Source organism: Salvelinus sp. IW2-2015, linkage group LG5 (genome assembly GCF_002910315.2).
Source record: "Salvelinus sp. IW2-2015 linkage group LG5, ASM291031v2, whole genome shotgun sequence".
Taxonomy (NCBI): domain Eukaryota; kingdom Metazoa; phylum Chordata; class Actinopteri; order Salmoniformes; family Salmonidae; genus Salvelinus; species Salvelinus sp. IW2-2015.
The window spans coordinates 21,722,987-21,829,580 of record NC_036844.1 but is presented as its reverse complement, the minus strand read 5'-3'; the positions used below and the strand labels follow the sequence as shown (position 1 = coordinate 21,829,580).

Here is a 106,594-nt window from a genome sequence, read left to right as displayed (position 1 = left end):
ATCCACTTATTTTTTCAAAGGTGGTTGCAATGCTGTGAAAAACATTTGTACAAAAGCATGTTTTTGCAGAGGGACTCTTATTTAAAATATAAATAATAGGGATATTGCTGCCAGCATAATACCACAGAGTTTCTACATACTGTACTGTCAATATCTTGCTTCAAGGAAAACGGTAATGGAGTGACGCGCAAAAGTAATCTGCAAGGCAGAATAATCAAACCCCGAGCGATAGGCATGCTCGCTTCCGTTCAGAAGAGATGTATCGCCGAGACCATTGCTTTATATATAGATGAATTTCCAGGGGACAAGGTTTTGAAGCCAGCTTCCATTTTAGTACTCCCCCATCGTTGTAAAAAAGCTATATTTTGGAAGCTATAAAAATGATTTTACTAATCTACATTCGGTTTTGCCACGTTTATTCTATAACATACACTTTAAAATTATATTGAGCTAAACATACAAATAAATAAAACATAAAATATATAAAAACATTTTCCTTAAAGTATACTTTTTGAGAGCACCAATGTTACTGTCCCCACTTTAACAAAAAAATACTTAATGACAGGTAATTTTGTGCTTGAAACATTGAGTACAGTTACACGCACACAATTCTATGATTATTGTGGATAGTCAGATTTAAAACGTTTATGCTTTGCAAGAAGACCGTTTTCCCTAATAATCCGGTTTACATGGACACCTAAATCAGGTTACCTGATGGAACTTAAACAAATGCAGAAAATGAACAATAAAATAAACGTTCTACCACAGCGACCATGTTATTTTTGTGAAGCCTATTTGATTCCGAGTTCTGACATTTAAAGTTTGTAGAGGAAAACTATTTCTAAGATGCATACTTTCAGTTCTTCCGAACTCACTTTACTGCCACAATAGAGCTGAGGCTTGTGCTACCGGTGCTGGCACATGCGCAGATCAAATATACCAGATCAAATACACCTCTGGAATTCTGAGGAGTACCAATATGGCCGGTGGCTTCAAAGCATCGCATTCGCAAATGGATAAGCCACGTTCAAGACAACTCAGAAATGGGAAATTCCAGACTCGCTGTAGATTGGGAAGCTCTCAGCAAAAAACGAACGCACATTTTTAACTCGGAGGATCCAAGTTTCCGAGTTGTCTGAATGCAGCAAGGGCACCAGCAATCCACCAATAGGAAGCTCAACGCAAAAAAACGAACGCACATTTTAACTCGGAGGTTCTGAGTTTCCGAGTTGTCTTGAACAAGGCAAGATCATCAGCAATCCAGGGTGTAATGCCACGTTCAAGTCAACTCGGGAACTCGGAACCGCCGAGTTAAACTTTATGTACGTTTTTTGCGTAGAGCTTCCTATTGGTTGATTCTGATACTTTCCAAGTGTGAAACTCTTTTTTTTTTTGGGGGGGGGGGGGTGGATCAGCTTTAATATTGCAGATAGATTGTTGCTCCCATCAATGTAATTGTCTGCATCATTTCCAATCCTGGGAAACTCTTTCTACAACAAGTTTACAAGTTACGAATTTGAACGTGGCATATACATCATTGCCCAAGACTCACATGTGACGTGACGTCAAATTTGGAAGTGTCCAAATCAGACAGGAGCTTCTCAGAGAGCAAATCAACCTCAAGATGGTAAGAGAAAGAAAATATATCCCAAAATATTGGTAGAATGGAGAAGATAAATTATGAAATGCTATGTTTACAATAATGTTAGACATTTTATTTAACAACACAATCATTGAAATGGTTGGATACCCAGTAAGCTAGCTAGCTAGACCATGCCAGTCCACAGTAATCACACATCAAACCTGTCATGTGCCCCCTTGGCCTTGGCTTTGTCCCAATAACTTTTTATTCTCCAAACTGTTGTGTGAGTAAAAGATATACACCTGAATAGGGGTATTCAAATCTTACCCTACGACCAAGGTCGGGAGTAGGCTACTGCCGGTTCTGTTCTACTTGATAATTTATACCACCTACCTGGTGTCCCAGGTCTTAATCAGTCCCTGATTAGAGGGAAAAATGGGGAAGAAAAGCACTGTAACGGCTTCGAGGTCTAGATTAGAATTTTAGGGACCAAGAGTAACTACAAATCATTTTGAGAAATGTGTTCTATTTGTTTCCAGAGTTTTCTCAACACTGTATAGGCCTACCATCGCAATTGCTCTATTCATGCTGTTGATACCAGTTAAACAAGGACTGGTACATGTTGATGTGGCCTATTTTAAAAAAAGAACAATGATAAACAGGGAATATAAAACAAGAAGACAGAAGATATGGTGAAGTAAGGAGTTTTATTAAAAAGCAGACTTCTCAATGTTGCATTTGAAAGAAATCAGTTACTCTTGAACTACACAAATGTCAACCTCAACTAAAACTGATGGTGGAAGGAAAAAACATAACGGGGATGGAGATTTTGTATTCTTTATGCAACATCAAAAGTGGCATCTTGTGTTTGTCTTTTATATATTATTGATGCTTGAGTTAGAAAGCGCATACACATTTTAATCATTGTCTTTTAAAATATAAAGCAGTCACATAGTTCCATTAAAACCATTTTGCCAGGTTCCAACCCTATGGAACCCAATCTCTAAGAGATAGACAAATGTCAAGTCACTTGTCCTATAGATTTGTCAAGTAGGCGAAGTTACTCCAAAGCGCTGCTCTGGGATCAGCTTAAACTACCCTCATCCTGAACATGACATTTAGGAGTAAAAACACAGCAGGTCCTGGATCAGTACTTAAGGGGAACTTCTATCTAAAAACAATCAGGTTCCCAATCAAATCTACAGTAGCTGAGAGAGGTGCACTGAGAACCAATAAGTTGCCTTAAGCCAGTGTTTCCCAACTCCGGTCCTCGAGTACCCCCAACAGTACATATTTTTGTTGTGGCCCTAGGCAATCACACCTGATTCTACTTGTCAACTTATCATCAAGCCTTTGAGAAGTTGAATCAGGTGTTTTTGTCCGGGACTAAAACAAAACGGTGTGCTGTTAGGAATCCTCGAGGACCGGAGTTGGGAAACACTGGCCCAGGCAATCCTGAGGGCTGGAGTTGGAACTGCCACGGGCCTCCACTCTGGACTAAGTAGCTCACATGGACCAATAGCAAAGCTTGAAGCAACAAGGCAGGAATTAGCAGGAGCCCAGTTATTGACGACAGATCTCCCATAGTGCACGTGGGTCTTCCCTGTTCTGATTGTCAGCGCTCTGAGCACATGGCTTTGAAGGTTGCTCCCAGAGACTTAAGTCTGTCGTCCAACCTTCACTCTTACATTTTTTTTTAATTTAATATAGTTATTCTTTATTTTAATGGCATTATGTCCAAAGACAAACAAACAAACTTAGTGCAGTTATTTTCTTAGTCTGTCCATAGGTTCACATGCACATCCATTGCAATAGTCAGTCTTCCAATTCCTCAGACTTTACTGTAGTAAGCTGGGTGGGTTTATGCTAACAGTCAATAGGTTTTGTATTGGTAGACAAAATGGACACTCATTCATGGCCGTCTGCTTTGTCAGAAGCGACTATAGCAAAGAGCTTGATATAACTTAGAAGTAAAATGTGACAAGATCATAGACTTCAATAAGGTAGGAATAATGGGTGTCTGGGTATCAGCATGCATTACAGACATTGAAAAAAAGCCTGTTGTTACTGAGGCTGACCCTATTTCAACATGTCGAAAATCCATATGAAAGGACTTGTAGTTACTGTATTTTAGAACCTCTCCTTTCAGGACTAAAAGCCAAACCAGGGGTACTGAGTTAGAGCTGTGTAGAAGTGTGTACTGTAGGAATTGGGTAACCAAATGCCAGACAAAGCAGTTGGTTAAGGGGAACACTTAACAGCTCAGATTACTGTGTGCAGACTGTTCACATTGCATTGCCAAAATGGTGGATTTACACACCCACTCAGCACAATCCCATATTCTATCCTGCTCTTTGAATTCATAGGTTTTGTTGGACAAGCTGGACCAAAATGCAATGTCAGATTATCGCTGATTTCTGGTAGTCAATAGGCCTCTATTTGAAGAAATAGCAAAGTGCTACACTAACGTAAACATTGTAAATTATAGCATTGTATTATGTTACATATGGGACAGAACTTTATTTCTTCAGCCACCACAAAAAGAGCTCATTCTCTTTAGGTTAGCCATGACATTCTCTGAGCTTCACTCAGTTTTCTAGTGCAACATCATTTCATTTCCAACTTCACCCCCACAAAAAGACATTAGGGCGAGAGCTAAGAATACAGTTTGTGAGGGTGTTTTTTGGGGGCTTGGACAGAATCAGGTACAGAAGATGCAGAAAGGTAGGCAGGAAGCGGATCAGATATAAACAAGTTGAAGCATTAAAAAAGGTAAATAAACAAAGATAATGTACATAAGGGCTCCTATGGGTGAAAGTCTGTACTACCGTAGCCTACTCCACGGGTCATCTGAAGCTTTTCCAGTCTTTGTGGACATTTATGGTGATAACTGTTTGAGTGTGTGATATACCTTGCAGATTGATCAAGTTCTCATGTTATCCAGGTGGTTTTGAAATAACAAAGTGACACCAATAACTAAATACTCAAGCAGTAAAGACCACTACTGACAAGTCATGGAGTAAACCTGGTTGTTATACCATCCAGTAGCATGAAACTAACAAAGGTTTCTAATATATGTGATAATATGTCACTATTGTAGTCTGTCAGATTCTCTAGACCTATACAAGCATTTCCATGCAAAATGTCACAGTATTGTTTTTCTCGAGTTTACACATATTTTGCTGAATTTTAGGAAGGCAACTTGTTCGGGGCTTAAGTCCAAAATCATTATTATTATTTGCTTACAAGAACACAGTAAAGCCTTAGGGGTTATTTTCCAAGAAAAAGCAAGACACCTCCCACATCCTAACCTCACCTGCCAATGTATTCTGAGAAAACAGAGCCTATTTACCGTCAGCATCATTTACCTTAGCATTCAGAACTGTACATAAAACTCTCCATTATGTCATTAGGACTCTAAAGCTAGTTTCTGTATTTGTTGATGTCCCAATGCAAATAGATGGTGACTAAGCACACCACTCTCTCCCCCTGCAGTCTCAATTAAGGCACTGATCCCCGCCCCTTCTTCAGAACAGGAAAACTCACCTCCCTTATGACAGTATTTTACTGGAAAGCCATTTCACTTCCCCTTAGAGCCAGTAGTGGTTGCACATGCAAATTGACCAAAGGAGTCGATTTGCAGTTATTACCTCTATATTACAGGTTTGGTTTACAGTCTATCTTTCCTATCTATTAGTGATTTGCAACAAGCAGGTTTACTTATAGATGAATAGAGATTGAGAACAAGGAAGATAATTGGTTTCTTGTCGGGATGTGGATAGAATAAGTATATAGGCCTACAGCACAAACATTGCTAGTTTAACTGTATATTTGGAGATTTTCCACAATGGAAGACTTTCACAGTCCTTATTTATTGAAATCACACAGCAGCTCTAGTGGCCTTTATAGGGAAAGTCAGATACCCCACCTTTGTTTTCAAAGAAGTGTCATGTTATTCCATTCTCCAGCCCACTTTTAAATGAATACATACAACACTGTACAAGGTGCTAGAAAATAGTTTTCTCTTGTGGTACCAAGATACTGTATTTTACTGTACAGCACTGTTCCCGTACTCTACCAAGGCTAGGTGAAGCAGTTCTACAGTTCACATTTACCCATAGTCCCACACACCTATTCACCCATCCCCCTCCCCTGCCTTATTCTCCATTGCAGGTCACATTTCTCCAAAAAATACTCTTGTAAACATTTGTGTTTTCTCATTACCTAGTGCAATTATAACCCTGTGCTCCTTATTAAAGAAACCGGACCATGTTAATGCCTCCCCAAAATAACCATACAACAGGATCATATAGATATTCAACACAACATAACAGGCCCAGTCTAAAAAATGGCACATATAATAAAGCATTTGAATTTGACAGAGGAAATGTGATCTTGTTTGTTCTCTCTTGTTTCGTTGTTATGAGATCCCAAGCCAATATGATAACTGCCAGCGTCTTGAATCGTGGCTTAGTGTAGGCTGTAGTCGATTGACATTGATATTCGTTTCTAAAACCAGATCAATCTTGTTTTCACTTAATATAGAACAATAAGATATAACAAACATGATGTGCTTTTGCATCATGCGATTATAAGACAACAATTCAAAGCAAGGCTTTTCAAAAGGCTGGCCATTAAAATTATTCTCTTGGAAGTTGATTATTTAGGATTTTGGGACCACTCCAATTCTACTGTCTCCTTACCTCATGGTTTTACCAAGGTCTTATGATCAAGTACACATTCATAAACTACAACATACAGTGTGGGTGTCTGATAGGCCTATCAATGTGTTACCCCAAGCACTAATTCCGGTGGGTTATCGACCAACCATTATCGTTAGAAGCTATTTATAGACTCCTTCCCTACTTTTGGCAAAAAGTAACAGAGCGAGAACAGACAAAATATATAAAAACTAAAGTGCAACAAAACTAGTAAATGTCGCTGTGCAACATTTTGTCTCTCGTCTCCCCCCTGCCGTAGAGCAACAGTCTTTGTCAGCATTACCGACCGTCCAAGTCCACAAAACTCAAATCCTCCAATCGAACAGGGAGATATGGGGCAAATTTCAGTTAGCCTACTTCTTTAGAACAGTCTAGGCATCTCCATAAGCTCCCCATCAATCTCTTCCTATAACCTCTTCAAGTGCAAATGCAATAAGCCAACAGAAATGTATCAGATTAGTTTCATTCAATAATTTACAAAAAACAAATAGCGGATGCAAGAAAGCTGTAGGCTGGGTGCTGTAGTCTTAGTGCTGATCCTTTCGAGCACGCCGTAACGTTAGTAAAACTGTGCTTTTCACCTGCAACTCACTTTGAAGTCCTCACTACTATGTCGTATGCTCAATTCAGCATGTCTCTAGTGCCCTCCACCCCAGATGAAAGCCAGGCCATACCCAAGTTAACAAACCTGGGTGAAACACAGGCGAAATGCATGACTCCGAAAAGAAACGCATATATAAAGGTATCTCCTTCCATATTAATGATATATCTTCAGGCAACTGCAGCTGTTGTTTCTTTTCTGTATGCATATTCATAAGTGGCACTGTTGTTGATGTATTTCAGATCCTCTGTATTCGTTTTGCATGCAAGCTTTGTTTTAGTGCATGTTCGTGTCTCTGACATTTCCATGACTCAGTCTGTGTTACTGTGTACTATTGTAAGGGTATGCTAAGTTTGCAAGTACTGTTAAGCTGATTTGTCAGAGTCTCAGATGCCTCAGTACTGTATTAGAGGTTAAAATCACAAAGTGTGTGGGAACAGTGATTGTGCGTGTGTGTATATGTACTGTATGTACGTGCGTCTATCCGTTAAAAGACACAGGCATTGCATTGACTGGCCAATCGAAGATGACGTCATCTTGTCTAAGGATGATCCATAAACAAAAAGCTCTTCGTGTTTCCAGATAATTTTTTCAATTGCGTGGAAAACCACAACCCTTAAGCAACACGAAAGGAGGTTAAAAGTTTCTTCTCTCTCTCTCACAACATCACATGCTATTTTATTTCCCAACGTGAAATTGTTCAACTGATTTGCTGTATGTTGCGATGAGATCGTATTATTTCTTCCAAGAATTTGTGTGGCACTTTAAGAAGGAATATGGTAAATTGTATTAAATACACTGAGCCATGTTGCTCCTGTAGAGTACTGCATGTTTAGTCTCTCACACCCCCAGTGCAGTGTGATCTGTTTCAAGGTTACTTAGGTTATTTATAGAACCCATGCTGCTTTCCTAGAAAGAGGACTATCATTTTACAGTCTTATCTGACCCACACTCCATAGATGTACAGTAACTGTTACTGTTGTGTAGAAAGTTCTACAACTATGCAGGAATGATAACACAACAGTGTTACTTTGTTCAGTTTTAACTATGTGGTCTTGAAGATGAATACTAAAAATAGTCCGGAGAAAATGACCTGATGTCTCAGGTCTAAAGTAAAGTTCTTTCATGTTCAAATGAGAGCTTTTATATTCTCGCTAAGTAATTCTGTTTGTTCCCCAGCAATGCTTGTGTCTGTTCAACATAACACATCTTGTACTCCCTGCCCTGCTAAAGAATACACAGTGTGTGTGTGTTTTGCACTGTAAGTTCTGAGAGCATGGCTTTTTGTACTGAGAGGTTACCTTAGGAAAGGGCGGAGGAGGAGGGGCAGAAGAGGAGAGAAAGAGCGAGCGAAAGAAAGTGTGGCGGTGGATGGATCAGAGATAGACGCCAGAGGATGTTCACTGCCCGTTCATTCTCAGGTCCTCTCCTAACTCCTTCCCTTCCTGTCCTGGGGCCATGTCACCCCGCCCCCCGGCCTCGCCTCCCGGCATCAAGGCCCCCTCCAACCCAGCCTCCTCCTCCTCTTCCTCCTGTTCCTCCTCCCCTGCCTGGGGACCGACAATATCTGCGTCCACGCCCTCCCCTCCAGGCTCCCCCAACCCTGGGCTGACTGTGTCCAACAGAGAGTGAGTCCTGCGTGGGTCCTTCTGCTCCGAGTACAGCCTCTGGTCTAGGGACAGGCTAGAGGGGGTCATGGATTTAAAATCGGTTTCGAAGGGGAGCACCACCCCGGGTCCGGCGGCTCCCAGGGCCAGGCCCAGGCCCACACCAGCGGCCACCCCCACACTGGCCCGGTAGACCTCCATACCATCAGGCAGCATGGACTTGATCTTGGGTAGCCAGCGTTTGCGGACGCGCCGCGCGTTGGTGCACATGTCTGCGGCAATCACGTTCATCTCACTCTCTTTGAAGTTGGGTGCAAAGTTCTGACAGTAGACTGGAGAGAGAGAGAGAGACAGAGATAGAAAGAGACAGAGAAATGGAGAGACAGACAGAAAAAGCCAGAGAGAAAGAACAAGAGACAGAGACAGAGGGAGAGAAAAAAGAGAGACAGAAAGATACAGAGAGAGAGAGAAAGAGAAAGAAAGAGTTGGAAGACATTCTTTAAAAAAAATAACCAGCTGTTTTGCCTGTGGCTCAGTCTATATGAATAGTTGATCAAAAACCCCAAAAAGGAATATTACAGTATGTTACAGTATGCCATTTAAAAAAGAATTTTACTCCTTCCATAAATTCATAAATGCTTGTGTTTTCATAACCTAAAATGGCTAATGGCTACAGACTAGTCTGGAACACCACACTTCTTCATTCAAAGTCTCATAAACCATCTACAATAGTTTGACTCTGAAACAGTAACATCATTCAACAGAGGCTGCCATCCCCCTGAACCATTATCCTCCATTCTAAACAACCAGATATTTAACAATGTAAGATCACCATTTGATCAACTTCAGACTCACGTTTGACAGCGTTGAGCACACGGCTATCCAGAGGTTTCCTACTGGGGTCACTGGTAGAAGAGCGGATGCCAGTCCCACAACTGTTAGCCAGGGTGTTCCTGCAGGTACACAGAGCCAACACCAGAGGGCAGCGTGAACACCACTTCCATATGAGTACACGTTTCAACACGACTATACCGCACTGCAAATCGTAGGTTTATATTGACTTGAGAAGATAGATTCATACATATATACTAAACTTTGTGCAAGTAAGGGCATTGAAAACAAGGAATCTAAATGTAAGTTGGATATGTGTATGGATTTTTAGTCTGAATACGATTGCATATGAAACAGACACTTCATCATGAAAACTATACTAATAAAGCTAACAGCTTCTGGATCTGAGTCACACCTAAAACATGTAAATCATTTAACTGTTAATCAATACCTTTTAGATTAGCTTTGACTTACCTGTCGAAGAAGGTGGCGAGCAGGCGACGCAGTAGGACTTTGTGTTTGATGCCAGCACACAGGTGACAGTTCATCAGCTGGCCCCGTGTCATAAACACAGATGTACCTTGGGTGGTGTGAGAGAGAGCTTCCTGATTGAAATAGGTTTCCCCATCATGACTCCATTACCCTATGTATTTCTATCGCTACTTTATAACCCAACTCTCATTTCTTTCATTAAACATTTATGCTGTAAAAGTACTCTCACCGAGACAGTGCTATTTCACCCCATCACTTATCTTCATTCCCATCACTTATTTTATGTGACACCTCTTGAATAAATAAGATTTCCATTGTATTCATTACAAATGGCAAATCAACTTGAACTTCAACATTTCATACAGCATTTGATCTAATCTCTACCTTCTACCTCAACCCTTTTACCAAAGACCAACAGAGACCTCAGCCTTGCTACTTCAAAACTGGTCTCATCTAACCAGTATTCCCCAATCCCCCTCTCATTCTCTCCTCCTGCTGCCTACCTCCCACCAGCTCCAGTTTCTCCCCCGGGTCTCCTTCGGTGTAGAGCTTGGGGTGGCAGCGGTAGCCGATCTGGCTGACGAGGCTGGCGGGCAGGGCCACCAGGTCCCTACGGATCAGCACACAGGAGCGGCTCTCCAGGGACAGGGGCATGGCTGCCATCTCTGGCTTTTCCTGAACTGGAGAGGGACAGGTGGAGAGAGGGACAGGTGAGGAGAGGGACAGGTGAGGAGAGAGACAGGTGAGGAGAGAGACAGGTGAGGAGAGAGACAGGTGAGGAGAGGGAGTGGGTTAACTCTGTAGTGGAAGATATCATAAGAGTTATGGAAATAACTATAAACCCTTTCTATATAGAGGGAGGTAAGATCACCCTGGGTGAAATACAGAGAGACAGAAAGACAAAGAGAGACAGGCAGACACACTGGCTACTATCTCGTCCTTCTACAGTGCTCTTACATATTTCAAGGAGAAAGCTAGATAGAATTTAACATCAGCCTACACAAGGTTAAGGTGATCTCCATTAAAAGTGAGGGTGTTTAATAAATGATTCAAGGCCTAGCACAGCTAAGTTCCAGATAAGCAACGTGCTGTATCAGCATCTTGAGAGACACAGGGGAGAGTGTTACTGGTTTCAAACTGTGGATTAATTTCCCTCCCAAAACCTTCACATTGACCTCTAAGATGGCACACACACACACACACACACAACACACACACACACCACACACACACACACACACACACACACACACACACACACACACACACACACTCTCTCAAATATCCCACAATGTCACCCTGGGGTGTTCTGACTGATTGTAGATAGAATGGATTTCATAAATATCTGAAACTCTAGACTTAGACAAACCTGTCCAATAGCAATGCCCTCTGCAACAAAAAATAAAAACCTCTGCAGTAAGGACAGTGTGGTGTTTTAGTGTCTGTGTGTGTGTGCGCGCATGAGTGCAAGTACAGTGCATTCAGAAAGTATTCAGACCCCTTGACTTTTTCCACATTTTGTTAAATTACAGCCTAAAATTAGTTAATTTAGTTTCTAAAAATCTAAATAATATCACATTAACATAAGTATTCAGACCCTTTACTCAGTCCTTTGTTGAAGTACCTTTGGCAACGATTACAGACTCGAGCCTTCTTGGGTATGACGCTACAAGCTTGGCACACCTGTATTTGGGGAGTTCCTCCCATTCTTCTCTGCAGATCCTCTCAAGCTCTGTCAGGTTGGATGGGGAGCGTTGCTGCACAGCTATTTTTATGGCTCTCCAGAGATGTTCGATCAGTTTCAAGTCCGGGCTCTGGCTGGGCAACTCAAGGACATTCAGGGACGTCCTGAAGCAACTCCTGCGTTGTCTTGGCTGTGTGCTTATGGTCGCTGTCCTGTTGGAAAGGTGAACCGTTGCCCTAGTCTGAGGTCCTGAGCGCTCTGGAGCAGGTTTTCATCAAGGTACTTTGCTCCATTCATCTTTCCCTTGATCCTAACTGATCTCCCAGTCCCTGCCACTGAAAAACATCCCCACAGCCTGATGCTGCCACCACCATGCTTCACCGCAGGGATGGTGCCAGGTTTCTTGCAGATGTGACGCTTGGCATTCAGGCCAAAGAGTTTAATCTTGGTTTCATTAGACCAGAGAATCTTGCTTCTCATGGTCTGAGTCCTTTATATGTCTTTTGGCAAACTCCAAGCGAGCTGTCATGTGCCTTTTACTGAAGAGTGGCTTCCATCTGGCCACTCTACCATAAAGGCCTGATTGGTGGAGTGCTGCAGAGATGGTTGTCCTTCTGGAAGGTTCTCCCATCTCCACAGAGAAGCTGTCAGGGTGACCATCGGGTTCTTGGTCACCTCCCTGACGAAGGCCCTTCTCCCCCGATTGCTCAGTTTGGCCCGGCGGCCAGATCTAGGAAGAGTCTTGGTGGTTCCAAACTTCTTCCATTTAAGAATGATGGAGGCCACTGTGTTCTTGGGGACCTTCAATACTGCAGAAATGTTTAGGTACCCTTCCCCAGATCTGTGCCATGACACAATCTTGTCTCGGAGATCTACAGACAATTCCTTCTACCATGGCTTGGTTTTTGCTCTGACATGCTTTGTCAACTGTGGGACCTTATATGGACAGGTGTGTGCCTTTCGAAATCATGTCCACAGGTGGACTCCAATCAAGTTGTAAAAACATATCAAGGATAATCAATGGAAACAGGATACACCTGAGCTCAATTTCGAGTCTCATATCAAAGGGTCTGAATAGTTATGTAAATAACGTATTTCTGTTTTTTTATTATCAACATTTTCAAAATGTTTGCAAATGTATTAAAAATCTGTTTTCACTTTGTCATTATGGGGTATTGTGTGTAGATTGATGAAGAAAAATATATTTTTTTATCAATTTTAGAATAAGGCTGCAATGTAACAAAATGTGGCAAAAGTCAAGGGATCTGAATCATTTTCGAATGCACTGTATGTGTGCCTGCGTGTGTGTGCATAAAAGCCAATTCATGCTCGAGCCGAAGATGGAGAGTGTGATGCAATTGCGGAGGCGCCGGAGGCATGCAGAGGCCAAATTGAGCTCTGTACCGCATTGCCGTGCGTCACCTACATTTTTTAACAATGTGGACGCCTCCGTATAGCTCCGTATAGCACCGCATTGACATGATTGGTTGATGGTAGGTGGTGGCAGGAGATCCAGTATAAACACAAACTCACTTCCTTAACAACTTCCTTCACAACAGCTCTGCTCGCAAGAAGTATATGCCCTGAAAACTGCAGATGCTGTATTGCAGTAAATGTTGTAAATGCTGCAGAAGTCGGATTGACCATGCAGAGCCTTTTAGTTGTATAATTAATACAGTAACTATAACCTCATATAACATTCTCATAAGTCTACTTAAATGAGACTATTTAAAGCCCACCATCAAATGAGCATGACAAGACACAATGCTAATAGTGCACGATGTTCATGATTGATGTTATGAGATGCATTATATGAAATCCCATTTTATGAGGCCACGTGACATTATTTATGACACATTCATGATTTTGTAAAAACAATGTATAGGTCAGCCTGGAAGACTGGCATGCACGGCTATCAAATGTGTTACCTGATACAAGAGTACTAACCTGATCCATTCTCCAGCTCACACGCAACACTCAGTAATGTGTTAATTAAAAATTGCCCCTTAAAACCAATTTTATAGATGGCTGTTTTTGTGTGTATAAGGTGAATGAATTTACCTAACATGCATATTCTTGATTCTAACATTTAAAAATGAAAAAGAAATATTGCTTAATTTTTGCATGTTTCATGAACAGTGTTGGGGTAATGTGTTATAAAGTGACATGCTACTGTACTCTGATTACTTTTTTGTGGTAAAGAAATAACCTAACACAGTAGTTTTTCAATTGAAGTAATCAGTTACTATGTTACTTTTTCAAATAAGTAACTACTTACTTTTACAATATTATTTCCCTTTTTCTTTGTTGGCACAAATAAAACATGAAAAACCCTCCCCATAGGCTACTATACATTTGCGTGCTCTTCCTGTTTCTACAAGAATGTTGTGGCGGGTAGCTGGCATAGTAGCTGGTAGCTAGATAATAGCCTTTATCGTGGAATTATTCACATTACTTCGAATTGGTAGAAGAAAAGCCAGTTGTCGTTGTATTTGAGCTCTCATTTTAATGTGCCCAGTTGGTTTTATATATGCATTTACAGTACTTATGTGTAAATAATTCAACAAAATCATTTATTTTAAGTATTGTAAAGGAGATATTGTGTCTGTCATTATTACTTGGTATAGCCCAGAGTTATAGATTAGGCTACGGATGGTAGGCTATGCAAGGCATTCAAAGGTAGTGTGCACCCTTTACTGAGCATAAGAATGAATGACCAACACATGCAAGGCATCTTCAGAGGGTTTTCTGTTTTTGGTAACGCAAAAGTAATGTAACAAGTTACTTTCCATAGTAAGTAACATTGTAACTAGGGCTGTCCCCGACCCAATAAAAAAATATATTGGTCGCCTGAGAGTCGTCTGTTTTAACTTATATTTTTCCATATATAGACACACCCTATGTGTTTTAATAAAATCAACTATATGCACTGAGCTTGTCTAATACTGTAAGTGCACTGTTTGATGAAATAATTAAGACACATAAATGACTCAAGAGGGAGCCAGAGATCAAGATAACCAGAAGAAAAAATCTGTTCCCAACCGTTCTCTTTCGCTCCTGCTGGCCTTTGCCTTTTTCATGTGGAGGGCCAATTTACAATTTATCTTACCATTTCTACCAATCAGCATGCCAGTTATGATTTTCATGAGCACATTTTCATGGAACAGTTTAATTTCAATTATAATAACGTATTTTAGATATATTGCAAACTAGGTAAAAATAGCCTACATAAAGCCAACAAACAAAAACAGATAGAAAATATCTTGATATAAATAAATATCCTATAAATCACTGGCTACACATGGAGGATTGTTCATGTTCTCCAATCGCATTCATCTCTCTACTCTGCCTGTCTACAACAAACTTGAAACATTGTATCAACTATCAACTGGGTATGGCCTGCAACTGGGTCTAGCAAACTTGCAACATTGTATAAATTACTCTGGGGCCTCAGAGTTTCCTGTGCCAGTGAGCTTCAGACAGACACAGCTGTATTTGCGCAAGGGATAAGAAGTAATATTTTCTTATGACGTTTACACTGGATCTGAGCATGACATTTTTCCCATTCACACCGAGGGTCGGTGGTTATTGAAAGGGGTAGAGCTGGATAGATTTTTCAAATACATTGAGGAACTATTGTCATTCTTAATGGATGTAAAAACAGACTTTGTTTACTTGCTGTTTGAGGTGAATAAAAAAATACTTTGAGAAGCTCCACAGCTCATTAGTGATGGCGAGTTCAAACAATTACAAATACTATCAGACATGCCCAAATGAGCACATTTATACATTTGCGCGCAGGCCAGGTGGTTTAGGCCTACATGTATACGTAATCAGGTGTGTGTCCTTACTCAACAATATGACAGGAGCGCTCCCAACAAAATACAATGAATTGACAACTCATAAATGGAATGAAATAAACCAAAACTTGTTTCTCACAAGTGTAACATAGGTTGTGCACTCTGCAAACAACGTGTCCACTCCGACAATGAGAATGAAAAAAGACTGGAATAATAATATATTGAACGCATTAACAGAAATGACCGCAACCAAACAAACATTGTATATTAGAAATTATAGGAATTCATGGTAAATGTACTACTGGTGATATATGTAATGGTGAGTTGCTAGACGCTAACAATCAAAGGGCAAACAATTCACACAATTAAGTTATGAAACAATGAATGCGCACAAATTGGCGGGAGAGAGCGCATTCTAGAGAGAGACAAGCCTGGTGCATCTAAGCCACAATCTCCTTCTTCTTTACTCAACATTTTAAATTATACCCAAGACGCATTATTTTCACACCTACTGTAGGCCTAAGGAATACTCTCACTCTTGCCGATACCTGTCTAAGAGTGATGGACTGTGCCATCTCCGTGGCCTCCGCAACGGATTCGTCCAATGAGACAGGCGCGAATCAGACAGGTGTCTAGTGTGCCATGAATTTTTTGTTAAAATTTTTGACGGCTGAACTAAAAAAATCTCAGTCGAACAACAACCTATCGACCAAAAAAATCGACCAGTTGACTAAATGGGGTCAGCCCTAGTTGTAACATAACGTGTTACTTTTAATGCAAATAATGTTGTAACATAACAAGTTACTTTTAAAAGTAACGTTCCCCATCAGTGCTCATGAAGTGAGATGTTGCAAGTGAGCCCTTGCTTTGACATGAAAGGATATTCTCATAACAAGAGGTAGTCAGAGAACTGGGCAGCACTTTATTTGATACAGTCCTGTAAAATATTTGCAACAATTGGCAGTTTGGCAGGTGTTGGTATTCATTGTCGGTATTCATTTTGGGCTGCTTTGTACGAGTTCATTTGAAATGGTTAAATACAACTGGCTACTTTACACAAAATGGAACTTGTGCTTATTTTCCCTATGAAGTATTAGAAACCAGGAGGACTATACATGGTAATAATGATGACAACAGCTAGGCAGTTATGTAAGGGATAAATGCAGACATTCTGTACATTATCTTGGAAATAATGGACAACGTAGTGGAGTTAATTTTTCCAAGGTAATGTATAGAACAGAAGAGTTTATCCCGCTTATACCACAGTTACCAAATAAAACAATACTAAAGCACACATTTACCGGTAGAAAAAAAAAAATCATTGATATTTTCATTTTTATAACAAATTCATACTTTTTCATCTTTTGGTTGCTAGAGACGCGACCCAGTCGTTCATTCGATTAGTTCTATATTTAAGGACGCAACCCAGATGTTAATTCTATATGTTCCATTACTATGCTTGCTAGGAATGTTCTTATCCCTTGCTTGCTAGCTAGCCAACTAACTACGGTTAACACAGTCACGACGTCTGCAGACAGAATAACAGCGAAGTAGCTGAATTTGCGTTTGCTTAAGCTGTTTTCTATTGACATTAATATGGATACATCCATAACAATGAGCAGACGATGCCCAAATGTTGCCTGGCATAGTGCCTTCTCTCAGGACACTCGTCGATATAAATAGTTTGTTGCTAACAAACCTGCCAATTTGACAACCAAATTAAAAAATATCAGTTGCTGAAAACAGCTGGTCAAACTAGAAACATGTCGGAGGATTTGACAGCATAGCACCACTTGCGTCATGACTACCATAGAATTTCATATTCATCATTCACCACATTAGGTCTTCCCAAAAATATGTCTCTACAAAAACAAATAAATTGCTAGTTAGCTAGCAATGTTTTTCTTTGTTGGACCTGCTTTTACAATGTATCCAATTTCGGGTTTGTGTGGTTGTTGGTTTAGCTTTCTGTAACTTTGTAGCAATGGTCTGCATGTGTAGGTGCATATTGCATCATGATTGCAAGGTTTCCCAGTATCTTTTCCAACTGTCCTGATATCTTGTCCAACCATCCCGATATCTTGTCCAACCGTCCCGATATCTTGTCCAACCGTCCCGTTATTTGGTTTTAATGTCCATTCTAGAATGCTCTTCTAGCCAATCAGAAACGAGTATTCAACAATGCTGTGGTATAACATGTATTATATGTTATTTCTACCGGTAAATGTGTGCTTAAGCATTGTTTTCTTTGGTAACTGTGGTATTTGCGGGATAAATGCCTCCGTTCTGCACGTTACCTTGGAATAATGAACTCCGCAAAGGGACTCGGCGGTCATCCATTATTTTCAAGGTGATGTATAGAACGTCGCATTTATCCCTTGCATATCAAAGTGAACACCACGGAAATAGCTGGCAGTTAAACAAATGAGTAGCAGTTATACTAATATACAGTAACAGAGAACTGTATTATTAAGCAACAGTTGATACTTACTTCCATATGGGTTGGCTGAGCGCCCATAGATCTGACTGTAGGCCTCTTCTGTGATCCCGTCGTAAGGCTCTTCCTCAAACTCCTCATCCTCATTCTGGTAGGAGGTTGGGCTGTCTGTGGTAGGCAGGCTGGAGGCCCCAGGACTGGACCTCTCTCCCCCTGCCACTGGATAGGGCTGCATCCCCGGGAAGATGGTGGTTCCCCCCGCCCCCGTGTAGAACAATGAGCTTCCCTTGGAGAGCCGCCCTCCCAGCTCAGATGAAGAGGACCCTTTCTTATGATGACTCAGGCTGGGCAACGGATCGCACCCCTCCAGTTTGATCCTCCGCGTGGGCTGCACCAGGGAGGGGGACCAGCCCGGTGGCCCCAGGATGGACGTCCCTGACCCGGCCAGTGTGTTGTTACTGGGGCTCTGGGGCTCTGAGCCTGGTTGCTGCTCCTCCATGGCTGCCGTCTGAGAGTCACAGTGGGGCGAGTTGGCCTTAAACATCAGGTCCATGCCCCGCTCCACAATATGTTGGATCTGAAGATACCCGGCGGTGTACATCACCACCAGCTGCTCGCTGGCTGCCATGGTCAGCTTTCCTGTGTAGCAGAAGGATAATATCAGCTGGAAGCAGGCGGGAGTCACCGACGAGGGCAGCTCGAACTGGCTCTTGGACGAGCTGCTGAACAGGTCTCGGAAGTAGAGGCTGCTGGCGGCTAGTACAGCCCGGTGGGCCTTGAAGGCCTGGCCTTTAACCAGGATGGAGACATCGCAGTACTGACCGAGCAGGCGCTGCTCATTGAGGGAGCCCAGCACCGTGCTGCCGAAGTTGGGGATCTCCAAGTGGAGCAGCTGGGACATGATGGTGGAGGAAGAGGAGGAGGAGGAAGAGGCTTCAGAGAGTCACCACAGACAAGGCCAGAGAAAGGGACATCTGTACAAGGAGAGAAGGAGGGATGGATTAGACAAATTGGAAAACTTGAGAAGAGAGGAGAATAGAGTATGTGAAAGACAGAGAGCAAAAAGAGAGGTGAGACAGATAAGTGAAACCGATGTGTGAAACAGAGGGTACAGCGGGAAAGGGAGGAAGAGAGAGGGGGAAGTTGGAGAGAGAGCAGAAAGAGACATGTGAGAGAAGAATGTGTGAGTGAAGAGAGAGACATGGGAGAACTGCAGAAATATGGTATAAAAACATGAATTAAGGTAATATGCAAAGTAAGTATTCAAAGTAGTAGGCCTCAATGACCAAAGGGACAGTTAATATAATCAGTGTAATGATATCATTTACATGTATTTTTCCAACTCAATAAGTATGCTCCCATCACTTTGACTGTATAAACTAAGCTGTAGCCAGCAAGGAAACACATGTATAATAACTAGAAACACATAACTTCAGAGACACAAATAATTGTGACTTTGATAGCTCCCTTTACGATAACACCCAGTTACAGCCAGACATGCTCCCCAGACATATTTGCATACGTTCCTTCTTTCCATGAACCTTATCTCTGTGTTTTTCTCCACCACACACTCGCCAGTTTCATTATTGAGCAACGCTGCAGAAGGGTTTCCAAGAATACAAACGGAAAATTGTCAACCCCGCTCTACCCCCTCCATAGACACACACACACAGCCCTCTTCTCCTCTCTCTCTCACACACACTTGGATGGACGCAAGCGCAAGCGCAAACACAAACACACACACACACCTCCATCCCAGACAACTCTGACCTGTACAACCCAGTCCTTAGGAAAGGAGAGTGGACACACCATGAAGCTTTCGCACGCCAGGACCAGAAGAGAAGAAAGGAGGAGAGAGAAAAAAGCGCTCTCATGCTCTTCATCTGTCTCAAAGCCTTGCTCTCTGTCTCACTCAGCGCTCTGAGCATTTCCCTCTCCCACTGTTTCTCTCTTTTAAAGATTTTCTCCCTCGCTCTCTCTCTCCTTTCACTCACCCTCACGCTCTTTCTCTCTCTCTTTCTCCCTCTGTCTCTCCCAGGGCTGAATTCAACAAGTGCTGCTGCAGCTGGAGAGAGCGCATCAATGATGAAAGGAGTGGGAGGCTCTCTGTGTGCAATCAATGCAGCATCTATACGTATGTCGCAGGGAGAGGGAGGGATGGAGCCAGGGAGCGAGATGGAGGGAGAGAGAGAGAGAGAAAAACACAGGCTACAGTTACAGACAGAGACAGAGATGGAGACTGGGCGAGGGAGGGAGGGGGTGGGCTGAGACAGAGGGAAAGTCATCTAAGGACAGTACGAGCAAAGAAAGACAATTGCGTTTGGAGCAACTTCAGCTCCTATCTGGATGTAGACAATGGCAAAGAGAGAAAACATAATCAAAGAACTAAGTAAATAAAATTAAAGTTAAATCAGAGAAAAAGGGGAGCAGAGAGAAAAGGAGTTAATTATACTGTCGGAAATTTGAAGTTGAACGTAACACAGTCATTTGCTCTGAAATCTTCAATGCAATATCTTATTGAGAATGTGACTCACACAAAAACAGCTCCTACTATTACCACTACTGATTCTGAATGACGGAAAAGATTGAACTTGCTAGCGTTTGTGCAAGTATTACGTTAGATTGTCTGTTTAAAATGCTGTGAGTGTCTGTTGGGGGATTTCTAACATGAGTGAGTGAGTTCTCCCAGTGAGATGTCACTGAGTTCACTGTATTAGTTTGTTCAGGTAGACAATTTCCTCTGTTGATGTATGGTTACATTTTTGCACAGGCACTAAGCAGGGCTCCCGGACTGGTGTTTGGGATGGATTAGAGAAGGAAAAAGGACCCCAGACGTCATTGAGTTTGACAGAGGAAAGCCCAGGGAAAGGTTAGACAGCAGCTTACAGTACAGAGAGTGTCTCTGCTAAGGACTGTGAGGGAAGCTGTGAACATAAACCAACCATGACACAGACTGACACACACATGAGAGAGAGAGAGAGAGAGAGAGAAGACAGGGAGATATAGAGAGGGAAAGAGGGAGAGTGTGGGGTGTGGGCAACATGAAATGTGTGTTTGTAAAAAGTTGGAGTTTCACTCGTAATTTACTCACTGCGTAGCTATGTAAACAACACCTGCTATGTAAACAACACCAGAATTTTTATCTCCCTCCCTCTCTGGCTCTCTCTCTTTCTCGCTCCCTCTCAGACAAAAACCCAGCCTGCCAGATGTAATGAAAAGATACCAAAACTGGGCAAACTTCTCACTTCACATCACCACAGGGAAAGAAAATGGAGAAGGGGAATCACACAGTCAGTTAGTGTGGTCACACATCAGCATTCATATTCCTGCCACAGCAGTGGTGATGTCTGTATAAAAAAACTAAAACTCAGACGAGTTCTGTCCCATTTAACACCTGCATACCGTCATTGACACGCTTCCCTCATCCTGTCTGTCTGTCTGTCTGTCTGTCTGTCTGTCTGTCTGTCTGTCTGCACGCTGAAGTCTTAGGATACATCCCCTCACTCCTGCTTTCTCTTTCCCCCTCCCTCTCTTCACACCACTTTCCCTCTGAGCTGCTGTCTTTCTGCCAATTAATGCACACGGGGCTGCAATGCAGTGAGTCCCGCGTGCGCCACAGCACAGAGAGAAGTGAAGCATGCTGGGTATAGAGTCTACAGACATGCATGTACGTGCCAGCCTGGGCAGAGAGGGGGAGGGGGAGCCAGAAATATGTTGAGTCAGGCAGACGGGACGACACAGCACTGCGCACAGCACATCAGAGAGAGAGAGAGAGAGAGAGAGAGAGAGAGGGCGATGCCACATGACAAGAATAACAAGATACTTTCATCAGAGAGAGAGAGTTAATGCGCTTGTGTGTCAGAGAGGGTGTGTGTGTGTGTGTGTGTGTGTGCGTCCACTCTTTATGTGTCACTGTGAGTTATGAGTGTGTAGGTGTAGTTTATAGAATGGGAGATGACATTTGAATGCTTTTACTGCTCCTTCTAAATTTGTTGGAATGTGTTGTGGAAATTTGAATCAGGGCAGCACTCTGGGGCCTGGTGCTGATTACTTGTAGTAGCAGTATGGAGTATTTGAATATGCAATACATGACAAGTAACAGAACACTGATACAATGATAGACAAGGACAGTCACACAAATGTAATATACAACGATACACAAACAATACAACAACAGAAATGACGTGTGGGTTAGAGTGTGTCTGTGTGTGAGTGTGTTTGTATGCGTGTCCCTTCACAGTCCCCGTCATTTCATGAGATGTTGTTTAATCAGTTTTTAAAGGTCATTTTACTGTTTGCTTAAGTAATTGGAGACAGAAGGGAGTTCCATGCGATCATTGGTCTGTATAATACTGTGCGTTCCCGTGAATTTGTTTTGTACTTAGGGAAGAGACCCCTGGTGACATGTCTTGTGGGTTATGTATGGGTTATGTATGGGTTATGTATGGGGTATGTATGGGGTATGTATGGGTTATGTATGGGTTATGTATGGGTTATGTATGGGTTATGTATGGGGTATGTATGGGGTATGTATGGGGTATGTATGGGGTATGTACAGTGGGGCAAAAAAGTATTTAGTCAGCCACCAATTGTGCAAGTTCTCCCACTTAAAAAGATGAGAGAGGCCTGTAATTTTCATCATAGGTACACTTCAACTATGACAGACAAAATGAGAAAAGAAAATCCAGAAAATCACATTGTAGGATTTTTAATGATTATTGTGCAAATTATGGTGGAAAATAAGTATTTGGTCAATAACAAAAGTTTTCTCAATACTTTTATATACCCTTTGTTGGCAATGACAGAGGTCAAACGTTTTCTGTAAGTCTTCACAAGGTTTTCACACACTGTTGCTGCTATTTTGGCCCATTCCTCCATGCAGATCTCCTCTAGAGCAGTGATGTTTGGGGCTGTTGCTGGGCAACACGGACTTTCAACTCCTCCAAAGATTTTCTATGGGTTGAGATCTGGAGACTGGCTAGGCCACTCGAGACCTTGAAATGCTTTCTACGAAGCCACTCCTTCGTTGCCCGGGCGGTGTGTTGGGATCATTGTCATGCTGAAAGACCCAGCCACGTTTCATCTTCAATGCCCTTACTGATGAAGGAGGTTTTCACTCAAAATCTCACAATACATGGCCCATTCATTCTTCCTTTACACGGATCATTGTCCTGGTCCCTTTGCAGAAAAAACAGCCCCAAAGCATGATGTTTCCTCCCCCATGCTTCACAGTAGTATGGTGTTCTTTGGATGCAACTAAGCATTCTTTGTCCTCCAAACACGACGAGTTGAGTTTTTACCAAAAAGTTTATATTTGGTTTCATCTGACCATATGACATTCTCCCAAACTTTCTCTGGATCATCCAAATGCTCTCTAGCAAACTTCAGACGGCCTGGACATGTACTGGCTTAAGCAGGGGACACGTCTGGCACTGCAGGATTTGAGTCCCTGCGGCGTAGTGTTTACTGATGGTAGGCTTGTTTACTTTGGTCCCAGCTCTCTGCAGCCATTCACTAGGTCCCCCCGTGTGTTCTGGGATTTTTGCTCACCGTTCTTGTGATCATTTGACCCCACGGGAGATTGCGTGGAGCCCCAGATCGGGAGATTATCAGTGGTCTTGTATGTCTTCCATTTCCTAATTTGCTCCACAGTTGATTTCTTCAAACCAAGCTGCTTACCTATTGCAGATTCAGTCTTCCCAGCCTGGTGCAGGTCTACAATTTTGTTTCTGGTGTCTTGACAGCTCTTGGTCTTGGCCATAGTGGAGTTTGGAGTGTGACTGTTTGAGGTTGTGGACAGGTGTCTTTATACTGATAACAAGTTCAAACAGGTACCATTAATACAGGTAACGAGTGGAGGAACAGAGGAGCCTCTTAAAGAAGAAGTGACAGGTCTGTAGAGCAGCAGAAATCTTGCTTGTTTGTAGGTGACCAAATCTATTTTTCCACCACAATTTGCAATTAATTAATTAAAAATCCTAACATGTGATTCTGGATTTTTTTCCTCATTTTGTCTTTCATAGTTGAATGTGACTATGAATAATTACAGGCCTCTCTCATCTTTTTAATGGTGAGAACTTGCATAATTGGTGGCTGACTAAATACTTTTTTGCCCCACTGTATGGGTGTCTTAGCTGAATGTTATTGATTATGCAGACAATCTGGAATATTCATCACAGTAACATTTCTCATAAAAACTAGGAGATGATGCAGTTGATGTTTCCCGTCAAGCCTCAACCGGAGGAAAACTGCAGGCATGTTGTTGATGTTAGTTCTGTAGGTGTAGTTAACGGCAAGGTTGCTGCCTGTTTTGAGCCAGCTGACTTGCTAGGTCTTTTTTTGCTGCACTTGACCATATAGTGACGACATATAATCAAGATGGAAAGAGACCAGACCTGAACAACTAGTACAGTTGTTTTTTGTGTAAAAAAGGCAGAGCATATTTTATATAACAAACCTACCCCTCCCCATCTTCACACAACTCTGTCAATATGACTTGACCATTGATAATTGACCATCAATCCTACACCTTTTTAATTATTTTATTTATTTCACCTTTATTTAACCAGGTAGGCCAGTTGAACAAGTTCTCGTTTACAATTGCGACCTGGCCAAGGCTACGACTCTTGTCAATCACCACATTCTTATCGGCATATCAAAGCCTTGGTTTCTCAAACGACTGCCTCGCCTGGTTCACCAACTACTTCTCAGATAGAGTTCAGTGTGTCAAATCGGAGGGCCTGTTGTCCGGACCTCTGGCAGTCTCTATGACCTCTGGCAGTCTCTATGGGGGTGCCACAGGGTTCAATCTCGGGCCGACTCTCTTCTCTGTATACGTCAATGATGTCGCTCTTGCTGCTGGTGAATCTCTGATCCACTTCTACGCAGAAGACACCATTCTGTATACCTCTGGCCTTCTTTGGACACATGTTTACTAACCTCCAAGCGAGCTACAATGCCATACAATCTCCTTCCGTGGCCTCCAACTGCTCTTAAATGCAAGTAAAACTAAATGCATGCCCTTCAACCGATCGCTACCAACACCTGCCCGCCCATCCAGCATCACTACTCTGGACGGTTCGAACTTAGAATTGTGGACAATACAAATACCTAGGTGTCTGGTTAGACTGTAAACTCTCCTTCCAGACTCACATTAAGCATCTCCAATCCAAAATTAAATCTAGAATCTGCTTCCTATTTCGCAACAAAGCATCCTTCACTCACTGCTGCCAAACATACCCTCGTAAAACTGACTATCCTACCAACCTTGACTTCGGCGATGTCATTTACAATAGCCTCCAACACCTATATTGGATGCAGTCCATGTGTAGCTCTGTGTTGTTTGTTGTGACGCACTGCTTTGCTTTATCTTGGCCAGGTCGCGTTGTAAATGAGAACTTGTTCAACTAGCCTCCTGGTTAAATAAGGTGAAATAGAAAAACTAATAATACAATTAAAAACAACACAGTTACACATGGGATAAACAAATGACAGTCAATAACACAATAGAAAAACCTATGTACAGTGTGTCAGATGTAGTAAGGTTAGGGAGGTAAGGCAATAAATAGGCATAGAGGCGAAATAATTACAATTTAGCATTAACACTGGAGTGATAGATGTGCAGATAATATGTGCAAGTAGAGATACTGGTGAGCAAAAGAGAAGAAAATAATAATAGCATGGGGATGAGGTAGTTGGTGTGCAATTTACAGATGCTTGTTACAGGTACAGTGATCGGTAAGCTGCTCGTCCAGCTGATGCTTAAAGTTAGAGAGGGAGATATACCAGTAGTTCCAGGTCGTTCAATTATTTTTTGCAATTCGTTCCAGTCATTGGCAGCAGAGAACTGGAAGGAAAGGCTGCCAAAGGAGGTGTTGGCTTTGAGGATGACCAGTGAGATATACCTGCTGGAGCGCGTGCTACGTGTGGGTGTTGCTATGGTGACCACTGAGCTGAGATAAGGCGGGGCTTTACCTAGCAAAGACTTATAGATGATTTGGAGCCAGTGGGTTTGGCGACGGAGAGCCAGCCAATGAGAGCATACAGGTCGCAGTGGTGGGTAGTATATGGGGCTTTAGTGACAAAACGGATGACACTGTGATAGACTACATCCAATTTGCTGAGTAGAGTGTAGAGATACCTAGGAGTTTAGCTTCCTCAACTTGCTCAATGGTTAACCCTTCATGCACAACTCCAGTTGAGATTTAGGTCTTAGAGAATGTTTTGAGCCAAATGCAATGCTTTTAGTTTTAGATGTACAGTATTTAAGACCAGTTTATTACTAATCACCCAGTCTGATACTGACTGTAACTTCTTACTTAGAATTTCAGTGAGCTCACTGGCTTTGGGTGCTGACATGTAGAGTGTGGAATCATCCGCATACATAGTCATTCTAACTTTGTGTAAGACCAGTGGCAAATCATGTAAAAATAGAGAAGAGTAACAGCCCAAGGTAACTGCCTTGAGGGACACCGCACTGTACATATCTGATGTTGCAGTAGCTTCCATTGAAGAAAACTCACTGGGTTCTATTGGATAAATAACTTTCCACTATGTGATGGCAGGTGATGTAAAGCCATAGCAAGTGAGTTTCTTCAATAACATCAAAGGCTGCACTGAAATCTAACAATACAGTTCCAACTATCATCTTATTATCCATTTATTTTAACCAATCATCTGTCATCTGAGTCAGTGCAGTACAAGTTGAGTGCCATTCTCTATATGCATGCTGAAAGCCAGTAGTTAACTGAAAAATAGCATTGTATTTGGACAGAGATAGGCATAATATGGAGACAGAAATAAGTAAAATACAAACATTGTTTAGCTAATGAGTCCAATAATCAGGCACTTGTGAGTTTCAGTTGGTGTATGTGTGTGTGATGTTGGACTGAAGCTACTGACCCGGAAGTTTGCCTTTCTCTCTCACCCAGGCTTTTGGGAGGGAGGGTGGACAATGAGCTTGTCGTAGCAGATTTAAGCAATGTCCCCATGTTTTCTGGCAGCTTTCATAGCTGGGATAAGTTATTTCCACCTCTGGCGCACAGCTTCAGAGAAGTCCTCATTGAGGAAGATGTTGGTTCCTCTCAAGTTCTTGGCTCTCTCCATAACAGCCATCTTGTCCTTGAAACTTAGGAACTTGACCACTATCAGCCTGGGTATGTCACCTGGGCTGGTTACAGGCGCTCCACTTCAATATTCCTATGATCAATCTGCAGCATTTTGGTGATAATTTTTCTCACTTTCTCCTCAGACTCCATCCAGGTCTCATGTGGAGATGCTGGTACATAGCTGCGGGAAGTAGAGGTGCTGAGAGTGCTGCAGCACCCACAGAAAAATCAGAATAAGTAGTCCTGTATTAGCGGACCGATATAGCCGTCTGTAGCGCAGGTAAAATATTTTCCTGTTGCTGTAACAATTGCTTGTAGACATATTTTGTTGATTTAAAAGATCACACACCTGTGATAGGGAAACACTGTCTCTCCATTACTCCAACCTTCTTTAACTTTGGACGGCATGATGGTAGCAACGTTGGCTTACGCTGGAACTCCACACAATTCCTGCCAGCAAGTTCACATAGGCCAATGGAAACAGCAACAGCAGGGATTTAAACTGCCACAAACCCGGGAATATCCGCGGTCCCAGCCACAAGGGCTAACCACGTCACGGGCTGTGTTCAAACTGTCAAGGAAACCTGGCTAGCTCAATAGTTAGCAGATAGGCTTCGCCAAGTAGCAGCTCTTCAGACTTTAGGGTTTGGCAGTGTTCCAGGACAAATAGTAGCGGTCTCAGCAACTGAAGTAGCCGTCCCAGCAAGGATTTTAATTTGATCAGTATTTTGTTGCTGAGAATTTTCCTGCACAGCAGGAAATGCAAACTTGTAGTGTATTCGAGCCTCAAAAAGGATCTAAAGTTTGTAATTTCCACATTGAAATTTCAGACTTGATTTGCCCTCATGAAAAATGTATCAACCCCTACAAAAATGTCCATTAATTATAATCCACATAATAATTCAACATTTCTGTTGCTGCAGGATTATTTTCCTGCTGTAGCAAACTGGCTCAAATTAAGATCCTACATATGTAGGCTTAACACAATATATGTTTTAATGCATATAGTGCAGCAGCACCTTTCAATGCTTATAATGTGTGTTATTCAATATCCCTTCGAGGATAGATACAAGTCAAATCAAATTCTATACAATGTTAAACAGAGGCAAACATAGGCTAACAGCTTTCCAGCACAAAGTCTAGTCACTGCTATAATGGTGAAGCTATACATTCTCAATATGTGTCACACACGGATCTGTTTCACCTGTCTTTGTGATTGTCTCCACCCCCCCAGGTGTAGCTCATCTTCCCCATTATCCCCTGTGTATTTATACCGGTGTTCTCTGTTTGTCTGTTGCCAGTTCGTCTTGTTTGTCAAGTCAACCAGCGTTTTCTGTACTTTTGCCCCGTCTCTGAATTACCAACCTCTGCCTGACCTGACCCTGAGCCTGCCTGCCGTCCTGTACCTTTGCCCCTGTTGCTGTAATAAACATTGTTACTTCGACACGGTCGCCATCTGGGTCTTATCTTTATCCTGATAATATGAACAATCCCTCTCTATAAATATTCAGATACTGCAGTTGTTCTCATGTCTAAAGTTTAACAGACAACAGATTCCATCTACATTGTTGAGACGGTCGGCTCCATGGCAACAGTTCTACCAATTGGGAGAGAGCCTCAGCTCTCTGTCTGAGAGGAGCATTATGGTATGCATTGAGAGAAGAGAGAGAGAGAGAGAGAGAGAGAGAGAGAGAGAGAGAGAGATATCGAAAGGAGGAACAGAGGAGAGGTGTCTGAGTGCTTATGGCTGCCTATAATACAACGTCAGGCTTTGTTTGACTACTCCCCTGGGAGAAGTTGTCTGCGCAAAGTCAATGTCAGATCATTTATTTTTGTCGTTGGAATCGTTTTGTGAATTGCGGCTTGTGTAATATGCATACATGTTTGTTGTTGCTATGAATATTGTTTAGTTTTTTTTGTTCAAGGCTTTCTTAGCTGTCTCTAAGCTCTCGTTATCATCACAATGGCTACATATACAACACAACTTACAGTTTAAACGTACAGAGCATAACACACATGTATCATTTATCACAATATTTATCATATTCATACAACATCCATATATTCCCTAACTAGTCTGGTGCATAGCCGTATAGTTATTGTAGTAACTAACTACTATTTCTCTCAACCAATACACTCACATCTCAACCACACTCCACTTGAGTCTCTCAACACAGGTTTCTGACTGTACTCCTAGGGAGTAAAATCAGTAGAGGGACTGCCAGTGAGTGCGCTAATGGACTCCAAGTGGGCGTAGGAGCTAAACAAACAAACATTCACAGCAGCCCCACTGACAATGAATACAGCACGAGAGAGAGGGGATGGAGGATGACAAAGGGAGAGAGAGAAAGAGAGAGGGGGTGGAACAGGGGAGACAGCGAGAGGTAGGTAAAAAGTGGGACAGAGTGACAGAGGCAGAGACATAAAAAGAGAAACAGACAGAGAAAATTATCTAGGTGAAGAGAGAGATAACACAAAAAAATGCCATTAGAGTGCTTGAAGAAGACAGCAGTAGAGAACTCAGTATTACATTAGAGAATTGTGCAGGTTATTCCCTTCCGTCCAGGGAAACCCAAACCCGAGGAGTGTGTGTGTGTGTGTGTGTGTGCTAACATGAGCGTGTGTATCAGCTGTGTATCGAGGGCAGCATAAGTGCCATGTGTTCTAATAATAGCTACAGTAAGACGACAGTCATTGTCACAGTCTATATCATAGACCAGGGGTACTCAACTCTTACCCTATGAGGCCTGCTTGTTTTCTGATCTACTTGATAGTTAATTGCACACACATGGTGTCCCATGTTTAAATCAGTCCCTGATTAGAGGGGAACAATGAAAAAATGCAGTGGAACTGGCTTCGAGGTCCAGAGTTGAGTTTGAGGGTCATAGACCTTGTGCGAATCAGGTGCTAGAATAAACTCACAAATACACTACATGACCAAAAGTATAACAGCCTCCACTCTTGTGGGACAGCTTTCCACTAGATGTAGGAACATTGCTGTGGGGACTTGCTTCCATTCAGCTACAAGAGCATTAGTGAGGTCTGGCACTGATGTTGGGCGATTATGCCTGGCTTGCAGTCTGCATTCAATTCATCCCAAAGGTGTTTGATGGGGTTGAGGTCAGGGCTCTGTGTAGGCCAATCAAGTTCTTCCACACCGATCTCAACAAACCATTTCTGTATGGACCTCGCTTTGTGCACAGGGGAATTGTCATGAATAAACAGGAAAGGGCCTGCCCCAAACTGTTGCCACAAAGTTGGAAGCACAGAATCGTCTAGAATGTCTATGCTGTAGCGTTAAGATTTCCCTTCACTGGAAATAAGAGGCCTAATTCAAATCAACTGCCCCAGACCATTATTTCTCCTCCACCAAACTTTACAGTTGGCACTATGCATTCTGTGAGCTTGTGTGGGCTACCACTTCACAGCTGAGCCGTTGTTGCTTCTAGACGTTTCCACAGGGCAGACATTTTACTAACTGACTTGTTGGAAAGGTGGCATCCTATGACGGTGACAATGTTTGTCTATGGAGATTGCGTGGCTGTGTGCTTGATTTTATACACCAGTCAGCAATGGGTATGGCTGAAATAGCCGAATTCACTACATTTACATTTACATTTACATTTAAGTCATTTAGCAGACGCTCTTATCCAGAGCGACTTACAAATTGGAAAGTTCATACATATTCATCCTGGTCCCCCCACTAATTTGAAAAGTGTCCACATACTTTTGGTGACGTAGTGTATGTACATTATTCCATGGTCAAATATATAGGGCATTCATGGGGAGACCTTCAAAAGATTCCTTTAGCAATATGATCTTTATAAGACCTATATTAATACATCATCAAAGAAGGCTTATGTATGTATTCTTAGTGATTGTAAAACTGCAGAAACAATATAATCTAGTGTGATGGAAAATGGAAAATGTTATTGTGTGAAGAGACCGCCTTGAAAATGTTAATCTTGTCTTTTGTGTCATAAATAATCCTTGGTTCCTGCCTGTGCTTGGTAAAGATATGAGAGGGGGCGACATGACCCCCTCCTTAAGACCATCTGGCAGAACACCCAGAATATGTTCTATAAGTTAATATAGGAGACGGTGCCAGACACATGCAGGAACTAACCCTATGAACCATGCCCATGTAACTTGTCTGTGTAAGCAGTATATAAGAGATCTAACAGGCCTGCCCCAAAGGAGCTCACTTCAGACCAGGTACTTTGTGCATCTAAGTTTGACTGTGACCTCTCCAGCTTGCTGTTAATAAACAATTATTCATTTAAGATAGACTCCGAGTGTCCCTGTGTAGAATTTCCACGACACTAGCATCAATATCCTCTAATAGCAATCTAGCCAGGGACACAAACGTTTGCTGTTCTAATCAGCAAACCTGCTGATTAGGTCATGTGACTGTATTTTCAACAAGCAACTATCAGGAAATAACACTGATGAAATGTTTTCACACTTTGACAGTGTTTGTTTCATCAGCTGTTGTACAATATGATACAAAACACAAGGAAAATCATTTTGACTGCACTGGGCCTTTAAGGACAGGGGGGTCAACACTACAGACTCGGGCCTGCAGAATGTTACTGTCTCATACAGGGATGTAGTTTCCACTTGGTCTGAGGTAATGGGAGGTGTGTGGTGTGGTGTGGTGTGTGGGTGTTGTGTGTGGTGTGTGTGTGTGTGTGTGTGTGTGTGTGTGTGTGGTGTGTGTGTGTGTGTGTGTGTGTGTGTGAAAGAGAGGTGGTGAGAAAGTGTAGCATGCATGCATGTGTATGAGAGTAAGGTGGTGTGAGTTGAAAGAGAGAGCGAGAGAGAGTGTAGGCGTGTGCCTGAGTGTGTTCTTGTTGTGTGTACAGTATGACACAGAGAGAGAGAAACGAGTGTAGGCGTGTGTGTGGTGTGTGGGGGTGTGTGTGTGTGTGTGTGTGTGTGTGTGTGAGGACAGAATTGGGTACAGCATCCTCTGCAGGGTAAGAGGACTCTATAACTCAATCTACAAAAAAACTCTGCTGTGTTCTTGTGCCATTGAGTCACCTGTTTTTAAGGACGGAACGCCCTGATTCTATATGAGTCAGCAGAAGAGAGGGGGAGAGAGAAAGGGAGAGAGAGAAATGAGATTAGAAAAACACAGAGATACATGGTACATAAAGGGAAAGTGAGTGAGTGAGAGAGAGAGAGAGAAAAAGAGAGGGAAGAGGCACATAGGGATGAATGAGAAAGACACAAACTGTAGTAGGCTATATGCAGTCTCGAAATTGGAAAGTGATTGAGTGAGAGACGACAAAAAATCCAAAGAAAGAGAGAGTGAAAGACAGAAAACATGCTAGTCAGGTCAGCAGAGCACATACATAACCTCCATTCTCAGCTGAGTGAATTACTGTACATCATGTGATGCACGTCTGACATCAGAGTGGGGCAACATGGCTGCTGATGCGCAAAGTGAAAGGAGGACACATCATTCAGCATCACCGGTCACGGTCGGCACACCGAAACATACACAACACCCTCAGTATACTTCTGAAATGGAGCACAGAGAACTGGTTGCAGATAAACTACTGTAAACCTGCAGGAAATATTGAATTCCAGCAAGTTATATTATATAACCTACAGATTTTCCATGATAAGGACTTGGCAAACTTCTGCTGTACTTTGCTGTGAGTCCACCCATGCCTCTAAAAATATACTGAACAAAAATATAAACACAACATGTAAAGTGTTGGTCCCTTGTTTCATGAGCAGAAATAAAAGATCCCAGAAATGTTCCATACACACAAAAATCGTATTTCTCTTATTTCTCTCAGACTTGCACAAATTTGTTTACATCCTTGTAAGTGAGCATTTCTTCTTTGCCAAGATAATCCATCCACCTGACAGGTGTGGCATATCAAGAAGCTGATTAAACAGCATGATCATTACACAGTTGCACCTTGTGCTGGGGACAATAAAAGGCCACTCTAAAATGTGCAGTTTTGTCACACAACACAATGCTACAGATGTCTCAAGTTTTGAGGGGAGCATGCAATTGGCATGCTGACTACAGGAATGTCCACCAGAGGTGTTGTCAGAGAATGTAATGTTAATTTCTCTACCATAAGCCGCCTCCAACGTCGTTTTAGAGAATGTGGCAGTACATCCAACCGGCCTCACAAACGTAGACCACGTGTAACCACGCCAGAACATGACCTCCACATCCAGCTTCTTCACCTGAGTGATCGTCTGAGACCAGCCACCCAGACAGCTGATGAAACTGAGTAGTATTTCTTTCTGAAATAAAGCTCTTTTGTAGGGAAAACTCATCCTGATTGGCTGGGCCTGGCTCTCCAGTGGGTGGGCCTATGCCCTGCCAGGACCACCCAGGGCTGCGCCCCTGCTCAGTCATGTTGAATCTATAGATTAGGGCCTAAAGAATTTATTTCAATTGACTGATATCCTTATGTGAAGTGTAACTCAGTAAAATCTCTGAAATTGTTGCTTGTTGCGTTTCAATTTTGGTTCAGTGTAATTTTATTGTTTCCACTTGCTTTCCACAGACACAGCTAGACACGCAGGTATGGCGCTTTACACAAACACACAGCTAGGCACGCAGGCAAGAATGCACGCACGCACACACACACACACAGACAGACAGAATCTCACGTTAGTGGTTTACCAGACTTGGCTAGGTATTATAGCAGTTACATCCCCCCACACTCCACATACACGTGAACTCAAATAACATGTCAACTTAAATAATTACTGGAAGCCCCTGACCAGTCCACTCAAAGGAGGTGTCTTTTCCTATAGACCTAGTAATAAACAGCAAAGACAAAGACTTCCTTATATTTACATGGGATTGACCTTCAGTGAGTTTACTTAAAAGAGGGAAAGTCATGGGTCTCCACGTAATTTCGGTTAACCCAGAACTAAAATCTCTCATCATTTGGTCAGATACTTGATGTTTACGTAAACATCGAGCATCTGACCAAATTATACAACATTTTTGTTCTGGGTTAACCGAGATTACATGGAGACCCGTAGTCTGTCCATGAGAGATTAGTCTCCATGCATGATAGGATTCATAATAAGGGAATTGATTGTGGCAGCCCTTTTTAAATCTCTATAAATGTCTATCGCTGTAATCACTAAAATACTATGTAGTATGTCAAATCAAATCAAATTTTATTGGTCACATACACATAGTTAGCAGATGTTAATGCGAGTGTAGCGAAATGCTTGTGCCTCTAGTTCCGACAGTGCAGTAATATCAAACAAGTAATCTAACAAATTCACGATGACTACCTTATACACACAAATGTAAAGGGATGGAAAAAGAATATGTACATATAAATCTATGGATGAACGATGGCCGTGCGGCATAGGCAAGATGCAGTAGATGGTATAGAATACAGTATATAAACTCAGCAAAAAAAAGAAACGTCACTTTTTCAAAACCGTGTCTTTCAAAGATAATTCGTAAAAATCCAAATAACTTCACAGATCTTCATTGTAAAGGGTTTAAACACTGTTTCCCATGCCTGGTCAATGAACCTTAAACAATTAATGAACATGAACCTGTGGAACAGTCGTTAAGACACTAACAGCTTAGAGACGGTAGGCAATTAAGGTCACAGTTATGAAAACAGGACACTAAAGAGGCCTTTCTACTGACTCTGAAAAACGCCAAAAGAAAGATGCCCAGGGTCCCTGCTCATCTGTGTGAACGTGCCTTAGGCATGCTGCAAGGAGGCATGAGGACTGTAGATGTGGCCAGAAAAATAAATTGCAATGTCCGTACTGTGAGACGCCTAAGACAGGGCTACAGGGAGACAGAACGGAAAGCTGATCGTCCTCGCAGTGGCAGACCATGTGTAACAACACCTGCACAGGATCGGTACACCCGAACATCACACCTGCGGGACAGGTGCAGGATGGCAACAACAACTGCCAGAGTTACACCAAGAACACACAATCCCTCTATCAGTGCTCAGACTGTCCGCAATAGGCTGAAAGAGGCCGGACTGAGGGCTTGTAGGCCTGTTGTAAAGGCAGGTCCTCACCAGACATCACCGGCAACAACGTCGCCTATGGGCACAAACCCACCGTCGCTGGACCAGACAGGACTGGCAAAAAGTGCTCTTTACTAATGAGTCGCGGTTTTGTATTACCAGGGGTGATGGTCGGATTCGCGTTTACCGTCAAAGGAATGAGCGTTACACTGAGGAGTTTACTTTGGAGCGGGATCGATTTGGAGGTGGAGAGTCCGTCATGGTCTGGGGCGGTGTGTCACAGCATCATCGGACTGAGCTTGTTATCATTGCAGGCAATCTCAACGCTGTGCATTACAGGGAAGACATCCTCCTCCCTCATTTGATACCCTTCCTGCAGGCTCATCCTGACATGACCCTCCAGCATGACAATGCCACCAGCCATACTGCTTGTTCTGTGTGTGATTTCCTGCAAGACAGGAGTGTCAGTGTTCTGCCATGGCCAGCGAAGAGCCCGGATCTCAATCCCAGTAAGCACGTCTGGGACCTGTTGGATCGGAGGGCTAGGGCCATTCCCCCCAGAAATGTCCGGGAACTTGCAGGTGCCTTGGTGGAAGAGTGGGGTAACATCTCACAGCAAAAACTGGCAAATCTGGTGCAGTCCATGAGGAGGAGATGCACTGCAGTACTTAATGCAGCTGGTGGCCACACAAGATACTGACTGTTACTTTTGATTTTGACCCCCCCTTTGTTCAGGGACACATTATTCAATTTCTGTTAGTCACATGTCTGTGGAACTTGTTCAGTTTATGTCTCAGTTGTTGAATCTTGTTATGTTCATACAAATATTTACACATGTCAAGTTTGCTGAAAATAAACAAATAAACGCAGTTGACAGTGAGAAGTTTTTTGTTGTTGCTGAGTTTACATATGAGAAGAGTAATGTAGGATATATAGACATTATTAAAGTGGCTTTATTTAAAGTGGCAGTGATAACTTTATTAAATCCATGTTAGTACAATGATGTAGTAAGAATTATACTACTTCTTTGACTTAATGTAAAGTGTTACCACGCCTTTCATTGATATTTCTATAGCACATTTCCTACCCTACTGACTACACACAGTTAACAGTCAAGACACAATTTATTTTATTTCACCTTTATTTGACCAGGTAGGCCAGTTGAGAACAAGTTCTCATTTACAACTGCGACCTGACCAAGATAATGTAACGGTTTTCTTCGGTGGAAGAAGGAGAGGACCAAAGCGCAGCGTGGTTAGTGTTCATCATGTTTAATAAAGACAATAAACGTGAACACTACAAAATACAAAACAACAAATGTGAAAAAAACAAAACAGTTCTGTCTGGTGCAGACACACGAAGACAGAAGACAACCACCCACAAAACCCAACACAAAACAGGCTACCTAAATATGGTTCCCAATCAGAGACAATGACTAACACCTGCCTCTGATTGAGAACCATATCAGTCCAAACATAGAAACGGGAAAACTAGACACACAACATAGAATGCCCACTCAGCTCACGTCCTGACCAACACTAAAACAAAGAAAACACAAAAGAACTATGGTCAGAACGTGACAGATAAAGCAAAGCAGTGCGACAAAAACAACAACACAGAGTTACACATGGGATAAACAAACGTGCAATCAATAATACAAAATAAAATAAAAATAGAAAAATCTATGTACAGTGTGTGCAAATGTAGAAGAGTAGGGAGGTAGGCAATAAATAGAACATGGAGGCGAAAATAATTACAATTTAGCATTAATACTGGAGTGATAGATGTGCCTATGATGATGAGCAAAAGGATAAAGAATAATATGGGGATGAGGTAGTTGGGTGTGCTATTTACAGATTGGCTGTGTACAGGTACAGTGATCGGTGAGCTGCTCTGACAGCTGATGCTTAAAGTTAGAGAGGGAGATATAAGACTCCAGCTTCAATATTTTTTGCAATTCGTTCCAGTCGCAGGCAGCAGAGAACTGGAAGGAAAGGCTGCCAAAGGAGGTGTTGGCTTTGAGGATGACCAGTGCAAAATACCTCCTGGAGCGCGTGCTGCGGATGGGTGTTGCTATGGTAGCCAGTGAGTTGAGATAAGGCGGGGCTTTACCAAGCACAGACTTATAGATGACCTGGAGGCAGTGGGTTTGGCGACGGATATGTAGTGAGGACCAGCCAACGAGAGCGTACAGGTCGCAGTGGTGGGTAGTGTATGGGGCTTTGGTGATAAAACTGATGGCACTGTGATAGACTACATCCAGTTTGCTGAGTAGAGTGTTGGGGGCTATTTTGTAAATGACATCGCCGAAGTCAAGGATCAGTAGGATAGTCAGTTTTACGAGGGTATGTTTGGCGACATGATGAAGGATCCTTTGTTGCGAAATAGGAAGCCGATTCTAGATTTAATTTTGGATTGGAGATGCTTAATGTGAGTCTAGTAGGAGAGTTTACAGTCTAACCAGACACCTAGGTATTTGTAGTTGTCCACATATTCTAGGTACGAACCGTCCAGAGTAGTGATGCTAGTCGGGTGGGAGGGTGCGGGCAGCAATCAGTTGAAGAGCATGCACTTAGTTTTACTAGCATTTAAAAGCAGTTGGAGGCCACGGAAGGAGTGTTGTATGTCATTGAAGCTCGTTTGGAGGTTTGTTAGCACAGTGTCCGAAGAAGGGCCAGACGTATACAGAATGGTGTCGTATGCGTGGAGTTGGATCGGAGAATCACCAGCAGCAAGAGCGACATCATTGATATATACAGAGATGAGAGTCGGCCTTAGAATTGAACCCTGTGGCACCCCCATAGAGACTGCCAGAGGTCCGGACAACAGGCCCTCCGATTTGACACACTGAACTCTATCTGAGAAGTAGTTGGTGAACCAGGTGAGGCAGTCATTTGAGAAGCCAAGGTTATTGAGTCTGCCAATAAGAATGTGGTGATTGACAGAGTCGAAAGCCTTGGTCAGGTCGATGAAGACGGCTGCACAGTACTGTCTTTAATCAATGGCGGTTATGATATCATTTAGGACCTTGAGCGTGGCTGAGGTGCACCCATGACCAGCTCGGAAACCAGATTGCAAAGTGGAGAAGGTACGGTGGGATTCGAAATGGTCGGTGATCTGTTTATTAACTTGGCTTTCGAAGATTTTATACAGGGCAGGATGGATATAGGTCTATAACAGTTTGGGTCTAGAGTGTCTCCCCCTTTGAAGAGGGGGATGACCGCGGCAGCTTTCCAATCTTTGGGGATCTCAGACGAAACGAAAGAGAGGTTGATTAGGCTAATAATAGGGGTTGCAACAATTTTGGCGGATAATTTTAGAAAGAGAGGGTCCAGATTGTCTAGCCCAGCTGATTTGTACGGGCCCAGATTTTGCAGCTCTTTCAGAACATCAGCTGTCTGCATTTGGGTGAAGGAAAAGTGGGAGGGGGGGGTAAGTTTCGGCAGGGGGTGCTGAGATGTTGGCCGGGGTAGGCGTAGCCAGGTGGAAAGCATGGCCAGCCGTGGAAAAATGCTTATTGAAATGATTGATTATCGAAGATTTATCGGTGGTGACAGTGTTTCCTATTCTCAGTGCAGTGGGCAGCTGGGAAGAGGTGCTCTTATTCTCCATGGACTTTACAGTGTCCCAGAACTTTTTGGAATTAGTGCTACAGGAATCAAATTTTTGTTTGAAAAAGCTAGCCTTAGCTTTCCTAACTGACTGAGTATATTGGTTCCTGACTTCCCTGAAAAGTTGCATATCACAGGGGCTATTCGATGCTAATGCAGAATGCCACAGGATGTTTTTGTGCTGGTCAAGTGCAGTCAAGTCTGGGGTGAACCAAGGGCTATATCTGTTCTTAGTTCTACATTTTTTGAATGGGGCATGCTTATTTAAGATGGAGAGGAAAGCACTTTTAAAGAGAAACCAGGCATCCTCTACTGACGGGATGAGGTCAATATCCTTCCAGGATACACGGGCCAGGTCGATTAGAAAGGATTGCTCGCTGAAGTGTTTTAGGGAGCGTTTGACAGTGATGAGGGGTGGTCGTTTGACCGCGGACCCATTACGCACGCAGGCAATGAGGCAGTGATCGCTGAGATCCTGGTTGAAGACAGCATAGGTGTATTTAAATGGCAAGTTGGTCAGGATGATATCTAAGAGGGTGCCCATGGTTACGGATTTAGGGTTGTAGCTGGTAGGTTCCTTGATAATTTGTGTGAGATTGAGGGCATCTAGATTAGATTGTAGGACGGCCGGGGTGTTAAGCATGTCCCAGTTTAGGTCACCTAACAGTACGAAATCTGAAGATAGATGGGAGGCGATCAATTCACATATGGTGTCCAGGGCACAGCTGGGGGCTGAAGGGGGTCTATAACAAGTGGCAACGGTGAGAGACTTGTTTCTGGAAAGGTGGATTTTTAAAGAAGAAGCTCGAATTGTTTGGGCACAGACCTGGATAGCATGACAGAACTCTGCAGGCTATCTCTGCAGTAGATTGCAACTCCGCCCCCTTTGGCAGTTCTATCTTGTCAGAAATGTTATAGTTAGGGATGGAAATTTCAGGATTTGACAAATGACAAAAGCCCCCTTCAACATAAAATTACCATGACAGGCATGAGCATCTGATAATGCTATGCTAATTGCTCATGTGTTTTGCAGTGGACTAGGGGAGCTGTGTAGCAGAGACAGTAGCGGCCTCAGATGGCAGGCTTTTTCCATTGGCCTGCACTGGAAGTCCACTAAACTCTCTGGCACAGACTGAACAAACAGTGCACATACAGGGCAGGACTGCAGAGGGAGAGAGGGGTAATGGTGCTAACTCCTGCTGAAATCTGACTTTACACACAGAGGTTTGATTTAGGTTGGATTTCGCTCTGCAGAGAAACCTGTTTGTCACAATGTCATGTATTATAATATCATGATAGTTAGAATCACACTTTGAACAAACAACTACTTTATGAGCACAACACAGATATTTCACAAATCATCAAATCTCCCTATGTAAGGTGTGTTGCCTAATGTAACATAACTCAATATATACATTCCTCCCAAAATATGTTCTTTATAACACATGCTAATTAATTTGCAATTGTTGATAATAATAATACATTTTATTTAGCAGATGCCTTTCAGGGAACTCAAGGACATCTTACAATAAAAGTATGCCTGCATAAAATCTAGTGACAATACATCAAATCATAAATCAAGTGCATCAATCAATAGTGCAATTAAAATCAAAGACCAGACAAAACAGGACAGGCCACGAAGGGATACTGGGAAGGCACACAAGGAACTCCCAAACTGAAGAACAACAGTGCCTTCAGAAAGTATTCATACCCCTTGATTTACTCCACATTTGTTGTGTTACAGCCTGAATTCAATATTATTTTTCTCACCCATCTACACACAATACCCCATAATGACAAATTGAAAACATGATTCGTAAAATGTTTGTAAATGTATTGAAAATGAAATACAGAAAGATCTTATTAGAGCTTTCCACAGCTGAATTGTGCAACATTTTCCCAATATTCTTAAAATAATTATTCGAGCTCTGTCAAATTGGTTGTTGTTAATTCTAGACAACCAGTTTCAGGTCTTGCCAAAACTTTAACTCGACCACTCAGGAACATTCACTGTCTTCTTGGTAAGCAACTCCAGTGTAGATTTGGCCTTGTGTTTAAGGTTATTGGCCTGATGAAAGTGAATTCATCTCCGAGTGTCTGGTGGAAAGCATACTGAACCAGGTTTTCCTCTAGGATTTTGCCTATTTTGCCTCCATTCCATTTATTTTTATCCTGAAAAACTCCAGTCTTTGAATGATTACAAGAATACCCATAACATGATGCAGCCACCACTATGCTTGAAAATATGGGGAGTGGTACTCAGTAATGTGTTGTATTGGATTTGCCCCAAACATAACACTTTTTATTCAGGAAAAACATTTATTGCTCTGCCACATTTTTTTGCAGTAGTACTTAACCCACTGTTCCTAGGCCCTCATTGAAAATAAGAATTTGTTCTTAACTGACTTGCCTAGTTAAATAAAGGAAAAATAAATAAAAATAAACTCTGTAACTGTTTTAAGGTCACCATTGGCCTCATGGTGAAATCCATGAGCGGTTTCCTTCTTCTCTGGCAACTGATTTAGGAAGGACTCCTGTATCTTTGTAGTGACTGGGTGTATTGATACACCATCCAAAGTGTAATTAATAACTTTAACATGCTCAAAGGAATATTCAATGTCTGTTTTACTCCTGAACTTATTTAAGCTTGCCATAACAAAGGGGTTGAATACTTTTTGACTCAAGACATTTCAGCTTTTCATTTTTTATTAATTTGTAATCATTTAAAAAAACACAATTCCACTTTGACATTATGGAGCATTGTGTGTAGGCAAGTGATAAAAACTCAATTGAATACATTTTGAATTCAGGCTGTAACACAATAAAATGTGTAAAAAACATTATTTTCTGTGTTATAGCCTAACTAGACGATAGGCTATAAAGGCCTGGGGAAAGTTGTGTAATTTAAATAAAACCAGAGAGGAAGAGGCAGACTTTCGGCTACTTTGGTGAATTAGCGATGCATGCAAAACAGATTACCAAGACATACACTACCGTTCAAAAGTTTGGGGTAACTTAGAAATGTCCTTGTTTTTGAAAGAAGAGCACATTTTTTGTCCATTAAAATAACATCACATTTATCAGAAATACAGTGTAGACATTGTTAATGTTGTAAATTACTATTGATGCTGGAAATTGCAGATTTGTTGTGGAATATCTACATAGGCGTACAGAGGCCCATTATCAGCAACAATCACTCCTGTGTTCCAATGGCATGTTGTGTTAGCTAATCCAAGTTTATCATTTTAAAAGGGTAATTGATCATTAGAAAACCCTTTTGCAATTATGTTTGCACAACTGAAAACTGTTGTTATGATTAAAGTAGCAATAAAATGGACTACTTGAGTATCTGCAGCATCAGCATTTGTGGGTTCGATAACAGGCTCAAAATGGCTAGAAACAAATAACTTTATTTTGAAACTCGTCAGCCTGTTCTTGTTCTGAGAAATGAAGGCTATTCCATGCGAGAAATTGCCAAGAAACTGAAGATCTCGTGCAACGCTGTGTACTACTCCCTTCACAGAACCGCGCAAACGGTCTCTAACCAGAATAGAAAGAGGAGTGGGAGGCCCCGGTGCACAACTGAGCAAGAGGACAAGTACATTAGAGTGTCTAGTTTGAGAAACAGACGCCTCACAAGTCCTCAACTGACAGCTTCATTAAATAGTACCCGCAAAACACCAGTCTCAACGTCAACAGTGAAAAGGCGACACCGGGATGCTGGCCTTCTAGGCAGAGTTTCAAAGAAAAAGCCATATCTCAGACTGGCCAATAAAAAGAAAAGATTAAGATGGACAAAAGAACACAGACACTGGACAGAGGAACTCTGCCTAGAAGGCCAGCATCCCGGAGTCACATCAACTCTTCACAGTTGAGGTGCCTGTTTCTCAACCAGGGTTGGTTTAGCCATTGAAAAAGTCAGTAACCTTTCCGCTAGCCATAGTTGGCTGAGATAATGGATGGGCTTGACATGCCGGGAGATTTGGATTGGTCTGCCGTGTAGCAGATTGGTCTGCCATGTAGGATGCTTCTGTCTATAACATGAGCTGCTCAGTATGTGTTAATAGTCCTTTCTACCGCTCTGTTTTTGAAAGATATAACTTAAGCCATTGAGAACAACAAACTTTTTGCTACTTTTCTCAACAACATTGAGGCTCTGAATTTAGCAGGCGCTATCAACAGAGTTGGAAAAAGTGATGGGCTACTTTCTGCACACGCCACGGTCAGCGTGAACCGGAGTGACTTGACACAATGCTCGCCTAACAAGATGTAGCTAACAACACACAAACCGAGTTAAATGGTCCTAGTTTGCCGTGAAGCGTTCATCCATATATACGGGTAAGTCTAGCTGCATTTTCAGATATTTTAAGTTTCAAATTTTGTCAGAAAGTCATTTTCATTGCAAGTTAAAACGTATTGTTTGCTAGCTAGCGAATGTTAGCTTCCTGGCTGGCTAGCTAATGTTACGGGTATGATCTGTGTGGTAATATTATTCTATTCAGAAATCCATTTGCATTGCTAGTTGACTTCTCTAGGATATGTGGTACCTTGGCCAAAAGCCAGTAAAAATGCAGAGCGCCAAATTCAAATATATTACTATAAAAATCCAACTTTCATGAAATCACACATGAAAGACACCAAATTAAAGCTACACTTGTTGTGAATCCAGCCAACATGTCTGATTTCAAAAAGGATTTACGGCAAAAGCACACCAAACGATTATGTTAGGTCAGTACATAGCCACGGTAAAACACAGCCATTTTTCCAGCCAAAGAGAGGAGTAACAAAAAGCAGAAAGAGATAAAATGAATCACTAATCTTTGATGATCTTCATCAGATGACACTCATAGGACTTCATGTTACACAATACATGTATGTTTTGTTCGGTAAAGTTCATATTTATATCCAAAAATCTGAGTTTAGGCGGGATGCTACTGTCTCACTTGGCAAAAAGCCCGAGAAAATGCAGAGCGCCAAATTCAAAATAATTACTATAAAAATTACTATAAAAATCTAACTTTCATTAAATCACACATGAAAGATACCAAATTAAAGCTACACTGGTTTGAATCCAGCCAACATGTCAGAATTCAAATAGGCTTTTCGGCGAAAGCAAACGATGCTATTATCTGAGTAGCACCATTGTAAACAAAGAGAGATAGCATATTTCAACCCTGCAGGCGCGACACAAAACGCAGAAATAAAAATATAATTCATGCCTTACCTTTGACGAGCTTCTGTTGTTGCACTCCAATATGTCCCAATAACATCACAAATGGTCCTTTTGTTCAATTAATTCCGTCGTATATATCCAAAATGTCAATTTATTGGCGCGCTTGATCCAGAAAAACCACAGCTTCCAACTTGCTCAAACGTGACTACAAAATATCTCAAAGGTTACCTGTAAACTTTGCCAAAAAATGTCAAACTACTTTTGTAATACAACTTTAGGTATTTTTTAACGTTAATAATCTATAAAATTGAAGACGGGATGATCTGTGTTCAATACAGGATTAAAACAATCTGTAGCATGCTTTCTGGTCATGCGTCTCTAACAGGACACTTCAAGTGACTTTGATTCAAAATGGCCGTACTTCTTCATTACACAAAGGAAAAACCCTCAACTAATTTCTGAAGACTGTTGACATCCAGTGGAAGCGGTAGGAACTGCAAGAAGGTCAATTAGAAATCTGTATTCCCAATGAAACTCCATTGAAAAGAGAATGACCTCAAAAAAAAGAAAATCTGAATGGTTTGTCCTCGGGGTTTCGCCTGCTAAATAAGTTCTGTTATACTCACAGACATGATTCAAACAGTTTTAGAAACTTCAGAGTGTTTTCTATCCAAATCTACTAACAATATGCATATCTTATCTTCTGGGGATGAGTAGCTGGCAGTTGAATTTGGGTATGCTTTTCATCCAAACGTGAAAATGCTACCCCCTATCCTAGAGAAGTTCATGCCTAATGTTAGCTAGCTAACATTGAACCTAGTTGGTTAGCTCTTTAGCTACCTGCAGATTTATACTACAGCTAAGACAATGTTTGTATTGGTAGTAGTATGAGTTGGGATTATGCCGGTTCATTGTTTAGCTAGCTAGCTACATGTCTAAACAAAAGACTCCACTTCGCCAAATGATTACATGACCCATCATGTTAGCCAGGTGTGTCTGGGGGTGAGTAAGGCCATCTATTGCATTTCATGAACATGAGTACATGTCTAGACAATAGCGACCCATCCACTTAGCTAGATGTGTTTTGGGGTGGTTATAGCATTTCCTTCACATGACCCATCAATTTAGACAAGTGTGTCGGGTAAGCGTCATCTAATAATTATAAAATATTTCTAAAATATTTTTATCTGGACACTTTCTATTTTTGATATTGCTACTATGCAAGTAACCATTTCACTGTACCGTTTACACCTTCTGTTTCCTGTGCATGTGACAAATAAACATGACAACAGCATGACCTGCACCAAAGTCAGATTAGGATATAGGCCAAGCACTAGATAAAGTGTAATTCTACCTGGGATTGTAGGTTACTACTTTTAATCTTTAAATCTTAGGTTGTTTACTAAACTACTCACTCTGTTTAGTACATGGCCTCACATGTGAATCCTTAAAGAGATGGGTGGGACTAAGGCTTAAGAGGGTGTGAACAATGCTGAATGTGCGTAGACAAAGAAGCGCTCTCCAGTAGGTGTACCATAACATCCAAGGGCCATTTTCCCAAAAGTGGGGTTACAAGTTTATCAACTTTCAAAGCAGAATTACATTCCCATTGTTCCTCGACTGCAGTGTATGATATACCATTTTCTAGCTCTGAAAATCATTAGATTGGATAAAAGCTCTACTTTTTCATATGTAAAAAACACAATTTCAAATTTTGCTACATAAGATGACATGACTAAAAGCATTCGGAGACCTACTTGTCGAACATCTCATTGCAAAGTCATGGGCATTAATATGGAGTTGGTCCCCCTTTTGCTGCTATAACAGCCTCCACTCTTCTGGGAAGGCTTTTCACCAGATCTTGGAAAATGGCTTCAGGGACTTGCTTTCATTCAGCCACAAGTGCATTATTGAGGTCGGGCACTGATGTTTGGTTCGATTGCGCCTGGCTCCCAGCCGGCGTTCCAATTCACCCCAAAGGTGTGTTGCAAAGCTTTTATTCTACAATGTAGAAAATAGTAAAAAATTAAGAAAACCCCTTGAATGTGTAGGTGTGTCCAAACTTTTGACTGGTACTGTGTGTGTGTATATATATATATATATATATAGTACCAGTCAAAAGTTTGGACACACCTACACATTCAAGGGGTTTTCTTAAATGTTTTACTATTTTCTACATTGTAGAATAATAGTGAAGACATCAACACTATTAAATAACATATGGACTCATGTAGTAACCAAAAAAGTGTTCAACAAATCAAAATATATTTTATATTTGAGATTCTTCAAAGTAGCCACCCTTTGCCTTGATGACAGCTTTGCACACACTTTGCACACAGCTTTGCACACACTGTATATATTTTTGGGGGGACGGTATTGAAAATGATACCGTCTGTATTTCAAAATTCCCCAGTGTATGGTACAGTTGAAGTCGGAAGTTTACATACACCTTAGCCAAATACATTTAAACTCAGTTTTTCACAATTTCTGACATTTAATCCTTGTAAAAAGTCCCTGTCTTAGGTCAGTTAGGATCACCACTTTATTTTAAGAATGTGAAGTGTCAGAATAATAGTAGAGAGAACGATTTATTTCAGCTTTTATTTCTTTCATCACATTCCCAGTGGGTCAGAAGTTTACATACACTCAATTAGTATTTGGTAGCATTGCCTTTAAATTGTTTAACTTGGGTCAAACGTTTTGGGTAGCCTTCCACAAGCTTCCACAATAAGTTGGGTGAATTTTGGCCCATTCCTCCTGACAGAGCTGGTGTAACTGAGTCAGGTTTGTAGGCCTCCTTGCTCGCACACACTTTCAGTTCTGCCCGCAAATGTTCTATGGGATTGAGGTCAGGGCTTTGTGATGGCCATTCCAATACCTTGACTTTGTTGTCCTTAAGCCATTTTGCCACAACATTGGAAGTATGCTTGGAGTCATTGTCCATTTGGAAGAGCCATTTGCATCCAAGCTTTAACCTCTCCTGGGTATGTGGGACGTTAGCGTCCCACCTCTTCAACAGCCAGTGAAACTGCTTGGCGCCAAATTCAAATACATAAATACTCATTATAAAAATTCAGAAAACAAAACATATTTTACATAGGTTTAAAGATGAACGTCTTGTGAATCCAACGACGGTGTCAGATTTAAAAAATGCTTTACGGCGAAAGCATACCTTACGATTATTTGAGAACATAGCCCACTAGACAATTCATTACAAACAGTAACCAGCCAAGTAGAACAGAGTCAGAGTCAGCAATAGAGATAAAATTAATCCCTTACCTTTGATGATCTTCATATGGTTGCACTCAGCAGACATTCATTTACTCAATACATTTTTCTTTTGTTCGATAAAGTCTCTTTATATACAAAAACCTCAGTTTTGTTCGCGCGTTTTCTTCAGTAATCCACAGGCTCAAAAGCAGTCAAAACAGGAAGACAAAAAAAATCTAAATTGTATCCGTAAAGTTCATAGAAACATGTCAAACGATGTTTATATTCAATCCTCAGGTTGTTTTTAGCCTAAATAATCAATAATATTTAAACTGAACAATAACGTTGTCAATTTAAAAGGTAAACAAGAATTGCTCTCTCTCTGTCGAGCGCATGAAAAAGCTCTGCGACACTTTAGTGTCCAGTCATTCCGAATGCTCTTATTCCCTCGTTTTTCAGAATACAAGCCTGAAACTATTTCTAAAGACTGTTGACATCTAGTGGAAGGCATAGAAACTGCAGTTTGAGTCCTAAGTCAATGGATACTGTAATGGCATTGAATAGAAAACTACAAAACCAAAAACTTCCTGAATGGATTTTTCTCAGGTTTTCACCTGCCAAATCAGTTCTGTTATACTCACAGACACTACTATAACAGTTTTGGAAACTTTAGAGTGTTTTCTTTCCAAATCTACCAGTTATATGCATATCATATCTTCTGGGCCCGAGAAGCAGGCAGTTTAAATTGGGCATGCATTTCATCCAAAATTCCGAAGCTGCCCCCTACCCTAGTGAAGTTAACTTCCTGACTGATGTCTTGAGATGTTGCTTCAATATATCCATATAATTTTCCTTTCTCATGATGCCATCTTTTTTGTGAAGTGCACCAGTCCCTCCTGCAGCAAAGCACCCCCACAACATGATGCTGCCAATCCCGTGCTTTACGGTTGAGATGGTGTTCTTCGGCTTGCAAGCTTCCCCCTTTTTCCTCCAAACATAACGATGGTCATTATGGCCAAACAGTCTATTTTTGTTTCATCAGACCAGAGGACATTTCTCCAAAAAGTACGATCTTTGTCCCCTTGTGTAGTTGCAAACCGTAGTCTGTCTTTTTAATGCCGGTTTTGGAGCAGTGGCTTCTTCCTTGCTAAGCGGCCTTTCAGGTTATGTCGATATAGAACTCGTTTTACTGTGGATATAGATACTTTTGTAACTGTTTCCTCCAACATCTTCACATGGTCCTTTGCTGTTGTTCTGGGATTGATTTGCACTTTTCCCACCAAAGTACGTTCATCTCTAGGAGACAGAACGCGTCTCCTTCCTGAGCAGTATGACGACTGCGGGGTCCCATGGTGTTTATACTTGCGTACTATTGTTTGTACAGATGAACCTGGTACCTTCAGGCATTTGGAAATTGCTCCCAAGGATGAACCCGACTTGTGGAGATCTACAATTCTTTTTCTGAGGTCTTGGCTGATTTCTTTTGATTTTCCCATGATGTCAAGCAGAGGCACTGAGTTTGAAGGTAGGCCTTGAAATACATCCACAGGCACACCTCCAATTGACTCAAATGATGTCAATTACACTATCAGAAGCTTCTAAAACCTGTTTAAAGGCACAGTCAACTTTGTGTATGTAAACCTCTGACCCACTGGAATTGTGATACAGTGAATTATAAGTGAAATAATCTGTCTGTAAACAATTGTTGGAAAAATTACTGTGTCATGCACAAAGTAGATGTCCTAACCGACTTGCCAAAACTATAGTTTGTTTACAAGAAATTTGTGGAGTGGTTGAAAAACGAGTTTTAATGACTCCAACCTAAGCGTATGTAATCTTCCGACTTCAACTGTATATATGATATTCAGCCCAAGCCTATTCCAGAGCCTGGGTGTCGAGCAGCTGAAGGCCCGGCACCCATGGTGGAGAAGCGTAATGGAGGGGTGACAAGTAGAGAGCAAAGAGAGCGGGAGGGGGCATAGAGTGGGAGTTCAGAGAGGTCGGTAGGTGCCAGGTAGGTGCCAGGATGTTGGAGGGATATGTAGGTGAGGAGTGTCTTAAAGTTAATACAGAATTGGACAGGGATCCAATGTAGTTTGATGAGGATTTGTGTGATGTGTTCAATTGATCTGGTGCAGATGAGGATTCGTGCAGCAGTGTTCTGGACCAGTTGAAGTTTGTTGGTGAGTTTGGTGGGAATACCAGTGAGGAGTGTTGCAGTAGTCCAGTCAGGAGGGGACAAAAGCATGGATGAGGGTTTCAGTGATAAAGTGTGACAGTGAGGGGCGGAGCCTGGAGATATTGCGGATGTGGAAGAATCCTGTCCAGGTGATGGTTTTTATGTGGGGTTCAAATGACAGGTTACAGTCATGGGTGACATTGAGGCATTTGACTTTGTTGACAAAGGGACCTGGAAACCGTCAATGGTGATGCTGAGTTTGTGCCATTTGAAGACAGTGGACTTGTTGCTGTTGAGTTTGACGAGGTTCATGCTCATCCAGCTCCCGATGTCTTGGTGGCAGCTGAAGAGGGAGGGGAGTGTTAGGTTTGGTGGAGAGGTGGAGCTGGGTACCATCAGCATAGCAGTGGAAGTGTACTCTGTGATGGCGATATAGATTACACATAACATTAGTTGCCCTATAAACAGTTTTAATTTGCATATGCAACCGCCATACTTGGTGGATACCTCGTGTTCTGGCCTGGAGCAGGGCAGGTGTAACCGTCATGTGAGGCCTAATGTGTTTATGCTAAACTAAGCCAATAACACATGCCCTCAGTAAACTGACAAGGTAAAATAAAGATGTTATGTATACTATTTAAAGCATTTATAAGTTGTAGTTTGTTTAAAGTGAAACCAGAGTAAGATACCGCGCAGAAGTTACACAGAACTCGAGCCACACTACTTTGTTATATATTTCACTGTCAAGTTGAGTGTGCCTGTGTGTGCATGCACCTATGTGTGGTGTGTATATATACAGATGTAGGATCTTAATTGCATCAGGTAATACAAAGTTGAAGTGTATTGGAGGTTTAAACAAGTTTGTAATTTCTTTGCCCTAAAGAAAAATGTATCAACACCTACAAAAAATGTCCATTAATTATAGTCCACATAATAATTCACAAGTCCTGTTGCTGCAAGATTATTTTCCTGCTGTAGCCAACTGGCTCAAATTAAGATCCTACATCTGTAAGTATTCCAAATTGTCAAGTCACTTAAAAGCCTCGGGGACTGAGGGAATAACATGTACTGTAGGTAATTGAGATATATTAGCCTATAATTGAGCTAAAGACGTATTCAGATAAAGCCTGTAATCAGAGAAAGCCGGACCCTCAAAAAGATAAGGGAAATTAAAATGCTGTTTTGAGCCCACACACTCTCAAGACCCATTTAGTGTTCACTGGAGAGATAACTCCAATGGTATTGTTTTCCCCTTAGCAAATTAACTTACATTTTACCTCAAGGTCCATGGACGGATACACATTAGTAATACCACTGACCGAGAGCTTCTGTATAGCATAATCTTATAGATTTTGTAGGGAACACTTCCTTTTGAAGGTCTGCTATACTTCTTATACACATTACTATATTTTTTCAAAAATCTATGTAAATTCATATACTATATGTACTACAAGTCCTCATAATAAATTATTAACATTTAGTGTTTTGTATGTATTCACAAATGCTAATGATACATTAACAAATTATTTAATGATTTACACAACATCTATTAATGGTCTACATACTATTTACTGATGGTTTTTAGTGATTTTAAGTGATTGACTTCTTTTCGGCCAAACCAAGACAAATCTACTCTTGAATTTTAGTATACAGTGGGAACAGGGGAAACTGCATGAGTAAGGCTATCAAAATGTCATTAGAATTCCATAATCATTCCACCCCTTAGTACTTCTCTTAATTTGCAGCAATGGCTATGTGCTCTCATTCATAGGGAAACACTTAGAACAGTAAAATGCACACAAAATCTCTCTCGCTCTCCCCTCCTCTCAAACACGGACACACACACACAAAACTGCCGTGACATCCATGCCATGTGATCTTGCCAGGCGTTATGCCAAAGGCCAACCATGTCACTTACCAGAAATCTCATACAGAGAGAAAGAGAGAGTGCACAAGAGCGAGAGAGAGAGAGAGAGAGAGAGAGGGTGAGAGAGAAAGGAAGGGAGGGAGGGAAGCAAGGAAGGGGAGAGTAAAGGGCCTTTAGTTATGCAAGAGCTCTTTGTCAATCCTCTCCACAACGTACACTGAAAAAGCATATGAAGCATTATGACATTTCTCTGTTATCGTCAATGTTCTTGAGGCAGTAGGTTCCAAGTAAAAAGGAGCACATTAGTTAGTTCTTATGTTAAATTAATATGGAGAGCATGTTTACTGCCCATTGTCTCAGTTCTTGGAAGACTTCCTGAAAATCACAGAATGAGCCAAAGCACCCAAATCAGTTACATTTCATGAATCTGAATCTCTCTCTCTCTCTCTCTCTCTCTCTCTCTCTCTCTCTCTCTCTCTCTCTCCTCTCTCTCTCTCTCTCTCTCTCTCTCTCTCTCTCTCTTTCTCTCTCTCTCTCTCCTCTCTCTCTCTCTCTCTCTCTCTCTCTCTCTACCTCTTCTCGTCCTCTCTTCCTCCTCTTTCTCTCTCTCTCTCTCTCTCTCATCTCTCTCTCTCTCTCAGAATGTGTATCTCTCGCTCTCTCTCAGGGAATGTGTATCTCTCGCTCTCTCTCAGGGAATGTGTATCTCTCTCTCTCTCAGGGAATGTGTATGTTTGTATTGGTGTGTGTCTTCATTTAGAATGTACAGTGGGTTAACAGTTAAGAAAACACACTTTTCTCTCCTCTGCTTTTCTTTTAAACCCCTCTGGTAGAAGGATTTACACAGCTAGGGTGTTTTGAGAACAACGCCAAAGAGGAAAATAATATTTGACGAACAATCCACTGTTGACCAACCAAGAACCAACGCCATGCTACACTACCTACAGTTTGATTTAATCTGCCACCCAAAATGTCAACAGTAGTTCAAATAAAGTCAACATATGTCGACATCACTAGTTAGGCTCCATAGGTAGGCCTGTTAATTGTTTATTGATTGCATATGCTTAGAATGCTTGAAAGATAGAAACAAATGTATATACAGATCTGTCTCGCCATACAGATACAAATCCATCAAACTATTTTCAGTCCATTTCACACAAGAATCTTTAAACACTATATTATATGGAAAAAAATAAGGAAAAACTAAGAGAAAAAGGTTTGAAACCATACCCATAACTAAACACACACACACGTCAAAAAGAATAAGGCAAAGCAATACTGTATGACCGAACCCACTCCACATCTAAATGACAGGAACTGTGTAGTGCACTCAGTTGACCTTGTGATGGGATCTGCGACAACACCACTGGCCCAGAGCAACTGTACATACTGTACATAAAGATGACGTATGAGAAAATAATGTATGCCTGCTCTGTATCACGTACCATGCACATTGTCATCCCATTGTTCCATCATCATCTCTAGAGGGCCTCACAGACAGAGGCCAGATGAATGCCGTTTAGGGCTTTTTTACACAGAGCCTTTGTAGTATGGTTACTCCCTCCCTCTCACCAAGTGCACTAGCTAAACCAAGGAGCCAAAGAGACAGAAATCAACACTAGGCATTTTTCAGTGAGCACTGTAAACAAAGAATGAGAAAATCTCATCTCAAATATTGGTTGTCAAATAAATAACATTTACTCCCACATACTGAAAGTTAAATAAAACAAATTCTCTAGACATTACTATAAGGTTGAATATTCATATTACAAAAACCAGACTCAAGTTATGGTAGTACAAAAATATGAGAAAATAGTTCTACTGGTCGAGCAACATAGTGGGTGGGTTCTACAAGGCTGGAGAATAAACATTAAGGAAGGTAACAATAAACCTAAACATTTCCTTTACTGTCGATCGCCCCTTATGATAATGAGTCCATACTGTTCAGTCAAGCATCTGATGATGCAGTTGAGTGAACCCTACAACCTCTCTCTCTTCCCATGTAGGTGTCTATCAAAATGTGTGTGTGTGTCTCTCTTCTCACTTCCCCCCTTGGCCCCCCTGTGGAATGTTTTGTAGTGCGGGGCCTATGGAGGAAGGGCATCTGAGGACACGGCACACACAAATACAGCTGTTGAGCGCCATCACAGCGCTTGGCAGCCGTCCAACTCAAAGACGTGTGGCGGTGAAGGCCTTGGTTGAGAAAAAAAAAGTTAACAAAGAGCACACTCCTTCCATGTACTGTATGTTGTGTTAAACATTGAAGATAAGAACTTGGCAGTACACCTCGATGCCCTCACTGACTTCCCAGCAATAAAGCAACCACTAAGAAAAAAAGGTGTCATTGTGTGAAGCACACTATATATACAAAAGTATGTGGACACCCCTTCAAATTAGGAGATTCAGCTATTTCAGCTACACCCATTGCTGACAGGTGTATAAAATCGAGCACAGAGCCATGCAATCTCCATATACAAACATTGGCAGTAAAATGGCCTGACTGAAGAGCTTAGTGACTTTCAACGTGGCACCGTCATAGGATGCCACCTTTCCAACAAGTCAGTTCGTCAAATGTATGCCCTGCTAGAGCTGCCCCGGCCAACTATAAGTGCTGTTATTGTGAAGTGGAAAAGTCTAGGAGCAACAACGGCTCAGCCGCAAAGTGGTAGGCCACACAAGCTCACAGAATGGGACCGCCGAGTGCTGAAGCACATAGCGTGTTAAAATCGTCTGTCTTTGGTTGCAACACTCACTACCAAGTTCCAAACTGCCTCTGGAATCAATGTCAGCAAAAGCACTGTTCGTCTGGAGCTTCATGAAATGGGTTTCCATGGCCGAGCAGCCGCACACAAGCCTAAGATCACAATGTGCAATGCCAAGCGTCGGCTGGAGTGGTGTAAAGCGTGCGGCCATTGGACTCTGGAGCAATGGAAACGCTTTCTCTGGAGTGATGAATCACGCGTTACCATCTGGCAGTCTGACCAGATGAATCTGGGTTTGGCGGATGCCAGGAGAACGCTAACCAGCCCCAATGTCAACTGTAAAGTTTGGTGGAGGAGGAATAATGGTCTGGCGCTGTTTTCATGGTTCGGGCTAGGACCCTTAGTTCCAGTGAAAGGAAATATTTATGCTACAGCATAAAATGACATTCTAGACGATTCTGTACTTCCAACTTTGTGGCAACAGTTTGGGGAAGTCCCTTTCCTATTTCAGCATGACAACGCCCCCATGCACCATCCATACAGAAATGGTTTGTCGAGGTCGGTGTGGAAGAACTTGACTGGCCTGCACAGAGCCCTAACCTCAACCCCTTCGAACACCTTTGGGATGAATTGGAACGCAGATTGCGAGCCAGGCCTAATCGCCCAACATCAGTGCCCGAGCTTACTAATGCTTGTGGCTGAATGTAAGCAAGTCTCCACAGCAATGTTCCAACATCTAGTGGAAAGCCTTCCCCGAAGATTGAAGGCTGTTATAGCAGCAAAGGGGGTGACCAACTCCATATTAACGCCCATGATTTTGGAATGAGACGTTCGACGAGCAAGAGTCCACATACTCTTGGTCATGTAGTGTATATAGGAAGGCAGGCAGCCAAGTACACGCCTACACACACAATGTGCCTATAGATTTCGTTTGAATCAATAAGCAGAGAGATGGGAGTCACTCTGTCTGTATATCTTTCTCTTGTTTGGTATGACAGCTGAGATGGATTTCATAGTGTTGAGAGCTGTGTGTGAAAGGCAAACCTGTAGACTTGGAGTGTTGGATGCCAGCCATGTTAGTTAAAGCTACACACACGCGCACACAAGCGCGCACACACACAAACACACACACACACACACACACACACACACACACACACACCGACACACACACACACACACACACACACACACAGGAGGCAAATGAGGCCAACCTCCAACCCGACACCATTCCACCTCATATAGATGAAAATAGAGGGAACATCTTGCAATGTACTGGTCTAACAGCTGTAAATCATCTCTAAACAATAACTAAACAACATAAAGTGTGTGTGTGGGAGAGAGAGAGAGTTAGAGAGAGAAAGTGTGTGTGTGTGTGTGTGTGAGAGAGAGAGAGAGAGAGCGAGAGAGCAGGAAGTGAATACATTTCCACAAGTCACATGCAAGGCGCAAACAGTACAGTAGGCATTGGTCACATGTCAGGGGCTTCAAGGGAAGCAGAAAGTGAGTGACATGCCAGTCAGACCCCAGGTCATGGAGTGGTCTAGTGTGTCACTGTCAGAGTGAATGGTTTTAAACCTGGGATTCTGCAAGAAGATACTGACTTTGACGATTTTGATAATTCTTTCATTTCTTGCCACAAACAGCAAGGATGTAGCTATTGAGAGTCCATTGAATCAATAATGGCCTATTACCTATTCACAAACAAAATAATGTATACTCCATAGGCTAAGGCACGTAGGGTACATTTAAACAACTACAGACCCATTTAAATATGGGACAGAATTACAAGAGGACATCATAGTTCAATTATACCAAGTTTATAAGCTATTCTCTATGCTGCATAGCCTACTTTATAGTCTACTCCTGAGGCTTCAGACTTAGATTGATTTTCTGTACACCCTGATTCACAAATTATGGTAGCACCGAGGACATAAAAATACTATGATATATAAGGTTGAAGCCTATATTATGCCACAAAATATTCTGGTCTGATGGTGGTGAGTCGAGTTGACCTAAGTTCACAGTATAACCGCTCTCATTTGGATCCCATAACTGTAAGATCAACATCTATGAATAGGCTACATTGTATATAACATACTGTATGTCTGGGGGTGTGGTTAGGTCGGCTACATGTGTGTTATAATGCCTATAGCCTACAAAGAAGTGGGGGGCGTTTTTGTTTTGGACTTGACAGCGACGCAATGACCGATATATCCTCCACATATCCCGTTAGAAACACTGTATTTCGTTGACTGATAAAAAGTGGTCACAAAATGTTAGGCCTACATTTCATAAAGTTCATTGTTAAAGTAGCATTTCTAAACATCTGCGCAAATTCCTTTAGTCTAAAATACTGGCGGGTTATATTTTTCAGGAATCCAGTTGCATTAAATCAATGTCATGGTTCTAACAAAATCACAAAATCGACGAAATTATTAGGCTATTCTACAATACTATAAAAAGTTAAATCGTTGTTTTAGTTTATGTCAATATCGCTATGTCATTCGTGAATTACTATATCAAGCGATGGATATGAAAGATGGGCAGATTAAATCTAGCCTACATACGAGGAAATAAAACATGGCAAAACCATATGCGTTATACAAACAAACACTATAGCCTACATATCAAGCCACGATTAAGACAAATGTTTACCCGATATGTCGCTCCTCCATAAAAGGGTGCTGTCAGTAGCCGGCACAGCTTTATTTCTTGCGATGTAAAGTTTCCAGGTTCCGTCTGTAGCATAGGCAGGCCCCGAGTTCACCTCGTTTGCTTGCTCGCTCTCCTATATTGCCTGCTCGCCCCCAGCGCTCTCTCTCTCGCTGCTCTCTCTCTCTCTCTCTCTCCCCAATGTATCCCTGTGCAGGAAGTGAATGACGCTCACATGGACGCTATATGAACTGTGCGCATAGCCGCAGACTGACATCATTCTACAGTCGATACACTTTCATTAAAGACACAGACTCGGCGTTTAGAGATGCTACTGTACAGTCTTTCAGATGTTATGTACTTTACTGTAAATACAAAAAACATTGAGCGCTCTACGTTATGCACCTCTAAATTATGACACCTTTACATGCACTCGATTCTAATGACCGAAGTCACGACAAAGTTAATTGTTTAACTGTACCGAAATCTAGCTAAAACTCAAGCACGCAACATATGGAGCGTGCGCTCTGGAGTGCACTTACATGCATGGTTACCTCACGTGGCCTATTAGTTGCAAACTGCGCATGTGTGCAGCTCATAACTTTGGGGACCAACTGCGGGCTACATATTATGACCTCAAGTCAACTGTCCCCTAACTGCTATATCTGTTTTACTGTAGTGAATCCATATACCACCCACTGTCAGGCAACAAAATATATTTACATTTACTGATATGTCTATCCATTACTCTATTTCCATAAAATCTGATATTATATTTACTGTTTGTAGACCATGCCCTTAAATCCCAACTGTGCATTTTCATGACAAAAGCAACTGACCTTAACCATGTCTGACCAAATATTCCCACACATCATTAAACAGTGTGTGTACCTCGACAGAGGGTGCAATGTAGACTATGCCCACTGTCAATAAACACATGTATGGTCATTGGTAATGTTTAATAACCATAAGGTCCCCATCATTAATACTGTATACATTGTATAATGTATCCTAATGTATTTCCATATACTACACAAATGTATAAGAAAAATCTAAATACAACACAATATGGAAATTTGTCTCTGTAATTCTATGAAACCATAAATTATCAGTCCAGAAACATTGCAAACACCTAAAGCATATCAAGCTTTGCCCCAGTATTTATTATATAACAGGGAATACATTAGTATGGTAAAGAATTACCCAAATAAAAACACCAGGAGCAGACACATTTTTTAAATGTTATATATACATTTATTCATATGCTCTTCCCGAGCAGCTTTGGTAAAATGAAAATGTACAGTACAATGCCCTGAATAACAGCAGCAACGGAGGAAACAATAACATACCATGTCCATTTCACACAAACTTTTCCACATAAGCATTCTGAACAGCTTCGGGACAGATTGAGATATTGTTAATGAGGGTCAATGGTTGTCACTAGTTACCACAGCCACAAAGTCAAAATTGGCTATATTGTAAACATTTATTTAAACAAAAATGTGCTTTTTGAGCTTCATTTAAGGTTAGACAAAAGGTTATCAGTGGGGGTTAAGGTTAGGTTTGAAATCAGATTTTAAGAAGAGAAATTGTAGAAATAGGCAAGGTTTAGACATAATTATGACTGTGGCTGTGGTAACTAGTGACGACCAGGTTCAATGGAGGGTCAACTCACCTGGCATCCACCTGGCATCCATCAACTCAAATTGAAATGTTGGTAAAAATAACTTGCAACTCTAATTTCATGCAAGGTGAATTCTTTACATTCCTCAACTGAATTGATTTCGAATTAACCCCAACCCTACTTGCCATAGGCCTACTATACATGTCTATCTATTGCATTGTACAGCTACAGTGGCTTCAGAAAGAATTCACACCCATTGACTTTTTCCACATTTTGTTGAGTTACAGCCTGAATAAAAAATGGATTAAATTGTGAATTTTGTCACTGATCTACACACAATACCCCATAATGTCAAAATGGAATTATGTGTTAAATTAAATTATTAATGAAAAATGAAAAGCTGAAATGTCTTATTGACTCAAGTATTCAACTCCTTTGTTATGGCAAGTCTAAATACACTGAGTGTACAAAACATTAAGAACACCTGCTCTTTCCATGACAGACTGACCAGGAGAATCCAGGTGAAAGCTATGATCCCTTATTGATGTCACGTGTTAAATCCACTTCAATCTGTGTAGATGAAGGGGAGGAGACAGGTTAAATGATTTTTAAGCCTTGAGACAATTGAGACATGGATTGTGTACTGTATGTGTGCCATTCAGAGAGTGAGTGGGCAAGACAAAATATTTAAAGTGCCTCTGAACGGGGTATGGTAGTAGGTGTCACGCACACTGGTTTGTGTCAAGAACTGCAACGCTGCTGGGTTTTTCACGCTCAACAGTTTCCTGTGTGTATCAAGATTGGCCCACCACCCAAAGGACAATCAGCCAACTTGACACAACTGTGGGAATGCTTGACACCTTGTAGAGTCCATGCCCTTACGAATTAAGGCTGTTCTTGGGGCAAAGGGGCAAAGGGGGGGGGGGGTTGAAACGCAATATTAGGAAGGTGTTCCTAATGTTTGGTATATTCAGTGTAAGTTCAGGAGAAAATCATCTGCATGGCCTGTGTACAATAATAAAGTTTAACATTATTATTACAATTACCTGCAAGGTCCCTCAGTCAAGCAGTGAATTGTAAACACAGATTCAACCACAAAGACCAGGGAGGTTTTCCAATTCCTCACAAAGAAGGGCACCTATTGATAAATGGGTACAAATAAAAAAAGCAGATGTTGAATATCCCTTTGAGCATGGTGAAGTTATTACACTTGGATGGTATATCAACACAGTCACTACAAAGCTACAGGCGTCCTTCCTAACTCAGTTGCAAGAGAGGAAGGTAACTGCTCAGGGAATTCACCATGTGGCCAATGGTGACTTAAAAATAGTTAAGAGTTTAATGGCTGTGATAGGAGATACCTGAGGATGGAGCAACAACATTGTAGTTAATCTACAATACTAACCTCATTGACTGAGTGAAAAGAAGGAACGCTGTAAAAAATACAAATATTCCAAAACATGTATCCTGGTTGCAACAAGGCACTAAAGTAATACTGCAAAAAATGTGGAAAAGCAATACACTTTTTGTCCTGAATACAAAGTGTTATGTTTGGGGCAAATCCAATACAACACATTACTGAGTACCACTCTCCATATTTTCAAGCATAGTGGTGGCTGCATCATGTTATGGGTATGCTTGTAATAGTTAAGGACAGGAGTTTTTCAGGATAAAAAATAAACAGAATGGAGCTAAGCACAGGCAAAATCCTAGAGGAAAATCTAGTTCAGTCTGCTTTCCACCAGACACTGGGATATTAATGAACCTTTTAGCAGAACAATAACCTAAAACACAAGGCCAAATCTACACTGCAGTTGCATACCAAGAAGACAGTGAATGTTCCTTAGTGTCCGAGGTACAGTTTTGACTTAAATCTACTAGAAAATCCATGACATGAAAATGGTTGTCTAGCAATGCTCAACAACCAATTTGACAGAGCTTGAAGAATTTTGAAAAGAATAATGCACAAATGTTGCACAATCCAGGTATGGAAATCTCTTAGAGACTTACCCAGAAAGACTCATAGCTATAATCGCTGCCAAAGGTTATTCTACAAAGTATTGAGTTAGGGGTGTGAATACTTATGTAAATGAGATATTTCTGTATTTCATTTTCAATACATTAGCAAACATTTCTAAAAACATGTTTTCACTTTGTCATTATGGGTTATTGTGTGTAGATGGGTGAGATATTTTATTTTAATCCATTTTGAATTCAGGCTGTAACACAACAAAATGTGGAATAAGTAAAGGGGTATGAACACTTCCTTCAAAAACACAATTCTTCCTTCCTTTCAGTTTTAACAGGACATACGAACTAGGCTAACAAATATGAGTAGCCCAGAGTATGAGGTATATGATGAGTTGATTCTAGAACAATACAGGGTTGTGCTGCGTACCCAATTCGTCCCAATGCCAGTCCTCTTCCATGTCGCCATTTTAAATTGGTCAAAGTAGTCAACTGGGTAGGGATTCCTATGGGTTGTAGCCTCACTGGCTATCACAGACACTATAATGGCACAGATATTAAGATGAGTCCTCTATCTATCTCTGAACTCCATCCAACGACTGGGGCCGAGTCCCAAATCTTTTAAATGGTTTTCTTCCCTTAGTATTGAGCACTGATCTGAAACAGACTGAATAGAAAGTAGCATGGTGGAAACTTGGCTTGCACACTGTTTACTGTTTAAGTACTGAAACAGAGGCTGTGACTATAACTAGGGCCAGACCTTTTCCTGGCCAGAACCTAGGCTTGTGGAAAAGGGGACAAGGAAAGGAGGAGAATTTAGGAGAAATTGATCAGGATTTCAATACTTAAAATGAACAATGAGAAAGTTATTGGCACATGGTGAGTGAAAACTACAGGCTTTACACATGACCACACTGATAAACATTCTGAATAGGTTTTCATCCTATCATTACAGCCTTTCCTATACTTATCAGATCAGTCCTAGTGTAGGGAGGAAGCTGAGTAAAGGAGGCCATTGGGATACAGCCACAGCCATTGTTTTGGTTGGCAGAGACGGAGGTGTCTGGCTGTGATTGGCTATTGTTTTCTGAGGGAGGCCGAACAGAGTGTTCTCTCTGCGAGAGGGATTCTGGGACCATGTGAGGGACTAAATGAACACTTCACCCAAAGCCACCCACTGTAACTAACTCGCACTGTTACAGACTCGATGACACAGCTCAAGCAGCAGGCCTTGCCCATGGCAGATATTAGTGGCATCAATAAGACACAATCTGCAAACACTCACACATACTCACTTATCCATATACTTTATAGCACGATACTGATGCTTTTTAATTTTTTTTATCAAAAGACGATGTGTAAAATAATAATGTTACAAAAATAATGTTGGTCACCTAGGGAATTGATTCCAACACCAATACGAACGTATCCTTTATGTTTAGAATTCAACATTTTGTGTGATTTGTTTTCTCCAGTCAAACAGAAGATAGCATGTTTTCCTTTCTAGGGTCTTGCGAGGCATCCCACCCCTCATAGTCCAAACTAAAGTAAGGCTTGGTATTACATTAGTCTTAGAGTAAGTATGCATCAGCTGTTTTCAGGCAAATAGCACCAGAGTGTAACCATATATTCTGTCCACCTTCTATTCCTGGTCATCCTTACGCCTTCATCGCAACTGCTGCTGTGTGGTAATGTTTTGGTACAAAATGGCTGCTGTGCATTAGGTAGAGGTCTGACATTGGTATATAACAGTGCACACACTGTATATATACTTTTTCTTCTCTACTGTGTTATTGACTGTACGTTGGTTTATTCCATGTGCAACTCTGTGTTGTTGTTTGTGTCGCACTGCTTTGCTTTATCTTGGCCAGGTCGCAGTTGTAAATGAGAACTTGTTCTCAACTGGCCTACCCGGTTAAATAAAGGTTAATTTTTTTTTTTATAATAAAAAATCCATGGTCACTGTTGTCACCAGAAGCTACATATCCACAAACACCATGAAGCACCAGCCCAGGCCTCCCACCAGGAACATTGTGACCTGCATACTGTAGATAAACAGGTTGTTGAGCACCCCAAAGTCAAGGCGCCGGTGTCCTAGCAACAACAGGATGACGGACAGCTTGTACTGCAGTCGCAGGAAGACACGGGCGCTCACGTACTGCAGGCAGAATAGAGCCGACAGCGCCACCCAGAGGAGGGAGGTCAGAAGGCTGCATCCGAAGTAGAGCAGGAAGCGCAGGAAGCCGTACATGCAGCGTGAGCGCAGGTAAAGGTCAAAGTTGTTGTACTTGGTGCGCACAAGCTGGGTGGTGCGAGCAGGCCCACAGGCCGAGTGCATGCAGGTGGTGTGGGGACCATGGAAGCTACGCACACGCCGAGGGATGGGGATCACAGGCATGAGTGGGAGAATTGAGACGCAAGCTTCTGTGGGGAGTCACAGCAATAGGCCTTGTCCTCTGCTTCAGGGGTGGTGGGGGTTAGCATCATTGACTGGCTTAGAGCTTAAAACGGAACCCCAGGCATGGAATGTGGGCCTCTGATTAGGTCTGTTTGGAGTCTGTCGCTACAGGCATCCAAAAGGCAACAAGGCTCTGTAAAGAGAGCACAACACATTTATGTTACATTTTTGTGTTACACACACCCAACTAAATATGGACATTGCAAGGAGCAATCCCTCTCCCTCACACACTATGATAGCAGTGTGACATTAGGACAGCCTTGATAGTAAAAGCAGTAAATCATGGTTTATGCTGCTTATGTCTATTGAAAATGATAATTGTCAAATATTTTAAAATCTCAATTATGGATGTAGCCTGGGCCTATAGACTTGACCGCTTGTAAACGTCGCTTGACATTACAATATGTATCTTATTTATCAAGCTGAAATTGTACATACCGTTCGTTTAGAAAAATTATTTCGAGTTATTGAAAGATGTCTTGCACAATGAATTCTCAGCATTCGATTCGATGCTCATACATGAGTTCCTCAAACTCGTCGTAGTATGCTGTGAAACGACTGCTGCAAGTTATCATGTTATAACTCGTCGCATAAAGACCTTTCAAAAACAACAAACCGTAATTACAGCCATCTGATACATCATTGTATTGACATAGATGGTTACGCTTGCTGCAATGTAACTCAACAGGGGCGGTAGTGTTGCTCTGACAACTGGTGAATACATCCTGTCGTAAAATGTTTCAGTCATTCTCCTCACGACAACATCTGAAATTTAAAGGAGAAGAGTTCAATTGTTTTTTTTGTCCGGTTTAAAACTGTAGTTGGTTCTCTTTTTTGCCTTGGGGGTGATAGAGATTGTTATTGTGAGAAAAATGGCTTGCCAGGCTACCTCCCCAAATCCAAGTTGCATAGAGGTTAATGATTTCCATGAATGTGTGATGACAGTGAAAAACTCCTCAGTGTCAATGTCAGTCAAGCCAAACTGCAATATGGTTTTGAAATTAAAAAAGTATTGGAGAGAGTTCAGGGAGAGAATACATGGCCACATCATGTTATAGCCTCAGAGAACAGAGATCACCCCCAATCTGTCATTGTAATATTGGGAGACAGCGAACTGATAGTTTCACCCTAACACAAAAGGCCTAAACTAAGGTTTAGCCATAGCCTGCCCACTACAGTCATTCCTAAAGCATGTTGACCTAGTAAGTGTGTTTGAAACCTATAGATTAATTCAAATGTACATCTAAATATGTTTGATAAAGTATACTTTAAAGTTTAAAGGTTCAATGCAGCCATTTTTAAATCTCATTATCAACTAATTTCAGGGTAACAATAAAGTACCTTACTGTGAAAAATAAATTGCAAAGAGCATTTTCTAAACCAAGAATTTTGCTAGAATTGTCTGGGAGTGTTCTGAGTGCGGAGGGGGAAACTGAAAACGATCTGTTATTGGCAGAGAGATAACTGAACTGAATGACTATTGCCCGTAGCACTCACTTCTGTGATCATGAAGTGCTTTGAGAGACTAGTCAAGGATCATATCACCTCCGCCTTACCTGCCACCCTAGTCCCACTTCAGTTTGCATACCGCCCCAACAGGTCAACAGACGATGCAATCGCCATCACACTGCACACTGCCCTATCTCATCTGGACAAGAGGAATACCTAGGTAAGAATGCTGTTCATTGATACCAGCTCAGCATTCAACACCATAGCACTCTCCAAGCTCATCATTAAGCTTGAGGCCCTGGGTCTCAACCCCGCCTTGTGCAATTGAGTCCTGGACTTCCTGACGGGCCGCCCCCAGGTGGTGAAGGTAGAAAACAACATCTCCACTTCGCTGACCCTCAACACTGGGGCCCCACAAGGGTGCGTTCTCAGCCCCCTCCTGTACTCCCTGTTCACCCATGACTGCGTGGCCATGCACGCCTCCAACTCAATCATCAAGTTTGCAGACGACAGAACAGTAGTGGGCTTGATTACCAACAATGAAGAGACAGCCTACAGGGAGGAGGTGAGGAAAACAACCTCTCACTCAACGTCAACAAAACAAGGGAGATGATTGTGGACTTCAGGAAACAGCAGAGGGAGCACCCCCCTATCCACATCGAAGGGACAGTGTGGAGAAGGTGGAAAGTGTTAAGTTCCTCGGCGTACACATCACAGACAAACTGAAATGGTCCACCCACACAGATAGTGTGGTGAAGAAGCACCCCCCTCTTCAACCTCAAGAGGCTCAAGAAATGTGTCTTGTCACCTAAAACCCTGACAAACTTTTACAAATGCACAATTGAGAGCATCCTGTCAGGCTGTATCACCTCCTGGTACGGCAACTGCGCCGCCCTCAACCGCATGGTTCTCCAGAGGGTGGTGTGGTCTACACAACACATCACAGGTTGCAAACTACCTGCCCTCCAGGACACCTACAGCACCTGATGTCACAGGAAGGCCAAAAAGATCATCAAGGACAACAACCACCCGAGCCATTGCCTGTTCACCCCACTACAATCCAGAAGGCGAGGTCAGTACAGGTGCATCAAGGCTGGGACCGAGAGACTGAAAAACAGCTTCTATCTCAAGGCCATCAGACTGCTAAACAGCAAGCACTAACTCAGAGAGGCTGCTGACTTACATAGAGACTCACTAGTCAATTTAAACAATGCCACTTTAATAATGTTTACATATCTTATAATACTCATCACATATGTGTATACTGCATCTTATACCAACTATTGCATCTTGCCTATGACGCTCAGCCATCGCTCATCGATATATCTATATGTACATATTCTTATTCCATCCCTTTAGATTTGTGTGTATTAGGTAGTTGTTGGGGGAATTGTTAGATTACTTGTTAGATATTTTTGCTCTGTCGGAACTAGAAGCGCAAGCATTTCTCTACACATGCATTAACATATGCTAATTTGCAATTTGATTTGATTTGAGGTTTGGAACGCTCTTTCTTATTGGTCTATTAACTAACGCACCACCTGGTGATGTAACCAGACAGGCCAAAACTCCCTCCCACCACAACAGGCTGAAATTTCAAACAGCTCCTACACTAAAAGTACAGTATCATCATTTTTAAAAATTCACAGTATTAGTCCAATCTCATAGTGTGGAAATATATACAGTTGAAGTCGGAAGTTTACATACACCTTAGCCAAATACATTTAAACTCAGTTGTTCACTATTCCTGACATTTAATCCTAGTAAAAAGTCCCTGTCTTAGGTCAGTTAGGATCACCACTTTATTTTAAGAATGTGAAATGTCAGAATAATAGTAGACAGAAGGATTTATTTCAGCTTTTATTTCTTCATCACATTCTCAGTGGGTCAGATGTTTACATACACTCAATTACTATTTGGTAGCATTGCCTTTAAATTGTTTAACTTGGGTCAAACATTTCAGGTGGACTTCCACAAGCTTCCCACAATAAGTTCGGTGAATTTTGGCCCATTCCTCCTGACAGAGCTGGTGTAACTGAGTCAGGTTTGTAGGCCTCCTTGCTCGCACACACTTTTTCAGTTCTGCCCACACATTTTCTATGGGATTGAGGTCAGGGCTTTGTGATGGCCACTCCAAAACCTTGACTTTGCTGTCCTTAAGCCATTTTGCTACAACTTTGGAAGTATGCTTGGGGTCATTGTCCATTTGGAAGACCCATTTGCGACCAAGCTTTAACTTCCTGACTGATGTCTTGAGATGTTGCTTCAATATATCCATCTCATTTTTGTTCCTCATGATGCCATCTATTTTGTGAAGTGCAGCTGTCCCTCCTGCAGCTAAACACCCCCACAACATGATGCTGCTACCCCCGTGCTTCACGGTTGGGATGGTGTTCTTCGGATTGCAAGCCTCCCCCTTTTTCCTCCAAACATAACAATGGTCATATGGCCAAACAGTTCTATTTTTGTTTCATCAGACCAGAGGACATTTCTCCAAAAAGTATGATCTTTGTCCCCATGTGCACTTTTTTATGGCGGTTTTGGAGCAGTGGCTTCTTCCTTGATGAGCGGCCTTTCAGGTTATGTCGATATAGGACTCGTTTTACTGTGGATATAGATACTTTTATACCTGTTTCCTCCAGCATCTTCACAAGGTCCTTTGCTGTTGTTCTGGGATTGATTTGCACCAAAGTACGTTCATCTCTAGGAGACAGAATGCGTCTCCTTCCTGAGCAGTATGACTGGTGTTTATACTTGCGTACTATTGTTTGTACAGATGAACGTGGTACCTTCAGGCATTTGCAAATTGCTCCCAAGGATGAACTATAATGTATTTCAAAGCACTGAGCCAAACTTGGGAAGCATTTCTCTTTCTGACGTCACTATGTCATGCACTTTTGGCCGTGGTGCCGTGCCATCGCCTGGACGGGTCGCATGTCACCCCTGTAAACTGTCTCTAACCCTTCTCTAACTTTCCAGCAGATCAAGCAACCTTCATTGGGCAGATTTACGAGGTGACCAAATGATTACTGCCCGGGTATTTGTCAGACGGCCAGACGGCCGCGGGAGAGACAAGGCACATGCAAATAAATCATGAACAGAGTCATTTTTAAAAAGAGTTTATTACAGTCGTTAATGGTGCGCCAGATTACTTTGCACAGGATTTAAAGGTATATTATGCAAAATCTGAAAAACAAACCTTATAATACTTAATCAAACATGCATAAAGCTGTCGCCAGGGCTTAATAAATTATCCCAATTACCTTACTTCCAGATTGTGATTGCTTTTACTAATTAAATCAACAGTGTAATAATTTGAGTGGTGGCTGAGGATTGATATCAGATTTGCGAACACAGAGATAAGGACTTCTGCAGAGAGCTCTGGGGATTATGATTAAAATGGGAGGGCATATATTCCATCCATTACAGAATGCTTTATTTCTCTACATGCCCAGTTGCCCACCAACTGAACTGCTTTGTAGGGAGAGCTCTACTAACCAAATTAGGTTGTCACAGCATTGTCACATAGTAATGTCACAACCTTTTTGCAACGTTGTAATAACGTCATGCAGCCTATTAGTAACAAAGCCCTGTCAAACTCTACAAATGCAGCAAAGTGCTATGAAAGATTGTAAGAAAGAGACCTAGAGCCTAAGTCTTGCAGTGACGGTACTGGTGATTAAAGGGTGTTGGTGGAGTGAAAGGAGGGAGTCGCTGCACCAGGAACCAAGTTTAGATTTTGTTATTTTCTTGTAGGAATCCAAAGAGCAAAAGGGAAAAGTATTACAGGAACTTTAGTACAAAAATATAACTAAATTTAATAAAAGTAAACTGCTGGTTTAAATAATGACAACAATAACCCTGCGTAGGCCTACAGTACATCTAAAAAGGCTACCTCTCCAGATGGTGAGCAGTGAGCAGTGAGCATTAACCGAGTAGGCCATCGGAGAGGCACATATACCTGGTATAGAGAAGGGTGGAGACACGCTGTCCCGAAGAAGGGGGTAATGTAGTGACCTTAACCTACCACCAAGCGACCTCGTCAAGAGGTTCAGACCTGGCTAAACAGTCACTGGGTCCGGATTTGAGTCCTGGTGGGGGTACCCTCCGAATTCGCTACAATATGATGTGGTTCGCTGATACGTAGAATACCTGTTCAGGCGTTGTACGAGCTGGCATGTGTCAGCAACGTCTGAGCAGAGGAACACAACTTATAACTACACACATCCAGTGCATTCGGAAAGTATTCAGACAACTTGACTTTTTCCACATTTTGTTACGTTACAGACTTATTCTAAAGGATTACATTTTTTAAAATCCTCATCACTCTACACACAATACCCCATAATGAGTTAGCAAAAACAGTTTTTTTTTATTATTTGCAAATGTATTAAAAATAAAAAACAGAAATACCTTATTTACATAAGTATTCAAACCCTTTGCTATGAGACTCGCAATTGAGCTCTTTTCCATTGATCATCCTAGAGATGTTTCAACAACTTGATTGGAAAGGCACACACCTGTCTATATAAGGTCCCACTGTTGACAGTGCATGTCAGAGGAGGTGGAACGGGTAGGAAGGGTCGGACGATTCTCACTAGAGGAGTGATAGGTTTTTGCAACAGAATCTTTGTAAGCTTGGACGCGCAAGGTTCGACTTCAAACAACAGGGGAACATGATTGTGGTGAATGTGGGAACAATGTCAAGGTTAAATGTTGTGGACTACAGGAAATGGAGCGCCGATCACGCCCCCATTCACAACGACGAGAGTTTCAAGTTCCTTGGTGTCAACATCACCGACAAGCTATAATGGTCCAAACACACCAAGACAGTTGTGAAGAGGGAACGACAACACCTTTTCCCCCTCAGGAAACTGAAAAGATTTGGCATGGGTCCGCAGATCCTCAAAAAGTTCTACAGCTGCACCATCGAGAGCATCCTGACCGGTTGTTGCCTGTATGGCAACTGCTCGGCATCCGACCGTAAAGCGCTACAGAGGTTCGTGAGTACGGCCCAGTACATCACTGGGGCCAACCTTCCTGCCATCCACGACCTACCTAGGCCCAAAAAATTGTCAGACTCCAATCATCTAAGTCATAGACTGTTCTCTTTGCTACCGCAGACTGGGGCGAAGGTTCACCTTTCAACAAGTCAACGACCCTAAGCACACATCCAAGACAACGCAGGAGTGGCTTTGGGACAAGTCTCTGAATGTCCTTGAGTGGCCCAGCCAGGGCCCTGACTTGAACCCGATCGAACATCTCTGGAGAGACATGAAAACAGCTGTGTAGTAACGCTCCCCATCCAACCTGACAGAGCTTGAGAGGATCTGCAGAGAAGAACGGAAGAAACTCTCCAAATACAGGTGTGCCAAGCTTGTATAATAATCAAGATGGCATAGCAGTCAGACGTCCTTTTGTCCTGGTCTTGTCGTGTCCCATATATATATATATTTACACCTTTCTTCGCATATCTTTTCTATATTTTCTTTTCCAAAAACTCAACTTCAAAACGCTTTCCTGCAACCCGCCTCACCAATTACAAATAAAAAATATGATTTACCTCAAATCTGAAAATCCACAATAGAAGCTAGCCAGAAGCTAACCTGAAGCTACCCAGAAGCTAGCCAGTTCACTGGCTAACGTTAGTATTTCAGCTAACCACGGTTTGTGGTCATCAGCTATTCCTTTAGCTCGATAATCTATCGTCACTTTTGTAGAACGCGACTCAGACCAGAACATACCGGACCTATTTTTCTCTATATCCCCGGATTTCAACCGCAAGCTCTGGACATTTACACCTTGATTTCGCAGCTAGCTAGCTGCTACCCGTGTAACTATTGGCTTACGTCGATCCCAGAGCAAACATCAATTATTCCGGAGCTAGCTAGCTGAAGAGTTCCATCAGCCACTCCTGGGCTACAATCACCTATCCGGACCCGTTTTACTGCCAATGCGGAGCCCCACCGGGCCTTCACGACTGACTACCGACGTTATCTGCCCGAGGAAGTTATCCAACTGGCACCTCCGTCGCGACGTTACCTGAACACTCATCTGGGGCCCGCTAATCGTTAGCTGTCTTATCGGCTGCTATCTGAATAAGTCTTTCGGACAATTTTTCTTGGGTCACTATAACTATATCTATTTTGCCAATTGGATTGATCCCCCCGACCACACGGAACCCCACTAATCTACCGACGGAAACGCACAAGGTGGCTAAAAACAGACATCCATCCTATGCTAGCTTGCTACCGATAGCCCGGCTAGCTGTCTGAATCGCCGGGACCCCAACCAACCTCTACTCACTGGACCCTTATGATCACTCGTCTAAGCATGTAAGCATGCCTGTCCTTAATGTCAATATGCCTTGCTGTTCTGGTTAGTGTTTATTGGCTTATTTCACTGTAGAACCTCTAGCCCTGCTCACTATACCTTATCCAACCTTTCAGTTCCACCACCCACATATGCGATGACATCACCTGGTTTCAATGATGTTTCTAGAGACAATATCTCTCTCATCATCACTCAATACTTAGGTTTACCTCCACTGTATTCACATCCTACCATACTTTTGTCTCTACATTATTCCTTGAAGCTATTTTATCGCCCCCAGAAACGTCTTTTTACTCTCTGTTCTAGACGTTCTAGACGACCAATTCTCATAGCTTTTAGCCGTACCCTTATCCTACTCCTCCTCTGTTCCTCTAGTGATGTAGAGGTGAATCCAGGCCCTGCAGTACCTAGCTCCACTCCTATTCCCCAGGCGCTCTCTTTTGATGACTTCTGTAACCGTAATAGCCTTGGYTTCATGCATGTTAACATTAGAAGCCTCCTCCCTAAGTTTGTTTTATTCACTGCTTTAGCACACTCTGCCAACCCGGATGTTTTAGCCGTGTCTGAATCCTGGCTTAGGAAGACCACCAAAAATTCTGAAATTTTCATCCCTAACTACAACGTTTTCAGACAAGATAGAACGGCCAAAGGGGGCGGTGTTGCAATCTACTGCAAAGATAGCCTGCAGAGTTCTGTCCTACTATCCAGGTCTGTTCCCAAACAATTTGAACTTCTACTTTTAAAAATCCACCTCTCTAAAAACACCGTTGCCGCCTGCTATAGACCACCCTCTGCCCCCAGCTGTGCTCTGGACACCATATGTGAACTGATTGCCCCCCATCTATCCTCAGAGCTCATGTTGCTAGGCGACCTAAACTGGAACATGTTTAACACCCCAGCCATCCTACAATCTAAGCTTGATGCCTTGATCTCACACAAATTATCAATGAACCTACCAGGTACCACCCCAAAGCCGTAAACACGGGCACCCTCATAGATATCATCCTAACCAACCTGCCCTCTAAATACACCTCTGCTGTTTTCAACCAAGATCTCAGCGATCACTGCCTCATTGCCTGCATCCGTAATGGGTCAGCGGTCAAACGACCTCCACTCATCACTGTCAAACGCTCCCTGAAACACTTCAGCGAGCAGGCCTTTCTAATCGACCTGGCCGRGGTATCCTGGAAGGATATTGATCTCATCCCGTCAGTAGAGGATGCCTGTTTATTTTTTTTAAATGCCTTCCTTCACCATCTTAAATAAGCATGCCCCATTCAAGAAATTTAGAACCAGGAACAGATATAGCCCTTGGTTCTCTCCAGACCTGACTGCCCTTAACCAACACAAAAACATCCTATGGCGTTCTGCATTAGCATCGAACAGCCCCCGTTATATGAAACTTTTCAGGGAAGCTAGAAACCAATACACACAGGCAGTTAGAAATTTAGCTAGCTTTTTCAAGCAGAAGTTTGCTTCCTGTAACACAAACTCAAAAAAGTTCTGGGACACYGTAAAGTCCATGGAGAATAAGAACATCTCCTCCCAGCTGCCCACTGCACTGAAGATAGGAAACACTGTCACCACCGACAAATCCACTATAATTGAACATTTCAATAAGTATTTTTCTACGGCTGGCCATGCTTTCCACCTGGCTACCCCTACCCCGGTCAACAGCACTGCACCCCCAACAGCTACTCGCCCAAACCTTCCCCATTTCTCCTTCTCCCAAATCCAGTCAGCTGATGTTCTGAAAGAGCTGCAAAATCTGGACCCCTACAAATCAGCCGGGCTAGATAATCTGGACCGTTTCTTTCTAAAATTATCTGCTGAAATTGTTGCCACCCCTATTACTAGCCTGTTCAACCTCTCTTTCGTGTCGTCTGAGATTCCCAAAGAATGGAAAGCAGCTGCGGTCATCCCCCTCTTCAAAGGGGGGGACACTCTTGACCCAAACTGCTACAGACCTATATCTATCCTACCCTGCCTTTCTAAGGTCTTCGAAAGCCAAGTCAACAAACAGATTACCGACCATTTCGAATCCCACCATACCTTCTCCGCTATGCAATCTGGTTTCAGAGCTGGTCATGGGTGCACCTCAGCCACGCTCAAGGTCCTAAACGATATCTTAACCGCCATCGATAAGAAAAAATACTGTGCAGCCGTATTCATTGACCTGGCCAAGGCTTTCGACTCTGTCAATCACCGCATTCTTATCGGCAGACTCAACAGCCTTGGTTTCTCAAATGATTGCCTCGCCTGGTTCACCAACAACTTCTCAGATAGAGTTCAGTGTGTCAAATCGGAGGGCCTGTTGTCCGGACCTCTGGCAGTCTCTATGGGGGTGCCACAGGGTTCAATTCTCGGGCCGACTCTCTTCTCTGTATATATCAATGATGTCGCTCTTGCTGCTGGTGATTCTCTGATCCACCTCTACGCAGACGACACCATTCTGTATACCTCTGGCCCTTCTTTGGACACTGTGTTTTCTAACCTCCAGACGAGCTTCAATGCCATACAACTCTCCTTCCGTGGCCTCCAACTGCTTTTAAATGCAAGTAAAACTAAATGCATGCTCTTCAACCGATCGCTGCCCGCACCTGCCCGCCCTCCAGCATCACTACCCGGACAGTTCTGACTTAGAATATGTGGACAACTACAGATACCTAGTGTCTGGATAGACTGTAAAACTCTCCTTCCAGACTCACATTAAGCATCTCCAATCCAAAGTTAATCTAGAATCGGCTTCGCAACAAAGCATCAAAGCATCCTTCACTCATGCTGCCAAACACACCCTCATAAAACTGACCATCCTACCGATCCTTGCTTCAGTGATGTCATTTACAAAATAGCCTCCAACACTCTACTCAACAAATTGGACGCAGTCTATCACACTGCCATCCGTTTTGTCACCAAAGCCCATATACTACCCACCACTGCGACCTGTACGCTCTCGTTGGCTGGCACTCGCTTCATACTCGTCGCCAAACCCACTGGCTCCAGGTCATTTACAAGTCTCTGCTAGGTAAAGCCCCGCCTTATCTCAGCTCACTGGTCACCATAGCAGCACCCACCTGTAGCACCCGCTCCAGCAGGTATATCTCACTGGTCACCCCCAAAGCCAATTCTTCCTTTGCCGCCTTTCCTTCCAGTTCTCTGCTGCCAATGACTGGAAACGAACTGAGAAAATCACTGAAGCTGGAGACTCATATCTCCTCACTAGCTTTATGCACCAGCTGTCAGAGCAGCTCACAGATCACTGCACCTGTACATAGCCCATTTGTAAATATCCCATCCAAACTACCTCATCCACATACGTGTATTTATTTATTTATCTTGCTCCTTTGCACCCCAGTATCTCTACTTGCACATTCATATATACATATACAGTGGGGAGAACAAGTATTTGATACACTGCCGATTTTGCAGGTTTCCTACTTACAAAGCATGTAGAGGTCTGTCATTTTTATCATAGGTACACTTCAACTGTGAGAGACGGAATCAAACAAAAATCCAGAAAATCACATTGTATGTATTTTTAAGTAATTAATTTGCATTTTATTGCATGACAGAAGTATTTGATCACTACCAACCAGTAAGAATTCCGGCTCTCACAGACCTGTTAGTTTTTCTTAAGAAGCCCTCCTGTTCTCCACTCATTACCTGTATTAACTGCACCTGTTTGAACTCGTTACCTGTATAAAAGACACCTGTCCACACACTCAATCAAACAGACTCCAACCTCTCCACAATGGCCAAGACCAGAGAGCTGTGTAGGACATCAGGGATAAATTGTAGACCTGTACAAGGCTGGGATGGGCTACAGGCCAATAGCCAAGCACTTGGTGAGAAGGCAACAACTGTTGGCACAATTATTAGAAAATGGAAGAAGTTTGGAGAATAGAAGAGATGAGTACAACCCCAAGAACACCATCCCAACCGTGAAGCATGGAGGTGGAAACATCATTCTTTGGGGATGCTTTTCTGCAAAGGGGACAGGACGACTGCACCGTATTGAAGGGAGGATGGATGGGCCATGTATCGCGAGATCTTGACCAACAACCTCCTTCCCTCAGTAAGAGCATTGAAGATGGGTCGTGGCTGGGTCTTCCAGCATGACAACGACCCGAAACACACAGCCAGGGCAACTAAGGAGTGGCTCCGTAAGAAGCATCTCAAGGTCCTGGAGTGGCTAGCCAGTCTCCAGACCTGAACCCAATAGAAAATCATTGGAGGGGGCGAAGAAAGTCCGTATTGCTCAGCGACAGCCCCGAACCTGAAGGATCTGGAGAACGGTCTGTATGGAGGAGTGAGCCAAATCCCTGCTGCAGTGTGTGGCAAACCTGGTCAAGAACTACAGGAAACGTATGATCTCTGTAATTGCAAACTAAGGTTTCTGTACCAAATATTCAGTTCTGCTTTTCTGATGTATCAAAATACTTGTCATGCAATAAAATGCAAATTAATTAATTAAAAATCATACAATGTGATTTTCTGGATTTTTGTTTTAGATTCCTTCTCTCACAGTTGAAGTGTACCTATGATGAAAATTACAGACCTCTACATGCTGTTAAGTAGGAAAAACCTGCAAAATTGTCAGTGTATCAAATACTTGCTCTCCCCACTGTATAAATATATTCTGCACATGTACCATTCCAGTGTTAATTGCTATATTGTAATTACTTCCCACCATGGCCTATTTATTGCCTTACCTCCCTTATCCTACCTCATTTGCACACACTGTACATATATATATATGTATATATATATATATATGTATATATAGACTTTTTCTACTGTATTATTGACTGTATGTTTGTTTATTCCATGTGTAACTCTGTGTTGTTGTATGTGTCGAACTGCTTTGCTTTGTCTTGGCCAGGTCGCAGTTGCAAATGAGAACTTGTTCTCAACTAGCCTACCTGGTGAAATTAAAAATAAATAAAAAAGTTTAATGCTTAACAATGACAAATAACACTGTCAAAAATGTAATTAATGTAAGGAAAGAAAGGTATTGTTTTATGTCACACCATCTATGAAGACTCCTAGCATTAATGCATACATTTTGGACAACTCATGAACTAAGGTGTGAAACATGTTTTGATTCAACTCATGTATTATATTGAATGTAGGCTACCTGTTCTGCCTGTGTTCATGTGTGTAAAATTGCCTCGGCTGAGAGGGTAGGCTACCGGCAGTGGTGTAGGCCTAGTGTAGGCCAAATTTTTCAGAAAAATGCTTTTAAAGTATATGGAGCCTTCCTTTTTTTATTTATATTTTTGGCATTCAGAGATTACCCACCTATTTTTACCACTACATCACTGGCTACCAGTAGGCCTATTTGAAGTTCATGGTAATACACATTGTAGCCCAGTCAAATAAGTTGACCATGTGTGTATCCCTTTTTCCTGGGATAGTTTCAGCCCCGTGTCCCGACATTTCAGGCTACAAAAAAAGGTCAATTTGTCAGCTAGGAGCATCAATTAATGTAGGCCTAATCAATGACCATAGCTGAATGTCATTAGGGACACTTGTTGATGTTTTGTAACAGATGTCTATTTCCATTCATCAAATGGCACGAGTAGATATGTAGTTTGGATGCTGAAATTATTTTGGAGTAGACGAACATGACAATCAGAGGAAAATATTAGGACTGGTTTTGTTCATGCCACAGTAAAAGGTAATTCATTATTACTGTTTAAATGACATCTTTATTATTAGTCCCATAAATAATTGTGCACTCAATAGAGACCCCCAAATGAAATGGTGTAATTCACACTCTGTTTACATATGTGAGTCTTCATGTGTTAGTCTATAAGAGCTTTGCACACCTGGATTGTGCAATATTTGCCCATTATTCTTTTCAAAATTCTTTAAGCTCTATCAAGATGTTGGCAATCATGACTAGACAGCAATTTAAGTCTTGCCATAGATTTTTTTTAGCAGATTTAAGTCAAATCTGTAACTTGGCCACTCAGGAACATTCACTGTTTTCTTGGTAAGCAACTCCAGTGTTGATTTGGCCTTGCGTTGTAGGTTATTGTCCTATTAAAATAATTCCCCTCCCAGTCTCTGGTGTCAAGCAGACTGAATATCTAGGATATCTCCATCTCATTTCTTTTACTCCTGAAAAACTCCCCAGTATTTACCTATGTCAAGCATACCCATACCATAATGCAGCCACCACCATGCTTGAAAATAAGGAGGCAGTAACTCAGTGATGTGATTTGTTCGATTTGCTCCAAACATAAGGCTTTGCATTCAAGCCAAAAAAGTGTATCCCTTTGCTGTGTTTTTTTGCAGTATAACTTTAGTGCCTTGTTGCATACCTATGCATGTTTTGGAATATTTGTATTCTGTATATTTGTATTCTTCTTTTCACTCTGTCATTTAGGCCATTATTGTGGAGTCACTACAATGTTGTTGATCCATCCTCAGTTTTCTCCCATCACAGCCATTGAACTCTGTAGCTTTTTTTAAATCACCAATGTCCTCATGGCAACATCCATGAGCAGTTTCATTCCTGTCCTGCAGCTCAATTCAGAAGGACAACCATATATTTGATGTGTCTGGGTGGTTTAATACATAAACCACAACATAATTATTAACTTGACCATGCTTAAAGAGACATTCAATGTATGATTTGTTATTGTTACCCATCTGCCAATCACTGCCCTTCTTTATGAGCCTTTCGTAAAGCTCCCCGGTCTTTGTAGTTGAATCTGTGCTTGAAATCCAACACTTGACTGTGGGACCTTACAGATGTTGTATGTATGAGGCACAGAGGAAGGGTTAGTTCGACAGAGTGAGTCCATGTAACTTATTATGTGATTTGTTAAGCCAAATTGTATTCCTGAAATCATTTAGGCTTGCCTGAACAAAGAGGCTGAATACTTATGCAACGACTATATCTTATTTATATATATTTTTTTCTTAAATAAATAAAAATCGTTCATATTGACATTTCAGAGTATTTTATATAGATTATTGTATTTTATATAGATTATTATATAAAAATTACACTTAAATCCATTTGAATCCCACTTTGTAACACAATAAAATATGAAGAAATCCAAGGGGTCTGAATACTTTTGCAAAGAACTGTACATCGTAGGTTGTGTATTGTACCCAATGGTTTGTTGATATTCTGCTATTTTCCTCATATAGGAGCACAAGCTTGAAAAAGATACATAAATAACATCATGTCAGTCTGCACTTTCACCACTAGAGAGAGCTGTTTGTCCATCTCTGCATGCTGCCTTCTCAAACGCAGTAAGCAGACAATGATGTACATAGAGAAGTCTGGTGAGCATAACTCTCTTATTGTGATAACAATGTACATTATAACTCACAGCTTCTTTGTCTAACATATTTCACATGTTTCTTTCTGGTCTGTTCTTAGAATAACATAATATAAAAAGTTTTATTAGGAAACATTTTCCTTATACCAACTTACACTTAAGATGCACAAATGTATGCACTCACACTCACTCACTCACATACAAACTAATGCACCCACACACACTTGGGTCAATGGTAAGGAGCTCTTCCATGGGCATGGCAGCAAACTGCCTTTTTTCATAGAAGTGGGCAAATTTGAACAATGTCCAGCTCATACATTAACAACCTATCCTTTGACAAATGGGCAGATTCAGCAGCCATTACAGTTTCTACCTCCTTAAAGCAAACAGCACTAAAATGGTGCCAAAAGTTGATGTCCTCTCCTCCTACACAGTCTCCTTAATGAGTGCATCTAGTCCAGTGCCCACACAGTTATTAAGAAAAACGACTTCCATAAACCAATGTCTGTGATTTCTGTATCCGAGCCCCTCGTAAAGGAGGTATACTGGTCCTAATCATTAATTACAGCAATATTAGCACCTCGTATGTTGTTCCCTTAAATCTCGAGGGCATTTGGAACACACGCCCGCTGGCTAGTACATCCTTCCAAACTTCTATGGCCACAAACACTGTGTGTAGTTTTTCTTTGGGATTAAAGTTGTTCGTAACACTGAATAAACTCTGACGTCAACCCGAACCACAGATAAATGGCAGTACTTTTATATTTATGTTGATGACTTTTTTATTTCTTCACCATCTCAATATTTTATGTTTAATTTCATTAAGGAAAATGCCTGATGCGAAGTTTGCAGTTGTGTGAAGGCCTGAGAATATGACCTTGTACGTCGATCGCTGTTGGTCTAAATCTATAGCAAAATCCCTGCAGCATTTCCCAATACATCGCCGTCCAGCCCCAGAGTGACCACACGGCATAAGATTAAAGGGTGAAGATGTCCAAATACTCTTAGAAGCCCAAATACACTTGAGGTAAATCAATTAATTCATTAACTAAGTAGAGTTCATAGCCAATAGTTGAGGAAAGACACATTAAATAAATTAGGAGGAGCCAATAAGAAGAGAGGAAGTTTAATTAAAAGTGTGTTTGGGGGTGTGGCGTTATGAGCTAGTTCAATGCATCTCTCTGTAAAGATGCATGAGGGCTGTCGCCAGACGTCTGTTCTGTGTCTGGGTGTAATGGCCGGCTCCTTACATACCAGGGTACAGACTTCAGTGGAATTTGTTTTTAAAGTATTTTGGTTTTCACAGTTTTGATCAAATTGTTTTGAGTTTTGTGTAGAGTTGAGCTTTGTTTCATTAGTTTGTTATAGTGTGAAGATGCGAAGAGTGTGTGTGTACGCTTGCACAAGCGTGTGTCTGCGTCTGAGGAACAATTTCAGTTTGGGTTAAAAAAAAATCCCTTTGAAAGATTGAATGTCTCTTCTCTTTCCCTCTTTTCCACAATCGTGGCTGATGGTATTCCATGGAATTAGAAGCTGGAAAGAGGTTAAAAACACACTGATCCTTTTTGCAGGGATTTGAATTGCTTTTCTGTGAGTGGTACTGCCTAACTATGACATATTGGATTTCTTGGGGACACAATCAGGAATATCTTGATATTATTATTAAAAAGCACATGGCCACAGGGCAGTGCACAGACCTTTGGGAGGCAAGGTGCTCAAAATAAAAAAGGCCTATTTATTTTCGCATCATCACACATTGCAAGCAAGCTAGTGCCAGTGACTCCTAGGCCTAGAGGCCACGAGAGACGATTGACATCAGGAAAAGAGTGGCTATCAGCTGATCAGAGCGAATTGTATAAATATGCTAACTAGCTAGCTAGTTACCTACACTGCCAAAACAAACTCATTTTTAGTTGATTTGAGTTTGTTCTGCTGCTGACATCTGCCTCTTACTAGCAAGCTGTTGTTTGTCCCTAACAGTAGCTATGTTTCCATTTACTTGTCCAGTGATTTTTTTAAGACACTTAGAAAGTTCACATATAAAATAGATGTGACAATTGCCTGCTACGGCACTCACACTTTCACACACACACACACACACACACCACAACACCACACACACACACACACACACACACACACACACACACACACACACACACACACACACACACACACACACACACACACACACACACAATGCACTTGCATTGTTATAGCACCAAAAAAGTAATATGTGCTTAGGGGCAAATATGTACAATTATTGTATAAATCTTATCTGTGAATTCCCTTTGTAATTGATTAATGACAATTAATTAGTTGTAGGCTTACTTTAAAACACTTTTCAGTTGAGTAGAAAACAAGATAGACATCAGCATTGGTTTGGTTCGAATGGGAGCAAAGACCCTCTTCTCTCTCCATCCCTTTCCCCATGCATCTTCAGATTTGGCCTAGTGTTAATCCTTGCAGGATTACAAACTGATGTGGAAACATATGTATGGGGGCTATATCAACCTGGGGGGAGCAGGGATGTGTTTGGGGCTATGATGTAACAGGGAGGGGGGTTTGAGCCCAAGATGTCCTGGATTTCCTAGGATGTTATAGTTTTTTACAATTGCTAACAAGCGTTTACCTATACTGAAGATGCTTTTTCTAAACTCGTAACACACCTACATCACACAATTAGCCAAACAGTTAATTTTCTGCTCAAAACCATATTTTGTTCATTAAATACCAACTCTACATTTCAAAATGCCAAAAAAACTCTACATACACTAACTCTATCAAAACACAGCAAACCCGACTCAATATCTAATCATTTTGTCTAAACACTAGCACGTTTTCTATCCAAGAGGAACATATAGTCAATCATAGCACAACGACTTTCAAAATCCTAACAGTTCATGGCATTGCAATAACTGCATTACTTTTCATGTTTCAGTTCTACCTGCAGACAATAGACAATATGAAATCCATTGTTTTTTATAATTCAGGTTCCTTTTACTGTACACCACTCTACATTTTTTTGGTTGAGTGTCAAATGTGTGCATTTTTGGCAACATACTATCTAAAAGTGAATGAGTCATCTTTACGTTATAGAATGTACAGTAGAAAAACATAGTAAGTGACAGAATTGCTGCAGTAAAAGCTTTATTAGCAACATGAAATTGCTGTCAGGGATCAACAAAAAATCCAACATACATGGCCTTTGGTTCCAAATGTGTACAAATAAAACACAATTACAGTAAAAAAGGCACAGAAGGGAAAAAACACAAAAATGCACAGTTCTGTTGTAATCTATACAATCTTCAGCATTTGGCCACATGTTCTCGTCCACATCACATCTTATGTCGTCTCTCGCTATGCACCTTGGATAGAAACGCTTGGCATGCCTTATCCACCCCTGGCAGTCTTCAGCTGAGATGTCTCTGCAGCCGGCATCCATTGCATCCAGGAGGGACATTTGGTCATGTGGCCGATGGTCATACACTTTCCACCTCCAGGCAGAAAAAAAAAATTCAATGGGGTTAAGGAAAGGCGAGTAGGGGGAAAGGAAAAGGGAAACCATTCTTGGATGGGCTGCAAACCAGTTTGTGATTGCACGAGAATGGTGGAATGCTACATTGTCACATGCAATCACAAATGTCCTCATGTTTCCTCACACCTGTTCCCTTTCTGCTTCTGGCACCAGTTGTTGGTGGAGGTCATCTAAAAACAAAAGGCGGCGCTCAGTGTTGAAGGGACCAATCTGGCATTTCTGCAGGACCAAAGCAGCACTCGACATTACAGCACACATTGTGATATATGATCCTCTCTGAGCCGGCACATCAATGGTGACCCTTTTCCCGATGACGTTTCTTCCCCGCTAACATGTTTTTGCCATTTTAAACCCTGCCTCATTTACATACATTATTTAATGTGGGGTCTAATTAGCCCCCAACTCCATGACTCTCTGAAAGAAATCAAACACAGTATGTGTAAATGCTTTTCAGGATGTCCTACTGTATGTACTGTAACCCATGTTTACATGTAGAGTAGCATAGTGTTGAACTCACTATAGAACAAGACATATTGGATAGACACCATACCTGGACGTATTGGTGCCGGAGTTCCTTGACCCGCTCACTCTTCCTTTCAAAAGGAACTGTGCACAACTGTTTCATTCGAACTCTGTGTTTGGTCAGAGTACGAGCAATGGTAGTCAGGCTGATGCTTTCCACATTGTGAAATACCAGGTTGTCCTCTACAATTCTGGTCTGAGTTTCTCTCAGTTTTATTGCTTTGTCAGCAATGACCAATCCTACAACGGCTCTTGGTCTTCACTGAGGAGCTGTCCTCTTCCCCCAGAGGGAGGATGACGTTGGATCCTTTAGAGGAACAAAAATACAACATATGTATTTGCATAGGGACTGGTGGCCTACATTTACTGTGGGACATAGCAACAGTAATGATAGAAGAAGCCCTTGTGAAATGCATTACTTACTTGTTGGTTTGTTGAAAATTCCCAGATAATGGAAGCCACAGTTGACCGTCTGAGATGAGGCTGGACTCTTTCACCAGCCTCTCTCAGTGATAGACCATGGTATTAGAGTGGACTCTTTCACCAGCCTCTCTCAGTGATAGACCATGGTTTATCACATGGTCTATGATGGTGGCTCTTATTTCATCAGTGACAACAGCTCTTACTCTCCTTTGAACACCACCACGCATTCTTACTCCTCTCCCCCTACCTCTCCTTCTCCCTGGTCCAACTACTCCTCTCCCTGGTCCAGCTACTCCTCTCCCTGGTCCAGCTACTCCTCTGCCTGGTCCAGCTACTCCTCTGCCTGGTCCAGCTACTCCTCTGCCTGGTCCAGCTACTCCTCTGCCTGGTCCAGCTACTCCTCTCCCTGGTCCAGCTATTCCTCTGCCTGGTCCAGCTACTCCTCTCCCTGGTCCAGCTACTCCTCTGCCTGGTCCAGCTACTCCTCTCCCTGGTCCAACTATTCCTCTCCCTGGTCCAGACATTATTTTTTCACTCTCTGCTCATCCTGTGTTGTTCTGTAGCCACATTGAACAAAATCAATCCAAAGAGTCCCCTTTTTACTGTGTATATCTGTAACGTCTGCTTCCAACTCACACTCTCAAACATATAGATCCCCTGAACGCAGCTCCCTTTCCAGCCCACTTTCCAGCTCACACTCTCAAACACATAGATTCCCTGAATGCAGCTCACTCTCCAGATCCCAATCACCTGAATTCTGATCATACACCTGTATGTCATTTACACACACTATTTAATTCTTTGCACCCCATCATTGTGAGGTATTGTTTGTTTTGATACACATTTCTAGTCAGAGCACTGTTTATTTCCGTATTAGTCCTCCCGTGTATGGTGGCTTTTGGCCATCCTCACTAATGATGCCTTTTTGCCTGTTCCCTGCCTGTACTTTGCCTATCAGATTTCCAGGTGTCAACCTCTTGCTTGATCTCCTGGACTACGTTATTATCTTTTTCCCTGCCTGTACTCTTACCTTTTTGGAGTCCCAGTGTATGACCTTCTAATCTGTCCCTGGACCCAGCTACCTGCCGCCTCCTGTGGTCCTTTGCTAATAATCACCTGCTGCGCCCTGCGGTTGAAACCAGCACTCTGTCTCCCATCGTGTTCATTACAATGTTCATGTAATTGAAATAACTTCAACACCTGGCTATGTTATCGATTGAGATTGGAATCAGCTGTGGTTGGTCTATTTTACACAATTTACAGTAAATCAGCTATTTCTCAATGTTTCAATGATCTGTTCATTCAAAAATGCTTATCAGCTGTTTCAATATAGCTTTTGAGCTGCTGTTGTTGCAGAAGTAGAAGCTTTATACTATATTTAAGGTTTTGAACATTAGGTCTTCATTTCTGGCATGCTGCGTGCAAGCATTTGTAAGTAAGACAAGAAAGATACATATTTTGGTATTGGGTAAGCTTGCATGTAAAGAAAATGTATGTATTTTAGAAACGTTTTAATTGACTGCATATTCAGATGGATGTTGTGCTAATTGTGTTTAGAGTTTTGAAAATGTGACTACAGATTGGACAAAAGGATGTTAGTGATTGTAGAAAACTGTAGTTATACTGTAGGGGGATATCTATGGTCAGGAATTACAGCCTGGATCTATTTCAGTATTCACTGCAACAACCTGCTTAGTAGTTCACATGGTCAAAGTGTGTGTTTTTGTGTGTGTGTGTGTATTCTTGTGTACTATTTTGTGTTTACGTGTGTGTGTGTTTAGGGGGGCGGCAGCAGGAGCTCTTTGACATTTGACCCCTTTGAGCTTGAATGTCAATACATTCAGTATGTTAATGATATGAGTTATTGTAATGCAATAATCAATAAATATGTTTCTGAATATTAAAAAGAGAGTGCAATGTGTTGTATTTAAGCAGGTTTAATTTCTGTTTGAAAATAGTAACAAAAGTGGTATGAGAGTGATATAGTAAATGACTGCCTTGCATGTTAAATATTTAAATAATCAAATCAAATCATATTTCTATGTGTGAGGGTGTTGGTGAATGGAAAAAATGCGGAGTCAGGCGCAGGACACAGATATGAGTATAGTACGAAAGTTTACTCAAAAATATAGATAATGTTCCAACAAGGAAAACACAAAATAATCCAAAGCACAAGAACACGAACCCACATGACAAACAATAATGCACAAACAGAGAGGGAAGCCAGAGGGTTAAATAAGGAACATAATTAATGGAATAGAAATCAGGTGTGTATGATGAAGACAAAACCAAACGAAAATGGAACATGGATCGGTGGCGACAAGAAAGCCGGTGATGTCGACCGCCAAACGCTGCCCGAACAAGGAGAGGGACTAACTTCGGCAGAAGTTGTGACAGTACCCCCCCCCCCCTTGACGCGCGGCTCCAGCAGCACGCCGACACCGGCCTCGGGGACGACCCGGAGGACGAGGCGCAGGGCGATCCGGAAGGAGGCGGTGAAATTCCTGCAGTAATGATGGATCTAGGATGTCCTCCACCGGCACCCAGCATCTCTGCTGTACCCCTCTCTGACCGTACCCCTCCCACTCCACGAGGTACTGAAGGCCTCTCGCCCGACGTCTTGAGTCCATGATGGCTCGCACAGTATGCGCCGGGGCCCCCTCTGCAGAGGAACCTCCCGCACCTCAGACTGCTGGAGCGGACCAGCCACCACCGGCCTGAGGAGAGACACATGGAACGAGGGGTTAATACGGTAATCAGGGGGGAGTTGTAACCTATAACAAACCTCGTTCAATCTCCTCAGCACTTTAAATGGCCCCACAAACCGCGGACCCAGCTTCCGGCAGGGCAGGAGAAGGGGCAGGTTTTGGGTCGAGAGCCATACACCGGGGCCTCACTGCGGTGGCGGTCGGCACTCGCCTTCTGCCGCCTGATGGCCCGTTGTAGACGCACATAAGCAGCGTCCCATGTCGCCTCCGAGTGCCGAAACCATTCATCCACTGCAGGAGCCTCGATCTGGCTCTGATGCCACGGTGCCAGGACCGGCTGATAACCTAACACACACTGGAAAGGGGATAGGTTAGTGGAAGAGTGGCGCAGGGAGTTTTGGGCCATCTCCGCCCGGGGGATGAAAACCGACCACTCCCCCGGCCGGTTCTGGCAATAGGACCGCAGAAACCTACCCACATCCTGGTTGACTCTCTCCACCTGCCCGTTACTCTCGGGGTGAAAACCTGATGTGAGGCTGACCGAGACCCCCAGGCGTTCCATAAACGCCCTCCAGTCTTTAGACGTGAATTGGGGACCCCGATCAGAAACTATATCCTCAGGCACCCCGTAATGCCGGAATACGTGGGTGAACAGGGCCTCCGCATTCTGTAGAGCCGTAGGGAGACCGGGCAAAGGAAGAAGACGGCAGGACTTAGAAAACCGATCCACAACGACCAGGATCGTGGTATTACCCCGTGACGGGGGAAGATCTGTCACGAAATCCACCAATAGGTGTGACCACGGTCGTTGTGGAACGGGAAGAGGCTGTAATTTCCCTCTGGGCAGGTGTCTAGGTGCCTTGCACTGTGCGCACACAGAGCAGGAGGAAACATAAACCCTCACGTCCTTAGCTAAAGTGGGCCACCAGTACTTCCCAGCAAGAGAGCGCACTGTCCGACCGATGCCAGGATGACCAGAGGAGGGTGACGTATGGGCCCTACAGATCAAACGATCGCGGACATCAAACGGAACGTATAGACGCCCAACTGGACACTGTGGGGGAGGGGGATCTGTATTTGACGCCCGCTCGATGTCCGCGTCCACCTCCCATACCACTGGTGCCACCAGGAAAGAAGCTGGAATTATGGGAGTGGGATCCGCGGACATCTCCTCCATGTCATACATCCGGGACAGTGCGTCTGCCTTAACGCTCTGGGAACCTGGTCTGTAGGATAGAGTGAAAACAAAGCAGGTGAAAAACATGGCCCACCTCGCCTGGCGAGGATTCAGTCTCCTAGCTGCCCGAATGTACTCCAGATTGCGGTGGTCAGTCCAAATGAGGAAACGGTGTTTAGCCCCCTCAAGCCCAATGTCGCCACGCCTTCAGAGCCCTGACAACATTCAACAGCTCCCGGTCCCGCACATCATAGTTTCGCTCCGCCGGGCTGAGCCTCTTCGAAAAGAAAGCGCAGGGGCGGAGTTTTAGTGGCGTACCCAAGCGCTGAGACAGCACAGCCCCTATCCCAGCCTCGGACGCATCCACCTCAACTATGAACACTAAGGAGGGATCAGGATGAGCCAGCATGGGAGCCGAGGTAAACAGAGCCTTCAGTTGACTAAATGCCCTGTCCGCCTCAGCTGACCACTGCAGTCGCACCGGTGGTCGGTGGTCGGTGGTCGGTGGTGACTAGAAAGCAGGTGACGTCGACCGCCGAACGCCGCCCGAACAAGGAGAGGGACCAACTTCGGCAGAAGTCGTGACACTATGTTATGATGGAACCCTTGTGAGTCTTGGTTTAGAGAAAGATCTCTGTTACATGCCTATGGATGTTATTGAGGTTATTGAGGTGTATCTTCATAATCTCATCGTTTAGAATTGTTTTATTTTTACCTTAATTTCACCTGGTATCGTAACCTCCATTCAACATCATTAGTAGTTAATGGAGACCATAAAACAATATTGTCCCTCACAATAATAGTTCAAAAGATAATAAATACAGAACACGTCCAGACTTTTTGTTTGCTTACTTCCGTCCCACAAAAACAACCTGCTCATAAACACTAGCCTCCACTCATTGGAACACTGTACAACTTGCATACAAAATACACCATTTGAAGGAGGACCTGCCGAGGGGCGCAGCGGTCTAAGGCACTGCATTTCATTGCTAGAGGCGTCACTACAGACCCTGGTTGGATTCCAGGCTGTATCACAACTGGCCGTGATTGGGAGTCCCATAGGGCGGCGCACAATTGGCCCAGCGTTGTCCGGGTTTGGCCGGGGTAGGCTGTCATGGTAAATAAGAATTTGTTCCTTAACTGACTTGCCTAGTTAAATAAAGGTTAAATAAATATCCACAATTTAATAATTAGAGAAACTGCTGGTTCCCAATGAGACCACACAGCAGGCGCTAGTGAAGCATTTAGCATATATTCATATTTCCTTGTTAGCATAGGATACATAGAGCTATTAATATCTCAGGATGATTTAGAAGCCAAGGTTGACAGGGGGTGCTGAGGAGGAAGGAGAGTTGGTGTAGAGAGAGAGAAACAGTTTTTGTTTTGGTGTGTGCAATGATAGAAAAAGCCAGCTTTGAGACCATTAGGTGGATGTCAGGGAAGAGGGATGGGGGGGACGAGGGGAGAAACATTTGTGTGGGAGTGGTGAGGAGGGTGTGTGTGTGTGTGCGTGCGTGCGTGCGTGCGTGCGTGCGTGCGTGCGTGCGTGCGTGCGTGTGAGTGAGTACCAGTAAAAGCAGCTGTGGTGGGGCTGATGAACCACACACACATACTCACATACACATACATGTTGGAACACACACACACAAACCTGTGCAGCTGTCCCCCACTGGCCAGCTTAAGTCCCTCTGACACGTCGCCTGCCAGGCTGGAGGGCTCAGGAAGAGAAGACAGATCAGTAAACTTAGTGTGCAGCTTACAGTGGCTAATCCTCCTCCCAGGCCTGCAGCCTCACAGCTTCTCATCAACCTCCCCTAACCCAAATCAAATGGATTTACAGTACACCCTACCAGCCTTATTTCATCACTCGCCAACTAGTGCTCCCTCCACATCCTGCTGGAAGAGATGATGTGTGGAGGTGGAGGCCTTTCAAGTCACGGAGTCAACTTGGTGCTGGTCCTGTGGTTCCTTGTTGTCTTCATAGAAAGGAATGGAATTCAACCAAATCTGCACATAATTTTTTGTGGTGTGAAAGTGATGCTTTTGTGTTGTTAGTTTTTTAGACAATGCTCACTAACTGTGTATCACCAACATGAAACTGTGTATTGTTGTGAATTGTTAGATTCTACTGCACTGTTGGAGCTAGGAACACAAGCATTTCGCTACACCCGTAATAACATCTGCTAATTAAGTGTATGTGACCAATACAATTTGATTTGATTTAGAACTGCAAAGTTGACCGCCTCTAATCAATGTGTTGTAATACTGGGTTCAATGCCATAGTCCCAAGTCCACAAGTGGCTATTTTGATTTCCTCTCAAATCTCACTGTCTTGGCCTAGAAATTTGTTCAGAACTTTTTGTTTCGAACTTTGCAATGTAGACACTAGTGAAAACCCCTATGGTTTAGCTTAAAGGTCTTCACGGATCCACCTGTATCGAAATACCCGAGTTCGGATCCAGATTTCGAAATAATGGCACGGGTCTGGGTCAGATCTGATATGATTGTCACATGTCTCGGGTATGTGTAATTTCAACTGACTTGTCTGGAAGGGCCCGTACAGATCTGAACACGACTGCTGCAGTAGAGAGAGAGAAATTGTATAATTTATGCTGCTGCACCTAGCTTGTTGTTGGCCAATCATGAGTCATCAAAGTGGCAATAGGCTACAATCTTGGAGAATCGCTCCATGTGTCGCAGAAGTTAGGAGATCTCTAATCGATGGAAGATGGAATTAAAATGACGTAATTAAAAGTTAAAGGAGAAGGATAGGCTACAATGACCAAGAGACAACAGGCAGACTGCTCTTTAATATTCTGAATGGAATTGTTGTTATTTGTAACTGTAGAATTAGAAAACACATGCACTGCAGCCTCAGTGAATTGTTGTTATTTGTAACTGTAGGAATAGCCTCAGTTTGCCTAGCTAGCTAACATTAGCTAGCTTAACTAGCTTCTCCTGCTTTGATGCGGTCAAGACAGGTACTATGTAATCATATCTGATGATAAATAACAGCTATGGCAGCTTCACTATTAGTCTAGTATAGCGCGAGTCGGCTTGGTTGGTAGCTGTCTCTAGTCTCTTGCTCCCTCCTCCCTGTGTCACTTGCTCACAGTACGGCACCTGCTAGAGCGGCACCTCCTTCCTCTTGCGTTTTATCAGCTCTGGTCAATAAAGTAGCTTAAAATTGACTTTTCTGCTGCTTCCCTTACTCAGATCGGATCCGACCAGGTCTTTCCATCATTGTAAATAAGAATTTGTTCTTAACTGACTTGCCTATTTAAATAAAGGTTACATTAAAAAAATATATTAAAAAAATACGGAGCAGGTCTAGTTGTCCTCGGGTCCATTCAAAACGGGTTTCTATATATTTTTATTTATTTTTATTTATGCATATCGTGTCAGGGTGGGAGAGCTCCATGTCCATTTCGGAACGGGTCCAACTTTTTGGAGTCATGAAGACCTCTAGTTTAGCTAGTCTCTTTGGCTGCATTATTATGAAGTGATCGAGGACAGGGGCTGTTGATTTTAACTGCCCTGCAGAAAAGGAGAGAGGTCAGCGCTAACGAGACTGCCTCAATGAAGAAAAGCATCAATACGGGCAGTTAAAGTTGAGACAGGTTAGACACCCGGGGTGTGAGATCACACGGTGTGAAGGGTGTGTGTATGTCTGTGTGTGTGTGTGTTTGTGTGTGGTGAGGTTGGGTCACTGAGGACCCTCAGACCACCGCCACCATTACTCTGATTGGCCAAAGGGGTCAACAGGGGTCAATCAAGGGGTAAATCACATTGTCGATTGGATGATCAGCCCCATTGGAGTAGTGCACGGAAGGCCGGTCCTTCCGTCCTTAGCACTAATAGTTATTGGCCATGCCAAGACCTGGCAACATTAACACAGAAAATCTGTCAGGTCACATATTGTGATTTACGCCTGGGCTACTGAGCCCCACAAGCCTCTTGACCAGCTGAAGTGAACATTTTAAATGCATGCAGATTTATGTTGTAGGTACTTGACTGTAGTTAGACATGGGGGAGTGTTTTGATATGTGAACAATGTACATTTTTGATGCTAGTTGATTGCTTTTAAAAATAAGACTTTGAAAGAAATTGTTGAGTGGCAGGTATGAATTTATAACCCCGGTAGCTCCTAAAATCGAATATTGTTATTGAATAAACCCAATGAATGTTGTTTTAAGCCCTAGCTCTAACCGAGCTCAAAAGTTCATCCATGAATAATAAACTAATCAAACCCACATGTGACATGAACCAAAACATGACCTGGCTAAATATAGATTGAGATAAAAGCAGTTTCCGAAACAAACAACGTAATGCATTGCCCGTGCTTAGGGATCTATATTCCTCAGGGCCCATTAATGTTACAGTAAATATAACAGTATTGCGGCTCGGATACGATTCTTCTTTTAACCCGTCCAAACCGTATCTCCCACAGCCGCTGGAAAGAAATACCTCAACACGCCGCACTGACCGAGGGACATGACGTAAGTAGTCAGTTGGTTAAGGATGGGGAAATGGCCTAACCGGTGACCTAACTCTGTGGTTGCATCACCCTGAATGGAGGGATGAAGAGATGAAAGGATGGATGAGGGGACGATGACGGGAATGGGGAATGTGGTATTTCTCTCTTCCTCCTTCATTCTCTCATTCTGTTTTCATTTTATGCTTTACTCACCTCTCTCTCTCCTTCACTCCTTATAACACTTATCCCTCTCCCTACAGTATAACTCCTTCCCTCCATTTTCCTTCCTCCCTCTACCTCACTCCTTTTCCAGCATTAGACTGAGGCTTTGCCAACTCTCCCACCTCCTCCTCTCATCCTCCCCCCTCCCTCTTTCCAGATGTCAGTGCAGGGCTCTAAGTATCTGATTGATCACTCTCTGTGGTCATATTTCTCTGCTCTGTGGCAGGAGATTACAAACGGTAATTTGTGTTTATAGGATTCCCGAAATTCGCTTAACAACTGGCCTCTTATTGAAAGGTCAGGCGGCGAGGTGGGAAGGAGACGTTTTCCCCTCCGGTTTTCTCTCTGTTTCTCTATATGTCCCTGCCTGTCTGTCATTCCAGTCTGCAGCTAGATATGGGTCATAAATGGGAGGATTGGTTTTGTCTGAGTTAAGGGCAGGGAAAATCCCACCACAGGGGCAGTCTGTGTGGATAGGTCATTCTGCAGGTGAACCACCTGTGAGTGTATCTCATCACTGGCTTATTGGAGACATTTTCTGAAGTTATATATTCTTCAGGAATTGTGTGGGGCATGACCTCAAGAAATTGGAAGTTGTAGGCTGAAGCTATACATGTTTTGTGTTAACGTACAGGAGGGTATAGCTTATCACAGGTAAACCACCTCTCTTGTAATCTGATTATGCCAATACAGTACATAGCCTATTCTCACATTAATTGAAGATAAGATTTCTAATACATACAGTATACCACTATCTAAGAAAACAAATAAGAGTACAAAAATACAACCATAATCAGGTTAAAGATATGACTGCCGGTCTGTTTTCAAGCTTCACACATGATGACCCCAGGTTGGGAGGTTTGCGGTTACTTCAGCTCCTCCAATATTAATCACACCCCTCCATTATGTCCTCCTGTTCCCTTTACACAGGCAGGGACGTGGTGCTCTTTACCGACCACGCACGTACATACACAGAGGAAGACGGACAGGCCCAGGATAAAATATTTATAAAAGCACAGCACATAGGCTGTGAGGTGCTAAAGGTCGGATAGCCAAAAGAGAAAATGAGGAAGATAAACAAGAGGGAGTTATACCCTGACATGTACAGTGAAACTCCATGATGGTGTGTGCTATGCTTTTTAAAGTGTCTTTACTAAAAGTCTTCACGGGTCCAAAAAGTTGGAAGCAGCAGAAAATAAATGTTTTAAGTGACGATATTAACCAAATCAAATCAAATGTATTTATATAGCCCTTCTTACATCAGCTGATATCTCAAAGTGCTGTACAGAAACCCAGCCTAAAACCCCAAACAGCAAGCAATGCAGGTGTAGAAGCACGGTGGCTAGGAAAAACTCCCTAGAAAGCTAATAAAGCACGAGAGGAGAGAGAGAGGTGCCACTCTAGCAGGCGGAGCGGGACCATGCTGTGAGTGAGTGACACAGGGAGGAGGGAGCGAGAATCTAGAGACACCAATCAACCAAGCCTATTCGCTTTACAGCAGACTAATAGTTGCCATAGCTAGGTTATTTATCATCAAAGATGATTATGTAGTAACTGTCTTGACTGCATCAAACCAAGAGAAACTATATAGTTAAAGCTAGCTAACGTTAGCTAGCTAGGCTAACTGACGCTGCAGTGCATGACCTTTCTCATCCTACAGTTACAAGTTACAACAACTCCATTCAGAATACTAAGGAGCAGCCTACAGTACCTGTTGGCTCTTGGTCAATGTAACCTAGCCTTCTCCTTTAACTTTTAATTCCATCTTCCATTGATTAGAGATCTCCTCACTTTTGCCACACATGGAGCGAGGCTCTATGACTGTAGCCTATCGCCGCTTTGATGACTCATGATTGGCCAACAACAAGCTACACGCGCCGTGTTCAACTCTCGTGAAAAGCAAGAGCAGCAGCATAAACAAAAAGATTTCTCTCTCTCTACTGCAGCAGCCACGATTGGATCTGTATGGGCCCTTCCAGACAAGTCAGTTAAAATTACACATACCCGAGACCCGTGACAATCAGATCCGACCCAAACCCATGATATTATTTAGAATTCTGGATCCGGAACCGCTCAGGTGCCGGATTGGGTCTCGGGTATTCAGGTACAGATGGATCCCTGAAGACCTCTAGTCTCTAATGCATAGCTGAACACGGTCCAAATAAGCATTTCTTTGGTTTATCCAAAGCACAGTAAAGCTAAAACTGCATCCTCACGGTGTGGCTCAGGCTGTGGGCTTGCAGCAGAGCCCTGGTGGCTTAGTGGGCCTGCTGGTAGTTTGTCCAGGCATGCCACTACAAAGAGCGTTTAGACACTCCTGAATAATCCAGATGACCAGAGTGAGCGGCCGGCTGGCAGATGGGGACCTGGGGTTGTTTGAAACAGGAGAGAGACACCTGAGGAGGTACAAGGGAGAGACCTGGGGACTGGCTGGTCCTTGGGCGTGGTCACAGAAGACAGAGACAGAGAGGGTCGTGGCTAGGTTAAATGTACTCTTCCACCTGGCTATGTGAGGAGTGTCTGGTTTCGGTAGATTGTCATGGGATGCTTGTTGTGCCAATAGTGTGGTGGTGGTCTTTTACGTGTGTGTGTGCGCGTTTGTGTGTGTGTGCGCTTGTGTAGGAGGGAATGGTGGTGTTTTTTGTTTGACAATGCAAGTAGATACGTTGTCTCAATGCCTCAGGTAGATGGTGTATTGTGGTTTGTAACTTATCATGAGGTACATTATTTCCCATTAAACAATGTTGAGGGCTATCCATGACAATGCAAGGTTGTTCTCTGCATCTTCTAAGTGTGTTACATGTTCCAAGCTGTCAAGCCATCACATTTAGAGTTCGATTCAATCCGCAACTCTGAAGTGCTCCGCTACAGCGCTAAATAAATGTAAAAGCTATGTTCCTGAGTTAGCGGAGACGCCATTCATGGTAAACGCTGCCCAGTAACTTATCCCCCTGTCCCTAACCTTTCTGTGCAGGAGGGGTATCCATCATCTCAAAGTGCGGATCCATTCCAGCCCAACTTCAGCCAGTGGAAAGGCCTTAGCCAGCGTGTGTGTGGGTACAACTTATGAGCTGTCACTACAAAGTGCAGAGCCTTGCCGGAAACTGACAACCAGGGAATGACTGACACTGACACTGCAGCGAGAATGTGCGCTTATTTCTTATTTGTTCCCTCTCATTTTCTCTCTTTCTCCTATTTTACATCTCCCTCTACCCCCTCCCCTCCTTTCTCATTCCTCCTTGTGATGCTGTGCACGAAATTCCCACTTATCACTGAGAATGCTTAATCAGTGTCATCTCCTGAACTCCCACTGAACGGGGGCTAGGAAGGGTATTAAACACTCCAACTGAACTGGGGTTAGGCAGGGTATAAACACTCCAACTAAACTGGGGCTAGGCAGGGTATTAACACTCCAACTGAACTGAGGCTAGGCAGGGTATTAACACCAACTGAACTGAGGCTAGGCAGGTTATTAACACTCCAAATGAACTGGGGCTAGACATGGAATTAAACGCTCCAACTAAAACTGGGGCTGGGCAGGTTATTAACGCTCTAACTGAACTGAGGATAGGCAGGGTATTAACGCTCCAACTGAACTTGGGCTAGGCAGGATATTAATGCGCCAACTGAACTGGGGCGAGGCAGGGTATTAACACTCCATCTGAACTGGGGCTAGGCAGGGTATTAACGCTCCAACTGAACTGGGTCTAGGCAGGGTATTAACGCTCCAACTGAACATATGCAGGGTATTAACACTCCAACTGAACTGGGACTAGGCAGGGTATTAAATTTCCATCTGAACTGGGGCAAGGCAGGGTATTAACGCTCCAACTGAACTGGGTCTAAGCAGGGTATTAACGCTCCAACTGAACATATGCAGGGTATTAATGCTCCAAATGAACTGGGACTAGGTAGGGTATTAATGCTCTAACTGAACTGGGGCTAGGCAGTGTATTAACATTCCAACTGAACTGGGGCTAGGCAGGGTATTAATGTTCCAACTAAACTGGGGCTAGGCAGGGTATTAATGCTCAATCTGAACTGGGGCTAGGCAGGGTATTAACACTCCAACTGAACTGAGTGTCACGTTCCTGACCTATTTCTGTTAGTTTGTTGTATGTGTTAGTTGGTCAGGACGTGAGTTTGGGTGGGCATTCTATGTTGTCTGTTTCTATGTTGGTTTAAGGGTTGCCTGGTATGGCTCTCAATTAGAGGCAGGTGTTTGGCGTTCCTCTAATTGAGAGTCATATTTAGGTAGGTTGTTTCACAGTGTTCGTTGTGGGTGGTTGTCTCCTGTGTCAGTGTTTGTCGCACCATACGGGACTGTTCGGTTTGTGTTGTACATCGTCATTTTATGTGTAGGCTATTTTCCCTGTTCGTGCGTTCTCGTGTTTAATGTAAGTTCGTCGTTCAGGTCTGTCTACTCCGTTTGTTGTTTTGTTAGTTTATAGTGAAGTTCGTGTTTTCGTCTTGTCTTTAATAAATATTATGTGTTCACAACCCGCTGCGCCTTGGTTCCCTCAATACTCCTCCTTTTCGGTTGAAGAGGAGGAGGACCACCGTTACACTGAGGCTAGGCAGGGTATTAACACTCCAACTGAACTGGGGCTAGGCAGGGTATTAACGCTCCAACTGAACATATGCAGGGTATTAATGCTCCAACTGAACTGGGTCTAGGCAGGATTTTAATGCTCCAACTCAACTGGGGCTAGGCAGGGTATTAACGCTCCAACTGATCTGAGGCAGGGTTTTAACGCTCCAACTGAACTGGGGCATGGCAGGGTATTAACGTTCCAACTGAACTGGGTCTAGGCAGGGTATTAACACTCCAACTGAACAAGGACTAGGCAGGGTATTAACATTCCAACTGAACTGGGGCTAGGCAGTGTATTAACACTCCAACTGAACAAGGACTAGGCAGGGTATTAACGCACCGACTGAACTGGCGCTAGGCAGGGTATTTACTCTACATATTAACTTAGAATAGGCTGGGTATTAACATTCCAACTGAACTTGGGCTAGGCAGGGTATTAACACTCCAACTGAACTGGGACTTGTCAGGGTATTAACGCATCGACTGAAATTGGGATAGGCAGGGTATTTACTCTCCAACTGAACTGTTGCGAGGCAGGGTTTTAATGCTCCAACTGAACTGGGGATAGGCAGGGTATTAACGCTCCAACTGAACTTGGGCAAGGCAGGATATTAATGCTACAACTGAACTGGGGCGAGGCAGGGTATTAATACTCCAACTGAACAAGGACTAGGCAGGGTATTAACACTCCAACTGAACAAGGACTAGGCAGGGTATTAACACACCGACTGAACTGGGGCTAGGCAGTGTATTAACACTCCAACTGAACAAGGACTAGGCAGGGTATTAACGCACCGACTGAACTGGGGCTAGGCAGGGTATTTACTTTACATCTTAACTTAGACTAGGCTGAGTATTAACATTCCAACTGAACTTGGGCTAGGCAGGGTATTAACACTCCAACTGAACTGGGACTTGTCAGGGTATTAACGCATCGACTGAACTTGGGCTAGGCAGGGTATTTACTCTCCAACTGAACTGTTGCGAGACAGGGTATTAACGCTCCATCGGATCTGGGTTTAGGCAGGGTATTAATGCTCCAACTGAACTGATGCAGGGTATTAATGCTCCAACTGAACTTGGGCTAGGCAGGATATTAACACTCCAACTGAACTGGGGCTAGGCAGTGTTTTAATGCTCCAACTGAACTGGGGCTAGTTAGGGTATTAACACTCCAAATGAACTGGGGCTAGGCAGGGTATTAATGCTCCAACTGAACTGGGGCTAGGCAGAGTATTAACACTCCAAATTAACTGGGGCTAGGCAGGGTATTGACGCTCCAACCTAACTGAGGCAGGGTTTTAACACTCCAACTGAACTGATGCAGGGTATTTTATGGCACCAACTGAACTGAGGCAGGTATTAACGCTCCATTTGAACTGGGGCTAGGCAGGATATTAACGCCAACTGAACTGGGTTTAGGCAGAGTATTAACACTCCAACTGAACTGGGGCTAGCAAGGGTATTGACGCTCCAGCTGAACTGAGGCAGGGTATTATCACTCCAACTGAACTGGGGCTAGGCAGGGTATTGACGCTCCAACTGAACTGAAGTAGGGTATTAATTAACACTCCAAATGAACTGGGGCTAGGTTTTAACTCTACAACTGAACTGTGGCTAGGCAAGGTAGCAACTCTCCCCCTGACCTGGAGCTATAGGGATGCAGCTGCACCTCTATTCCTGGGCTCAAACACCTCAACATTCATGTGTCAGATGCTGTGTGCGCTGCAAGTATCTATGTTATAACTTATATTTTGTTTAGTTTTCAGTTTTTAACATAGAGTTCATTTTTTGACTGTCATTTTTCCAGCCATCCCCAGTGGGAAGAGAGGAGAACCTATTTTGGCTGCTGATGCATCTTTCTGTGCTTCTTAGCCTCTTCTTGTTCTGCCCTTTCTCCTGAACATCACTCTTCCTTTCTCCCTTTTTTCTTTTTACTCCCCCGTTGGTAATTCTCTCAAACTCCAAACCACCGCCCAATCCACGTGATCCCCCCACCCCTCCCCACCCCCTTCACTCCCCCCTCTCCTCCCCCTACCTCTTCCCATCAGCACCCAAGGCTGATGAATGCGCGGCCTCCTATTGATCGCGATGGGTGATGGATGATGGGCCTGAGATGAGTGATGGGGTGCAGGGGAAGGTGCCAATAAGGGGGCCTCAAGGGGGCGGGGCATCCCCCGCCGAGCTTAATGCCATGAGACTGGGGCCACGACTGCTGTGGAAACCACTCTGCCCTGCTCCTTCACCCCCTCCCACCCACCCACACGCACACTCACCCGTTTGTGGTTCTTCCCACACACCAGCCCATGTCGTTCTCTCCACTCTTTCTCTTTCAGCTTTGTGCTATCTGGATGTATTGTGGAGGGAGGGGTGTGAGGAGGAGGTGGGGAAAGGTGGAACATGATGCGGGTGAAGGGGGATGAGGAGTAAGGGGGAGGGTGGGGGGGTAGTGGAGGGGTGAGCTCGCGAAAAGATGATGGATGACAGGGCAGAGGGGGAAGACTGCTTCGCCGGCTCCAAATTGATATCCAGGCAAATGTTTTTGTCTGCTGTGAAAAATGCTGCCTTAACACTCATCTCTACTACCCCCCCTTCCCTCCTTCTCTCACTCCTTTCTCTTCCCCCTCTCCTTTCCTACTCCCCTCCTTCCCTCTTTAGCTTTCCCTGACTGCAGTGAATCCAACACAGCAATCCATTCCCGGCCCGTGCATTTCCCTTTTGCGTTCCGACAGTGCCAGATCATTGCGCCGGCTTCCCGCCATTCCTCACAGCTTTTATTTCCCCGTCGTCATGGAAACCCACCTGGATTATTGCCCAGCACTCTTTGTTCCTCATTCCTCTTCCCACTTCTCCCTCTTGATGTGCCATTTACAGAACACCATGCAAAGCATACTATCAATTGAGGGCGGAGAGGTATTTTCTGGGGGCCAGACCACACTTAATGCTAAAAGGCCACTTGGGATAGCGTTGTTGATTTGCAATGTTTTCAGGGTACATTTTTAGAATACAGTCTTTTAGGTGTTTGACATTTCTGGTGGTTTGAAGGGTGCTTCATTGAAATCATGTTCTTCTGTTAGTTTTGACTGTTTGACTGTATGTAGGTTTTGGACTGGATGGGCATGGGGAGGCCTGGTGCTTCCACCTCTGACATCGGGGATTAGGGGAGAGAGGGAGAGAGAGAGAGAGAGAGAGAGAGAGAGAGAGAGAGAGGGAGGGAGAGGGATGAACTCAGTTTTGTGCAGTGCTTAAGGAGAGAACCAAGAGAGAGAGATGCAGGGTTAGATTAGGAGCGAGGCGAGGCTCCAGCGCCAGGTTTACAGGTGTGAGACAGCAGCAACATGATTAGGAGAAAATTCAGCCACCTGGAACAAACTCTGCCACCCATCCACCCGAGAACAAACACACACACAGTCGGACATCAGTGGATTTGGTCAGCGGTGTGTGTATGTGTGGCTTAAAGCAGCAGTGTGGCCGTGATCCATGGGTCACATCTGGATGATAAATATTTCTTCATAAGCAGAGACGTCATAAATCAACCTCATAATGCCCAGCCTTCATTATTAGAAAACTGAGATCATGTGCTAATTGTCATTTATATCTTGGACTTTGTACTTAAAATAGGATTATCGAACGTTCATTGTTCTACATTATATTACTGTAAAGACTATCAGAGCCTGGGTCAAATGAATGAACGTAGTGAAATCCACATTTCTAATAATATTAAACAACAACCAATGCAAGTCGGTACCTTTGTGAAATCTGTCATGCGATGTGTAAACAGTATATATTTTTTCATCTTTCATGCTTGATCAGATATGGAAGCAGGGCAACATTTGTGCAAGGGATCCGGATGTGATGTAACTGTAATCCCAGTTCACCCACTGGGCGGTCCAGTGAAGGACCAGGACAAGCAGGAACAGGATGCCACCATGTTTCTCCTATAAGACCACTCTTCCTGACATCTGGGCCTCAGACTTCCTCCTGACTCCAGACAGATTTTGGCCACAGCCTTTTAAGCTCAGTGTCTTAGAGCGTATAGAGACTTTACCATTCTATACTGAGGTTTACAATTAAGTTTACACTACGGAAACCTATAGGGTCAAGGTCAAAACGGCACAGGAGAGATTTAAAATAAAGGGTGACATAAAATAAAGGGTGTCCTTAAAGATGTGGATGGATGAGAAGTAGGTAGATGTGTTCTAGGTCTGTGTGTTTTTTGTCTGCTGTAGTTTAGTGTTATATGGAGGGTTAAGACAGATGTATCAGATTTCAGTCTGAAAGCTAGCTTAGCTTCCGGCATAGAAGTAACTGTGGCCCAAAAGTTATTAGGTTTCATTGTTTACATTTTAAGGATACTGTTGACTTCAGAATGTATAGTGCTTGTATTGCACATAAGTATTATTGGTACATAGTACACATGAACCTATCATGTATAAAACGGCCATGCTAGGCATCTTACTAGTATAGTTTTTACATACAGCTCATTAATAAGTTAACTTCACAGAAACTAACTACCTGTTCCTATTCAATATTACCTCTTCCACCTTGCCATGATACCATAATCATAACAGAATAACCTACCCCAAAATCAAACATTTAAACATTGGTTAAAGTCTTATCAGTTCAGTATCCGTCCTTTCAGCAACTTTTACAGCCTCTCCCAGATTTACAGTTGGGGTCAAATCCCTTGTTATTCCCAGTCTCAGTGGATTTATAGAGTTTTGGCCAGTCTGTTTGGTAGGCCACCACTGAAATAATTAAAGGGATGATTTGCTGAGCTGAACTGAGGCAGCAATTATGATCATAAATCTGGATTATGTAATTAATAAAGATGAAAACCATCTTGGGCACACACATATGGAAGCACGCACGCACACGGAAGCACGCACGCACATGCACACACACACACCTGCACACATTCAGATGCTGTTTTTATATATTTTGGCCATGTTGTTATGTTTATGGTGCTCATTGCTATAAATTGCAGGACTGCGCGTGGAAATATGAATATCTATTTTTTGTATGTGAAGTAATTCATGAAGTGTTTTATACACAAAGTGGACTAACACAGGTCAAGGTTATAATACCTCACATCACATCAAAACATTTTGTCATGGAATACACACATTTGGGGAAAGTCATGCAGTATTGCCTGATTTCAGCACTGGACAGCGCCTGTTTAAGCATAGCCTGTATGTTACATGATATAGAAAACTAGCCTGCTAGGTAGCGTCATTATTATGTAGTCGGTCATGTTATGAGACTGAGGTAATGGAGGCTACTGTACTGTAGATGTTATGGAAATGGATAGGTGTTATGCAATAGGAAAGGAGACACTTTCAACAGGTGGTAAAGCAATAGCTGGGAGGGGGTCTGCTTATCGTTGCTCAAATACTTCCTGACGCATGACACAGACCCTACCACCCACGCTCACACTCTCTCTCTCACACACACACACACACACACACACACACACACACACACACACACACACACACACACACACACACAGAAACACCAACCACACACACCCAACACACACACAAACCCACCACACACACACACACACACACACACACACACACACACACACACACACACACACACACACACACACACACACACACACACACACACACACACACACACACACACACACACACACACACACACACACACACACACACACACACACACACACACCACACACACACACACACACACACACACACACACACCTGTATATAGTATGCTTACTTACTTACTAATTGTGTTCTAGATATTCTTATTTTGCGTGTGTTTTTATCTACTATTACATTGCTATTGATTAATGCATTGTAGGGTTTTTAGTTCGCAAGAAAGGCATTTCACCGTACTTGTGCATGTCATGTGACATTAAAAACGTGATGTTGTGAGCCACTCTTTTCACATATTGTACATCAGAAATCTACCAAAATCACAACAGTCTGGCAGACAGTGCCTGTAGGGCCTATCTCTCTTCGCAATGGCCAATCTCTGCCTCTAGCTAAAGAAAACCAGGTGATCTACGGGAGTCCCAGCCTCAGACACCATCTCCAAATCATCTGCCACCGAAATCTATGCTGTTGTAGAGTTAGGGATTACCCTGGTACTGGTTATATGAGATCCCTCAATACTTTTCCCCTGCTCTTGTATTTGGGAGGAGAAGATTCTACAGAACACATGTTCATAAATGGGATTATGTGGCTGAGTTCTGTCATTTGGAGTTCTTTAAGTTCTCTACTGATATGCTGTGTGTATTGCTTTTCTTATTCTGTGCATATCTTCTTTATAGGTACATTATGAGTACTCAGAAGTCAACTTCAGACATGTCACTCAAAGGGACCTAATACCCAGCTAAGGATTATACAGATGATACAGTTTGATTGGCGAATTAAATGACAATCCTCCCTCGAATCTGCCTCATCAATTCCCTCCCACCACCTCCCGGACACCCTTTTTAAAAGTGAGGTGGATGCTCACTCTGATAAATGGCCAAGAATTGATTTGTATTTAATTAACAATTTTCCCGAGAATTTTGAAAACTCTCCCTCTCTCGCTCTCTCTCTTTTTTTTCTCTCTATTTCTTTCACTTTCTCTCTGTTATTCGCCTAGTCTCTGATCGCAGGGGTGGGGAGGGGAAGAGATGCATGCGTAATTTATGGTGTGATCGATAAGTCGTGGCCTAACATCCACGGGCTGGGATAAGAGGGAGGACTGTCAGGGTCTACACACTGAAGGGAGTGTGAATGGAGAGATACTGAGAGGGAGAAAAAAGGAGTTATGGAGGGAATGCATGTTAAGATGGGACAGGGAGAGGAGAGAAAGGAGAGAGGGACACAGGAAGAAAGGGAAGGAGAGAAGGTTCACTAAGGAAGAGAGGACAGCTGGAAGAAAGGATGAAGTGAAAAGAGGATAAGGAAAGGGTGAGGAAGGTAAGGAGGGAGGGAGAGAGTGAGAGATAAAAGAAGAGCTATGCACATAAGGATAGTGTGAGAGGCAGGGAAAGGGATAAGTGCCATTAAGGAAAAAGGCAAGTGACCGCAAAGCTTGTAGACTTGGCAAAAACATCTGATAGCACTCTAAAATCAATGACTACTTGTGTTCAACTCTTAGAGACTGAGAACCATTTGTGTTCAATCCAAATACAAAGAAGATGTTAACAAGCTAGCATAGTTGAAGTATCCATACATATTGTTCTACTACATGATTTACCTGTCATCATCCCCTACTGACAGTGTTATTCTGTGCCATCCCCAACAGGGGGCAATAGTGGATTTAGGTACCAGTATCACCATCCCAATACCACACTGCACTCCAGAGAGCATCCTCTGTGTAAAGATAGATAGCACAACCATCTCTCTCCAAATGGAAAAACAAAAACACCTTTTTGGGCCAACCTGTACAAACCTCTATAACGTCTGCTGCACGCTGTAAAATGAATGTCTCATTATGGTAAAATCACTAAGAGAGAAGAGACGCCCGTAAAAGTAATGCACTTCAAGACACAATGACACATCCTCCATCGGAGAGGCCCATAACAGGTGTACAAGGCGAGGAATGCCCAACCCGTTTATGCAGCAGAACATGGGCCAAGGTGAGAACAAAAACATTAGTCATTGGCAGCACTCACCCCGGCGATCGTCGGTCCCTGGTTCCTGACCCATTTTGTGGATGTGGCCTTCAAATGGGGCCCTGAGCGGGCCCGGTGCAGGACGACACCGTACCTTTTACTACCAGCCCATAAAAGTGTTTTATTACATATCTTGTAATGCAGCACATTAAGGTTGCTGTTGTTATTTCTAGCAAGGTCATTTTTCCTCCCTCCCTTCCTCCCTCCCTCGAAGGAACCCCCCTCTCGTCTTGCTGTGATGGGCCATACTGAGCATGCTGTGACATCACACTGTGATGGTATTATACACATAAAGAGATGAACATGGAGAAAATATACAGACGTATGAATAACTATGAGGACGGTATCATGACAAGATTATCTATAGTACCAGACGCAGATGTCCTGTGTTGACCGGWYWYWTGGTWGCYWTTKGTTWGYGGKCYTGGGTGTGTGTGTGTGTGTGTGTGTGTGTGTGTGTGTGTGTGTGTGTGTGTGTGTGTGTGTGTGTGTGTGTGTGTGTGTGTGTGTGTGTGTGTGTGTGTGTGTGTGTGTGTGTGTGTGTGTGTGTGTGTGTGTGTGTGTGTAACTATTAGCATATCTATGTGTGAATCACTGATTGGTCATATCCTGTCTTTTGTCTTAGTTCTAGCTAACCTGCACCATAAAAGCTAAAACTAAGGATTAGCACTCCATCCACAGTAGACCTAGTTCTACCTTTTTTATTTATAGCTTTTCATCATTCATATTTGTCCTCTGCTCATCTTGATACTTTTTATTATTCCTCTCTTCAGTATTAAGTCCCAGGGCTTTTCTCCTAATCCTGTCAGTCAGACCAGCCCCTCACCCCTCCGTTCTGTTGAGCAGTAATAAAAGAAATGTATAATCCAGTGTTTAAAAATAAGAGGTTTGCTTGTTGGAATCCAGCGGTGCATGTTAGATTATGGTTGACCTGGCCTTGACCTGGTTTGGCCTGGCTGGTGAGGCTGTGGCTCATGCCCCCTGGTGACTCCTCAACCCAGTGTTCAACCCTCAGCTCTGGATGGAGAGAATGAGAGGAGAGATTGGAGACAGAGATTGGAGAGAGAGAGGAGAGAGAGAGGAGAGAGAGAGCAAAATAGTGAGAAAAGGAAGAGGGAAAGAAAGCTATTGAGTGTAGTATTACAATTTCCTCTTACCAGCTCCTCTTATAATCCCCCACCAGGATCTTCTCAACCTTATGTCTGACTGAATGTACTGGAAGTCACATAATAAGTGCTTAGGTGGGAATCATTTAGTTTAGCGTTTAAAGGGAATATAAAAAAACTACAAGGCTTATCACAAAACTACAAACTACAGATTTTCCTTTGCAGAAAACACAGGCCGAAGAAATAAAAACTGTCGTGGCCATTTAGGATCTTTTGTAGATTGGTATCAACCTCAGATCTCCATAAGGTGTTGGCACTTATCATCAGGGCTTAATTTATGGAGGGAAAACAACAGGAATCATCCAGTGTGTGTGTGTGTGTGTGTGTGTGTGTGTGTGTGTGTGTGTGTGTGTGTGTGTGTGTGTGTGCGTGCCTGCGTGCGTGCGTGCGTGTCTGAGAGTTTACCGTTATTTCCTACTGCCTGGATCTAAGATTATGGGACTGGAAACAGACACTTTTCCCTTTTACCCTTCTATTTTTCTGCGCCACGCTCATTTCTTTAATAACTTCTATAATGTAAATCCGTATGCACACATGCATCCCCAACAATGCCCCCGATATGAATTTTATGTAAAATGTACCTATAACTCTAGCCAATGATGGAACATATGACTACTTGTAATTTCATTACGTAAAAGGGTTGTGTGTTTGTGAGAGAGAGAGAGAGTGTGTGTTGTGTGTGTGTGTGTGTGGTGGTGTGTGGGTGGAGGTCTTTATTAGCCAAGGTGTGTGTGTGTGTGTGTGTGTGTGTGTGTGGTGTGTGTGTGTGTGCGTGTGTGTGTGGTGCGTGCGTGCGTGCCTGTGTGTGGAGATTTAAGTAAGGAGGGGACCATCATATTAATAAAGGGGTAGAGCTTTTACCAACATTAGAATAATCCAAGCAGGGGTAGTAGCCTAGCATGGGGGGTTCGGCTTAGATTTAACATGCACTTATGCAGGTGAGCAATCTGAATATAGAACCGAATGAAAAAGGACAATTTCAATAATTATAATATTTTAAGAAAAAGCAGAAAGGGGATTGAGTGACCTCGGTCTGATCCTCAATCAACCTTAATAATAATGTTCTCACTTATCTGTATTTAGTTGTGGGGTGTGCTGTACCTACTGTATCTATTTTATCAACAACCAAAAATATTGTTACGATTTGTGTATCTATTTGTTCATCTATACTGAAAATGTTCATGTCTGCAAACAGTTGTTGCTAATTGTCAATGTCTTATTGATACCCAGTACTCAGTCATGTGAATTCCGCACGTAAGGTTGAAAGCCATAAATTACGCTATGAAGGTCTGTGTATACAGTTTGTGTTTGTGTATAGCACCGTGCGTGTATGTATCCATGTGTGAGTGTGTATATCTTATATACTGTATATGTGTCCCTGTGAACATGTGTGTATGCAGTGGCGTAGTGCAGTTTTGTTTAATTCTAACATTAGATTATTCAACTATATAATACAAATCTCCAAACTTCTTTTTGTTTTGTTTTATAGCACTATTAAATGTGCCAGGGCTAATTTTGTTAGCATTTTGGCATGCTTTTCTAGATTTAGAATATAAAACAACATTTATAAAGCAAACTTTATTCCTAAGGTGTAGCACAGCAAATAGTTCAACTGTTTAAGCATATGTTGTAGAACAGTAATTTCTCAATATTTCACAAAAAAAAGAGTTAAAAAGCCACTAACAAAGTTGACAACAGATACTCAAAACAGACATATTTTTACCTCTAAAAATAAAAGTTCAGTACAAACTTTTGTAAAATATGGGAAAAAAAATAAAATATAAAAATCCCCAATAAAACAACCTTTCTATCAGATCTTTTCAGCACTCTAACGAGTTGATGTTAGACAAGTTGATGTTGATGTTAGACAAAAATCTGACGGAGTTGATGCTTTACAGAGTTTACAAAAATTACATTTTTCTTCTTCATTCAAGTGGTATACAGAGTAGCAATTTAGTGTTTCCTCAGTTGCTTTATAATTTGAAAACCTAATTAAATGTAACATATTTGAACCAAAATGTACATTCTATCAGGCAGATGGAGTTGACAGTTTATGCTTGTGACCATGGTGATTCGAATATTGTTGGTTTAAATCTAGCAAAAGTAGAGAACTTTACAGACCGTGAGTGGTCTTGTTGCACCACAAGTAATGGGAAAAGTGGGATACCTAGTAAGTTGTACAACTGAACACGTTAAACTGAAATGTGTCTTCCGCATTGAACCCAACCCCTCTGAATCAGAGAGGTCCGGAGGGCTGCCTTAAACGACATTCACGTCTTCGGCACCCGGGGAACAGTTTTTACCTTGTCAGCTCGTTTTGCCATGAGGCTGAGAGAAAATGCTGCAGTTTTAAAGCTAATTTCCTGTAATTCTAAACATTTACTGAATGGGTAATCGCCAGGGCGTGTCTGTCTCTGTGTGTGTCTGACACCATGTTGGGGTGGTTGCCTTTCATTCTATTAGGAGATTAGTTGGACTGGGCCTCCATCTCCACCTCTCTCCCCCTCTCCCCCTCTCTCCCTCCAAGGTCCGGCATGCGTTTGACTTAAAGCTGCTGTTTGATGCTGTCCACTGAACCGCCCATTGGGTCGTCTGCCCTTTTGAACTTGGAAGTGTCCCAGGGGAATTCATATTTGAACGGCTGCTTGGATTGGAAGATCCAATAGCCCCTTCAGTCAGATCCACAGTCACCACACAGGGTAAGATGAGAGCTCATCTGGCCCACAAACA

At 42.7% G+C, this 106,594-nt stretch overlaps 2 protein-coding genes across 2 annotated transcripts; both read right to left on the bottom strand.

The window, feature by feature from the left end:
• Positions 1 to 2,270: 2,270 nt before the first annotated feature.
• LOC111964048 (nucleus accumbens-associated protein 2) lies at positions 2,271 to 56,755 on the bottom strand. Its single transcript, XM_023987722.1, has 6 exons — positions 56,257 to 56,755; positions 17,810 to 18,729; positions 10,338 to 10,514; positions 9,817 to 9,922; positions 9,367 to 9,464; positions 2,271 to 8,843 (listed from the first exon to the last, which is right to left on the bottom strand). Exons 2-6 carry the CDS (start codon positions 18,654 to 18,656, stop codon positions 8,305 to 8,307), a joined length of 1,767 nt encoding a protein of 588 aa, XP_023843490.1. The 5' UTR covers positions 18,657 to 18,729; positions 56,257 to 56,755; the 3' UTR covers positions 2,271 to 8,304.
• A 4,392-nt stretch (positions 56,756 to 61,147) lies between these two features.
• On the bottom strand, positions 61,148 to 62,345 carry LOC111963648 (transmembrane protein 250-like). The gene has a single exon (XM_070443599.1). It carries the CDS (start codon positions 62,241 to 62,243, stop codon positions 61,824 to 61,826), a length of 420 nt encoding a protein of 139 aa, XP_070299700.1. The 5' UTR covers positions 62,244 to 62,345; the 3' UTR covers positions 61,148 to 61,823.
• Positions 62,346 to 106,594: the final 44,249 nt, after the last annotated feature.

Coding starts and splice junctions, on each gene's coding strand:
- LOC111964048 (XM_023987722.1), bottom strand. CDS start 18,656: ATGTCCCAGCTGCTCCACTTGGAGATCCCCAACTTCGGCAGCACGGTG. Junction 10,515..17,809: donor CTCAGCCAACCCATATGGAA/GTAAGTATCAAC, acceptor GTCCCTCTCCAG/TTCAGGAAAAGCCAGAGATG. Junction 9,923..10,337: donor GAAACTGGAGCTGGTGGGAG/GTAGGCAGCAGG, acceptor ACACCACCCAAG/GTACATCTGTGTTTATGACA.
- LOC111963648 (XM_070443599.1), bottom strand. CDS start 62,243: ATGCCTGTGATCCCCATCCCTCGGCGTGTGCGTAGCTTCCATGGTCCC.